Genomic DNA, 144,179 nt, shown 5'->3' with positions numbered 1-144,179 from the left:
AAACAACAGTTAACTTAATTAAAGCATGACATAATGGTTACATAATGACAAAATAACAGTATACAAAATTACTGTCCCATACTTTTTTCCTTGTCTGTCCATTTACAGTTAGTTGCTAATGAGATAAATGTTGTTTTCAGTAAAAGAGTGGTTAAGTACTGTAAAGCAGTGGTTCACAAACTTTTTCAGCGTGTTCACCCCCCCCCCCCTGTATACAGTGCATCCCTTTGTTTCCCCCCAAAGAAAATGTATGCATAAAAACAAGTTTCAATGAAACAAAACATAATGCATTTTTCAATGTAGTGCTGTTAGTTAGTAGCCTTGTTTTTCTAAGATTTAATGACACAGAATTTATGATAAAATAATCTATTTTATAAAATCTCATTAAACCGGGGCCCCCATGGCACCATCTCAGGGCCCCCCAGTTTAAGAACCACTTCTGTAAAGTAACTGTCTTGTATTAAGCTCCATTATAGACATGTTCTTCAGCATTTATTCATTTCATTCTGAACATCTTTGTCATATTTCTAAGGTTTTGTCTTTATGACAGCGCTCATACCAGGGATAGTTTGTTGTGGCTTGGAACATAAAAGTCATTTCATCTTTTCCAATTTTTGTCTCTCTGTCACTAGATGGCAAATCATTCCTTGTATTTAAAGAACGTAACTTTCTTTATGAGCATATGTGATGGAATGCATTGCCTATATATGGCCATGTGGTGCGTCATCTTTCCCAAAGGTGAGTCAATGGTGGAGGCTAATGCTCCTAATTATCCAGATGAGAATCTATTTTTATAGTCTTTCTAGTTGCCGAAGCAACAGTGATAATTAATTGTCATTTTGTTGACTCAGATGTTGGGAGAAGATCTTAGTAACTTTGTATGCCTGCTTTATATTTTGTGTTAAATAAGTGTCATTATATGAAATAAAATTAAAGCGTAATCTTGCCTGTTTTTGTGATTTATTATGGGATGTATCATTTTTGTTATGCATTTTCTGTCAAAAACACCCATCTATTAGAAATGTTAGCATATAAGGTTTAGATTAGTTTGATTCAAAACATGTATTTAAACAGCATTTCATAACACACAATAAGCAACAGCAAATAAGAACACAAAAAATAAGAGGTATTTAATTATATGCAATCATGCCTTTACAAGCCACACTGAACAAACCTTAGGCAATATCTATGAATAAGGGATGTAAGAATGAAAGCAGCACTTGCCAAGTTTTAAAGACTGGGGTGCTGCCAAGACTATTTAAAACTGGCAGTGACTGCTCTCTTAGACTAAACCTATGACTTAACAGTCCAGTGAAAACTAGCAGACAGAGAAAGACAGACAGGAAAAGACAGATGGAAAAAACATGTTCATAAAGAAAAAAAAAGAAGAAAGGGGCATAGAAAAAGGCAGACAAGGATGACTTCATCACTTCCGCCTGTGTGTGTGTGTTTGTGAGTGTGTGCGCGCATCCATAAAGGGGAGGTCTCAAGACCTTTATATAGCAGCAGATCTGACACTGAGCTACTCTGTGTTTGCACAGCATTTGAACAACATACAAGGACAAGCCAAGCATATTCAAGAAACTCTACAAAAGAAAATCATCTTCCAGGTAATTTTGTGTACTTGTTCTGTTTTTACTGCAAATAGATTTAAAAGCATTTTAGAGCAATTTGATAACTTATGTGGAATGGTTTAATTATTTTTAAACTTTGGTTACATTTAGTTCAACTGTTTGAGTCAATTTGTTTGCATGAGTTTGAATTAGAATATACTTTACCTACATCAAACACATTTTGGTCTGGACATTAAAATTAGCTGTGTTAGAAATGTTATTTTTTTGTTAGTATTCAGTAATTTACCCAAAATAAAAGTATTGAAAGAACAGTCTAGTTTGACAGTGTTGCAATAACCTGGAAATAAACACGTCAGGCATAGAAAAGTGAGTCAAAATACACAAACAGAATCGGTATGGTACTGCATTTGAACAGTGAGTGTTGTGTCTAGCACATGGGTGAGAACACACACCCCTTTAACATGCAGAGACATTCAACAAGGGAAAGTAAAAAAATGACTTGTTTGTAACAAAACAAAGGAAACTAAACTGCATATATAAACAAAATGAAAGGCAGGAGCTCTTTATATTTTCATTAAAACTACTCTGTATGACATTTCTTTCTTCTCCTCACCCTAACAGAATGCAGTACCCAGGTATGTTGGTGATCTTCGCCCTTTGCGGCTCCAGCTTGTGCAACCTCGTCCAGGATAAACAGACAGATTTTGGGCTGCGAGTGTTTTCTGAAGCTGCTCAATCGGCCCCAGACAAAAACTTGGCTCTCTCTCCATATGGCATCTCATCGGTGCTTGGAATGGCTCAGCTGGGTGCCCATGGCAGCACCATTCAACTGCTTGCCTCCAAGATGGGCTTCAATTTGCAAGGTAGCCGAATAGCAGACACAAATCACATGAACTGAAAATGTGTATCAGCTCAAACCAGCTTTCTCAGCATTGCCCATTTTGGTCTCCCTAATTTAACACACCTGCATTAACTCATGAATTGATTAGTAAAGTTCTCCATGAGCTAAACTAGCTGTGCCAAAAAAAAGATCTCCAGACCTCCAATATGTGTGCACTTTTGAGGCGGCTCCATGAGCTGATTGTAAGTCACTGGGTTAGAAGAACCATCATTTGAACATAAAATTTAAAGTTTGGGTTTAAATGTAAAAAATGTATTATTTCTGTAAAACACACAAAAAACGTTATATCTAAACTCTCTTGCAGCACGAGGAATGCCAAAGCAGCAGAGGCTTCTTCAGAGAGATCTGGCCAGTGAGGATGGAGTAGAAATTGCTAATGGTGTCATGGTAGACAGGAAAGTAGTCTTGGAAAAGATCTTTAGACACAGCCTGCGCAAAGCCTTCCAAAGCGCCCCACACCAAATAAACTTCAACCAGCCAGAACATGCCCGCCAGGTGATCAACTCCTGGGTATCTGACCACACTGGTGGTAAGTCATGTTGTGTGAGGTTGGGTGTGCATGCACCCACTGTTCAAATTAAGGTTATTGCTAATGTAGTATTTCCTTCATCTCATTACTTAACTTGTCTAATGTTGTTGTTTATTTCAGAAATGATTCCTGAGTTCCTCCAATCTGGTGTGCTGAGTGAGGAGACACGCTTAGTCCTGTTGAATGCTCTTCACTTTCATGGACTTTGGAAGATGCCTTTTGACCCCAAACTGACTGTGGAACAGCTCTTCTACACAGTAAATGGCAGTGCTGTATCTGTTCCAATGATGAAGACACTTCAAAAACTCAACTATGGTGAGTGTCATTGAATATCATTAACTGTTAAAGTTTACTGTTTATAATGCAAAATTATTTGTATTTTAATGGTATTGTTATTTACAACTTCGTCCTCTTTCCAGGTGACTTTGTGACTGCAGACGGTGTGGACTATGATGTCATTGAGGTGCCCTATGAGCAGGAATCACTAAGTATGTTTCTGGTGACACCATTTGAGAGGGATGTGCCTCTGGTGGCTTTAAACCAAGAGCTGACCAGTAGCAAGATTAAACAATGGAGAAACGAGATGAGAAGAGTTAACAAGCAACTAGCCATTCCAAGGTAATTCAGAATGGATCATTTATGAATTCTTAAGCTAAAACAAATTATTTCTATACTACTTGTAGATTTTTGTGTTAAAAATTTAATAGAGAATTCAAATGTATTTGTTTGTTATATTTGTAGGTTTTCAATGGATACAGAAATTGACCTGAAGTCCACACTGACTAAAATGGGACTTGGAGACCTCTTCAGTCAGAGCAAAGCTGATTTCTCTCGCATCACCAGTGAGTACCGGCAACCGTGACATTTTGTTTTGGAAATTTGGTCATTATCTTTGTTTTATCCCTGTCAAATTATTTTCATAATTTTTAAAGAGATGTTTCTGTGCGTTTTGTCCATTTAGCTGAGGAACCATTATGCATATCCAAGGTCCTTCAGAGAGTAAAAATTGAGGTTAATGAAGAAGGAACCAAAGGCTCATCTGCCACAGGTACAAAAGATAGTCCCTAAATGACAAGTAAAAGATATTCTAAGGTATAAATGATTATAATAAAAGCAAAACACACTATAAAAATAATTTTTTTGTTGTTCAACAGCTGCTGTCATTTATGCTCGCATGGCTGTAGAGGAAATCACACTTGATCGGCCGTTCTACTTCCTAATTCAACACAAGCCAACTGGTCAGTTGTGTATTTTATCAAAATAATAGCTTGTCATTAAGTTTCATGTTTTAGTTAGGATTGATTTATAATAATTCTGTTGGTTTACTTCACAGGTGCGATGTTATTCATGGGTCAGGTTAATCAGCCACATGAACACTAATAAAACTACAAGCCGAAGGACCAATGCAGCAGCCAACAAGCCTGCTGGCAACATACTACTGAAGACAAGAGATGCTGAGAGTTCCATTAAATAAAATGGGAAGAGTCAGAAAGGCCCTTTATCTGTAACTCAGTCATCGTCTAAGAATGCCAAGGTTTTAAAGGGAATGTACAAACAAGGCTATTCAGTGTGTGTTCTATCTATGCTACATATCTCTGCTATGATGGAGGACAATTACAGACCATGAAGAAAAACATTATTAATGTTATATCAGTATAAGTCTATCAGCATATGTTTAGAGATTTACAAATGCATTCATTTAAAGGATTTAAACATACCTGAAAGTTTCTACATGCACTTACCATTTAAACGTACTATTCAAATTAAGTTTGTTTGTTTGTTTGTTCTATGTTTGTTTTTGTAAGAAGAACATGTTTGATTCTGATTGTGCTTATATTTTTAAAGGCTGCATTTTGCAATATTTATAATAATTTATTGTCTTTGTATAATGGAGATTGTATTTTATAATAAAAACTAAACATACGTGAACATGAAAGGCTTTGACTTTTAACACTACTTGGCGACATCTGGTGTTCGACGTCGAGTCAAAGAAATTACAGTCAGTCACTTGTTGTGACGTGAATGCTTACGTTTCACTTTTGTAACATTGAACTTATGAAGGTAATACCACGAGTAAAGTGTTAAAATTAACTTAAAATTAACGAGTAAAGTGTCTTAATATGGTGATTATGTAAATGAACGACTATACAAATCTTGGTAATGCTTTATCATCTTATTTGGCTCAACCAATCTCTGTGACCATGGCAACCTGGGCCGTCCCCCGGGTTTGTCATGGCAACAACATCTGAACATCTTGTTTAATAACGACAGAGAGGCAAAGCTATATGGTGTTTCACAAACAGACAAGAAAACAACTTCACGTAAATTGAAACACCACCATAATTTGTTAAAATCATAAATTCATTCTGACTTCCTGCACGAAATACTGAGCTGGCGACAAGAATACACAGTGCGCATGCGCGGTGTCGCTGATGACGCTGGCTGACTGTACTCTTGGCTGTTTCAATGAGGGCTCTTTTACCTGTGAAACTACGAGCACTCAGTTAGACATGTATTGACAATATCTCAGGGTTTTTACCAAAAAGGCGTTTGTCGTTTGCTGCGATAACCCGACTGCTCCCAATAAGCCGTCAAAATGGTAAGTTATATCATTACAGCGACAATAACCTACACTTTTCAGTCAGCGCTATCGAGCTAAAGCTAAGTTGGTACAGTCAGCCACCTGCACAACAGAAAACCTGTTTAAAGATTCACATATACATATATCACCTGTCAAGACCAGGTGTTCAGTTTGGACGCTTCGTGTGGTTTAACTTGTTACATCTCTCAAGCCGGTATTTTGCTGTAACCTATAACGTCAGATATAAAGCCGTTTGTTCCCCATGTCAGTCAATTTGACAGCTGGATTTGATGTGTTAAATCTGTAAAATAATGTATTTAACGCCAATAACAGCAGGATGGTTATTCTGAGTAGTTTTCATTTAAAACGTATCGTTTAGTAGTTTTTATGAGCTCTTATGACTCTTTTGGTGCGACCCGGAAATGGTCGTTTAGGTGTTGTGTGTGTGTCAATAATGGAAGATCCAGATGAGTTGTGAATCAGAAAGTTGGCTTTCTGTAAGTTTTTTTTTTTGTATCCCAACCATGTGGATTTCCAGAAAAGTAATTTAGTAATGGTATTTCACAACATATACATTTACAACGTACTTCCTTTGTCTGATCAGTTAAGTATGGAAGGAAATGCTGCTCTTAAAGATAACATCCAACACAACATGCAACATCATTTACTTATTACCCCTTGAAAAAAACATTTTTTTATGAGGGAATTAAAATATGTTTGTAGGGAATCCACATTGTAATAATCCTGCTCAATAAATTTAGTGAACAAGCAAATCATAATAGCATTTGCTTTTGTGAGATTGCATTTCCTCCACACAAGACCTTTTCTTTTTCCTCTTTTTTTTGACACTAGAAAAAACTGCAGAAAAAAACATCTCTGTAAGTGAAGATGGTTAGTTTAGCATTAGATATAACATGATTGTTTGTTGTGTTTATTCTGTTCTGTGTTTTGAAAATAGACTTTTAAAAATATGTCAAATTGATGTTCAACATCTTCGTGTTTAGACAATGTGTCAACAAACATTTGGGAGTTTTTGTCATTTGAGATCTTTTTGTATGTGAATACTGCCACTGCTAAATATGGACTTTTATTCAGAACACTTTTTTTGGCCTCTCCTTCCCTAAGGAGGTTGCTATTCTTGGCTTTGTCCTCAATTAATTTTTCCTACATCTTTCTTGTCTTTTTATATCTTTCTATTTTTGTATGTTTTTGTTCATCAGAGCCTTTCACTTGCAAGTGCAGGTCACCCTTTTTAGACTAGTTTGAGGTGTGATCTAGGCGGGCAGTATTTCTGGTGCAAAATATAAGTCCTCAATTTAGCAGGCAGGTAAAATGCATCACGGTTAGATTACCATGTGTTTTAGTAGTCTGTTTGTTTGATGTGATGTGTCATAGAGGCTCAAACCTATGAGATATTGATATCCTTTCAAGTCAACACTGCTGAATGCAGTGTTGAATATGTGGGCCATGTCTGCTGGGAGTCGATGAACTGCTTTGAGTTCTTTTAAATATTTAACAGATCTGAAACATATAGGTCAGTTCAGAACTTCAGTTTCTAATTTTATAATAATGGATCACCCTGAAGGAACAAAGAGGTAACAAATGGTTTTTTAAACCCATCATGTTTTCAATTATGCCTTCAACCATTTCATAACTCTGATGCTGGTCTTTAACAGTGGTAATACTGAGCATCTATAGACCAGTTCAAAAGATGTAAACAACACTGGTCCAGAAGCACTTCCTGTTTCCGTTTTTTAACACTAGATAAACGTTGGGATAAAATAAACCAACAGAACATATAAACCTGAATTAGCTGAAGTTAAACAAACATCTTAAAGATAATAAAAATGTAAAATAAAAAAATAACAGCAGTCACAAACTGTAACAGGAAGTGTTTCTGGACCAGTGTTGTTTACGTCATTTGAACTTATACCAAAGTATACCCCTTCATTATTAAGCATCAAGGTTTATGTAAAATATACATTTTAAACAGGTTGTAGTTTAAAAAATCATATAATATATTTTTGTCTCTATTGTTTGCCCTCTCTACCTGTGGCATTATTATCGGGCATATCTTTTTTTATATATAGCAACCAACTTTATATTTTAGTGTCCAATAATCACAGTTTTTCTTTTTTCTTCATCCTATTTCTCTCTTTTTCTCTGTAGATGCGGTTTATGCTTCTGTTCAGCCGGCAGGGGAAGCTTCGGCTCCAGAAATGGTACACAGCTACTGCTGAGCGTGACAAGAAAAAGATGGTCAGGGAACTCATGCAGGTCGTGCTGGCCAGGAAACCAAAAATGTGCAGCTTCCTTGAGTGGAGAGATCTAAAGATAGTGTACAAGAGGTAGAAAATCACATGCGCATATAAGGTTTTCTTATGTGAAAGCTGCAGTAAGCACATTCACAATGTAAAAAAATGGCACAAAACAGTATATGCTTTTTCTTCATGTTTTTTCTGTATAACTGATGAATACATCAAATTGTGAATGATGACTCAATGATTTAATATGTCAGTATTGCAGAGTGGAATTGTTTAGACATCAGAATACAACAAGAGTATTCAACCAGACACATAAACGCGTACCCACCAGCCTTGACCCAATGGTTCATTGATAAATTTTTGTGAATTTTCTTTTTTTTAAGTGTTTAGTACTGCAGGTGCACAATAAAGTGAGTGTTAGAGGTATAGTGGGGTGTGGAAGTTTTCTTTGGCCACAAGGGGGCACTAAGAAAACTGCATAGTGCATTTATTTTTTTCAAACCTATTTGTCTCAAATCCAGTGGTTTTCTGAGGATCAACAACAAAAAATAAAACGCTTTTTGCGAGAACCCTCCACAGTTATTAACTACTGAATCACATCATGTGATGTGATGTCCACTGTTTGTCATTGAGGTTTAATTAAGACTTTGACATTCCTGCAGTCATGTAGCTATATTTGATCCATCCTTCCTACATTTCGGATTGTCTTTCTCACACTTGCACACAGACAATGTGTAGGGCATGTCAGAGGTAGTAAACCAGTAAACATTGATCCACACACTTTTATTTCATTGTGTCAGCATTCGCCATGTCTGCTCCCCAATTATCCACAACATCTAAGTGCGTGTGATTGTTTTCAGCTTTGACTTTTGTGCCTTTCCGTTTGTTTACATATGCATGTTGGCTGCAAATACATTTTGATGGACATATTAAGGTCCATCATTTATATATATTGTATGTGTGTGTGTGTTTAGGTATGCCAGCCTGTATTTCTGCTGCGCAGTGGAGGAGCAGGACAATGAGCTGATTACTCTGGAGGTCATCCATCGCTTTGTGGAGCTGCTGGATAAGTACTTTGGCAGTGTGAGTCATTCCTCGTCACCACCCCTCTTTATTTCTGTTCTCTCTGTTTTTCTCCTCTCCTCTTGCTATTTCATACATCACATCAGAGCAAGGCAAAATCTGTAAAATCTTCTGTACTTTCCTTTTCTTTCTGCCTTTTCATCGGTCCTCCGCCTCTGCTTTTCATCTCCTGCTTTTTATCCTCTGCTTTATTCTGCTTTATCTCTTTTTTTTTGCTTGACTCTAAATAAATGTCACAGCACCTTTTAACTCCCACTCTATCAATATTATTTTCTTCTGCTCATTGCAAATGGGTGTTTTATTAAAAGGATTGTATAAAGAAAATTTTCAAAATCACTTTCATAAGAAAATGTCATTAAAATTACTCGCCCTCATGTTATCCAAGATGTTTATGTTTTTCTTTCTTTATTCGAAAAGAAAGTTTTTTGAGGGAAACACTCCAGTTTTTTTGCCATTTAGAGGACTTCTGTGGACGCCAATGGTTTGAAGGTCCAAATTTCAGTTTAAGTACAGCTTCTAAACGACCTAAGCCAAGACATTAAGGGTCTAATTTGGCAAAATGATCGTCCTTTTCCCCACAAATAAAAAATATATAATTTTTAACCACAATTTCTTGTCTTGCATAAGCTCTGGGATTCGTGTCTGTGACTTTACATATCACGTAATCACGTCGAAAGGTCATGCGAAACTAACGCTTCAGTGTTTACACATTTGGAGAAGGAGCATCGTGCAGAAGTTGTTGTATGTGAAACTAATTAATGTCTTGGTGTCAGTTAATTGTTTAAAATGGTCTGTATATGTTCGTTCCACATACATTAGGGGTGCAATGGTTCAAATTACTCATGGTTTGGTGCGTATCACGGTTCTAGAGTCATGGTTTTTGAACGTTTCGGTGTGGGTATGTTTACGGGGACAAAAAGGCTACTGTCAAATTCAAATAAAATAAAATAATTTATTGGGTTACAAACACCTAACACTTTGGTCACAACAGGCTTCTTTACAAAAATAAAAACCTACAGTAAGCAGTTTTTAACATCTACCAAAATCAAAATTTTCACTTGAGGGCACTTGTATTATTATACTACATGTACCAACACATACAGTGCACTTCAAAAATGAACATAAAAAAGCTTAGAACACTGCGTTACTTTTTATATTCTGTGTCATCTTCAAGTTTTTTCGCAAAAAGATCAGTTTGTTAACATTTAATCACACAGAAGGCAATGTGTGCTTTTTCGGTCTCACCTGCGATCGCGTGCCATCAACAACACCCTGATGAGGCCGGCGCAAGCGACTCATATAAGATATATTGCCTTGAGCATAAGGCACTGCACATTTTACAGTTCTGTCCACGTTTTCTTCGAGAATCGCTGCTGCAGTAGACTTAAATGAAGCTGGTGGTGCCTCTATTAGAGGCTTTTCTCCTTTGCTTGCCGTGCTAAACGGTCCACAACACACACAAACACACACATCAACACATAAGGTGGAACTGTGAGGTTGGCAATAGATTTGCATACTACGAGTTGATTGGACAGGTATTTTCACGTAAACATGCGCCAACCCCTATTCTGAAACATACATTAGCGATTTTATGCGTTGTTTTTTCACCAAACTGTATTAGAAATGCGTGGTTGAATCAAACATGGTGCACTTTGGTGCACGTGCGTGCCAAACCGTGGGAGGATAACTGGACGGTTCGATTGTTTACAGAGGACCGTTACACTCCAGCATACATCATGCGTGACCTTTCGACATGATTACGTAAAACTTAAAGTTGCGGACACGCATCCCAGAGCTAGTGCAAGGCGAGAAATTGTGGTTAAAAAGTAAATCTTTTTTATTTTTTAAGAAAATGATGAGAGTTTCACATTGAAACTGCAATTTGGACCTTCAAACCGTTGGGGTCCATTGAAGTCCAGTGTATGGAGAAAAAAATATCCTGGAATGTTTTCCTCAAAAAACTTAAATTGTTTTCGACTGAAGAAAGAAAGACTAACAAATCTTGGATGGCTTGGGGGTGAGTATATTTTCAGAAAAATTTGTTATGAAAGTAAACTAATCCTTTATGGTAAATTCACCTTTACTTATATACAACATGATGTTATGTTTTGAGCATACATTAATTATTTATACATTAAAACAGAGTCATAGTCTTTTTCAAACTCTATTGCTTTATTCTCTGTGCCCAATGTAGGTTTGTGAGCTTGACATCATTTTTAACTTTGAGAAAGCATACTTTATACTGGATGAGTTTCTTATGGGAGGAGAAATTCAGGACACGTCCAAGAAGAGTGTACTCAAAGCCATCGAGCAGTCCGACCTACTTCAAGAGGTGTGTGTTTGTTTTTAAGGGGTCTGAGCAGCAAAGCAAAGTGTTTATTGTGCTCCTAACTTTGAATCCTATTTTGCCCAAAGGGGGCACCACAGTTCTTGAAGGGACACTCCGCTTTTTCGAAAATATGCTAATTTTTCAGCTCCCCTAGAGTTAAACATTTGATTTTTACCATTTTGCAATCCATTCAGCTGATATTCACGTCTGGTGGTACCACTTTTAGCATAGTTTACAGTGTTTCCCCTTGGGTTACCGCTTTGGGGGGGATTGGTTGGTTGGGCATGTGTGTATGTATGTATATGTGTGTATACACACACACACACACACACAAATATATTGCTCATTTATTGTTCATCAATGTTAGTTAATACATTTATATGATAAACAAAGTTTAAAAATATGCATTTGTTGGAGAGAATAATCCTGTTTTTTTTACATATAATCTGTTCTGTTGTCAGACATAAAATGAGTAGACTATAAAGTAGTGAGTAAACACGACCCAGTCACAGCTTGTGTTTAATCCAACCAGCTGTTCCTTTAACTCTGCTGAAATCTGGATATATAAGCGCGATTTATAATCGTCTGACAAAATCACCATACATTTACATTGAAGCCTTACTGCTGTTGCTTTTCTCATCCTATCTTGTTGTGTTATGAGCTTTTTTATTTCAAATGTGCGTTTTGATGTATATTGCGTAGCCTAATAGCACAGACAATTCGGTGCAAATTCAGAAATATGGCAGCATACACTGTTACTGTTACACAGAGCTACTACAAAACACGTGCGTGGCGCGAGCATATACAGCTGAAGAGTAAAATATAAATGTGCGCACTCAATTGGATAATTCTAACCATGCAAACACAGACAAAAAAGACATGCCATGGTAGAAATAAGATAAATAACACATTACTTGCTGGCTTTTTAGTTTGTTTAATAAAATAACAAATTGTTCTCTGGCGCTATAAAGAAAATTCAATCAAATTTACTTGACCTTCAAGGGGGTGGGTCGAGCCGTTAGGAGGGCGGGGCGCCCCCTTATATAATGGTAGGGGAAACACTGGTTTAGCACAATCCATTGAATCTGATTAGACGGTTAGCATGCTCAGTGGGTTGCACTGTTGCCTCACAGCAAGAAGGTCCCTGGTTCGAGCCCTGGCTAGGGGAGGTGGCCTTTCTGTGTGGAGTTTGCCTGTTCTCCCTGTGTCAGCGTGGGTTTACTCCGTTTACTCCAGTATTTCCTCCCACAGGCCAAAAACATGCAAGTTAAGCATATTGGAGATGCCAAATTGTCCCTCCCCCAACCTGTGTATGGATCAACTTGTCTGAATAAAACTTGTGTATGGATTAACTTGTTCTCGCCATGAATATAGCCGTAGATTCTGGAATGGTGTAAAGAAATAAAGGAAGAAAAAGACAGTTAGAATCGCGCTAAAAAAAACCCAAAGAATTAGGGGTGTTACAATTCTCCAAATCCTCGATTCGATTACATTTATTATAATATTTACATTTATTTATATACTATTCGATTCAATTCTCGAATTTTAAAAATTTTTTAAAGACAAAAAAATATATATTCCTTTATTATTATTATTATTATTATTATTATTATTATTATAGTTTCACATTAACATACACATTGCGTGCTTTTCCTTGCATGGGTCTTTGTGGGCTTTACTTTAACTACTAGTACTTTACTAGTACGCGAGAGAGCTTGTAGAGAGAGGATTCCTTCTTGCACGCACATGGACATAATGCGCACGTCTTGGACTCCTCCTAGCATCTGAAATAAAACTGGTGCTAACTATCCCTTTTGTTTAAAATATAATCCGCTGCATCTTGGCGGCTCTCTCACGCACATGCAGAGAGCTGTGCTCTGTCCAAAGGCAGATCACTAGGTAGTAATCCTGTTTATGATATGCATTACAAGGAGTTGTAGCAATACATCCCTCGTGTTTAAAATAAAAATCGCATTCCGCTGGACCGATGTTTTTAAAGGCACCTCTGAGAGGTTTATTTTCCCTCGCTCGACAAGCCGACCGGACGTGACATGGGGGCGTGGCAGCATTGACGATCCCATTTTTTAGTTCGAAGTTCGAGGTTGTGACTTAATTTCGATCAATTTCGATTTAAAATCGAAATCGTGACACCCTTACAAAGAATCCATTTAGCTGACGCAATGATGTTACGCAGTGCCTGAAAATGGTAACTTTCAACTAACTACAGAAGAGTCTTTATTTAGTTTTAAATAGGAAAAATATAAAAACTCTTTGGTTATTTTTGAGCATGATGCTAATGGTCTGATCAGATTCAATGGATTATGCTAAACTATGCTAAAAGTGGTAGCGGAGATCTGCTGAATGTATTCCAAAACATTAAAAATCTAAAATTAGCTGGAAAATTAGCATATTTTCAAAAAAGTGGAGTGTCTCTTTAAACCCTAACATATCCCAAAATGATCAATTAACGAATACTTTAAAATAGGAACCAAAATTAACAAAATCTACAAGTTAACAAAATATGTATGGTTTGAATTTAAGTATGCATCATATCATCTAGAGATGTGATGAGACTGATATTATTGAGCCAGTATATTTTGGGTGAGCCCTGTTGTAATCTTCACACAATTTGGCATAAGACACATGACAATTTGTGGGCATAAAATTTTTCATCAAACGACTCTAGATGGTGCCTAATTAAAACCTTTGTTAACCGTGTGTTGATATATACAACAATTTTAACCGTGCTAGCCTAACAGGACACATTCTTTTAAATTTAACCATTTTTGTCCTATTCTCCACCTTCCTAGTCAGTGATTTTGTGCCAAGCATAACAAATTTTAAGCTGCGGAGTAAAGTAATCACTGAATTGTATAATGTACACTGCAAGGATCCCTAACTGCTACAAATGACTGGAAACCCTCCTCTTCTTTTTCCTGAACAGGAGGATGAGTCACCCAGGAGTGTCCTAGAGGAGATGGGTCTGGCCTAGTACTAGTTTCCAATTCAGTCAAAACATATGGTAAATGTTGGTACTGCTACAACACGTGGGCTTATAAAGGGAGTATACGTTTAATGGGTCAAAAGGAGATGGTCAGATGATGCAAATTAAAGAGGGGAGGTGGGAATCATTTTAGTACTACTGAGATCAGCATGTGATTGTATTTCTATTCCAACTAGTTTTGTCTTTACATTTTATAATGGCTGCATTCAGCCAGATGTCCTCTCATTTTTAAGAGATGCTACAGAACATGAAATTGTAGATAGACACTTAAAACTAACGGCAAAGGGAGACTGTACAGGTTTTAATCTACATTGAGCCTTGCCATTTTAACCACAGTTCATACAATCTCAGCCTTTAATTTATTTAAAAAGATGATTTATTGTTCAAATGTGTAACTGGTCTGCTTTAGAAAGACTGCCTGTAGTAGAAACTCAATTTAAATCTTCCTAAATGTCATTACTATATTTACTGTAGCTGCTCAGGAAACCATGGGCCATGTGGCTTTCTTTTTGTGTAAGATGCAAATATTTTTCTTGTACTACTTTAAATGTATTGCCATTGCAACTCACAGACCACACATCGATATTTTGTTAAGTTATTTTAATGGGTCAATATTAGGAATGTACAGAAAATTAACCAAATTGAAAGAATATTAAATAGACTATTTAAATGGCTAGAATACTGAATAGACTGTTGTGCATTCGGGTTTATCCGTCTTAGCCACAGTAGTAAAATTTCTCAGTGTGTTACGTATTGCGGGGACAGGGCACATAACCAAATGTCACTGCAACTCCTTCCTGTTTATCCTAATCTATACCTTGCTTTCCAAAGACACGTTTTTGACTGTAAGCTTTGAGATGAAGAGAAATAAATAAGGGAGTCATTGTAGCTTGTTCCGGATAACAAAAGAGGGCTTTGATAATGAGTGTGGTGTATTTACATATCTTTTTAAACGTGGTTTGAAATAAGGGGATATTTTGAGAACTTAATTTTTTTATCAATTTCATAATTAAGCATGAGGGCATGTTTTACCTGTGTAAAATCTGTCAGGTAACTAAAACAGAATTGTTTGTGAAAGTAATTTTATAATTAAAATCGAGTTTTACCCTAAACTTTGGAGTATGTCAAGTTTCCTTCTTCTGTAAAATAAACGCATCATTCAATGACTTCATTTACTATAGTTTTTCCATCCCAAATATTTGTAATACTCTGTCTTTAATGGACGCGCATGCACGCAGCAAGTGTTAAAGAGGGAGAGTGAGAACAAGAGAGCTATATAATAAAGTGTGTGTGAGTGAGAGAGAGAGAGAGAGAGAGAGAGAGAGAGAGAGAGAGAGAGATTAAGTGGATGAGTCACCAGTCAGTCGTTTGTGACAGTGGTGCAGTAAAGCTGACTGCACCACCATTGTAGCAAGAAAGAAACAATAAAGCCACAAAGCAAAGTAGAAAGAGATTACAGGTGAAGAGACAGTCTGACCATAGTAGCGACAACAGACATCTAGATGAAGGAAAATATGGGACTGAATTAAGCACATAACTAATATAGGGCTTATGTTGAAAGTGATCATCACAGAGAGTATTTAAAATAAGATAAAAACATGTCATGTCTTTATATAGGATATTACATACTGCTTTATCATTTAGATTAATAATATTTGTATATATTCATGCATATACATCTTGTGTTTTTCTTCAATCTTCTTAATCTCTCACTTAGAAGCTGTCTTGTATTGTTTTTGCTGTCTGCATTTTCTTCCCTATTCTAAAAAATTAATCTTTTGTCTATTGTTTTTCGACCCCATCAGTGTAAAGGTGTGCAACGGTTTCACCCTTTTGTCTAAATATAAGCTCAGCTATTTGTCAGAATGTCTTCCATTATTTTCTTTCTCAGTGGAGGACAAACATTGTCATGTCATTGTCAATTGTGTTTTTCCTGCACTTAGTGACTAATTTTGCATCCTGCTATTTCTCATGCAAATGCAGAGTTTAGACACAAATGCTTGTTTACTATTAAGTCTGCACTGTAAAAAAAATCCGTAGAAATTGCAGCTGGGTTGCCGGTAATTTACCGTAGAATTAAATTTATGTTATTTACTGGCAACATTTTGTTCAAAGTTAAATGAACATTTAACATTTACAAGTCTTTGTCTTTAAAGAGTAAAACTAAAAAAACAGCATCAAGCAAAACATTCTGGGAAACAAAATCTGAAGCAAAACCCAGAAAAAGGTTGATGATGATTTCTGGTTCCCAGAATTCTTTGCATGAGGCTGTTATTGTTTAGTTTTATTCTGTAAAGATAAAGACTTGTTAATATTTAAAATGTATTTAACTTTGAACAAACTCTTGCCAGTAAATAACATAAATTTAAATCTACGGTAAATTACCGGCAACCCAGCTGCAATTACATTGTAATTTCTACTGATTTTTTTTACAGTGTGCTGATGTGTTTTTAATGTAGATGCAGTTTTCACAAACATACCATTTGTTTGCAAACCTAGAATATTGTCTTCAAGCATAAGGATTTTTTTCTAAATTCAGATTGAACGTGAATCGACAACACTGCATTTTTCTGGAAATTGATTTTATACAGAACATACACGAGTGAAACGCCCCCTGGGGCAAATGCATATTTACAGTTTGCCGTTTCATAAGAATGTGATTTTAATTGCATAATTTATTGAACTTCTTTTAATTATTGTGATTACCTAAAACTATTTTTGGCTTATACGAATCACCTTTTATGACAGTAACTATATTTTCCTGCTTTCATATCGATAGTTTGAGGGAGTTTGATGGATGACTGCCCTCATATCTCCCCTTTATCCATTGATCTGGCACCAGCACATCTCCACCAGAGTCTTTGCCAAGTGCCTCTGCATTTCTCTCTCTCACACACACAAACATTCTCGCTCACTCTCGCCCCTCATAATTGCCTGCTCTGCCTACCTCACGATGAATTTTTAATGTCATCCTGTTACAGCTTTCCCATTACCTTTATGGACAGTAACGCACTGTTCACAATAATGAGTGAGTCTCAACCACAAACAGTCTTTTTTTAGTAACCTTCCTTTATCTTTATAAAGGCTGCTATCGTGAGGATTAGGTTAACATGTAAAGCTTCTTAGGAGATGGTGCCCTATAGAGCCTAAGCAATTTATATAATACTTTGTCATTTAAATTTCAGATCTGCCCTTTAATTGTGATGTAAGGTCAGGACTGTTCTTTTTTTTTTGTTCAGTCAGTTAAATTTTTTCCCAGAATAAGCAAAGATGAGCTGACACTGTTACAGCATTTACAGGCAAGCCCACCCTAGAGCTTCCCACCTCCGTAATGAAATGTGAAAACTGTTCCTGGCCAACACGCTGATGGACTTGGCAGAGATTGTTTTTAGTGGAGGCGGAACATATGGGCTTTCTGTGGGTTTTCCCATTATGCTGATCTTTTTCTTTTTTTCGCTTTTAGGGGTGTTGGGTTTTGAGTCACAGAGAATGTTGGACAGATACAGTATTTGATCAGGAGAACAAAGTGCATTTTTTTTGCTTTTTCCCCTTTGGGGACGTTTGTTATTTGTTGTTGTGGAAGTAAAAGAGAGTGTTTTCTGTTTGATAACAGCCAATGCTTTCTTGCCATTTGTCATTATGGAAAATTGCCTGTTTGCGAACAATTGAATACAACACACATTGTTAGATGTTTTTCTTTTCGTTGAATAGATTTGGGTGCTATTATAGAGTCTGTTAGTGTAAATTTGACAATTCCTTTTTCCAGTGGCTGAATATGACAAAGGATTGCTGGTTTGTTGGAGGCTGAGGGTTCTGCAGTAGTGTATGACTCACCTCTCAACCATGTGACTCATGAATCACTGCTCCTCCGTGGGCTGCGCTCTCCTTCTCATCAACCTCTCCATCCCCTGTTTTCTCTTTGCCACCTCCTCACTTTCTTCATTAACGTTGGTATTGACTACCTTTCTCCATTTGTTTATTATCTTTTTATTCCAACTCTTTGTGTTGTTGATAAAATTGTTACTAGTCCTTTCACTAGTCAGTCATTTTCTATTTCTTCCTTCCCTTCTCCAGCTTCTCCATCTAATTCCGAAATTTTTCTGTCTGTATTTGCGTTTTATTCGTGGCATGTTGTTTGTTTTATAGCTCTTTATCCTTCAGTTGTTATAGGTAACCCATCTTAATTAAAATTCGCTATTATTGGGTGTCAGATAATTTAGTAAGACCTTTGCAGTTTGAATAGGCAGTTTAAACATAAAACAATGGTTGAGTGCTGCCATTGAACTTTTGAAAGAGCAATTTAGCTCTTTTTTTGGTAACTTATGGCCGATTCAGAGTACATAAATTGTAGTTCCTTTTTGCTATAAGGTGACCCCCAAGGTCAGTTTGTCAAATAAATGAATTTTTGGCTCGAAAGGGACTTGTAAAAGCAGGTAATTGAATGTCTTTTATGTTCATATTTGTTCACCTTGCTTCATGTGATGTGGCATAACCGTATGAAGCATCTCCCTAGTACAGTTTTCCTTATTAAAAGACTTTGATTGCTCACAGCAGTCATAGTGAGTCTGTCTCTAATCAGCTGAAACCCCTGCTATTCCTGCTTTCGTGTTATCCTGCTTCCCTTCATAATCAATTATCCATAATCCACAATCCATTCTGTCCTCTTTGAGCGAAGACGTGTGTGCATATGTATTTGTATTTGCTTTTATGGCATATCAAAGATAAGTCTACCTGGTATGTGGCATGTGGGGGAAGTTGTGACATTAATTGGCTCCAGGGCTCACACAATATGTTAACTAATAGTTGATCAAAGAAGCTCATTAGAGGGGGATCATCTTTAAAAGATGTTTTCACACGGTCTTGGTATGTTCATTTGATAAAAAATGTATAAAAGAGTTATGCCAACTCTATATCTTGCATTGCCTATTTAAAGCAAAGCATGGTACACAATAATGTCGTATGGAAAAATGGGTAAGCCTAAATTAAATCTTAGGCTAGTTTTAGTTAAAGGAACAGTATGTAAGAAATGTATATCAATTAATCATAAAATGGCCTTGATATGTCTCTAGACATTTAGAAATCATTTTCATTTCAAATACTTATATCAATCACAACAGTGGTCCGGCTAGGATATTGTCTTTTAAAAAGTGGAGTTGCAGCCCCTCAACTGATGTTTATGTTGTCATTTTGTGTATTGGCCACAAGTTGTGTGATTGCAGTACCAGTTTTGGCCACAATCCTACATACTGTTCCTTTAACAGATATTCGGGCAAGTATGTGACAAATCTCTACCATTCAAATCTCACAAGCATGTTCGTTCCAAGAAAAAATTAAATCAACAATGTTAATAAAAAATAGTCAATTTTATTGATTTCTCTCTGTGTAGCAAAACTAGTCATCAACATGCGATTATTTACATCCAGCAAACGCATGTTTATTATGATACGTACAAGATACATCTAGAAACATTTTTCCTCGTACAAGACTTAATGGCATTTCTTTACGTAGGTACACTAGTCATTCATTTGTTTTTTATTTTCTTTTTTTAAATGCTTACTATGTCTTCAAAGAAGCAACACATTTTAAATGCAAGTTTACAGTAACGTGCAGACACTTACTCCTCCACTGTTTCAGCTATCATGGTCCTTTTTTGCCCCCTTCTGTTAATCTTTAAAATCACTTTTAAAAAATAAGAAACTGTGTATGCCTCCCCCTGCTATTTAGGGTCTTTTTTAAATAATAGGAGATGCCGTCAGCTCATATTGGTCGTTATACTTTCATTTAACACTTTAGATATTTGGAAAAAGTCTCTGATCAAAGCCAGATTGGACTGCATTGGAAGAAACATACAATTCAAAGATTGAAGTTGGTTCAATACCTTTCAATATGAAATGCGATCAGTTTTGATTAGCAGATTGTCTTTGCTGTTTTGATTGAGTGCTCATTGAATTTGCCTAAACGTAACTCTTTACGGGACGAGCAAGCCGACAAATATTTATAAAACTGTTTTGTGTACAGTTTATTCATTTTTTAAACTTAGCTCCACTGTTTGAAGTCTTATGAGCATGAGAAAATAGACCTTCCAGCCAGTCTAGGAAAAATGCTGCTTATCTGAAAACGGGGAAGAGAGTGTCTTAAGGCAATTAAAAGTTGTATTCAAAACCGCTTCTATGAAATAACTTCATTTCTTAAAAAATGTTGGAATGTATGAATGTACTTTGCACCATCTTTCTATCTTTTTCTGCATAAAAAACAGTGGTATAAACACATTGAGGAAAAATTTAAATGCAGACAGCGATAAGAAACTAATTCTATATACAAGACTTTGTGTGAGTTCTCGTTTCACAAGGGAACGCACAAATGGTAAACGCTCAAGCAGAATATTTCGAGGTACAAGTAATACAATACATTTGGTGTATAAAATAAACGAAACATACATTTCCACCAGTATGGCACTGTGATGGTGTATCATTTCTGATGTTTTCGTATGTTTGAAGTGTATATTATATACTCTTTAAAGGTGCAATTAAAGATTTTTTGCTATGCTTTTATAATACGATCAACGACACGGACCACTGTGTTTGAAATGTCTAAAATAACAAACAAACAAAGTTGTTTTGAGATAAGGCGTACGTAATCATTTTCTTTCCATAGTATTGGCAAGTCTCTGTTTGGGATGAAATTTTTTTCGTTTCATGCTATTTTAAAGGCTTTCTTGGAATATGCTGAACTTAAGAGTTTATGTTGGGTATTTAAGATGTTGTAGACAACAGCACCCTTTCCTCACACCATACCAGTGGCTTTGCTGGTCTTTCAGTCTCTCCAGGGGGAGGAGGGTGGAAGATGTGTCTAGATTGAGATCCTGAATGCTCTCTGTTTTAAGGTAAACGCTGTTCAAATGCTAAAGAAACAGCACTTGGTGAAAGAGCTGATGTATGGACGGAATTAAAACCAAGTTGCTGTTAAAGAAACAAATAAAAAATTTGATAGGTTAGCTATGAACAGTCTTTTAGTTTGTTTTCCCTTTCTCTTCCTTCTCGTTTTGCTTCTCCTTTTTTTGAACTTTTCTCACTGAAACATCCGAGGATGTTTCATGAGGACTCTCTCAATTAAGTTTTCCAGCTCCTCTTGGCTATCATGTTGTGGCTGTCTCAGCGGATTGTAGTAATCATCCTCCCTTGTAACTACAGGAGCTCGGGCTTGATAATAAAAGGACGGCCAACGACGTGGAGGCGATCGGGGCTTAGGCATAGGCACAGCTTTGAAAGTCCGGGGTTGAGGGACGATGTAATTAGGGAAGTAGAGCTTCCTCTGAAACGCCGGTGGGGCCCTGGAACGTGATTGCGCCCATGGACGGGGCTTTCTTCTGGAGGAGTAATCGAAGTCATAGTCCATTGAGTTTCCCAGGACGTCATTGATGGAGAAAGCAGGCTTGGAATAGTAGTGGGATTTGAGTTTTGTAGGTGGGACGTAGATGGGGTAATACCCTCGGCCTCGATAGGGTTTTTGATAAAAGTTGTAAGGAGGGTAGGCACGAAAGGGCCACTGCTGCCTCGTCCAAATTTCTGGCTTGCTTGGCTTGACTGAGGCCCTGTCTTTGAACCATGATTTCAGTGGGCTCGTGTTGGGTTGAGGAGGCTTTGAGGGAGGTGGTTTGCGCAACAGAGTAGATGTTGCCACGGGTGCCGAAGGCGGTACGAGAGGACGTTGCCATGGGAGATTTTCTGGAGCATCTTTTTTCTTTTTCTTCTCCACATCACTAATTATGTCAACCACGTCGTCGGCAGGAAGATGCAGCTTACTGGAGATCTCAATTAGCTTATCAATGGTTTGTGGGTCGATATCATCGTCATCACTAGTGTCTTGCTCATCCGAGCGCTTATCTTCTGCACCATCCTGAATCTTTTTCTTGTCCTGTTTGACTATGTATTTCAGCAGCATGTCAGATGCAATGTCTGCAAGTTTTTCCTCCTCTGCCTTGGCTCTTTGGGCCTCTGCTGCCTGCCTGCGTACCTCCTCTTGCTCTGCTTTGGCCCGAGTTTCCTCTTCTTCGGGGCTCAGCAGTTCTTCGTCCTCTTGATCCTCCTCCTCTTCTTTCTCTGGGCCAGCAAAATTGTTGCTGAAGTCGTCCATGAAGTTGCCTCCTCTTTGAGAAGGCTGAATTTTGTTCTTTTCTTGTTCGAGCTGCCACTTAAGCTTCATCTTGGACAGTGCTAGGTCATTGCCTTTGGATTTAGGCTTGATCTCATTGTTCATAAGGCCATTACGGTCTAAGTAATCAAAATACTCCCCACGGCTTTCCCTGGTTCCTGTGGAAGCGTCACGCTCTCTTTTAGTGGCCGTGCTGTAACTCTGAAATTCCTCCAACATTGTCTCTAGATTTTTTACTTCTTCTGGGCTGAGTTGCTCTTCCTCCTCTCCCAGTGCTTCTTTCTCAGGCTCCTGCCTCTCCGTTTCCTTCATCACCTCCTCTTTTGTGACCTCTTCCTGTGGTGCCACTGGCTCTTTCGGTGATATCGTCTGACTGGTGGTGTGGCTTTTCACTTTCTCAGTTAGCCGTTCTTCTTCCTCAGCTCTTTTTTTCTCTTCTTCTTCCTCTTCTTTTTCTTTCTCTTCCTTTCCTTGTGCTGCAGCAGCTGCCATGGCCAGTTCCAGCTCTTGGTGGCCATCTCTGTCTCTGTCTGCACCCTGAAGATCCCTCTCCTTTTCCTCTTCCGCCCCTTTGTCTTCTCTTTCAGTCATCTTTTCCTTCTGGGGATTATTGAGGGCTTCAAGGAGCACTGCTGCTAAGGTTCTGGGATCAACATCTTTAAAAAGCTCATCATCATCTTCGGGTGCATCATCAAGCAAGCTCTGTTTCTCAGCTTGTTGAATATTTTCAGCCTGTTTCTGGGTAGAAGTGGATGCTGCGATGTTGTCACGTACTGTGTTTACGTCTGCTGCCACTGGACTGAGGGTTGCAGGCTTGACTGTAAAACTGAATAAAACGATGAGCAAAATGCCTGAGACATTTGAAGTTTTTCGATACCAGTTCATGACCACGTATAGGGTTTTCAGCCTAAAGACCAAAAAAGACAAAAGTTGTTATTATTGACCCTTACATGTTCAATTTAAAAATAAAAGTGTCAAATTCAGTGAGCAAGTAAATTTAACTGCTCTGTATAGCATTAGTTTTGACTGATATTACAACAGTTGTATGTGCGTCACATTTATTTGTGTTTTATATTACTGCTCAAGATGAAGATTTATCTCAGGTAGGCACATTTTGTGATTCATTTCTAGTTTTCAAGCCTCGCCATCTTAGCTGCTTGAATGCAACACTTACAAAAAAATGTTATGACCATTTTAATAACCCAATTGGTAGTTGTTAAAAAAACGCTTAGTTCAGTTTTGCAACCTTTTTATTTTCATATCGTATCCACTGAGAATATGCAATTTCGCAAAATTAATCAAACCAACACCCATTTTAATAAGTGCCTTAACATGATTTAATCATGGTACAGTATAGGCTATATTTTTTGCTGGAACTGACGGTTTATTGCCTGTTGCATTAGAAGGCTTTATAATTGGCTCTGCGTGAGATTCTGCGGGTCATAAGAGTTCTGAAGCGGGGCGTGCATGTGATTGTTTGCACACGAGGCGCAGTGCTAATAAGCCATAGGAGGAAAGGCGCTTTAGCGCGCAGCCCTCCGATGCGCGCGGGGTTAATAAGCAATACAAAATGATGAGGGGATCAGTTTCTTGAAAACTTTTAATTAGTTCAAAAAACAGTACAGTTCTTTTTCACAATTCTAAAAACTCTCAAAATTATACTTCTAAAAAATGGCTTCATAATGAAAGCTGTCGTGATTCCGATGCTTAAACAAGAGTTATGTGCATACACAAGATAGATGTTTATGCTTAACTCAGATTTTTTGACACAAGAAATAATCAACAAAGAAATATAAAAGCACTGCAGCAGTGTTTGCTATGTCAAACGTTCATTTGGTTACGTGACAGTACACAAAATTGCACCTGCGAAATAGTCTAGTTTTCTTAAAAATAAAACCGCATATTGCTCACATCTAAAATAGAGATCTAGTTTTGGTCCCTGGTCTCATTAGACTCTTGTCTTCACGATGTAACCATCACAACTCTAGCAGTAACACCCTCTATTCCGTGCATCAATTGCTTCTAAAGTCAGAGTACTCTGGGGAGATCTCATCAACAAAGCACATAAGTAATCCGCCTCTAAGAAGCCTTTTCCTCACGTAGGCTTTTAATCTTTCGCTTTTAGCCAGCTCTAGATTTAAGAAAGCAGTACTGCGTTCAAAGATAAGCCCTGTCAACATTTTAAAGGTATGTTTAAATCAGTTGATGGATGCATTGTTATACAAGAAATAAATACTTTGTCAACGTTTCTCTGCAAAAATAAAAAATAAATTAAAAAAAGGTAAAATTATTAATCTAAAACTAAAAAAGCAAAAGTTAACGGTGGTTCACAAAAGTCAATATTTTTTTCCAAGTGTCCCTGGTGTGCTTTTGTGATTGGACTCGACGGTGGTATTTTGGGTATCTGATGCTATGGTGATGAGAAAGATGAAAGAATGAGCAAGGGCGTGGTAATGATGATCATTGTGGGAGCTGTGCTATTGATCATTCCCGTCATCATTAACTGTAAAAGCCATCATCATAAAGACGTGTGTCGTCATGTGCGGCCATAGCCTATATGTTCTGCTGGTTCTTAATTATAGCCTAAGTTTATTTATTTAAGTTAAATCAGTTCCGACGTCACCAAGGGATTCCTTATTGCATATTACGTTTTACGTCACTTCATTATTTTTTTCAGGTTCCTGTTCTATTTTAAGCTTTAAAATGCCCCTTGAAATACACTTATTGTACACCCAACCCTAACAATTTTCTGTTTACCAGTAATGTATGTTCCTGCCTTTAGGATAAACATGTTAACTGGGATGGCCAAATCGTCACGACTCAATCAGGCTTTTTCATTTATGTTATTTTTGTCCAAATAATATTTCATTTCCCAATATTTCTATTACTGCTGTTGACTGTTACTATAAAAAGAAAACTGGGACTTACCGGGAATCCTGTCAGAGGCAGCGCAGTCCGACGCACTTATTGTGTCCTCCTCAAACTTGGTAAATAAGTTCGCCCCGCGATTTAGCCGTTAGAATCCACTTCAAAACTGATCGCTTTGTTGTAATCTTCGTGTTTTGTTTGTACAGTGTTATCGGTTGTGTTTGCCGTATGTTTTCTGCACGGTGCTATGGGGATATTTTCAGCACCACGGTCAGCTCATCGTGTTTTTATTTCAGTCCCACTGCACCCACGTGACTACACGTCACTCTCTCTCATTGACGTCACTCTCTCCATTGATAAGAATTTCTTGCTGATCGAACCCCGAGTGTTGGCTACGCTGCAGTGCCCAGATGAATGGAAGGAAACAGAATGAATGAAACAGTGCTTTTTTCGGCCGAATGGAAAAGGATAGACAACTCGGGGAGGGAAAGAGTGGTCCATTCCAGACGCAGCTGCATACTGACAGCAACAACAGTGAAGCGGCACTCCATATTATCATGTGCATTGCCCCACAAAGCAAACTGTACAAATGCAGTTAACCCATAAAATACAATGGCAAAAGCTGGCACTTAAATGCAGAATCGGCGGCAAATGCAGTGAGTTTTAAGGCTGGGTCGCATTGTTATCCATTGCGGACTTAAACATGTTTTAAACAGTCAGTCTGAGAGGAGAGCACAGTGAGAATCAAAATTAATTATAAATCTCGTATTATCGTAATTTATTTAAGTAGCCTAAAGCTGGGATTTCCAGCGAAATAAAACAGTTACTGAAGTGAGAGGCTTGCGTGGGGAGATTGTATAGCTTATGTAGGTTATATTGGCGGTTAATTGCTTTTGCTAGCAGATTTTTAAAACATTTATTTGGAAGATAAGCAACGTTTTGTGGAAAATTTGCCATAAATAAAGTATTCCTCTCTGATTGTATTGTCATATATATTTTCCTATAATTGCGAGCTACAGTAACATGACAATATCATCTGCTTTTATATATGTTGCAATATCGATTTGGCACTTTTGTTGTAAACTTAAAAACATGCATATTACATGCACTATGTGCCATGTTCCCGAACTAAACACGTAATATTGAAACCCGTGAAATTGCTTTACAAGGACTAACCAACGTTGTGGCAATGCTGCACGAGCTACGTATTTGGATCTGAGGCGAAAATGAAGCCTATATTCAGTCTTGTTGTAGGTTACATCAGGCGTGCACACATAATCATCTTTAAAGCAATCTGAACACGCAAGTATGCTTTATTTCTTTTCTTTTGATCTTCGTTTGATAAAAAATATGCAGGATGATTCTGCACTGGCATGCATGCCGCCTTCATTTTTCTTTATTACTTTGAGCTCTCTACTGCGTGTAAGCTCCATTAGTTAAACGATTTTAAATGTGCTAAACCCCCCTCCAATTTCTTTGTGTAATAAAAGAACAGCGCCTCAATTAAAGTTTTTTTCATGCTCTCATATGTTTGCAGGTCGTTGTCCATGGTACTAAGTGACGGCATGGCTGCATAGCCTACAGACAATTGACTTGTGACACAGAAATACTTCTGTTTTATATGTGAAGCATGAATAGAATTAATTTGAGACAAAACTATGGGACGCTCACCAGAGAAGATATTGTATCTGCTACTATTTACGTTAACTTCACCTAGTGAATTTCAGTTGTCACGCAGTAGATTGATCTGTCTGAGTGAATTAACTGCAGTCTGTTGACAGATGACCTACAGTAGGCCTATGTCACGATGATCCCTTGACGCAGAAAGACTCTGCACCTCGTCTCATTCAGCCCTGATGTGCTGCGTCGCAGTATGGGAAATGCCGCGTTGGCGCACCTCGAATCTAGTCGGACTGATCGCCTTTTCTCCCGCCTTTCACTGGGAGTTAATGAGGCGGTATGCACCTTATTTTGGTCTTCCCCGAGATCAATTTCTCTCGCTGCTGCAACCATCATTTCAGCCCCCGAAGCCTTCCGAGTGCGCTTTTTAAATTAATCTGTTTATAATCGATGCCGACAACTAAGCGTGGGTGGGATTGCCCTTAGTTTGGAGATCTGACAGAAGGCCTCCTGCCCACGCTTAGCACAAACAGAGAGAAGCGAGTCGTGCTTAACACAAAGCACCACACAAACAGGGTTTCCTCAAAGTTTCACAAGACATGCACCACCACCTACGTAAAAGTTCAGACCTGACATTCTGGGATTGTACAGATTCAATTAAAAATTTTCATTAAGTATTGGACAAGTGCCTCGTCGAAAATAACAAATGTGTTGGTTTCCTAAGACGAGGGGAGATGGCGATCATGTATCCCCCTATGTGAAGGAGGGAGGTTTGGCAGCCGACCTGTAGTTAAAGTGCACCTATCTATTTCATTGCTATAAAACAACGTTATTTTATGTATTTGGTATAATTCAATGTGTTCGTGTGGTTTATAAAAACACATTATTTAACACACACAGTACATTTTTGTAGCTCCAGATTTACTGCTTTACTCAAACACATTGGTTTTGTACAAAACTCATCAATCAGCTAATCTGTACCTTGTGATTGTCCTAATACCTCTGACATCAGCCGGAAATATGACACTCCTTACCATGTTTGAAAGATTCTCTCACAATGCAATGCTGACAGGAGTTAATTTAGGCCATGAGTCTAAGCGTGAGGAATTATGATAATGTCGGTCTTGTCTACATCACCAATCCCAGGAAGTAAACTGTTGCCTAGAATCTGTGTTTGTTGTAGTCCAAGAAAAGAGATTTACATTGGAGACGATAGCTCGCGTCACACCAAAGGAAATGTAAAATCGTGAATCGGATCGTGGTTGTTCTTTAACATTGTATACAGTAGCTACACTCTCAGAAATAAAGGTCCAAAAGTTGTTACTGGGACCGTACCCTTTCAAAAAGGTACACCTTTGTACCCAAAGAGTGCATATTAGTACTTTGAACTGCCAATATGTACCTTTAAAGGTACATATTTGTACCTAAATGGTACATATTAGGACCTTTTTTAAAGGGTACTGCCCCAGTGACAGCTTTGTACCTTTATTTTTAGTTGCTTTAGTTATGATTACTAATCTACTTGTTGTTTATTTTGCTTGTTATAAGAAATAAACTACTCTAAAAGGACTGTTGTTGTTATTGATTCTTTGCAGAGATTACCCGAAGTTAGGTTTGTTCCATGAAAGTCATTTGTTTATGTGTTTACTGCTGAAACCATCTATTTCAATAGCATTGATTGTTTGGGGAACGGTGATAATGTACACATGCTGGTCATGCATTTTCAAAGCTAAACTGATTTTTCTTGAATAATTCATCTGTTAGACCCTCTCAGACAAAAACATGTTTTGCCTTCTTCAAGCCGGATAGACCACAACAATGTTGCTAGCCCCTGTTGTTTAGATATGATGTAGACATCATGTTTTCCAGAGGACGATAAAGACAATCATATAATCAAAAAGTTTAAAGTCGGTTACTGCTTAAGCATGCGCGTACAAGCATGCGCTCTAAAGAGTAAATTCATTCGTTTCATTGTGGGTTTTGGTGCCCAATCAATGAATAATATACTGTAAAAACTGTTATCTGAAATGACCTTCTATGCATTCATCCTACTCAAGTTTATTTAGTCAAAAAGTAATATATTTACTTGAGATTATCCAGTTAGTTTAGACCGTGCTTAAAGAAGCATGTTAACTTATTAATTATTTGCTATTATTTTAAATCAAAATATTTCAGAAATATTTCAAAGTTACCTGTAGACATTGTGTTATTGCTCCAATCTCTCCATTACTGATGGAATTCATATACTGTATCTGTAGTTAACCAACTGCTGTGGAAACTAAGGAAACTGTATAAAACCAAGTAGACTAAATGATGTTTCAAATGTGATGGGAATGAGAGAGAAAATGCTAATTAACTTTTTCATCACACATATGGATCATCTACTAAAACTGTCAGCAGCACAATGGTGTCATTATAACAACCAATTATAACAACCATGGAGTCGGTGTGAGTCAGACTAAGACGTTCTTCACATAAATAATATTCTGGCTTGAATATATTAATTTAGTTGATTGTTAATTTCTAGGTTCTGTGACAAAACATATTAATACTTCACTTATTCAAGTCAAAATTGTTATTCATTAATATTAAGGTAGGGTCTCATTTATAGATAATGCATAAACGTTAAAAAACAATAAGCAATATATTTTTACAGTCTTTGTAATCTTAGTTAATAAAAATACAGTCATTCATGTTAGTTTATTAACAAATAAACTTTTTCTTAATGCTGAAATTAACATTTAGGGGCGGTTTCCCGGACAGGGATTAGACTAGTTTTAGACTAAAATAAATGTAAGAGCTGTCCAAACTGAAAACAACTTGCGCTGACACATCTTAAAATACATCAGTGCCCTTTGTTTTGCCTCAAAATGCACGCCAGTAATGTTTTTAGTAAGGCATGTTTGTTAAAACTAGTTATATTTTCTAATTAAACTAAGGCCTAGTCCTGGTTTAAGCTAATCCCTGTCCGGGAAACCACCCCATAGTGTATATGCTGTAAAAGCATTGTTCTTCTGTTTTAACATCAACTAATGTAGTTACGTAATGCTGGCAAATGTTATCAAGTTTTTCTCTATTACACCAAAGAGGTTGTTTTTAGGTTGGATCAACTCCTTAAGGTAACAACTAAAGGTAGACAATCCTTTTGTTGCAACAGTCTGGAGAGTTCTGTACAGTGAAGCAGTGTAGTAACAATGTATTTATTTATTTATTGAATAATTACTTTTTTTTATGTTACGCTCCATGTTCCATGTTGTTTGCATGCCCTCCAAGATTCAAGGTATATGTATATGAAGGGACTGTGTATGTAAAATAGTAATATAAATCAGTGTAGACATGTACAGGTTCAGGTGTGTGACTCTGGATCATGATCTTGTCGTTAAATTGAGGGAAAGTTTATTGTACTTCACAAAAGTCATGCTCCCTTTTTCATTGGACTTTATTCTTTTTAATTCTTTTGGAAACATTTTTAACCCTTAATCACAGATCATATAAAGGAAAGATTTAGTGTTTGGCTGGGTTTATGTAACAGTTTTAGACCCGGGCAGAATGCCACAGCTCTTTGGAGTGACTTTCTTTTTCATTAAATATTGCCTCATGAAAGGAACTAAATTCACTTAATAATCATGCTTTTTCATTTTTTTTATTGCTGATAGATATACGATATAATACAGAAGAAAAATGTGAATGGGAACATATTAAGCCTATAGCTTGAATAAAAGCAAATCGGTAACCGGCAGAAATGATTTGCTATCTGCAGTAGACTTTTTATGTCCTCTATGGCCATTCATCTTTAAAACAACAAGCAATACATCACATTAATGTTTAAAGATCAAACACACAGCTTATAAAACCAAATTTTGTGACATTTCTGTTTTTTTAAAAATATCCTTTTAGACAGAATTTGACAACTACAAATAGATATTGGACCAGAAAAAAACAGTTATCAATATTTGCTGAATAATTAATTTTCTGTTTCCATATTCAGCCCTCTGACCAGGTGCCCATTTGAGTATTACTCATAATAATACAGATCCTATTGCTCTTTAGCAGGGCAGTACATTTTCAGTATGGACAGATGTGTATCCCAATATTGTTAAAATGGCATTTATTATTAAAGGCGCTCTAAGCGAATAATGTGCGACGTCACTTCCTGTTGATGTTTGAACTGTTTTCAAACAGACAGAGCGTAGCTAACTACTCCCCCTCCCCCTCCCTTCCGTGCTTTCATGAACGCGCCCAACCCCCACCCCCAAATCCTTCTTGTCGTTTATTGGCTGGAATACTTTGTTTTGTTTTTTGATGCTAGGTTTGGCCATTTGTTGATATTGCGGTTTGTGAAGCCTGGGCTGTCTACAGAGATCGCGTTTTTTTACAGTTTGATCAGCGGACAGGCAGCAAGCAGATAGTGAGGAGATGTTTCCGGTATGTAACAAAAAATGTTTTATGGTCTAAAACGCTTCAATTCGCTTAGAGCACCTTTAATGTTGAAGGATATGACATTCATGGCAACAGAGGTTACACTTTATATGATCAATTTGGTCCAGATTTTGTCTTGTAAACTTTATTTATCATACTCTTATTAAGTATTAAGTTGACATGATTGGCAGCAATGTGATTTTGATTTAAATTAACACAATTTAAAACTAAAAAGTATTTTACCTTTAAACCTTTATCTTTCAGTTTCACTTCTTTGAACAACTGTGACATTCTCTTAGACTTTGTATTTTTATATGGACTTTTTTGCAACCTCAAAGTCTTCACATATCTTGATAAAGTATTTCTATTTTAACAAAGCTTCGATTTCAAAATCTTTGAATATAATCTCAAAATGTCAAACCGCTTTTACATTAGTTGTACTACACAAAGATAAAAAGAGCGTAAGGGAGAAACTCTACTGAGATTTATTCAGGGTTATATCCCTATAAGATTAACTGCCTTTATCTGAGTCTGAGTTGTGCACTTTCTAACTTTGATTGGAAAACTGATGTATTGTGAATGTAAATAGAAGAAAACGAAGGGAGCTGGAATTGAAAGTGTTCTGGGAGGAAGAAGAGAATGATGAAAGGCAAGAAGAGGCTCTGTGAGGTGTGACGGTAGCATAGAGCGAAAAGAGAGGAGCGGATGGGGAGGAGTAGAGGAGATGAATGAAACGTGAAGTGTAATTCAGTGAAAAAGATAAATAATGCAGGCAGTGGCAAATCTATATAGACACCCACTCCTCATGTTCATGCAAGTACACAGATTCAGAGAGCTTTTCAAACCAAGTCATTGAATCTGATCTATTTTAAACTGGAAAAATACATGTGATATCTACTTAAAAAGGTTCGGTAACAAATTAAGGCTTAAAAAAGTAAGGCATTTCATCATGTAAAATTACTTAAAGGCAGGGTACTGATTTGATCCAGAAACATTTTTAGATATGCTCAGTATTGTTGTACACAAGACTCTGTCTTGGACTCAATAAAACGCCTCCGTCCAGTGAGATCTAAGCATTAGATAAGGCGCTGTTACCCAAAATGATAAGACACATAATTCCAGCAGTAAACAAGTCAGCACCATATTGTAAATTTAGTCTACATATATTTCTGTATTATTTATATTTTATTCTTGATTTATATCGTAGAAGAGAAATTATTATGTGGTTGGTGATAATCATTTACACAATACCATAATAACATTTATTTATTAATTAAAATTTTTAAATATACAGTATTGTGCAAAAGTCTTAAGGCACCATGCCACAATTAGATTTGTTGTTTTTGCAATGTTATAGTGATCATATATAATTATTTCTCAGTCTCTCAGAATACATCCAGAAAATACAGGAAATGTGTATATAGTTTTAAAAACAGTATAAAAATGTAAACTTATGTGTCAAGTTTTTAGGGTAAACTCCCCTTCCACTTAAGCAATAGCAGGAAACTGCAGGATCTCTTAAACCTAAATAAAATTTGTACGTCATTCTGCTCAAAAACGCTAAGAGAGGTCACACTAAACACCGACGATGACTAAAGAAGACATTTAGTCCTGAAAATACATTTTTTTATATATATATTTCCTGTATTTTCTGTTTGTATCTTAATAAAAAAGATTGATAAATAAATATGGATTGACATTAAAGTTTCTAAAACAAGAAGTCTGGTGGTTATGGCCTAAGACTTTTGCACAGTATTGTAGTGTATTAGCAATTATCTTTATTTAACTAAATTATTAATTTGTTTCATAAATAATACATTTTTTATATAAATTGGCATGCTGTGGTTTGTGTTACAGTGGACCTGTGTATATTGTAGGACCTAATATTATAGAGTGGATTTCAAAATCATTAAACTAAGGGTGACTTTGACATTTTTGACAAAACATGAATTGAGTGAGATCAGAAATGCTATAGCACAGACTATGACCTTAAGTCTTTCTCAGACCCAACTTTATGTGGACTCAGTCTTGACTCTGACTCGACTTTCTCTGGTATCAGTCTTGACTCTGACTCAACCCTCTCTGGACTCGGTCTTGACTCGGACTCTAATGAGCTGGTCTCGAATACAACACTGGATATGCTAGTTAAAAGTCTCCTCCCATCCTGATAGCAATCCCTATGTAAAGTTGTTTAAATGCATTTTTATAAATATGTCCTCTGTGAAAGGCGTAGGACCAAAAAATGTTCAACAAATCATTGAACTTGGACCGAACGCAATAATTGGAGGCATGCAATTTTTGCCTCTCATCTGTATTTTGCATATGCCACTGTGCAACCTGTTCACGCAGACACCATACGTCATCAGCGCGTTCACATGCGCTCATCTCCCGTCTGTAAACAGAGGGAGAATGGCAAACTTTCCTGCTGAATTGACAACGAGAGACCTCTTTTCTTTTAAAACAACATCAGCAAAATCTGCCTGGATCAGCAAAGAGCAAAAATTAACATCGGTAACTACAGCTTTACCATGAGATCCAAAGGGTCTGAAAGGAGGATGGGATCAGGATTTCAGTGATAGTCGGGTACCGTTAGCATTTTTCAAAATCAGATAGCCTGCCTTTAAAATATTAAATTAGTTAAACATGCACCATAGAACTATTATGCTAAATCTATTCAATAAAATTATGGGAACACATTACAAGCTGTTAAATTGAAGTATGCTTTTCTTTAGCATTTAAAAAAATATTATTATATACCACAGTATGATGAGCAAGTAAGGAGAGACTGGTCTCAGTATTGGCATTAGGACAGTTATTGCTCATTGAGTGAATTAACACACATCATGATTATCATTGTGTTACCTACTGTCTAGGCCCCCCTATTGCCCAAAACAATATTTGAAGCCCCCCCATTAACTCTATTTCTCCAAATAATGTTCTAGAGATTGGCATGACTTAGATGTATATTCATTATAAAAAATAACCAAAATAATAAGAAAAGTATAGACTTTTGGTTGTTTTATCAAATTTTAATGCTTTTTTCTTAATTTGAATAATTGAATGAGTCATCCCAACGCCCCATTGTAAAACTGTTGAGGCTCTCTGTGGACCCTTGGTTGAGAAACACTGGTCTAAACACAAGCATCACTCTTCTGAACAATGGAAACCACAAAACTCAACGAAAGAAACAGAAACGCATCTTAATCTCAAAGATAAGTCAACACAAAGTTTCTCTTTTTCTAAAAAACACATTACTCTCCAAATGCAGTTTGCTGGGAACTATAAATCCCCTGCCTAGTTAGTTATGTCTACCAAAATCATTAAAATTCATGAACTTTACTGTAAAAATTTTTTGTAGGAATTACAGTATGACTGGGTATTACTGGCAACTAGCTGCCAGTAACTTACTGTAGATTTTACATTTATGATATTTACTGGCAACAGTTTGTTCATAGTTAAATGAACATGAAAAACATTTTCAGTCTTAATATTCTACAGAACGTTATTGGCAACCAGCTGCATAATTACAGCAGGTTTTTACAGTGTTTCTTTATACATATTTAAGTGGTTTAAACATGATACAGTTAACTTAAATTTACTCAAAAATGTGTTCATGTATAATTACTCAAATAAAATTATTATAAAATTCAAAACAGTAGATTTCATTCCAAACATTTTGTTAACAAAAATTAGCTTAAAAATAAAAAAGAAAGTTTTTATTAAAATTAAACACAGCTAAACACAAATGATTTATCTCTAATCTCCAGTTATGTCAATATGCATTAGTCTAATGACCCTACCCCCTTACTGTTTCCCTCACTCCCTCCTTCTCGTTGTTGTAGTGCTATGGAGCTGATGTTATTGGACCTGGCGATTTACCGCCTTGTTTAGTACCGGACTCTCACCCACACACTTTCACCCCCCATTGCACATGTGTGGGCGAAAAAAGAGAAAGATAGAGGCCACTGCGGCTCCAGAGGAGATGTCTGCACAGTTTTTCAATGTCATCTCGACAGCATTACATCCTTTTAATACACTTGAACTCGGTGACACCTTAAGACCCACAAAACAGTCTGTTTGGACAATCCACACACACAATATCTAAAATAACATTATCACCAAATTATCTATCAAACAGCCATCACAGAGATGTGTCCAACCATGTACTTGATCTTGCCATCCAAATACCTTTAGTCCCCAGATGGTGTGTGTTTGTGTCACAACACACCCATACTTCTCACACTGCATATTGCCACATTAACTGTCAAAGAAAACTCTTACTTGAGATTCTTACTAAATGATTAGGTTTAGGTGATGCAGGTAAGCTTTGCCCCCTCTGGATATTTGATATAAAGAGTTATTTTGGCTTGACAGGGGATCATGGTCCATAACGGGGTTTGTCAGTACAATGGGACTCCCGTTGGCTGTTCCATTGACACCGGTGTGGTGTTAGCACAGGCCAATGGTTTGGCTAATCTGAGTGAAGCACTAGGTATCTGTGCATGCAGGTGCTGCATGTAGGACACAAGTAAAGTTACAAAAAGCAAGAGTGAATGAGCGAGCAGTACGAAGATTGCTGTCTGGAATAAAAGCAGATGAATAAGTGAAAGCCTTTAAAGACACACCAATTGCTACAGCGAGTGAAAGGACAACAAAGAAAAAGAAAAAGGTAGAAAAAACGAGAGCTAAAGGAATGAATGAGAGCGAGAAAGAGAGGCAGTAAAAGATTGAGGGGAAGGAGGGGTGCGGCTCCCCGGGGGCTGTATGACTCACTCTTCTGCTGCCGGCTCGTGCGTCACTGGCGCGGTGCTGGAGGAGGAGATAGTGGAGAGGTCTGTGCATTTAATTATGGCCTGCCAATTTATACGCACTGTAGTGATGCGCACACACACACACACACATAATCAATGAACAGATGTGGAGATTGACAGAAAAAGGTCAAACTTTCATGCACACGCAGTCTAACAGCAGCCAGTGGACAAACATCCACACAAATAATGTTCTTTGCTTTGTATTGAATTCATAGAACTTGACTGCTTCCTCACCTAATAAGCATGGCGTGATCGATGTTAATATGGACTGATGAATTGCTAAAGCCTTAAGCAGAAAGCAATGAATAAAACAATGAAGCAAGACAGATGGATCTGCATATAAGAAACAATATGCACCCATTAAAATCTAAGCAGAATGCATTTTTTTTTCAGAGATACAGAACATACTGAATTGTTCAAGAATGAGTTCAACTGCTGTTTATTCAACTGTTGGAGATATCGGCACAACTCCACATCAGCTCACGTGCATGAAGAAATCATAAATGAATTTCGTCTTCTGAGTTTTGCTTTCGTGGTAGTCTATGGCCTTTGGATATGCATTTATTTCCTTCTGCCACATATTTGTTGACATTACTTTTGCTCTTTTTGTATTCGAGTGTGTGCATGCCTAATTTAGTAAACATGCATACAGTAACATTGCATAGTTTGTTTGTGGCATGCTGTCTCTGTATGCCGTTCTGGCTCATGCGTTTTCTGACTGTGTGTGTATGCACGCAAGAGAGACGCACATTTTGTTGGCTGCCTTCTCTGTTATATGAGTAAACTGCTATTGGACCAGATGAAGGAACAGCTTGTTGCAGTGACAGCGAGTCTCCCTGTTTGTTTTTCTCAGAGCAGATCCCACAACTGCCGCCATGCTAACGCAACAAGTACTTGCATGATTAATAATGACAGTATGACGAAGAAGTGCATCATCATAATCTCAATTACTGTCACATAGCACCTTACAAGAGCCTGTTGCCGCCAACACGCAGAGAATTAAATCGGTGCAACAGGAGAGGAAGGCACGATTGATGATGCACATTTGGTTGTCAGACTTCGAAAAGAGATAGGGCTTATCACGAGCCGCACGGTGGAGGCTAAATGACGAGATTCCAAGCCAAGCTGAAGGTTCTCGGCATGAGCAGACTTAAAATGTATCTTATACGCCAAACCTGTTCATAAATAACACACCACCGCTACAGTAGCAGCCGAAATACTAAATGTGATCAAGATTTTCATTTGAAAGTGGAATAAGGGAGATAAAAGGATGCCAGAGGAACTGTAAAGCCGCATTCAGACAGCCAGAGATGTTATCGCCGTGTGTCTCTTTCAATGAGGCGTTTCTAAATCAGCGTGTCATAAACAAATTAGTACCATCCACGCCAGTAACTGACGAGAGAAGGATGACGTGAACTCCACTGCTTCGTTCTCATTGGTAGTCACCCCCCGAAATTCGCTTGACATTTGCATAAAGTTAACTTTTCTTAAAGGAACAGTATGTAGGATTGTGGCCAAAACTGATATTGCAACAACAAAACTTGTGGCTAAAACTGGTACTGCAATCACCCAACTGGTGGCTAATACACAATATGACCTTCATAAACATCAGTTGAGGGCTGCAACTCCACTTTTTAAATGACAATATCCTGGCCGTACTGCTGTTGCCAGTGACCTAAGTATTTGAAATGAAAATGATTTCTTAATGTCTAGTGACATATCAGGGCCATTTTATGATTCATTTATATAAATTTCTTACATACTGTTCCTTTAACTTTCTCACGTCGCTGGACACGCCCATACGGTCGCCAACGGTCACTTTCGCTCGTGTCGTCGGAAGTCGCCCGGTTTCCATTGAAATGAATGAGATTGCGTCGCTCTGCTACTGCTGGTCGCTGGCTGTCTGAATGGGGTGTTACTGTATATGAGTTTGGTATTGAGCCATTTATATATGTGTGTGTTGTGATTGACAGAATTAATAATAATAATAATAATATAAATTTATAGTCTTGCCATAGAAACAGGAAGACCCGGTGACCAAAACTCAATAGAAAACAGAACTGCACTTTTAAACAGCATCATTATAGACAAAATTTCCCCCATTAAACAAAGACTTGAACCGGATACAACAAAATGACAAACTGCCATATATACTTGGGAGAAAAGTGAACAGGTCAGGCCTGGCTGTAAGGTATCATCATGTCGTGCCATGACAAAAGGACAACCATTTGATCAGGACCACAACCCAAAAAATAAGCCACTCAGTGTAAAAAAGTTGATGTCATCACTAAGCCAAGAAATGATGAGCTCAAATGCAAAAGCCACTAAACACCACCTCAATAAAAATATTAATATTAACTGAATGCTCTTGGCATGTATTGTACGTTCATTAAATACTTTCACTTCAAATCCACTTCATCATGGATTTTGTTGGAAAACCATTGAGTCTGATAAAAATTTATAAGAAAACGCCAGTTGCTCTAGATCAGACACTACATCAGTCCTTTTCAGCAAATGACTTTATGTTTGGTGATGCGTTTGTGGCAGTGTCATGACAGATGAGCTAGAGAAACAAAGTTTAGGAGCTACAGTAGCTACTTGTGCAAAAGCCTTAGAAGATGGTTTGATAGCGACTAGTTGTTTGGTTATCCGATAACCCTTTTGGTGCAGCCATAAATCAACAATCTCTGAAAATTATATGTTTCAGCTACAGAGAGAGTCTGGCTGGAATTATACATTTCTCTTTTAGTCTTATTTATTTCCTTTACCGGCTTTGCTCACATCTTCCACTCGCAAGAAGTAACGTTAAATCTTTGACAAAATCTCAACCTCCTTTGGGCCTCTTCCTGTTGCTTTTTCTCCTGTTGTCTTTCGTTCTCTTCCTATATCATTTAGTCTCTTGGTCCTCCCTCTTCTTTCGGTTCTCCCCTCATTTCTCATGCTGTCCCCCTATTGTTCACCATATTTGTCTGGCTCAGTCCTCCTCTCTGTCTTTCCAGTAATGAAGTTTCATGCCTGCAGTCCAGTTCAGTGGGTGCTAGACCATGAACAGATTTGAAAACAGAGTAGAAAAATCCATCTGAAAAGATCAATCGGAGAAAAATCAAGCAATAAGTTTGCAGTATGTGCATATGAAAAAAATCAAGCAATAAGTTTGCAGTATGTGCATATGAAAAAATCCCATTGTATAGACAGCTTAATCGCCTACCTCACTGTGACGTCACCGCTCTAGCTGGAGGCAAAAAATAAGTAGAACTTTTTTGAAAAGTTTGAGGTTTTGACTTTAAAATATCATCTTATTGTGTTTTTGGCTGCCAGAATAGAAGCAACAGCACTTTTGGTTCAAAACTGAAGTTTTACCGGATCCCGAAAGACATTCCTTCACAGAAATCAAGAAGAAAATTGTGGTTGAATGCAATACGGCGTACAGAATGGACAGAGACGATCATAAATAATGTTTGTGTTTGCAGTGCACACTTCATATCAGGTAAAATACTCTATGCCAGTGGTTCTCAAACTGGGGTCCGGGGCCCCCAGGGGGGCCGCGAGATGGTGCCAGGGGGGCCCCAGTTTTATGACATTTTATAAAGTACATTCATTTATCATGAATTCTGTGTAATTAAACCTAAAAAGAAATAAGGCTACTAACCAACAGCATTACTTTGTATAACTTAATATGTTTTGTTTAATTAAAATGTTACATTTTAGAACAGTTTTTTTCTCATAAATTTTCTTTGGGGGGGCCGCGAAGGATTGCACCGTACACAAGGGGGGCCGCACAGGGAAAAAGTTTGAGAACCACTGATCTATGCATATGTACTGGTGTGTTGGTTTTATCTACAAATTAGCAAGTGTCTGTTTTATAGGTGAAAAGTCGCCAACCTTCAGCGCTATTGTTTAGCTTAAATATTTAACAAACATACAGCGATAGATGTGTGTGCCATCCTTTGAATGGTCTCTTAAAATAATCCACATTGCTAATCATCATTAGCCCAGCGATAGGTTACATTAGTCAGTAAACAAGACAAAAAAATAAATCCGCACACTGAACTCACCAAAAAAATTTATTATTTAACCCATTTGCAGGCGAAGTAAACGGTTCGGGCTACCGCCCTTCTTCAGACTTCAACAATAAAACACATAAGCACATACATATACCCACTGTGGGTCACCTGACAAGTCACATGACAAAGGTGATTAAGTAGCTCTGACTCATGAACACAGTAGGTGTAAACTACATAAAAAGTGAATGATACTGTTTTGAATGTCCGTGTATGAGCATAAGTGGAACTGAAGAGGCTTACAGCATCTGTTTTTACAAGAATAAAGTTCAACATAAGCATATATTACTTAAATACCAATGTAGTGGGGTCTATGTTTTTTGATGAACATTACACAATATAACATCGTGACTACATGAAAAGAGCTTTAACTGTTATAAAATAGGGTGACCATACGTGCCATTCTTCCCGGACGCATCCCGCATTCGTCTTCCAGAAGACGTATTTGTCGACCGCATACGTCTTAGAGGATTATTATTATTATTACAGAAAAGCAACCGTTACATTTTAAAGCTCTACTGTGTACTTTATTGAGTTAATTCTTAGCAAAAACCCATGTTTTCTTTCAAAAGTATGTGCTCATTCATGTGTAATTACTTCCACCCCACTAATCAAAGTATTCTCGTAAGTGTAGAATCTGCTATTTAAAATGCATACCGTCGAAGCGCTCTCTGGCTGAATCCATGTTGTGCCTCCATCTTTGAAATACATTCGCCGACGAGGGACATACCCGGAAATTCAAGCTCCGCCTTTCGCGCTTTCAGACTACACTCACGCTGGCCGATAGCTGAAGCCTCCGGAGGTTGCATGTGTAGGCGGTATACGTCATCAAGACAGTCTTATTTCAGAATATTAACAATTATAAAGCTGACATTTATTCTTAGTTAATTGTAAATTGATGTAATATACGTATGACTTGTGAATGTAATTCTCAGTTAATTTAAATAAACCAGGCTTCTTGACGTATGCAGCCTACGACCTGCGTAGCTGAATCCTTCGGCTGCGACAGCTGCAAACCGTGATGAACCTGCGATCTAATGCTTTGATTTGAAAGCCTGTTGAAGACATATTCTCGAGGACATTAAAACAAGTCGCCAAGGAAGCGAAACGGGGATTTTAAACGACAACGCGACAGGAAAAACATCAAGACCAAAGTCAATATTGGAGTTAGTTTTCCAAGATGAGGCTCAAGGTACACTGAAGTTGCTACTTTCTATATTATCCACAGGTAATTCAGCATATTCGTTTACATTGATACAGTCTATGTTGTAAACTTGAAGTTTTATAGTTCCTTGGCTAGCATGATTATGCATAACACTTGTTAGTGTAAACACGCATGTGGTTTAATGTGTTCGAACAGACACACGCCGTCTCTCCGCCCATTTATGTAATCTGAGGTACTGAGAAAAATGTTTTACATCTTTTCTGACCTCTAGCACAAACACACGGTGACAGCCCCGTCTATTTTTAGCCTTTCATTGATAAAACGCAGCTGATCTGCGCGTCTTTCGTTTCATTTAACAAGCGTGTGAAAGTTGCGCAATCTTTTTCACCAATATGAGAGAAAGCTCTTACATATACACGGACATGTAACGTTTACATAAAACATAAGCATTGGACTCTGACATAATATTTGCGTCCATTTAAACCCGTCATTACTCTCGCTCATGATTAAATGACAGGAGAGGGACTTGTCCACAGACCATCTCCTCAGTATTCTGGAGAGAAGCGGTCGAAAATGGACAAAAAGAGACGGATTAAAACACATATTTAATACCAAGTTTAACAGCCCCTGTGATATTTTTCCTCGCGTTGATGAAAAAGGAGTGTCTAAGCTACGTTTATGGTTGCTTTTTGTATGTGATTTTAAGCGGACATATCATGACAATCAGACTTTTTCCATGTTAAACATAAATCTGTGTGCTTTGATGGATCACAGGCAAAGGACATTGCAAATTGTTCATTTTTTTTCATTGCTTTTGCTTTGTAGCTACTGAAAGCCATGTTAACCTTGGCATGACACGGCCGGGCCACCGTACGAGTTAAAACGCATTCCGAATGGGGGGGGCTAGAAAGTAATATTCAGTTGGTTGTCATATAGACTTTCACCGCTAGATGGGAGTAGATCTTACACAGTGGAGCTTTAAGGTAAGAATGAAACTACGATTGTATATCTTATGTTTTTAACTGAATGGCGTATGCCGTCAACAAATACGACTTCCGGAAGACGCGCCGAAATCCAGGACGGGATGCGTCTGGGAAGAATGGCACGTATGGTCACCCTATTATAAAAATACAGATTTGTGAGCATTTGTGGAACCGAGGGCGTGAAAATAAACACGAAATACACGTGATTGTTGTCATGTGGTGAATCCGACCAATCGTGAAACAGCTGTGTCGTCATTACAGCCCGTGCAGCTCCTCTTCGTGAGCTGCACTGGCTGAGTCCGGCGGATGATCTCGAATCGCTCTCGCGGTACTTAAAAACCGTATGACACAGTCACGTGCCTGCAGCGCCAGCTTAAGTCGGACAAAATTGCACCTGCTAGTGTTTGGATGTGCGCGTCTCCCTCTCTAGTATACATTATATAGTAAGCCTTGACAAAATTCCCCAAGCCACCCGAAAGTAATTAATATGTTGTCTAGGAAATATCCAAAACCTGGTTAAAATCGGGAGAGTTAATTTACAAAAATAGCTGTCACGGTCCCGCAGAATCAGTGACTGTACATATTCGGACAGTTCCTAATCTTCTTCTGCATCCATGTTTAATAAATCCCTCCAACATTGCCTCCGGGGCTCTTTTTGCCTCCAGCTAACCCCCGCCCACCCCACCCAGAGACGTTGCAATGTTTACAAATTATTAAGTGGTCTATAAGAAAGTTATGAGCCAACCATGCCAGTTTCCACCAATAACCATCATTATGTAAAAGTGGTAAACTGTCAACACCAACCCTTTAAATTTTAACCAGCACTTATTTAATTCTCATGTTAGAGTTTTGAATGGAGGACAAGTTTGTGGAAAAAAATCATTAGTTGAATATTGTAGTGTGACATTGACTCAGTATACTTCTCATTGAATATTGTAGTGTGAGTTTGACTCAGTATACTTCTCATTGAAGGAACATTCATTTGAAGTGCCCAGTAACATAACAAAAGTCTTTCCAGATATTTCTTCTCAGGCAGTGGGTGGCTCAGTGCCGGCGCCAGCCGAGCGCTGATGAGGGGGCGTCTAAAATACCAGAGGGGGCGATCACATGAATGCATATAATTCCCCCAGCTAGAAAATACATAGGTTTGGTACATTAAGTTTTAAAGTGTTATAAACAAACATCTCTGTAATACAACCACAAAAACTACAGCTATAGTGAGCAACGTACAGAGCTCTGAACAATACAACAACAACAAAAAAACGCATACCTTACATATTAGCACAACACTACTCATTTGAAGTTCAGACCCAGAGGTAGAAATAAATTTTACGTAATGGTGGGGGGCAGTGTTGGCAAATAGAGTTGATGGTTTTCAGCCCAAAAACGGTCCAAACGCAACATTTTATCAACATTTTGGTTCAATTTGATCATATAACGTAGTTATTTTAACTGCCACAAGTAATGCACCAAAAGCTAGCGATTAAGCAGCTAGAGAACCACAATAGCAAAATGACAATAACTCGTTTACATACAGTATACAGCTATGCTGTAGGATAGGCTAATTCAAATTCGTTAATTATAAATTTAACAATGTCTGTTTTTTATCTATTTACTCCTGATAAACAGGTGTGTGAGAGAGAGAGAGATCGTACAGGCTTACCTTTAACGTTAAATGCAGAACAATAATAGGCTGTTGGTTGTACGTTGACTTACAAGGATGCTGAAGAACATAAACATCTGAAGTTTTCAAAACTATGTACAGTCTGGCTGAAGTTCATGGTGCCCGAATTGACTTAATGACAGCCGAACATTTGGATCTTTGCACCTGAAATGCTCCGATAATTCATCCACGCCACGGCATTAATTGATGTGTGACAATCCGGAGTCCGGTTTGTAGAACTTCCAATGCTATTTTCCGTATATCCATTGCTACAGGGCAGGCCCAGGTCACTCTCACACTCCTGTCTGTAAATTTTTATATAATTTCCCACTTCGACATCTTGATTTCCCTCTAAGACTCAGAACGCGGGCTCATTGTCGGCGTGCCTCAAGCCGTCACCACAAACTTGTGCAACTTCAGGCGCGGCTGCAAGAACCAACAACCACATGACGTCAAAGTACCGCGAGAACGATTCGAGAAATCATACTAAGTGTCGTTTCGTCTCGCTCTCGCGGCATTTTGACGTCTTCGCCTGATGAATTCGAACAAGCCTATACATGGGTTTCATCTGGCGTCACTCTCTTGTCTTCCGCCATTTTGAGGACCTGAAGTGGCCGCAAAAGAACTAGAAGCTATGCCTTCAATATGTTGTGAGCATCAAAATCGCTATTTTTACAACACTAAGAAGGCTCGACAAAACATGATATTTTGCTCGAAGTATCGCCTGTGTCTCTACACGTGAACTCGAGCATTGAGAACATTGTTTGTGAACAAAGAGTTTACTAAAAAGAAGGTTTTGAACAACTGACTTTGGTTGATTTGGCTTCCGCTCGCCGCCATCTTCCCAGTCTAGATGTATCGATCTGCGAATGGAACGTAAGGAGGGAGGAGAGTAAAGATGGATAGCTCCTAAAGCATAGTTCCATATAAATGCACAGATAATTCGTTGTTTTGTTGCAAGTGAAAAACAATATTGACCTTCTAGTTGAAAAAGGAGCCTCATATGAGATTCATTCATTCGCATTCAGAAATCGATTATTTCCGTCTGGCAGGGATGACGAGCAGACACCATAACAGCCAAAATCAGTTGTACAAAACTTTCTTTTTATTAAACTCTGTGTACACAAACAATGTTCTCAATGTTCGCGTTCATGAGTAGAGATCCAGGTGATACTTCGAGCAAAGTTTCATGTTGTGACGCGCCGCCTTAGTGTTGTAAAATAGTGGTAGTTCGGTAGCAGCGAACAGCGGCTGGAAGAACGTATCGGGGATTGAGTAGGCATCACACCCAAACCAAGGTATATTTTTTTTAAGTCGCGTTTCTTTTCATGACAGTCGAGGTGCGACATGTTGTCTTTCGTAGCCATTTCCCGTATCCATAAGAATCATAGACAGTAAAAGATAAGAAATCCGTAAATCGTAGCAAGCCAGCCAATGCTTGTCAGTAGCCTACTGGTACTCGGTAGGTCCTCAAGATGGCGGCATAACGTAAAAAGTCACATGACTGAAACCCATGTATAGGCTACACATGAGTGGGCGTGTGTCACGGTAGAATACATGCACACTTGTTTTTTTGTTTTGTTAAATAATTAGACTTTAAAATTCACTTTAGGAAGACAATACACAAGGCAAACGTGATTTTTAAATAGCGCATTTTATCATTAAAATCCCATTCAACATTAATGGTGATCTGAGGGGGCGGGATAGTGCCAGTGAGGGGGCGACGCCCCCTCGTGGCGCCGGCCCTGGGGTGGCTGATACATTCTCTGCACTGAAAAAATAATTTTTGCATCCATTTTTAAAGTTAAACTTGCTATAAAAAAAAGTTGCAAAAATGATGCACTATATTTTTAAGTAAATCCAGCGTATTCTTTTTTACAGTGTAAGTGTGAGTCTGAATAAACATTGTGTGTGGCTTATACTGCATGTGGGACTGGTTTATTACGTAAGTTACATAAACGTACAAAGATATTAAACCTGGGACTGTTTATGTATACTTCTGTGTAGTCAAACCTTAATTTTTGACTGGTTCAGGAAAAGCTTTACATTTACAGTGACATGTAAAGGGATGTTTACAGGTCATTTTGTTTTACGTGCCACATTAATAGTCCATAATTCAAATTCATATACTCGGTGGACAATTGTTCAGAAAACACAATGCAAATCTGTGGAAACTATTTAAAGTTAAAAAAATTGTTTATGTCTTTTTACCTAAAATGCAATTGTGGACTTGTCGGCATTAACCTGATGGGGAAACTTTGTGTTGCTGAAGGCTATGACCATGAAGTTGTTAACCAGTGTAGCAGTGTATTTAAATATATTTGTTTGACACATACATTTTTTGGGGTGATAGTAATTTATGTCACCACTAGATTGCAACAATAAAATTGTAAAATATTGATATGAAATGTGTTGATGTGAAACAGATATTACATCTATTATATCTATTTCAATCTATTTTAAAAGGAATGTACCGATATGTTTGCAGTGATGATGGGAAATAAATGTCAGGCAGATATGACAGATTTTCTGAAAAGGTCAGGTTGAAGAAACAGTAACTGTTTTAGTTCTTATTTTCGTTGCTGACATTTGAGTGGCACTGTGGCCAAGCCCTGTGGCAATTCTGCAAGATGAATAATTGAGGCTTACTGTATGTCCTTTAACATATAATAAACACTGTAAAAGTGAAAAGTTGGGTTCAACTTAAAAAAGTTATGTTAATTAGTTTGTTTCAACTTAATTTGTGAAACTAAAGTGACATTTTAAGTTGAACAAAGTTAAACCCCATTCACACAGACCTTAAAGGGACACAAGGCAGCATTTTTATGTTAATAAATCATCTTCGTAAGTTGGTATATGGTTAAATGACTCATTCAGGACGAATGAAGACTCTCGCAAGTTCGGTGTATCGACCCGCAGTCCTTCAGTCTCCCAAAGTCTCAGATATCGCGAGAAGCAGGATCACTTTATGGCAAACAACACAGAGGCAGGCAAAAGAAACACGGCTAACAATTGTTGCAAATGGCAGAGCCGGGGAAGAAGCAGCGAAAACCCTTGACGGATGATTCCAAGAAAAGAAAAAGAGCTTCAGACCTAATATATATATTAAGGTGACCATACGTGCCATTCTTCCCGGAAGATGTCCCGTAAATCGTCCTGGCCAGGATTTCGGGTGCGTCTTCCGGAAGTCATATTTGTGATTGCATACGTCATAGAGGATTATTATTATTACAGAAAAGCAACAGTTACATTTTAAGGTAAGAATGAAACTACGATTGTCTTATGTTTTTAACTGAATTGGCGTATGCGGTTAACAAATACGACTTACGGAAAACGCACCGAAATCCTGGCCAGGACGCGTCAGGGAAGCACATATGGTCACCCTATATACATACTTGTCCCGTAAATCTTCTGGGATTGTTGCTGGAAAGAGGACCTAGTAAAATACACGGAAAACCCTCTGTGTGAACAAGAAGCCGAAACAATGCCGTAATGGGAATGGCGTAGTGAGGACTCGCACGTCATCACAACAAAAGTTATGGTTCAACTCTTTAAAATGAGAGATTTACATCAACATTAAGAAATGTCAGCAAACTGTACTGAAGCAGATATCAGGTAAGTTGGCTGGTCACTTACTGCGCTGAAGCGAAGATCATTCAGCAGCATAAAAGAATAACGCATCACATGCTCATTTGAGCTTATAATAAATAAAATGCCCGCGCGTCATCCCAACAAGATATATCATTCAGCTCCTCAAAACGGGGGTTTTAAATGCATATTAACAATCACGATGAGAAATGTCTGAAAACTGGACAAAAAACAGAGATCAGGGAGCTCGTCAAATATTCACTCAGAAGCTGAGATCATTCACCAGCATACAACGGCGTGCCACACGCTCCGTTATAGTGTTATCATAGACATAAATGCAAGCGAGTGGTTTCTGGAGAGTGAAATAATAAATAATATGCAAACTTCAGACACTGCGTAGAAGAAAGTGCAGGACTCTAAACAGGTTACGTGTCTTTCCGGGACCTTGCAGATGCCAACAAATCGGTCTTCATGGAACCATACAGCCAAAAATGGTTCTTCTATGGCATTATGTAGCACCTTTATTTTTAGGGTATTAAACCTGATGTGACACTTGGTCTGTCCTATTACAATTAAGTAAAAACCTTATTGGATTCCAATTAATTACACATTGAAACTGATTTTAGACTTTTCAGAGCTACCTGTCAGTATATTTCGGTTCACTTTTACTCCTTAAATCTGAATTTTACATTTTAACATTCACAGCCTGCACTGACAGATATGCATTTTTAACAGTTGACAGCTAATTAACGGTTTCTGTCTTGTTCAAAATCCACACGATGTGATAATGAAGATGTACCCTTCTGTTCATGACTTTGCATCATGCTTATGTTCTTTAAAACAAAGCCAGCTTCCATTTTAAGCACTTACATTTGACTCATTCCCTCCTGCACGTATCTTCCGCCCCTTTTTCTCCTTGCTCCCACCCCTACAACACACACACACGCGCGCACACACACACACTACAGTTCCTCCGTGAGTGAGAATTACGCTAATTTAATGTTTCTCTAATAGCTGCTTCTTTACCCAGCATGCTCTGGGCCTAATGGCACTCATCATTCCTCATTCCTAGGCTTATTTCCTGTGATTAAGAACTGCCATGGCACCATGGTTGCTTCTGTATAATTTTGTCCCAATGTTTATCAATTAAAGCCTTTCCCTTTGTCTTTAAGAAGCAGACTAATTAGTCAAGCCCTAAACTGAAATGGAAATGAAGCTGGAATGATGGCGGTATTGTTTGGAAAATTATACAGAATTTGTGTGTTGGATTAAGTGCCGCATCATGAATTACTAGATCTTTTATCTGTTGGGACAATCCGGATCTGAGTCAACAGTTGAGGAAGATGCGAGTTTGATTCATGATGAGAAATGGAGTGAGCAATTAATAGCTTCTCTCTTAAATGCAAATGTCTACTGGATGTGAAAACTAGCTCAAAGGATAATAAAGGTTACAATTTGCAAATAAAATAATATCACGCTTGCAATCTGCAAAGTTGAAATTGCTTAACTGGCAACGTGTGCAGTGTGCATTGATATGTGACCCAGCTGGCTAATAATAAAATTAGGAACATCACAGTTTGATTTCCCTCAACATTGTTTTTACAATCATTTCAATCTTTGACAGGATCTCAGTCAGTATTACATATATCAAAATAAATATATCATGGTTTTAGGTAGAAAAAAATTAAAAATAATTTTTCATCCACTTGGTCACATATTGTTCTGTTGTCGTGCTTTATGTCATATTCTTGTATTATTGTTTTAATTGCATTGCAATTGCATTTTTTTTTTTTTGCTGTTGTACAGAGAAATGTGACACACATTAAAGTCTACATTTCCAAAACATAAGAGTATTACTGTACTTCATTTTAAGGTAACAGCTCTTAATTTGAGCAACAAGTTTTAACCCAGGAGAGTGGTGTTTTGTTAGGCTGACAGTGGCCCACATCTACAGCGGAAGCTTGGTGAAGACCAAATTTAACCCAGTGAGTAGATTATTATCATCATCATCATAAATATAATTATCTGCACCAGCAGCTAACAGTTCCTGTCTTTCACGTCCATTTCTGAGATGCGTCATCGAGTTAGGACAAAACACACAAATGCCAGAAAGAATGCAAATGAGAAAAATGAGAATGACAGAGAAGCAACAAAAAGAACTGAATCGTCTCATATGTCTATTCATACAAAGTATTTTTCACTTTGTCCCTTTAAACTTTTAGAGTTTAAAAAAGTGGGACAAAATATTTAATTGCTAATTTAGTTCTGTTTATTAATTTGATATATGATATTTATTTGAATGTCTAATGCCATTGCTTGTTTTAGATTATAAACCTGGAACGTGGCTCAGTGCTACCAACTTTTGGTGTAAAATGGAACTGCAGTCTTTTCCACTTTAAAAATATTAAATAAGTTTACTGAAAAATGATAATTCTCTGGAAGCCTGTTTGTGTGTGCGAGCGTAAAGTAAAGATTTCTTAATAAAGTAAAATAGACTGCTAGAATAATCAATTTATAGTGTAATAATTTGTATTACATCTCTTTCGGTTCATATTTAATTTCTTGGCTTCCTGGCACTTGTGGGATTTATCCTAACCAGATGACGCATCTCAGAAATGGACGTGAAAGGCAGGCGCTGCTAGCTGCTGGTGCAGATAATTACATTTATGATGGTGATGGCAACGATAATAACCTGGTTTCATTTCTTTCTTTAGGGATACTGTATGTAAATACCAACATTTGGGATGAGCTATTCTTTTAATTTAATCACTTATATACCTTATTTATTTACAGAATATAAAGTAAGGAAAACTAAAATCCTCATCAATAAAGTGAATTAAATTTTCTGTGCTCAGTTACACTACTCACACATTTTAGTTTAGAAATTAAAAGAATAAAGTTATTGAAAGTTATTTTATTATTAGACTGCTTCTATCATTATTGTTGCTAAGGCTTGGAGGTGAGAGAGAGAGAGAGAGAGAGAGAGAGAGAGAGAGAGAGAGAGAGAGAGAGAGAGAGAGAGAGAGAGATATTTCTTATGTAATCAATGATCTGCATGACTCAGAATCCGTAATTGGTGTAAACTCAAAACAAATTAAAGTGTATGATTTAAAAAAAAAAATGAGTAATAATGTTTTTGTTTTTCGGAATATGTTGAATCTGCTGCATTTTCGTTTATTAAAGCTTTTCTAAGAGACCTAATTCTTGCCAACATGAATCTCATATAATAAACACATTTTGCATACACAGTTTGTTTTAAGTCCAAAATTTCAGAGACATATAGCATTCCCTGTTTGTCCATACTAAAATCATTTCTCTTTTAAGCATTAGACATATCTTACACACTTCTTGATTCTGCTAACCTTGTACTTAATTAAAATAATTAGAAAATACACTTTATTTTTTTGTGTTTTATACTAAACAATAACACACTAAAACAATCTATCTGTTAACAACTGGTTTACACTAAATACTATCCAGTTTGTGCTTTGACATTACTGTTTGATTGATATGTTTATTATAGGAGAGAACAATTTAGAAAATTAAAAAGATTTATTGGTGACACTTTACAATAAGGTTGTAACATTAGTAAATGGATTAATTAACATGAACAAAAAATGATCAATAGTTGCTCAGCATTTCTTGTTAATGTCAATACAGTTATTCATGCTAGTTTTATGGTGCATTAATTAATATTATCAAAAGTTACAAAGCTTGATTTTATAAAGTAGTATATAATTATTAGTAAATGTCGAAAGTAACAGGAACAAAATGTTGAAATATTGTTCATTGTTAGTTCATGTGAGCTAATGCATAATTGTTAACAAATATAACCTTACTGTAAAGTGTTAACGATTTGTTATACACATCTAGTTGACACCTAGAAAGGAGACATGACATTTAGGAGGCAAAAAATATAGTATGCTTGCACCTATAACGCAACATCCACTAAGTGCTGGAGATTTCACCATTTATTACAGTATATTAATACATTTAATGCTGATGACTGTGTTCTTTTCTCTGTGTGGGAGAGTTCATTTTTGCTATTGAAAAAGATGTGTGTGTTTTGCTCTGCCGTGACTCATGCAACGCTCTGTAAGGTTTGGTACGAGGAACAGATGAACAACATTTTAGAGACAGATTCAGCTCTAAATGCGTGTAATGACAGGCCAAGTGTTTCAGCAGAACAAGAGTGACGTGAAACCAATGAAGGAAAGGAAATGAAAGAATGAGTGAGAAAAGTGAAAGGGATGAATGTGATGGAAAGACATAAATCATGGTGGCAAAGTACAGATGAAGGACTAAGAATAAAAACAGCAACAGGGGAGAATGTGATGGAGAAAGACAGAAAGAAAGGAGAATAATTTGTTGATGGATAGTTTTTCAGCACATCTATTACGCTGCTGCCTGTTTTTCACACGTCAAATATTTTCTCCAAGGACTCCACATACACACTTTTCCATCATGAAAGGCAATTACAAAACACCTTAGCTGGAAAAGAAGCTGATTTTCCACAGTGTTAACCCCACTTATTGTCACCGCAGTAGCCTCAAATGAATGTAATAACCACAAAGACACTGTGACTGAATTATTATTATTTTTATGATATTCATAAACAGGCGATGCAAACTGATTATAGACACTATAAGTGCATACACCCACACTCAAAAAATTGAAATGTTGGGTTTAATTAAAAACATTATGTCAACAGGGTCCACGCAATTTGTTTAAGTAATCTTAACACACAATAATTTAGTTCATTTTACAAAAGAAGTTTAAGTAAACTTAACAAACCTTAGTAGAGTCAACAAACAACAATTGAGTTAATTGTACATGAAAATTTGTATTAATGATGACAAATAAATTTAAATAATGCCATTTTATAAACTACACCCTCTTGAAATTAGGATTTAAAAAGTCAATAACACCAAATCAATCAAGCAGAGTGCAGCTGCTCATACAACCCATCATATCGTCACCTTCCTAAACTAATTGCCTAAGTCATTTTTTTCAGGTTTCTCAGAAAACACAAATAAATGAACTTCAAAGGTTGAGTAGATTTGTATTCTTCTTGATGGAGCTGCCATTTAGAAAAGCTTGTAAAATGGCCAATTCCTAAGTCTCAATGTCTTTTGACTGAGGCAAAATAAAACATTTTTGACGAGATAAAACTTTATTACAGTTTATCAAACATATCACAAACCTATTTGAAATGCAATGTTATATTTCAAACCGTTTGTTTGTTTGGTTCTAAAATATAACAGAATAAGTTTATTGACTCATACTTGCCCACTTATTACTCACATACCTATCTAAAGGTGCTACACTTCTGCAAGAGCGTGCCAGAACAACAATCTCCCATAATACACTGCAAAATCCTCAGCCAATGACGTGCAAGGCTGTATTGGTTTTATTAATCTGTTACTTTTATCCAACAATACTATGTTGGCTGAACAAATACGTTTTAAGTAAAGGTGACAAGACACACTTTTTTGTTGAATTAACTAGATTAAATTAAGTTCACATTGTTAAATAGATTTTTTTTAAGTAATCACTGTGAGGAATTTGGCAGATCCTATGCACACAACACCAAAAGCACACCTTTCATTGACGCAATGACGTGCACTTGCTATCCTGTTCCATTTAACGTGTTCTCCGAATGCTTAAGAGGAGCCTCGCCTAGCCTCTGAAGGTAGTGACTTGTAAGGACTAGTCCTGCCAAGGAAGTATCCTTGACATTGAGAAACGGCCAGCAACTTTAAATAAGGAGAACTAACGAGGGGAACAGGTGAAAATCATGACAGGTAAGGGATCGGGTAAAAAGTGACGAGACATGGGAAATACGTAGGGATGGGTATCATTAAGGTTTTAACGATATTACTACTCTTACCGGTACTGCTTAACGGTCCGGTGCTTTAACGGTATTCTTATCGGTACTTTGGCCAATGTTAACATTTGATCACGAACCTATGTTCACATGATTAAGTTAATTATGTGTCTGCATTTCATTATTACAAATTAATTTCTGGATATCATTTCTAAATATTATACATATATTTATTAATGCACCAGCGTGAAAGCTGCAGAAAAAATACTCTAAATAGGATATTTAGGCTAAATAAATGTTTACATGCTGATTTTTCTTTATTTGGGATTTTAAAAAGAAGTAGAAAATATGTTGAATGCATAACGTTCAGCATTTCTCCCAAAAGAAATCAACAGAATTTCAACGTAAGGTAAGCAAACCAATTAGGGAGATTGTACATTTATTTTAAATGACGTGAACAATGTTGATTCAACATGATTTTAGCATACATGCCTGACGTTGATGCGGCAACCACCAGAGATGATGGTTGAATTTTGCAGGCTGCGACCTTCTAAGGACGTATTTTAAGACCGATTGCGTCACAGCAGCGCGACTTGAGGCTGTGACTTGTGTTAATATTATTTTGTTTATGTTGCGTATTTCTAAGGTTGATTAATTTTATATACTGTTGAATAGTTTAATCTACATCAACGTGTCATATTTTCTAAAATAAATGAATATTTTTCTGATTCCATATTTATTTAAATAAGTCAGAAACGTCTCCGCTGTGTCCTGCTGACAGGCGCGGTGGGCGCGTGCAACAGGTGACGCAAATTATAGGTCCTCCGAGGATTAAGCCGAAAGTATACTAGGGACGTCCGCGTATGCGCGCCGTCCGCATGACGTCATTTTCGTCATCAAGAGGGTCCGCGGCCGGCCGCGCGGACCGTCCGCGTGCAGCCCAAAATTTGAGACCGCGCGGACAGTGCGCGTACAGTCCGCGTACAACAGCGCATGCGCGTGAAAATATTTAGACAGTGCACTCCACTATAAACAATTATACAAAGGAAATAGACAGCATTTGCACACACACTATCGTTTTTCTTCTTTAACTTTTACTTCTTCCAAGAACAGAAAGCTCTGGAGCATGTTTGTTTGATTCCTGTTCTTTGTTGTCTTCTTGTTTGTTCTAAACTGTGTTTGCAATGGTGGATGAGTTACTTTTCTTCTCCTATCCTAATGTTTTAATGTACTGTAAATGTCGCCAAATCAGTGCTGCCCTGACAGCCTGTTAGACTAATAATTTGAATAAGAAATCATTTGTATTGCGTATAGTGTCGAACGCGGCCATCCGCGTGTAGCCGCGGGGAGTATACTCGAAAAGCTGCGCGGACGCGTGCGCGCGCGAGCCGGACGCGGACGCGGAAAAAAAGTATACCGCGGCCTTTAGACTGTCTCATTTCAGTTCTCTTCGCGGACTTCTGAGGCTGCCACCTTGAAAGACAGAGTGCTCCCCTTTTAAGGTTGTATGCTTAGAAGGTCGCAGCCCTTGAATTGGGACACAGCTTCTTTCTGCACGTAATACACTTTTGAAAGATGCTTTGACAGATTGCTTGTGTTTCCGCCCTTACATGCAAACATCTTGTTGCACTTACCTGTATGACAACGAGCGTTGTCTGCATCAACTCTAGTGAAGTATAACCACACTTTTGAATGTTTTGCTCTATCCGCCATCGTCACTCTTTGTATTAAGCGGTAGTTTTCGTGCTGTTATGCGTGTGCGTGCGCCGCGCTCGTTGTTGTGGTTGTGTTTGACAGACAGCCAGCCTCCGCGGCGCGCATGAGAGATCTCGCAGATCTCACAGACAAACGTCTTAATCGCAAATTAGAAATGTTTGGTGAGATAAAATGTGCACGAAAACATTATTAAGCAAGAATACATAGCAGGGACGGACTGGTGCTAAAAAACAGCCCTGGACTTTTTCCCAAATAGGCCCATCATCCGGCCTTTCGCAACTGACACAAGGATGTCCTGATACTGCCAAAATACTGTCAGACTATCAGACAAGGTTATTTAATATTTTGTCAATGTCATATTACACTTTGATGTATAATAAGGCTGTGGAATAATGAAAATTGCTAGGCCCTATTAATTTTGTATGTAAAGCTTTCACAAACAACCACCAGGTCTTTGTCAATTCCACAATACTAAAGACAAAAAAAAGAAAAGGAAAAACTGCACTCAGACAGAAAGTGCAAGCTAGGATTTTTTGATTAAACTAATATTTGGTCAATTATTTAGCCCCCTGTTTTGTATATTAGCATGTTTAGAGTGGTAGCATCCGTTTAGTCTTCATTGTTGCAGAAAATGTGAGCTCACTACAACCTATCATATACAATAAAGTCAATGAAAGAAATGAAAACCAATGCAATACGATGATGTCCACCCACAGACTGTTTTTAAATGGGGTTGGATGAATATTTTTTGCTTTGGTGTGTGTGATTTTGTTTGGATGACAGTTGTAAGTTACAGTTTTATGGAGCTAGAAGAGTCTCAATAAAGATAAATGCACACACTACATTCACATATGCACACACAGCAGGATTCATAAATACACACGCAGGATACACAAATGCACACACAAAATTTAAGAAGCACAGAAGATTCAGAAATGCACACAAAATTCAGAAATGCACACAAAATTTATAAATACACAACCAATTCAGAAATGCAAACAACATTTACAAATGCACTCAAGATTCACAAATGCACAGGACAAGATTCAGAAATGTATTTCTGATGCACACACAAATATATCTTGATTTACAAACTGTTTTTGGTCTGTGAACTTTACTGCATTTGTGTGTGAATTTTGAGACTCCCCTGACTATGAATCCTGTGTGTGCATATGTGAATGTAGTGTGTGCATTTATCTTTATTGAGACTCTTCTAGCTCCATACAGTTTGACAAGAGTTTACAGTTTGACAAAAGCACAAGGTTTTGTTTTATTGCGACTGCACAGAAATATAAGCAAACACTTTGCAGTTTGAATGATGTCCCATATGAACAAAATGACGGATTATGTATTGTTTTTACGTTTCCTCTGTTCAATCGTGCCCGCGCCTCTCCCTCTCTCTCTCTCTCTCTCTCTCTCTCTCTCTCTCTCTCCCTCTCCCTCTCTCTCTCTCTCTCTCTCTCTCTCTCACACTCACACACACACACACACACACGCGCGCGAGACACACACACATCACGTCTCTCTCTAGTTGCGCATTACATTAATTTTCACGCGAGTTTTATTTATATTGTGTATATTATAAAAATGTCACATGTCCTGCTACTACTGGCACTTAGCTCTTGCTGATGTGAAGTTAACTCGGTCTGATCATGACCAGGCTGTGGATACTCAGGGCAGGCTCGTGAACATATAGACCATATAGACGCTCGCGAATTCTGGGAATCCATGGACCAATCACGGCTAGTAGGCCGACTCTCCTTCCTTGTTTTTTTTACACGTAGCAGCATATAAGTGATTGTATTAGTGCCTCTGCTGTTGGCTGTTCATATTGCGTTGTTAGACTTTTTTGCCGTCGGCCGGGTAACGGCCCTCCGTTGAACGGCCGTTCTGGACTTTTCCAGAACGCACAGATTGCCAATCCGTCCCTGATACATAGTACATTTATTTTTATTTTTTTTCTCCAGGACCGAAAGCAGAACCGATAGCGTCAGATCTTACTGATACTACGGTCTTTCATAATTTAGCCCCGGGGCCAGTTTAATACCAAGTTTCGGTACCCATCCCTAGAAATACATGGTAAGCATCCACAATACAGACCACGCATTCCCCACACAAAACATTGTACTGTCAGAACCCTGCCATACTGGACTAAATATTGAAACAAGACAAGGTTCCGGCAGGATCCTGACAAATCACAACATGAAAGGATTTATGCTGCATTCCAGGCAGGTTTTTGAGCCCGTGAATCACGACTTCAAAACCACGACTTACGACTCAGAACTGGGAGTACGCGTTCCAGGCAGCCTGTAACCCATGTTTTTCCAACCTTCTACCTGTGAAAGTGCACTGGAACGGTAGTCAAACTCGTACTAGATCGATGTACTCCCAGTTTAGAGTCGTGAGTCGTGGTTTTGAAGTTGTGATTTACGGGTTACAGGTTGCTTGGAATGCGGCATAGGTAAAGTTGGCAAAAGTGAAAGTTATCATTTTCACATCCAGTGCCACACCCCATTTGTGCCCCATGGCCGTGCTGGTTTGAAAATGATGTGTTAAGGCGCATTGTTGGCACATTGCTATTTTGAGGCAACTAAAATAGACTATGCTATTGACCAAGTAAAACCTGGTCTATGCGCCTATAAACTGGATGGCAATTAATGTGTATACACTTTGCTTAATACACATACATGGACAAGCAGCAGCAGCAGCACACAAACATGTTTTAAAATTTAAAAGATTATTATTACATTTATTTTGAAATGTTTTTAATGCTACCCACGAAGTTATTGTATACCGTATGATGAGTTTGTTCCTGTGGATATGTGAGATTAGAACCTTTTTTAAGCAATGCTTTTCAAAACACTCACAGTGCTGTCCCAGTGCTGAAACGGCTCTCCACACGTTTGTAAATTCTTTATCTCCTGTTTATTACAAATATGAAGTATTTTTAATTATGCAAACCTTTTTTTGCATATTTGTAATTTGTTTACAAATGTGAGATTACAGTGATCATGTATAATACTTTATCAGCTTATTTTACTTAATACTATTTTTTCTTAATGTTTTTCACACTGGAAAATTGTCCCCCGGGTTATTCTAAACCCTGGGTTAACGTTATCGTGGGTTATCTGTTTCATGTTTCACACTGTTTGTACTTAACCAGGGGTTTAGAGATAACCCTGGGTATTCATAATCTGAGGTTACGCACAGTGCATTCCTAAACCATAGGTCAGGTGTCTGAAACCCTGCTCCTACACCTGTCTGTGTTTAATTGGGCTCATAACATTCTAACGTTTGGCACCGCAATGCAGGATTAACCCCACAAAAGCAGGGCTAGAATGGTTTTATAACCCTGGGTTAATTTCAGCGATAACCTGAAACACATACTTGAACGTACCAGAGTTTTTTTTTAATAAAGCAATTTACCAAAGCCGCTCCCTCAATCTCTTGCTAAAAGGTGGTTTCCATGTAGCCCCATGCAAGTGTCTGTATACAACTTCGAACTATAACCAGAGGTTCAGGCATAGCACCATCTAGCCAAATATAGTTAAATCATATTACTATATAACAACTTAACTATAGCATAAATAATGACCAGCGGTTATGACTTATCACTCTAATACCCACATACTGTACAGTATGATTACACAACAACTTAGTTAAAGGTGCTCTAAGCGAATTGAAGCATTTTAGACCATAAAACATTTTTTGTTACATACCGGAAACATCTCCTCACTATCTGCTTGCTGCCTGTCCGCTGATCAAACTGTAAAAAAACGCGATCTCTGTAGACAGCCCAGGCTTCACAAACGGCAATATTAACAAATGGCCAAACCTAGCTTCACAAAACAAAACAAAGTATTCCAGCCAATAAACGACAAGAAGGATTTTGGGGTGGGGGTTGGGCACGTTCATGAAAGCACGGAAGGGAGGGGGAGGGGGAGGAGTTAGCTACGCCCTGTCTGTTGGAAAACAGTTCAAACATCAACAGGAAGTGACGTCGCACATTATTCGCTTAGAGCGCCTTTAAGGTTAAATAATTAATCTGCCATGCAATAACCAGAGGTTCATGACTAAAGTTATTTAACAATATCTCCATGCTTACATGCTCTTGTTAAAAAATACCCATGTAGTCTCACACTATCTGTTATATACAACTTAATACAAAGCTCCAAAATGATCAGAGGTTCCGGCATAACACCGTCTAGCCAAATAGTTAAATCATATTACTATATAACAATTTAATCAAAGGAAAGACAATGATTAGACGTTATAACCCATCACCCTGATGGCCCACATAAAAACATGACTACATAACAACTTAATTAGACGTAGAACTTAATTAGCTTGAATTAACCCGATCAAAGATTTGTGGTAACAAAGATATATCGTTATACTTTACAGTAACTTAGAAGAGTCAATAATACAGAGCAAATTAGAATGAGTACAAACGTAACAATTTATTACCCAGGTAGGAAGATCATAATTCAAAACCCAATTTACAATCCAATTAAAACACGAAGAAACAAATGTAATCAAAGGAGAATATTGCATACCTGGCAAAGGATGAAGATCTGGCTACAGATTTCTCAAAGCAAAATAAGAATATATGGTGCTGTGTTAAAGACACAGCACCATGGGGTGCATTTCTAAATTTAGAAAACCTTCCTTAAATATCCAGAGAGAACAAAGCAGTGATAATGATAGAACTTTGGTAGTGATTGGTTGTTGTAAACTCAGGGGTGTTGTCTAAGAGGCTGTTTACACTTGGCATTAACATGCATTTTCGTTGATCGGTGGATGACATTAATGCCAGGTGTAACTGTTGTTCAAAAAGTTTTGAGCTTGTCCACTTTCGAGCACTTTCAACCACACTCAGAGGTAGTCGAAAACCCTTTCGATCGGATTGCTTTTGTGGTTGAATGTGTTCGGACAGCCACACGGACCGCCTTTTCTCCACCCATTTATCTAATCTGAGGTACACGACACAATGTTTTACGTCTTTTCTGACTTCTGAACACATGGATGAACACACACGGTGATATTTTTAGCCTTTCATTGATAAAACTAAAGCGGTTGATCTCCGCGTAGTTTCATTTTGCAAGCATGAAAAGGTTGCGCAATCTTATTTCATCAATTGCGCTGAAATATCAGAGAAAGCTTTAACATATTCATGTACAAAACACATGAAACACATATTTCCTTACAACATATCCTTATATAATATGCACGCGAAACACATATTTCCTTACAACACAAGCAACGGACTCCGACATAATATTAGTTTGTGTCCATATAAACTCATCATTACTCCCGCTCGCATTTAAATGACAACAGAGAGACTCGCTCACGGTCTCCAAAGACCACCCCCTCACAGAAGCGGTCAAAAGTGGACAAAACAGACGTATTTAAATACCAGGTGTAAACATGATGTGTCTTTCTCGTCCACTTGTGATCCGATCGACGAAAACACATCTTAATACCAAGTGTAAACAGTCCCTTATATGCATACAGTGGGTGATTGGTGGACAGATTTAAGGTGGGAGGTGTTTCCCAACATTGAGTTGTTATTGTTTAACTTTAACATTGAATTCTGTTGTCATCTGTGTGAGCACATTGTACCACTTGCATTGAAACATAAATTTATTCAAGTTATACCTGTTTACTACCTGTAGTTAAATGTAGTTATATAACAAACCTTTCGTTCTGTTCTAATTTCATGCAGGCCTCAATAACATGAGATTAGACCCTTGAAGCAAAACTTACTGTACCAGCACATTCCTATTCTTTTATTTATTTTGTTATCTTAATATCTTATGTTAAAATGAGGTCATTTAAAAAAGGTGTTCAAATCTGGTACGACCTTTTAATGAGAAGCAAAAACGCAGATGAAATCTCTACAGCAACAGGTTAAAAATATCATCACGTTTCACAAATATAGATTAATGTTGTCTTTGTTCAGGAAAACTGTCACTATCATAATGCTTTGTTGTCTTTATGTGTCTTTTAATTACTAATTTAACGAGTGTCCTCAGTGTCACTTATTTATAAAAATATATTTAAAAAATATATTTAGCATGATACAGATCATTTAGATTGGAGTGTTTCCATTTATTTTTCTTTCCAATTAATGCCATATGCAAAGTCTAAAAGCCCTCAGGTCTGGGGCCTCAGGACAGAGTTTAACTAGTGTTGCGTAAACCCATACCAGGTTAATGTATCCCCAGGCCTAACTCTCCTACTGGCTTTTAAAAATTATTGGATTTACACAGTAAAACATGATTTTCTGATTTTTGACCCTTCTTTTCTGAGATTTTTGAAACTGCGCTATTTTAAGTATCATAGGAAGACAACATGACGACATTAAAATATAATTTATTTATGTCTAACTGAATAAAAAAAGTCATTTACATTCTTGCTATAAAAAACAGTCTGGTTCAGTCATCCAGCGATGTGGAAGGTAATCATTGCCTTCGTATATATCTTGTGATATGGCTATCACATCGTCATAATTCTTTGGCCTGGCAATGTAGAAAGTCAGCCCTTCACTCTCACTAACACAATGTGAATCCATTATCACCACTGCATGCACCTGTTTCCTTGCTAAAAACAACATTATTTTGTGTATTTAGTATAATACAATGTGTTTGTGTGGTTAATGGTTCAAAAAACACATTATTTTCCACATTTTTGTAGCTCCAGATATCCCTCTCTTCCTGAAAGGGACTGATTTTGTACAAAACTCATCGATTTGAAAAGCACTGTGGGTCTGTGAGTCCAAGCGAGAGGAATTAAGATAATGTCGTTCTTGTCTACATCACCACACCCAGGAAGTAAACTGTTGCCTACAATCTATGTGTTTGTTGTAGTCCAAGAAAAGAGTTTTACGTTAGAGACGATAACTTGGGTCATCGTTTACTTTGGGGTTTGTACCTTTTGCATATCGTTAACATGAAATAGTATTACAATCTGCCAACAACATGGTTACCACAGTACACTTTTACTAGAATAAAACAATAGTTTACAACAATAAACAGCATAACACCAATAAAACAGTTCTGGTTTGCAGAAAAAGGAAGACACCTTTATTTTCAAATATGTTGTTGTCACTTACCGCGTGACACACGCCAAGTATCTTACCCCACCGTTCACAAATCTCAGCCTCCAGCATCTGTTATGGACTTAAAATTTGCCAGCTTGCAGTATGAAACGTTTCATGTTAAAGGGTTACAAATATTTGTTAGTTTTTAATCCTGCATGTTGTTAATCATCTTGAAACTTCATGTCCATAATTTGTAAACCTGCGCGTAAAGGAGTGAAGTTCAAAAGTTGGCAAATTAAACAACCCGGAGATATTTAAAACGCTTCTTTTTTTTAAAAACAGTATTGTGTCTCCACCAAGTGGATTAATAGCGATATTGCAGGTGTGTCTACTGTTATTCATACATGGCCTGTATGTGAGGACATAAAGGTCTAAAAAATAGTTGATGGTAAAAGTCAGAATTCAGCAACTACAAGCAGAAAGAATAGAAATGAGAGTCCTTAAAGCTCACGTAACACACGCTGTTTCTGCATTTCTGATGTTAATCTGGAGTACCTATAGAGTAGTATGACATCCTTTATATCTCCGAAGAGTCTTTAGTTTAATCAGATTTATAAAAGAAAGATTAGCTTTACCGGATCTTTCCGATAACGTACGAAAAAATGAAGAAGGAGGAGTTATACCGCGGGAGGAGCGAGTACGAGTCATGCAATACTATACAACACTGTTTTAAAGCAACACTATGTAGTTTCCATGTAAAAATGACTTACAGCTCCCCCATGTGGTTGAAAAGCGCAACAGTGCCTGGTATCAGACACTCTTCTGCAGGCAGGGGGAGGGGCGGGGCTGTGTTTCCTACCCTCCACCGCCACTTTCAGGGTGTGCTTGTAGCAGCTAGGAGGCTGCTCAGGTTGCAGGACAATTTGTCCATTTAAAAGTTGTTCTATCACTAAAATAATTGTAGAGACATTATTTAAAGGTAAAAAAAACTACATATTGTTGCTTTAACTTATGATTCACTACATGTTCATGTCATTTATATAATATGCACGCGACTATTTCCAACATAAGACAGAAGTCTTACTTACCACGTGCAAATCATGACCCGGTTGGGAAAATCCACCGCAACCATCACACGCAAAACTCCGCTGCTACCCCGGATGATAAACTATAGCCATTGTTTTCATAAGGCTGGATTTCTTCTCCTTACATCCAAAAACACACTTCATCTTTCGTGCCATTGTTGAGTTTTGAAATTAAACAAAGCTGAGTGGCGTGATAAGATGTTTGCAAGCTCTAGCGTCTCCCGCTGATTGACGGGTGGGCGGGGTTTTCCGGGGGAAGTGCCCATATAAAGAAGTGAAACGTATAGAAAACCCCTGAAACATCAGTTGAACTTGTAATCGAAAAAAACTTTCCGAAACTTGTACGAACCCTGGCGAAGTGCATTCGGCACAGAAATACTCTGTAACACGTCCAACTGCTTTCTTGACACTTTGCCTACGTTTAGCATGAGGAAACAACTCTATAACTGTGTTAATAAGTCAGAATGCTTGAAATACCATTGAACCCCGCCTATAAAAATTGCCATTATCTGCATCTTGACTGCTGGCTAACTCGCATCATTCTCTTGAATCTAGAGACGGCCATTCCTTTTAAATTGCCAAAAACAACATTATTTTGTGTATTTGGTATAATTTCTTCTCATGGTTTTGGCTTAAAAACCTCATTATTTTCCACATAGGCCTACCATACATTTTGTAGCTCCAGATAGCTATGTTCCTCAATGCATTGATTTTGTACAAAACATGATCTGGAACTTGATCTGTGTTCCTAATTGGACAGCTTATCTGTAGCCTACGTTGTGATTGGCCTGAATACCTCTGACCTCAGTCTAGAAATGTGATGCTCCTTACCATGTTTAAAACATTCGCTCACATTGCAATGCTAACAGGAGTTACAGGCTGACCCCCCAGTCACATTAGCTACAAGAGACAAAGACAGAGCGACAGGCTACCATTCATTTTCAATGGGAGTGCCCATTTATCTCATATATTTTGTTACTTTTATCGAGAAATAAATACTTTTAAATCCAAAAACACCGTTCTTTTAACTTAACAATACCTCTTAAGTGACTTTTGATACCGCTTTTAGATACTACCCAAGAAACGCCCATCAAGCGAGTGCGTGTCGCTCGGTGTCGCTCACTTTTGTATAATGTGACTGTAGGGTGAGTTGTGATAATGACGGTCTTGTCCACGTCATCCGGCCCAAGAAGTAAACTACAATCCGTGTGTTTGTTGTAGTCCAAGAAAAGAGATTTATGTTGGAGACGATAACTCACGTATTCGTTTACTTTGAGGTTTGTACCTTGTGCATATCGTTAATGTAAACACTTACACACCAAAGGTAATGTTATCAGAGAATAGGTGCTCTTTAATTCTTTCATTTCCATTAGTTGAGTGTCAAACTCCCAATACATTTGCAATAAATATAATTATTACATTAGTCATAATATAGTGCATTTAGCCATATTGGATGTTGTTTTAGACACACTGGAAGAGTTTTTGTCTCCAAGTCGAATAATTATAAAAAATATTAACGATATATTACAAATTATTTTGTTTAATTTTCATGTAATAATACATTTCTGTATGCTGTATTTGACTTAATATGGCAAAGTTCCTCCTATTAAGACAAAACTTTTGCTGCTTATATCTCAGAGAATGTTAAGTCAAGCACATATTTCAGAATAATACTTTTAAACTTTTTTGTTTTCTGGTCAAAATGGCTTTATTTGCTCGTTTATCTGTATGTCAGGTGCTGCATGTAACTACATATCATTAAAATAGTTTTAATCTCGTTAACTAAAACCTCAAACTAATTTTATAAAGTGGCTAATCTGTAATGTAAAATAAATTGAAATCACGCACCAGCAGAGGTCACTGTTTCTACAGAAATAATCGGTTCTGGCTATATGCAATACAGCTACGGGCAAATATCGCGAGATGTTGAGTTTATGGTTAGATTTGGGGGTAGGATTACGACGAAAACAACGGTTCTGACTAGATAGGATACAGCTACAGGCTAAATCCTTTCAAATGTTGGGTTTAGGGTTAGGTTTGCGGGTCGCAATATGATGAAAACAGCGCTCATCGGCACGATTTTACGAGATTATGACCGTAGCTGTATCCCTTCTAGCCACAACCGAAATAATCCTATCCCCAGGGTTATTGTCGCAACAAAATCTGGCATACGTCAATGTATTGTGTATTCAGTATGCTTGAAGTTCACATGTAATTAGAGGATAATAACAGATATATACTAACTAAATTGAGTAATATTTGTGGTTTCTTTGTGGGTTAGTTTCCCCACGTTTGAACAAGGAGTAGCGTGATCGATATATATATAGGCTTTTCCATCATGAACGGCAATTACAAAAAAGAAGCTGATTTTCTACAGTTTTAACCTCCTTTATTCTCAACGCAGCAATGAGTGTAATAACCACACAGACACTGTGACTGAATTATTTTTCATTTTTATTATGATTTACCTAAATAGGCGATGCAAACTGATTATAGACTTGTACAGTAGCCTACTTGATTCTTAAAAATCATTTTAAAAGGATAATCGTAAAGGTGCATTGTGTAACTTCTAGAAGGATCTCTTGACAGAAATGCAATCTAATATACATAACTATATTATCAGTGGTGTATAAAGATCTTACATACTGAACTGTAGTGTTTTTATTTCCTTAGAATGAGCCGTTTTTTATTCACATACATCGTGGGTCCCCTTACATGGAAATCGCTGTCCTACAGTAGCCCTAAACGTACAAACTGTTCTACAGAGAGCATTTCTTCTTTATGTTGTCTCAGACGATGACATGTTTGTGCTGTGTTTATATGCGTTTTGAAATTGAGGAGTAGCTGTTGGTTGCATTTCGCAATCTCACAACTAGATGTCACTAAAATTCGCACACTCCACCTTTAAATCACTACATCACCATTCTGATTTAAATGACTAAATACTCCTTTTTGATTGAAGCTAAATTTATATTTGTATTGAGATTACAACTAACAACATCATTGTGAGCAATAAAAAAAACAATCAGTAGAGAATTAAACGAGTCTTTCTTTATGTTCGTCCCATTACAGCATCTACCTTTTGTTCTCTCTACCCTGGAAATAATTATATATCCCTTTCCAGAAAAAGCTGCTCCCAGTATTCCCTCCACTGCTTCACCCCATCATGGCCTTCACAAAACTGCCTCAAATCTTCCCATAGACTTTGATGCATAAAAATATGAATCACAACTCCGCACTTAATCTCACCTTTCACAGTATTCAGATGGGCTGTTAGTGCTCTCTTTGCTAGTGACACATCTGTCCCAAACATGTCGATGTTTAGGCGTACAGACCCTCCATTTAATGGAATAGGATATGGAGGTGTGTGAAAGCTCATGAACAAAGGTTTCTCAGTAAAACCATCCACAAACCATGACAAGTTTTGCCTGGCCAAGATCTCAAAGTTACTCTCGATAATTTTCAAAGGCTGCCAATCCTGGATGATAGCACCCCCTGGAAGCTGAAGTCTGGATGGCAGGTCTGGATCCAGAAGAACGGGCATTAATGCATTTTGTTTTATCTGTCCTGTTTCTAGAGGATGCCTAGTGTTGGATCCATCTGACGAATCAAGTTTTGCCATCAGATATGTTACAAAGTCATCTATGCTTTCAGAATTCCCATGCAGAGACAAGATAGCCTGATATATAAGACAGAAAAATAATAAGTTCATCATTGTGGAAAAATATGGTGGAAAGGTAAAGGAATTAAAGAGACATTTAATCTTGTGAATGGTGGCAGATGATTAATATTGCTATGTATGCTAGAAGAATTTAGATTACAAGCAAATTCCAGATTACATAACAAAACTTTGTGAAGCACATGTGAGATGAGATAATATGCTAGAATCAAAACAACAGATCCCTATGAATCCTTTTACATAAGGCTCAATCATGGGTGTCACAAGTTCACAAATGCTATCCCAGATGGAAAAGGTGCCCTAAAAAGCACTTTTTCAAGTACACTTAGTAATTATACAATTTTCGTGAACTAATTTGGTAACTAATATACCAATATACCAAATTTGTCTTTAGTATTTCTTAAAGCAACACTAAAGAGTTCCTGCTCTTTGCTCCCCCTACAGGTTAGAAGCGTAATTGTTCATTAGCCCTGTCGTAATACTGCAGCATAGCTGGCTCTGATTGGATTGTAGGTCTGCCGTAAAGCAAGTTTGTGTAGTTTTCACTCGAACTACAGGACCACTACCCGACGGTTGGAAACTTCTTTAGTGCGGTTTTTGCCGATAGAGGGCTGCAAAGCGAATGTTAAAGTGCCATTCACCCTGTTTTGAGTGGATGAACCACTGAAACATTTTTGGAAACGTTATTTTAATGTAAAAAAAACTCTTTGGTGTTGCTTTAAAGGGCATCTATTTTATTGCTAAAACAACGTTATTTTGTGTATTTGGTATAATACAATGTGATTGCGTGGTTTATGGTTAAAAAACACATTTTCCAATTACCGTAATTTTTTGTAGCTCCTGATATCCTGTCTTTCTCAAATGCTCTGATTTTGTACAAAACTCATCGATTTGAAAAGCCGGAAATATCACACTCCTTGCCATGTTTAAAAAATTCGGTCACAATGATGCGCCTTATTTGGTAACTATAAATTTAGGTGTTGGTCACCCAGCCGTGCCTGATATTTAAATAGTGAAATAATGAAATAGGTACAAACATATGCCAGACCCGGCATCATCTTTGTTACATTATGTATAATAGTATTATAAAAATGGTATATAAGAGTAATGGTATAAGGGAAGAAGACAGTCCTCTTTCTCATGAACAGTCTAAAAACACTATACATTTTTGGTGGAACACTGCCTCATTCATTTCTGTAATAGCTTGGATGTTCTGCACCAAATATGACAATAAAATTCATGTGAATAAATGCCATTTTAAATTTTACTTACCCTTCTGGCCAGAAATGTAAAGTTGGCCATGTTTTCAGCTCCCGGGACATTTTGCCTTGTAATGCGCTTTTTCTTCAACTTGGGATAGGTCTTCTTTAGGTACCCGTCAACAAATCTTTGGATGACTCCAGCTAGACCACAGCCTCTTTCACTTGGACACACCCTTAATCCCTCAACCACCACTGTTTCACCTCCATCCACTATAAGACTTGACTCCAGCGCCACCTGAAATCAAGCAAGGACTTCTTTGTATTGCACAGGTTAAAATAGTCATGCATCAACATATGGTAAAAAATCTAAATTTGTTGTAACATCTGTAAGAAAGCTGAGTGGAAATCCATTATTTTATGTACATTTTACGCATGTGTCAGACACTTTTATCCAAAGTGGTTCAAGTGCATTCAAGCTATACCTGTACACCTGTAGTTAAATCTAGTTGTATATAAAAATATTTTTCTAGTTATATAACAATTCATGCATGCCCCAATAACATAAGATTACATTAGACCCTTAAAGCAAATAAGTACTGTACTAGGGGTGGCAAAATGGGTAGCACTGTTGCCTCAATGCAAAAAGGTCTCAGATGGCATTTGCCTGTTCTCCCTGTGTCAGCGTGGATTTATCCGGGTACTCCGGTTTCCTCCCATAGGCCAAAAATATGCAAGTTAGGTGAATTGGACATACCAAATTGCCCATCCCCCTAGCCGAGTCTGACAGTGTGACAGAGCCAGTGGGATGGGCTGGGAAAGTTTAACCACGCCCCCAGGCACAGAGCCAGTGGGACCAACGGCACCACAGATGTCCCCGCAGTGGGGCAACTGGGCGTGGTGCTGGTGCCCGACTCGAGGCTTTCCGTAGATGCCCGAGGTACAATGTAAGTGTAAGTTATGGCGCCCCGCGCCCTACGCGGCTTGCCGGGCCATCGGGATGGGAACTCCACCCCTTTTGAGCTAGTGGATTCTTGACCTTAAAGGAACACTTCACTTTTTTGGAATATATGCTCATTTTCCAGCTCCCCTAGAGTTAAACACATGATTTTTAACGTTTTGGAATCCATTCAGCTGATCTCCGGGTCTGGCGCTAGCACTTTTAGCATAACTTAGCACTATCCATTGAATCTGATTAGACCATTAGCATCGCGCTCAAAAATAACCACGGAGTTTTGATGTTTTTCCTATTTAAAACTTGACACTTCTGCAGTTACATCGTGTACTAAGGCCGACGGAACATTAAAAGCATGCCAGGCAATGATCGTGACCGTCCGCAGGTGCCAAATAACAACCGCATCCAGAAACACACGGATGGAAAGACATCTTTAATAAGACATGAACACATCTGTGCAGCTCTTTTAGAGGAAACGGAGTATACCAACTTCTTTATTTGATGGTATGGGGTATATCCACTTCTACTTAAAATAAATAAATAATAATGGGGGCATAAATTAGGGGATACCCACTTCTCCAGGCACCACTACACCACTGAGGGCACCTGCCATCTATTTATTCTCCCACGGCAGAGAAAATACGAATACTTCATGCCAGTATTCATTGGCTCTTTCTAGTTACACTCGAAGCAGATAGGTCTATATAGCCAGTTCACAATACGTCGGTCATCAATGAGACGTTGAATTTGAATTTACCGACTGAAAGGAAATTATAGCAACAGGTTAAAAATTTAATCACATGTTTTATATATTGATGTTTCACAAATACAGATTGATGTTGTCTTTGTTCAGGAAAGCACTGTCACTATTATAATGCTTTGTTTTCTTTATCTGTCTTTAATTACTAATTTAACAGGTGTCCTCGTTGTCACTTATTTATAAAAATAAAATTCTAAAAAATCAAATTTCCTATTCAGCATTATACAGATAATTTAGAGTGGAGTGTTTGCATTTATTTTTCTTTGCTATTAATACCATATGCAAAAGTCTAAAGGCCCCTAGTATAAAAAGCAGTCTTGGGCCTCAGGACAGAGTTTAACTTACACAATGTTGCGTAACACAATGCCAGGTTAATGTTTGCCCAGGCCTAACTCTACCACTGGCTTCTTAAAATGATTGGATTTACACAGTAAATCATGATTTTACCGATTTGTTAGCCTTCTTAATTGAGATTTTTGGAGATGCACTATTTTAAGTACCATATAGGACAACATGACGACATTTAAATATAATTAGTTTATGTCTACGTAAATAAAAGAAGTCATTTACATCTGGGGTGATAAGGGTGGGAGTATTTTCATTTTTGTAAGAAACATTGCTTTAAGTAACAATAGTAAAAGTTTTCATGATATCCTATTGCTTGATTTATGTTTAAACTCTGTTTAACTTTCGGTTAAAATCTTCGATTTATATAATTGTTCAGTATTGAGAAATGCATCAACAGTGAATACGTATCACCTCATACTTATTCACTTTTTTGTTGGGACTGATTATTTTCCATATTTTTTGTAAATATTCTTCTCTTATGTCTTCTGACACTGAGATAAGGCAAAAATCTAGCACACTTTAACTCTCATCACTTACCAACTTGCTGCCCCTCCTTGCTATAAAAACCAGTCTGTCTGGTTCAGTCATCCAAAAGTGATAGCGATGTGGAAGGTAATCATTGCCCTCGTATATATCTTGTGATATGGCTATCACATCGTCATAATCCTTTGGCCTGGCGATGTAGAAAGTCAGCCCTTCACTCTCACCAACACGATGTGAATCCATTATTACCACTGCACAGTAACATACATTACAACAAATTAAACAAAGATAGATTAAAGGTTTCCTCCAAATGATAAAAATCTTCAATTACTTAATGTACTGTGATTGTTAACTGTAAAATTGTTCAACCTGAATCGAAAGTAAAAGTTACTTGAATGTAAGTTCCCTTATTTGTTAACTGTAGTATTGTGCAATCTAAATCGAAAGTAAAAGTTAATCGAAAGCAAGTTCCCGGGCTATACCCAAATCTGTTTAACATCTGGTGCCCATTTGATGTTGCTTCTACGAAGATGAACCACATTTCAAATCACATGTGACCGTGCACAGTATAGATATATGGCGAAATGCTTTGTACAACACTTTTCCCACAGTATGCAATAAAATTATATGCAGAATAAAAATAAAAAACTAGTGAAATCACGATTAAGAACAAGTTAAGATATCAGGAATGTAAGACAATAAAGAAAGGGGAGCAAATATGTAGGCTACATGTCATACACACTGTAAACATGAATATGCAAAGAATTTTAAATGGAGCATAATGCCAGATGTACTATAGCAGAAACTAGTCTGAACTGGCAATTCATGACAATATGTGCATTTTACTACAGTAATTTTTAATACATTTTTTTTTTTAGAAATAAATATGGTAATTTGTAATAATAATTAACCACACAAATAGTATTACAATTTGCCAACAACCTGGTTACCACAGTACACGTTTACTAGAATAAAACAAATAGTTCAGTATGTTAAATAAGATTTAAAAAACATGACCCTCATTCACTTAAAACTAAAACGCAAAGACAAAAATGTTGTTGTCACTTACCGCGTGACACACGCCGAGTCTCGTGAACCTCACCGGTCTGTGACGAAACTCATCTCAGCATCGAGCATGGACTTTGCCAGCTTGCAGTATATGAATTATGAAACGTTTCGTGTTAAAAGGCTACAAACTTTTATGATTTTTCATGTTGATAATTATCTTGGAACTTAATGTCAATCATTTATAAACCTGCGTGTAAAGGAGTGTAAAGTTTAATTGTCAGCAAAAGGTAGCAAAATAAACTTCCCGGAAAAAATTGAACGCCCGTCTTCTTTTCAAAAACAGTATTGTGTCTCCACCAAGCGGATTAATAGCGATATTGCAAGTTTGTCTACTGTTATTCTGTTGGTCTACGTGTGAGGACATGTTTAAAAAAAAAAAAAAAGTGAGATTTCAGCAACTCCAAGCGGAAAAATAGAACCAAAAGAGAGTCCCCAAAAATGGCATTATCTGCATCTTGACTGCTGGCTAACTCTAATTATAATTTTGCTTCGGTCCTCTTGAATCTAGAGACGGCAGTGTCTATAATTCTTTTAAATCCATTAGTGGAGTGTCAAACTCCCAATACATTTGCAATAAGTATAATTTAGTATATTCTCCTAATATAATGCATTTATCCATATTGAATGTTGTGTTGTTTTAGACACACTGGAAGAGTCTAAAGTCAAATAAATAGTAAAATGTAAACAAATATACTTTTATTAAATTTTCATCTAATAATACATTCCGGTATGCTGTATTTTACTTAATATGGCAAAGTTCCTCTGATTAAGACAAAGACTGAAATATATACTTTTGCTGCTTATAGAAAATCATTTAGCTTCATCCGGCCCCAAGGAGCCGGCCTCCGCATTTCTCTTTGGTGAAGGGCTCTGTCCTAGCAGGTGATAAACATGTCCTTGATCAGTCATGCAGTCTTGTGTCCATGCCTTGGGCTGGCCTTGGTAAGACTTCCACAAGCGGCCATAGAAAAGGTCTTTTTTGATCTTGGCATAAAGTTTGGAGGGGTCAAAGCCATGTGAAGAACTTGGAGGAATTGGAGGTGATTCTTCTTCTTGTGTCTAAAGTAACACATTAACACTATTTTACTTAGCATTCTTATTTAAATATTGCAAAAATATATAACCACAATGATGTAACTCATAATTGTCTTCTCATAATTTAAGTGTTTTGTGGCAAACGAGGCCCGTGAGAATTGTCAGTGCTGAGCAACAGTCACTCTGTAACCACTCTGTGTATGTTCTTAAGAAAACAACAGGAAACCGTGTTACCTTTAATCACTTCATACAATAATCTAAGTTTGAGATTGAAAGGAAACAGAAAAAAACAGCACTGCACTTTCTAAGTTTCCATGACGCACTGTGAATAATTTTTGAACTGTTTAATGTTGTGCTGAATGACATTTTCTGGTTTTAGCACAGTACTGAAGAGCCCTTTAATATATATATATATATATCATCACTTATGTCATAACTTTATTTTTAATATGCAAATTTCTTACCTCAGCTGGCGGTTCTGTCAGTTGCACAGATATATCAAAGGACTGCCTCCTGCAAGATTAAATATCCCTCAGATTGCTTTTTTTAACAAGTAATTTAAAAGTGTGTGTGGCAATGATTGAGAATATATATCTTTTTTTGTTATATTAATTATTTATGTATTTATTTGCTGTCTAATGTGAGAATGATGTAAATGTTATTTATTGTTGTTATTGTGTAATGGATGCACAGTACCTCCTACAGTTGCTCTTTCTGCATATGAAGAATAGGATGGTCAGAGTAGAAAGAGATAGAATAGATCCGATGACCATTGCACCAAAATGTCCAAATATTCCCATCCCTGGTTCTCGTTTCATGTGAGTAAAAGCTATATGACAAGTAAATTGCATAAGATAATGATGCCCTCACACTAACACACAAAAATGTGAATGAATAGATTGAATATGTGAGTAATTATGAATAGAATTGATTGTGAATGTCACAATACCTTTTATAGATGTGTTGATGCTGTCGTCTTTCTTACTGATGTCAGTGCATTGCTCCAGTTTACCCGAAGGAAATGTTACAAACGCACAACAGATTAGCACACTTTCATTTACTGCTACTTTAAAGACAAGGGAAGATATTGAATGTTGAGATGATTTGCCCTGGATTTCAACTTCAGCTTTATATTCAGGTGGAATGTGAGTACCAAAGGTTGGATGAAATGTGCCGAGTTTTGTGTGATTTAGGCCTCTTCGCATTTCCCAGTTGACCTGAGTCATATTTTCTTTTCCTGAAAGAACACAGGTCACATTGCGACCCTCTTTGTATGGACTGTGACTGATTGATACTTCAGTGTTTGATTTGCCTGTTTAAAGACAGTAAAGAAGATGGGGACAGTAAGATGAGAATGATGACGAAGGTTAAATGAAAGTAAAAAATAATACTGGATAATGAATGGTTAGCAGAATGATTAAGGCAATAAAAAAAATTAAATCAAAATAATACTACAATAGTATTGTTAGTATTGTATTATAGCAAAAACAACAAGCAGTGGGTAAGTTAGTCTTTAATGATATGTATGTTTTATGATACGCTTTTATTTACTGATTGATAAAAAATTTTATATCTGAAGCTGTAATGAGATTATTTGTTTGGTTTTTATTTTCTGAATAGTTGTGGTTGCCACTTGCCATACTTAAACCACAGCATTGTAACAAGTAATAAATATCAAATGCGTAACACAGTCATTTACATCACATGGTCCATATTACATATAATGACAAAAGGTGTACTTTAAATATGATCCTTATTCCCCTGAATATACAGTTTAATTATTATGTTAAACAAAAGGCTCAATTTTTACATCAGTTGTCAAATCGGTTATGAATGATTGTGAAAATGGCTAATAAGCAATACAATAAATTTTTTTTTAAAGATTTTTGATAAGTGAATCTCAGAATAAAAAAGATTAATAAAAGCAAAACAAGACATGAAAAGGCTAATAACACAACACACACATATATTTGTGTCCTATATTCTCATAACAAAGTTATATAAAAATAGTAATGACAATCAGCACTATTTCAAACACAATTTTTGTCAGAGCATGTAAGTCGAACGCTTGTTTGAGTATTTGTGTAGCTGAAAATCTGTCATTATGGTGTTGACTTACAAAGAGTTCCATTTATCAATGAATTGTAACGTTTAATCTGTTGCTCTAACATTTATTGTGTTGCCATATTTATTCCAACTCAATACCATTCTCCGCTCAAACTGATACCGAATGGCTTTGGAGTTTTCAAGTATACGTACAAACGTTAACATTATGTAGGTATTTCACATAATGAGCACTTACCTGATTGCAAAAAGGCGAGAATATAAAGAGCACAAAGAAAGTTGTTGTTTTGGTTCATGGCTGCTGCGCTAAAACAACTCAGCTTCCTCTACCTTGTTCCTGGTTCTGTTTTGAGGTAGGATGTTATTGCCTACACCCTAGTCTACTAGTCATCTTACATTCTGCCATTTGGGTTTTTTTTCTTTTCTTGAACAGTCATTTCTTTGATCTCGGTTAAAAGGAAATTATGCCCTTTGTGGGAGTTTCCACCAAGCATGTCTCTATACCCCCCAAAAAACACATCAGATTTATAAAGTTGTTAGCAGACTTGGATTTTTTTTGTGCAAATTTACAGTTAAATTGTGCTAACTATATACACTGAAATGAACGAGAACATTAAAAAGAAGGAAAGAAGAGGTGGTTAATGCAAATGACATGAAAGTAGTGAAATTGAGCTGTTTAATGGAAAATTTAGGGGGTGGCCAAAATAAAGGAAATGCTTAACCTAAAAATGTTATAGTAGCCTATTTTACTCTCACACTAAACTGTCGAGGTGACAAACACATTTTTCACACAAATTTTGTGTTGACATTCCGAAGTGACTTTATACAACAACTCACCCACTGTGGGAGGACAAAGAGTAAACTGCATTTAGAAACACACCTGCTCTGTGAGGCTCGGACCGTTGGCCTAGATCATACAAATATGTAAAAAAATATTGTAATACACTAAACAATAAACCAGTGCAAAGCACTAAACACAACAACAACATTTTAAAATAAATTGGTGCCGAATAGCATTAAAAGTCTTTCATTGGCCCATAACCATAGAGAAACCAACCATAAGTGGTGTAATAGCACAACTATAGCACCACTTATGGTTCTACATAGCACAATATGGTACACAGGTGCTGGGTGCTAGTGGTCCCCCTATGAATACGAGCCAGTGAACCACTTTCGTGCTATTTATTTTTTTAAATATAATGTGTGCACGAACATTTACATTAAACATTTTCTAGATAAGGAAGTGGTTCTCAAGCTTTATCGGTGTGCGGCCCACCTTGTGTACATAAAACATGCTAAAACATAACATTTTAATTAAACAAAACTTAAAAAATATACACTGTAATGCTGTTGGTTAGTAGCCTTAATTTGCTGAGGTTAAATTACACAGAATCCATAATAAATTAATGGATTTTATACAATTTTATCAAACTGGAGCCCCCCGCACAATCTCAGGGCCCCCCAGGGGGCCAAGGCCCCCAGTTTAAGAACCACTGGTATAAGGTGTGATGTATTTTAGGTTTTAGTTTTTTTATTTTAGTTTTTTTTTTCAATTTCCTGCAGCTCCAGAGTAATACGTAACATGCATGTATGATTTAGGTTAGGGAAGACAACCTGTATGCAGAATTAAAATGATTATGGTAGTATAATAGTTTGTCAAGCGACTTCTTGAAAGCATGAAATTAATTATGTGAAATCACAGCCCCTGAATAATTGCTGGAACTGTATGTTTTTCTGAATTATTTTATTGTTATTTCACAAAGGTGTTTAAAGGTAGAATTTTTAACTCTGCTAAAGGAAAAAAGTGTGTAAATGCTGAATACCACAACTATAGAACAGCAGTGACATCAAAGCGGCTCAGTGGCTAAACATAAAGTGTGTCAAAGTTTGTGGTGCAATTTTGAGACTGATGAGATAGGAAGTGATAGCTGACTGATGTAAAGCAAAATGTAGAAATGTCTAAATGAAATGTATAGTTTTGTTCTAGTTGTTATAGACACTACTCCTGTTTCTGCAGTGTACTGTGCATTATATGCAAAAATGAAACTGCATATGATAAAATGTACCTATAGCACACAACAAAGCAGTGCACAGAGTCTCCCTATGAAACAAACTTGTTTTACCATACAATTCCAATGTGACAACAAACTAGAAGTAACGTCAGTTATGGTGTATAACGCCTCATCTTTGCTGATTTGTGTTATAATTGTTTTTACACAGAAAAAAATGTTACTGGATGTCACTAAAATGCTATGCAGAAAAAGTGGTCTTGCGGCTAATCTTGACCATTTCTGGCCAGTAGGTGACAGGCAATTCCTTGCTATTCCAAACAGCACAAGTGGATATGACAATAAAATCTATAACCACGTCTGTGTCTGCCTGCTGATCTTAATTAGATGTGGACCTCTGGGACATCATCCGTCAATTGGTTTTGAACATGTTTTAGCTGAAGAATATACACATTGTTGTGAGTTTTAATTTCTGCAGGCATTACATCGTTTTAATAGATCTTCACTATGTTATTTTTACTAGCTTAAAAAGTCAACTTATTTCATCAGGTGGTGGGGTTCTTTTTTTAAGCAGGGACCCACTTCAATTTCTCTGTATGTGAATTAAGTCAGTCAGTTAAGTGGGCTTTGTAGCACATGAACACAGGAGCAAAGGGCTGTTCATTTTGTGAGGATGCAGGGAACATAATACATGTGAGAATCAACACAATCACTTTAGTCATGCTCCTGAAATGTAACCACTGCATTTGTGCTACCTGCTGAGTGAATTTTTTTAGGGAACAGAACAGATATTGTTAGCTCCATCTGTTGGGGTCGCATGACTGTCGCTAGATCATTACCCAGGCTCAACATCACAGTTTCAAACAAATGAAACTGTAAGTAGCACACAAGCATTGCTTTCCAGAGACGCATGCTTAAAATATGCATGCATAAACATAATCTTTATATTAAAGTTATAATAGTAAGTGTTGTGCAGGAACAGCAACTATAAAAAGCAATCGGTTGAGGTTACTGCAAGTAATTGAGCATCTTATACTAAATATACTGTAATGTCTACTTACTTTACAGTAAAGCAGAGAACCGTTTTATCTGTTTGTCAGGTGGGCGATGGGACATATGTGAATAGTTTATATAAAATTTCCATTTTTAATAAAAATTTTAACGTTTATATATCTATTATTTCATACATTTAGTGTTGTTGGTAAGGTTGGAAATGTAGCTCGTAATGCAAAGTTTGGACCCTTAAACAGCAATTAATGCAGTCATTGTAGATGTACGTTTTGTAAATGTTTAGGTCACCCTTTACGAATCTATTTTGCCTGCAAGGTTTAGTTTTAACGAGAGCATGGACACAGAGGCAGGTGTTTGTGTGTATATGTGCATGTTAGACAAGGATTAAAACTAAATTCTGAAAGAAAGTGCATGCAGGATCTCCAGAAGCACGCTTGGTAACCAGTTTCAAAGATTTTTTTTAAATTCTGAATGGTCATCGAGGGGAGCAGATGCCAGAAGCTCATAAATAACTCAGCAGGATTAGATGGGGGTCCTACCAGGGCAGAGTTTTCTGTGTATATGTGCCTGTGTGTGTGTGTGTGTGTGTGTGTGTGTGTGAGAGAGAGAGAGAGACACAGAGAGAGCGAGTGAGACATATTGCATGCAACAGAGCACATGGTGTGGATTGGTTATAAATTAGGACCAAGGCCATTTAGGGGAGGACAAGGAAGACGCTTTTAAAGAAAGAGGGCTCTGCGTCCCCCGGGTACATTCATTCACACTGATGAATTTGATTTATATTGGTTTCTTGAATGTCGATTGGTGACCCTTTGTGAATACAAAGATTTGCTTAAAAATATGTCTAGAAGTAATACTGACTGTCCCCCTGTGATTTTGTACTTTGCTCTAGATTCTGTCTGCTTCCTGTTTCCTTCTATTTATATTAGACATGTACGTCCTTTTTCTGTATCCTCTGCTTCTTCCTCTGACCTATTTTCTCTTCCACTTTCTCTCTCATTCTCCATCCCTCCCCCTTGCCCATCTGTCAGAAGCACAGGTGTACATACACGTCTTAAGCATACATGTCATTGTAAATAAATCCAAATGTAGATACATTTCTTTTGCTTTATAGTTTTGAAAGCTTCTGACCTTTCTTTATATTATTGTGGAAGATAAAAATCATTTGAAGATGTAATTATTGCAGCTGCATGAATTAAAGTGGTCCACATAATTGCATTTTTAGGTGTCTCATTATAGTCATGGTAGTCTATGTTTATTAATACATTTTTACAATCTCTATATATAGACACCACAGCAGAAATAAGATACAGAAGACAGAACCAAGTTTTTACTGTGTGTGTGTGTGTGTGTGTGTGTGTGTGTGTGTGTGTGTGTGTGTGTGTGTGTGTGTGTGTGTGTGTGTGTGTGTGTGTGTGTGTGTGTGTGTGTGTGGTTGTGATGATTATGATGTGTTTGTTTATATTCAGTGGCTTACAGTATGTTACAGTGAGATACAGAGGACACATTGCATAATGAATTCATGTAACCTCATATCCTGTCTCTTTGGAATACAATGTCATGTGATTGGTATGTCTACTGAGGGGTGGTGAAACCAACCAGTGTGAATGATCCAGTTTCCCCCCACCTCTCCGCCCTTAACGCCAGCCTCATTTTCAATATCGAAATGGGCTCGTTCCCTACACCCCCACCTCAGGACACACAGGCTGACCCCAACCTCCAATTCACTGCATTTTATTACACTGCAGTACACTGCGCTGTCCCATCCCCTCACCCCCCCTCCCCACCGTTCTGCACAGCAAGAAATAGAAATAGAGTTTGGGTAAATTCCACTCTGACGTCGTCTAGGCTGCTGTCATTATTATATATGTCAGGGCTTTTATGTAATGTTTCCTAGAAATCTGCTGATGCATTAGGCCTATTTCACTTTTTATATCACAACTGCATAATCTCAACTCTTTTAGTAGCCTATCATCACAAACAACTATTATGTGTTCCTGTAGTTCTAATGGAAGTGCATTGGATTGTGGGTTTGATTCCTATAGTCAACATATACATATATGCCTTGAGGTGCATTAAGTGTATTCACTTTGCAAAAAACTGGATACGTTGGACATGTTATGCATCCAGGCTTGAACCAAATGATGTTCCAACAAACACAACTGATTTTTGATCAGCAAATGTAAGTTAAATATAATTTAAGAACAAAAATATGGGTTGAATTCTTTTAACGCTATTTTTAGCAGCTGTAGCTTGTACTGCAGTAGTAGAGCAAAGGTCAGCAGTGTGAGGGTGAGCTCAGGACAGCTGCTCCTCAAATCAGCATAGTTAAGCTTCTCACATATCTCCATTTGCTGTGTGTACATACACTCTTAACAATGTTGGGTTATTAACCCAGCGTTGGGTCAAAAAGGGACGAGCCCAGCCATTGGGTTACATTAAATAAATGGGTATATTTGACCCAGCATTTTGGGTTAAAAGACCCAGCATAGCTTAAATTACAACCCAACCGTCTGCACTCGTCCCTTTTTGACCCAATGGTTAAAGGGACAGTAAGTAGGATTTACCCCCATCTAGTGGTGAAATTGTATTTTGCATTCAAATGAATAGTGCTCTCTAGCGCCTCGCTTTTCCAAATGCGTGTTGCAACTACGGTAGCCGGTATGAACTCACTGATCTCCTTGTCCGTTTCAACTGGTTCACGTGTTTTGAATGAAAACAAGTTGTGGAAATGTGTTGGTAGGCTAGTTTTTGTTGTCCCTGTCTGCTATTATAGTTTTTCAATATGGCGGAACGACATGGAAGCCTCCTTGGGCTTACCCGTTCAATGTAAGTAAAGAGAAGAAATTCTAAGCTTACAAAGAAAAGTCAGAACATCGGCACCAATGAGGACATATTTATGAATAAAGAAATTGATTTTGATTAATAAAACAGTTAAAATCCTACTTAGAGTCCCTTAAAGGGTATATGTATTAGGTATACAGGGGATAAAATAAGTATTGAACAGGTAACCATTTTCTCAGTTAACATATTTCTATAGGTGCTATTGATATGAAATTTCATCAGATGTTGGTAACAACCCATGTCAACACATTCAAAGAAATCAAACCATAGATGTCCATAAATTGAGTTATGGGGTATAATGTAAAATGAAACGGGGGAAAAGTATTGGACACGCTTACTGAAATGTATTTAATGCTTTGTACAAAAGCCTTTGGGCTCTATTTTAACGATCTGAAACGCAAGTGCGAAGCGCAACGCGCAAGTGAGTTTGTGGGCGGATCTTGGGCGCTGTTGCTATTTTCCCGGCGTAAGAAATAACTCTTTCGCCAGGCGCAAATCAATAAGGGGTTGGTCTGAAGCAGGGTTATTATCGTAAACGAAAACTATCACGAAAACTGAAACTATTAGTGAAAAAACATTTTCGTTAACTGAAATAAAATAAAAACGAAGGTTTCTAAAAAAAACTAAAACTAAACTATAACTATAATGTGGACCTGTAAAACTAACTAAAACTAACTAAAATTTAGGAAAACAAAACTTGCGTTTTCGTTTTTTAAATGTTATTGGATCAGCAGTTGAACACGGAGTCACCCATATTACCGGATCATAAGCAAATGAGCAGACGTTGCTGAATCATTAATGACCAATAGGTGGCAGTCTATTAGAACTCCTGACCTGCACAGCAGCGTCACGTGATGTGTATGACGCTGTCAGGGCACTGGATCCCTGCCCCCGAGCCAACAGTTTGGTTCAGAAAACATCATCTTGTTGCTAATGGCTAGTTTAGTAAGACAATTTGTTTCTGCTGGCAAACCATTACAATAACTGAAAAAGGCTTAATTATCTCTACACGGAAGCATTAAAACGTTAAATATGGCTGAAAACGCTAGCACCAACCACTTGCTTGGCAGTGTTAGCTGACGCTTTTTGGTTGCTATGATACAGAATGTCCGCTTAACTAATCTGAAACTATTATATGCCTTTGCGGATAATCAACAAATAATATTATATATTAATATTTAGTCAACAAATAAGCATTTTATGTTAGTACAGCGATCTCTTCTGGTACAGAAATGGACACTCATAGGCAGAACATTAAACTTTGCATTGATTTTCAGTTGTTGTGCACAGACATAAGTTTGTACAAGTAAGATGTGCTGAAATAAATTTACTGTGCTGAAATAAACATATGCTGGGTTGTTTCAATGCAATGCTGGGTTGTTTTAACTCATGTTTGTGTTAACAACCCAGCATATGATTATTTATAACCAAACATGTGTATTTATACATGTATATTATATTTACCCAAATAACACAACAGAATTTAGAGTGTTGGTTGGTGTGGTATTTGTCCCGGCCTTTGATTGATAGTACTAAATAAACAAAACTTTTTTTAAATCCTCTTATTCTCATCATATTTTCAACATTTCCAGATTTGGCAAGGTGTATGTACACAACCATGATATTATGCTAAAGACTAAAACTATACTAAAACTAAATAAAAACTAAAAGTAATGATTTTTGAAAAATAGAAACGAAATCAAAACTATTTATGCACCACTAAAAATAACTAAAACTAAACTGAAATAAAATAACACATTACAAAACGAAATAAAAATAAAAACTATTATTTTTTTAAAAACTATAATAACCCTGGTCTGAAGTAGGTTCATTATTCATAGGTGTGGTTTGGGCGTAACGTCAAATAAACCAATCAGAACGCTAGCCAACATTCCCTTTAAACACAAGGGCGCAAGTTCCATGGCGGGTTGCTATTATTATGACGGATTTACCAGGCGCACGCCAGGAGCGGTTCACAGCCGAGGAGACCGACGTCCTTGTACGGGGGAATCCCACGCTTGCCAGCATAAATCGGGCACGCCGTGTAACGGGAGGTGGATCTGCCTCAGGACTTGACGCCAGCAGAGGACATCGCTGCGTCCACCCTCACCGCTGAAAGGGTTTGGGGGCTTTGAAATCGGACCCAAGAAACGCAAGCAAGGTCCAACCCCAAAGTACACTTACAAATCAAGTTCATATACATTAAGGTTTCTTATGAAAACATTTTAACTATTATTTACATAAAATAAACGTAATACAGCCACACAACAAAGTTATGAAAATATTTTAATCGTTATTTGCATGAGAATAAATAAAAACTATCACCACAATGCTCACCACTATGATTCCCCTTATCTCGTGTATTAATATTTTTAAGTGTAACAATTTATGATTTGCAAAAATAACTGTTGCATCTGTGTAGATTAGATAAGCAAAGTGTATGCGCGTTGTGCACGCTATACATTATGGTCAAGCATGCGCCCTTAAAATAGCATAATGAACCACGCGCAACGCGCCACTGACTTTAGACTAGTTTTTTTTGGTTAGTAGCGCAATTGTTTTTTGAAACTGCAAAATAGCATAAGAGATGGTTTGCGCCGCAACACGCCTCCTTTTTGCGCTGAACCGCCCAGGGAGCGCAAGTTCATTCTCTAGTTTGCTGACGTGCATCTGTGGAGGGAAAAACCCCGCTGTGCGCCGGCGCAAAATACGAATGATACATGCGTCACTGACAAAGTCAATTGCGCTGGGTGCAAGATAGGGCCCTTTGTTGGTAATGAAAGCTTTCAAAGTCTTCAAATCTTGGAGGTTCTGTGAGGCTCTTCTATGAAGATTTTTTATTGGATTCAAGTCAGATGATTGGCTGGGCCATTATTGCAGCTTTAATTTCTTTCTCTAAAACTGACTGAGAGTTTCCCTGGCTGTGTCTGTGAGTAAGGGTTTACATTTCATGAGATGTTTCTTGCATGACACCTTGGTAATGAGACATAATTTTATAGGCCATCTGTTGGGACTGAACCAGCTGTTACTTTTTGCACTGACAAAGAGTATGATTGCTTTTTTATTACTGACTGTCTTGGCTTTCCAGAGCTTTTTGCACCTCCTTTTCTTTAGGGGTCCAATACTTTTGCCTATGTCATTTTACATGATTACACATAACCTAATTTATGGACATATATATTGATTTGCATGTGTGGATTGTCAGCATCTGGTGAAAATTTCTTGTCAGGAGCACCTTAAGAAATATTTACTTCATGTACCTTTTTTACTGAGAGGGTGGTACACTCCAAAAAATATGGTGCTAAATAGCACTAAAAGCTTGTAATCATAGGGGGACCATTTTTGGGGCTATATAGCACCTTTATAGCACCTCTTTAGGACCATAAGTGGTGCTAAAGCATGGCTTAGCATAGCATAGCACCACTTACGGTTCAACATAGCTACATACAGGTTCCCACTATAATTACGAGCCAGTGAACCACTTTTAGTGCTATTAAGCACCATTGTGTAAATGCTGTGTATTTTCTGCTGTCTGTACTGGAAATGTCAGTAGCGTGCTTTGTGTCAGTTTTGTATGGTAGAGTAATGTAGAAACATTTGCTCCGCATCTCCTATCACATAAAAGCCTACCCATGCATTATTACATTTCTATCTAATTTGATGCTAAACACCACTAAAACCTTGTTATCATAGGGGAACCATTTTTAGTGTGATATAGCACCTATAAAGAACCATACGGGGTATTATAGCACCACTAATGGTTCTACAGAGCACAATATGGTTTAACACAGGTGCTATAAGTACATGCATGGTTCCCCTATGATTACGGGTCAGTGAACCACTTTTAGTGCTATTTAGCCATTGTTTAAATGCTGTGTATTTTCTGCTGTCTGTACTGGAAATAGTCAGTAGCGTGCTTTGTGTCAGTTTTGTATTGTATTGAGTAATGTAGAAACATTTGCTCCGCATCTGCTATCACATGTAAGCCTACCCATGCATTATTACATTTCTATCTAATTTGATGCTAAACACCACTAAAACCTTGTTATCATAGGGGAACCATTTTTAGTGTGATATAGCACCTATAAAGAACCATACGGGGTATTATAGCACCACTAATGGTTCTACAGAGCACAATATGGTTTAACACGGGTGCTATAAGTACATGCATGGTTCCCCTATGATTACGGGTCAGTGAACCACTTTTAGTGCTATTTAGCACCGTTTGGTGTACACTCTTAAAAATAAAGGTGCTACAGAAGGTTCTTCACAGCAATGCCATGGAACCACTTTTGGTTCTCCAGAGAAGCTTTCAGTCAAAGGTTCTTAAAGAACCATTTCTTTTATTCCCTTTCATTATCTTTTTTTACTAAAACAGAAAGCTACCGCCAACAATGGTTCTAATATGGCATTGCATCACTTTTTTAAGAGTGTATAAATAGAAAGTTAAAATAAACTTAAATTTGAACAATCACTTCTTGTCTTTGTTTCTGTATTCTTTTGAAGCTCAATGCCCACTGGTGATTATCACTTGTTTGTTATGGGCTGTTTTTTTTTCTTTCTTTTTTTCTTTGTTTGTTTATTGCTAAAAGCAGTACAATATACAGTTAGACACACACAAATATTTCTAACACTAAGTTTTTTAACCATTTTAAAAGATTAACCATTAAAAAATAAAGCATACTTATATGAATACATCAATTCAAAACATCACTTATCTTAGAATGACACATCTAAACAGCTATTTGGATACATTTTGTTCACTGCATTGCAACTATAGTAGGCTAAAAACTCACCAGTCATTTAACAAATCAAATGAAACAACAAATTATTAGTCACAGGTCTTCATATAAAGTTTGTTTTCTGCCATATTGTCTTTCTTGAAAAGGAATCACTGTATTACATCTGTTGCCATTAAATAAGTGCTCGCTATAGTTACTGGTTTACAATGGTCAAGACATATATGCTGACAAAATAATTACTCTTTAAAATGTAAACAAGTTAATATGCACAAGGCGAAGTGATACCTGCAAAAATACAACAAAATGCCTCTTTAACCGAGAATCTCTACAACTTCAGTGAGTTTATTTGTCTTCAATAAAACTGCAGTAATAAAAGCTCCAATTGAACTAGAACAGAAAAACAGATTTCTAAACTACAGGAGTTCCTTTAGCTAAACTGTTGAAGCATGGTGCTACTGTAGGAAAGTCATAGTTTTATTTTCAGTGAACACACAAATTGATAAAAAATGTAATTGTATATCATTAATGCATTGCAAGTCACTTTAGATATAAGCTTATCACAAATGCATTAAATCAAAAATGTTCATCATTAGAATTTCGACTATGTATTGAGTTTATGGGTTGGAAGAGTTTTAAAATAGGGGCTTATCTTCTGGGTATTGACACTTGATTCTGGACAATACATGTGCAGTTTCCTATTAACAATTGTTGTTGAAATTTGTAAAGGCAGATTTAAACGAACTTAAATTAAAGGGAATTAATCCTGAAAATAACTTTTGAAAACTAGTTTATCATCCAGTATTATATTAATTCAGTTGAACATTTAGTTTTGTCCTGTACATCTCTTATCAAAATATTCAAAAATAAAAACAAACACAAAACTACAAATAAAACAACAGCAGCAACAAAAAAGTAATACTACCACAAACAATAACAACTCACAGGTACTCTACATTCTAACAGTGTTAAATGTGTACTGTAATATTGACTTTAAGATGTGACTTGTAACTTTCTAAATATTACAACAAACTGCATGTTAAGATGCTGAAGATAAGTTGTTTGTTAAATACACAAAGGAAGATATATAGAGATGCATACTATCACAATACTAACATATCGCAAGCAAAAATAGAAAAAAGTTCATTGCAGTCTCTAAAAATGTGTCATGTATGTATTTGACTAGTGTTAAAAAACATTTTGACTTACATACCCTGTCTAAACTTACACCGTTTATTTGTCCGTTACCATCAATCACAAATTTGGTTCTAAGTATCGATTAGTACAGGGAAATTGTGCTCAATGTAAACTAGTCACATGCTCAATATAAAGCCCCACCACTCACACAACATGCACATTTCAAAAACCTCTCGTGGATTATAAGGCTTTTAAAAAATTACTGTATTTAAAATAGTTCTGCATCTCTCACAATTTTTGAACATGAAACAGACAATTTAACAAAATACTGAAATACTTTTCCATTACTTGTCACATCACTGCTTGAGAATAAGCAGTCATATTGGGTAATAAAAAAAAAAAAGAAAATTCCTATAATCCAAATGCCTTTATAGCATTTAAACCGTATTCACCCTCTTGATTGACAGTTGGCCAAGAGTCTTCTGGTCTATTGACCCATAACAGATCATTGTCGAAAATTCTACTTGTACAAGACACGAAAGCCAGTTTGTTTTTTGGGCTAATGGGAAGACACAAACTCAATAGCCACTGGTGCATCAAGAGAATGGATGACAAGGACATTCAAACCACCAACTTCTTGAGGTCTACAGAAATCATGGTCCCTGGTTTGCTGATAGTTAATACGTCATTACCTTAAAGCCAGTATCAGACAGGTACAGTGTGGGTTATTCAGACTATGGTCATTAAGTAGGAGTTTTATCACCACTATAGATATCAAGCGAGGAGCGCACACCAATAAAAATATCTATAAATTTGACATTATGCAGATAGGCCTATTTGCTCCAATATAGGAACAATTACAAAAAATATAGTAATCCTCTGAATGACCATGATTGACAAAGCTTTGCACACTGATGTTTTACGAAAATCCCCCAGTGTGCTTTGATATATCTACATATCTACAGTATAAAGTGCAACACATCAGAATAGTTCGATGAATGGTAAATTCAGTATGCTAGACAATTCAAATCTCATCTGACATGTTATGGCATAAAATGCACTTTGCATTGGGATTTCCTTGCAGCAGATTTGTAGATTGAATGTACTAAACAGCATAGTGCATACAGGTGAAAATACCTGTGTTTTAGCCATTGCTGAAAATATTGTTTCTATGAAAAACAACCAGAGGAGAAGCTCTGACAGTGCAAATCAGCAATTCAAATGATATTACCTACAACAGGCTTTAAGTTTAGTTTTCAGTTTTGTAACGTTTGAATAGTGACAAATCTCCCTGGTGGTTTCCCCTTCATTTTCCTTCACAAAACGTTCAATACATAGCCAATTTACTAACACTTTACCATGGGGGGATCATGATGACTTCCTAAGGATTTGTGTGTGAAGAACGGTCACATGTAGCATAGTTTTAGAATCAAACTATAATTTTGTAACGTTGTAGTTAAGGTTAATACTTTATTAAATCCGGATTAGTCCGTTAATTTATTAATCATTCATTTATTCAATACAGGATTATTTGTGCCCCCATAGTGAAGTGTTACCACTGCTTCTAACACATACAAAGCCCTTCATAAACATTACAAAGCAGTCAGTAAAATGACAAAAAAAAAGAATAAATAAATACATACATAAAATACAGTTAAAATATAAAAATTAGAAATACACACTGAGCAGCAATGTGGCAAAAGACATTAGCATGACAGGGTTTGAACTGGCTATTCTTATTTTAACCCCACCTGCTCACTCTTTCCATGTGACCCTCTCTGTAGTGTCAAGCTGAAGCAGATCAGATGGAAAGTAAAGGGTGTCTGGGGCTGAACCCTTGTTCTGCGCAAGATGACACCCTTTGTATTCAGTGTCCCTTACTTGGAAACAAGCCCTGAAACCCTAACTGGCCCACGGTCATACAAGATAACAAGTCTCTATTAGCTTTCTTAGGTCTTAACACTTGTGCTTCAGTGCTGAATCTGAAAAAACCAAGCAATGTGCAACTAAGATATCATAAAGAGTATACAGTAGGACACATCCTGTTCAGTAGGGGTGTGACGAGGTCTCGTGCCACATTTACATGATTTAATGTCTGCATGTTCTTGTTCAAGAATTACAGTGGCTGTATCATTTCTATTGTAAGGAAGTGGACAAACATTCATTGTTTGGACAAAAGTACGCATTTTCTGAATCTAAAATAAAAGCAAAAATAACAATCGTGAGTCCAGTGGCGCCCTCTGCAGGCATTTGTTATAATACATAAAGCAGTTTTTTTTGTTTAATAAAACAACGTGTTTACACATTTGAAAGTTATTGCTTACTTGAATCAATTTTAATTACCAAAAAATATCAAATTAATTTATTATCAAAGACAGCTAGTGACAGTCCTAGATTAGTTAAAGGTGCAGTGTGTAAATTTTAGCGGCATCTAGTGGTGAGGCTTCAAATTGCGCCCAACTTCTCAGTCCACCCTCGCTTTTGAAACGCATAGAGGCGCTACGCTAGCCAAACACACCATCATCAGAGACAACTTGGTAAACAAAGTTTGTCCTTTAAGGGCTTCTGTAGAAAAATGGTGGCACAAAATGGCGACTTCCATGTAAGAGGACCCTCGGTGCATATAGATAAAAACGGCTCATTTTAGTCTATTATGAAAGGTCTTTATACACCACTGATAATATTTTTATGTATATTATATTGCATTTCTGTCAAGGGAATCTTCTAAAAGTTACACACTGCACCTTTAAAACATTTCAAAACGATTAGCACAAGTGTCTCGTCACATCCCTAATGTTCAGTCTTATTTGGTCTATCTATGTTATATCCTCCTACATTACATTTCTGCAAGGTCTCTTGCTAAAAATGATCTTCCTTTTGTCACAAATAAGGCGCTGTAGATAATTCCAAGAACAAATATATATTTTTTCATTGTAATTTTTATAATACAAAATGAATGTTTACTAATTTTTGGAGTGGTAACGTGATCTGGGTCACATGTCCTCGCCTCATCACCTATTCCTAGAATAGCCCTGGCTCAATCTCTCATCTCCCTGTGCAACCTGTCTCATTTTTCCATTCCAGAAAAAGATAGTGAAAAGCCACTTCATAATTGAAAGTAATGTCAGTGTAACAATCAGGTGGTCACATTCTTCTAACCTTTTATAGACTTCTGGCCCTGGCACTGGAACGTCTGTCATTTATAGGGTTATGACCTCCTGCACAGTTTAAAAAGGCAATTAGATGTTAAAAGTGCTTAAAAGGAAAGTGGAGTTTAACAAAAAATTATTCTTCTATGATAACTGAATTACCATGTCATTCACATTATTGTTGAAAAAAACAGTGATGAAAGGAGAGTAACATCTAAACATAGAGCATAAAACCTTCTACCACTAATGTAAATTGAAATAGCACATTTAAATCTAAATACACGGCACCGTGTAAAAAAAATGCATACCACATACATTCGGGGTCTCTAGTCTGTCATATCTAATTATCATGTGTGCTTTAAGAGGGAAAAGGTTCATCCAAAACCAAGGACAGAAACTTGACTCTAACATAATTTGTAGTTCACACCTTGTAGGCCAATATACACAGATTGGAGTTACTAATGGTGAAAAAAAATAAAAAATTGAGCTTGTGCTTTAGCCATATCTTTTAAAACTCATTTTGATCATTTCCTCTAAAAGCACATGGCAGACATGAAAGATTGTGAGATTTCAGCCATCAAAGTCTTTTAACACAGGTCCCCTCTTGCTTACAACAACAACAACAAAAAAAACAAAAAAACTCAAACAAATAAATAAAAATAATATCTATATATACACCTATACATAGTATATGCATATATCCACATATATTCAGTAGTTATGCCATAGCAATAATTGGGCCATAAGTATTCCTGACTTTCATTTCCCAGGCTGACAAAAGGCTGCCTGCTACTCATTGCAATTCAGTCACACAAACGTCCAACATGCAGATGTCCAAATGAAGGAGACAGCCTCCTTTACATCAGCAGATGATGACAGTTCATAAATCAAAGCAATGTTAAGCAAAAAAACAGATAAATTATTAGTTATACAGAAAATCAGGATTTTTGTAAATTGCTTGGTTAGTTGACACAGATTCTCATTTTTCAAACCTGGCTTATCGTTGTAGGTGGACTTTGTGAGAACTGCAAAAGTTATTTGCATGATAGATTTTATACATAAAAATTGCATTTGCTCGTAGGTGCTGTGTGTTTGTTATAAATCAGGGATAAAACAAACAGCACACTGGGTTGGGAAAAGAAAGTAAATATGTGTCTGTTGATTTTTGATTTCTTCTCTTCTTCATCTGGGTTGGTAATATTTTGCCTTTTTTCTGTCTTCCCTCCCTTCCGCTTTAACTAGACAAGGCCAAAAGGAGGTAATATGTGTCCTGTATCTTCTTTTTCATGAAAATGAGCATTTCATATGTTCTTTTCCATTGGGTTTCACACACTTCACTTTCCCTGTCTTACTAGGTGTTTTTTTTTCTCAGAAGCATGTCCAGAAAATGAAGTTTTTGCTTTTGTGATTCCATGACTAAATCTCAGAAAAATTTAGAAAGCAATATTTTGGTATATATATTCATAAACTGAAAGCTTGCCTTCCAATGTTTCTAGATGATGTCGTTTGTTGGGGAAAAGTACGTTTTAATTTCACTGTAGGTTGAAGCATTGCATATAAATTATCTCTATTTTTTTAATCTAGAAAAACATTTACACAAACATGTATTTATATATATATTGTATATGTACCTTATTATATTTCCTGTCATTTCGATTAAATATTATTTTCAAATGTTATCCTGTCACTTAAACCGTACCAGTAAGTTAAAAATTAATTTACAAATAAAATATAAATTAAAGAAAAAATATTTCGTGTTTTACTATTAGTTTCTTATCATATCTAACTGAATGTACAACTAGCAATATTCAAGTGTGTTATTAAAACTGACACTTTGCACAACAGTTAGATACAAACACTGACACAACAAAATAAGTTCAAGTACTTAAAGAAGCAAAAATCTGAGACTGTAATCTAAACATATAAGCTGAATGGTCTTTTCAGACACATATATTTAGGTACTTAGTTTAAACACCGCAAAATACGTTTAGAGGAAATGTTATAAACGACTGCAATTTTTCTGAGGAGCATATCAGAAAAATGATCAGCAAAGATGTTTATTCTAAAATTACTTCCCCTGAGGAAACCTAGTCATTTCAAAGAGGTTTAAAGATCTGAATATGTGATGGTCTGTCGGTTTACAATTCAATTTGATTTCCTCTAAATATTAGCAGCTACAGTGCTATTTTTAAAAGCAACATACACTAAATTCAGATCGTATTTTTTTGATCATAAAGTGCCCTAAAGATTGTGCAGTCTTCTTTGCATCTTAGCATAAGTAAATATGCGTTCACTGTCAGTGATGCTAACAGAAATGGTAGGGCCTGGGAGAAGTTTGGGTCCTTATTTAATGTTATTGCTCCCCTCATTTACAGGGGCAATTCTCCCCCCGTCGGTCTTCACAGTACTGCAAATGCTACCCTTAACAAACGTCTACAGTGTTTGACTGCACTCTAATTATTGATAAACAAAATCCTATAATTAATTTAAACTAATTAAAATTACCGAATCGCCAAATCTAAAGTTTTAATTGGTTTATCTTGGAAGGTTGATTTTTTTTAGATTCCTATTTGAAGGAGATTTTTTAAGTTTGGTGTCTAATTTTAATGGGAGAAGGTTTGTGATGCTCCTAACCCTTCGCTGTTATCCTTCAACTAAATAACATCCGACTCCACAACGCACTGCTCTGTGTATTCTTTCACCAGCTCCACTTTAAGGGTCTCCCTAAGGAAATCGGCCATAGGCTTCCACAGTGCAGGTTCCAGGAACACCTGACACATAACATAACCGTTCAATACGCTAGTGTGGCACCTTAGGTGGCACAGGAGCTGTTGTGTGGCCAGCCCTAAGTCTTTGCCGAACATATCGATGTTGAGGTAGTACCAGTCATCGCCGATTGGCACAGGGAATGGGAAGGTGCACAGGCTGGCCATGGTTGGGTGCCTGGCATCATCAACCATCCAATCAATGTTCTTCTTCATCAGGATGGCCATGTTGCTTGGAAGAGGCTTGAAGGGCTGCCAGTCTTGAACGATGGTGGCATTGGGGAGGACGTCCTGCATTAAAACATCGCTTAGGAAGAGCTGATGCACCTCCGCAGGCTCCAAACGGACTGGGATGTTTGTGGGGAACAGACCGTTCCCTGCAATACTTATATTAGACCCAAGATCAGCAAGGCGTAATTTTAGGTCTTCAGCTCGGAAACGCACCAGGAGGATTCCCTTTGCATTGAATTAGGTAACAGAATGAAAACAATGTGGCTTTAGCGATCAAACCTTTTTTTTTTTCAAAACCAAGTGTATTGTGTACTGGGCTTTTTATATGGTTCTTACCTGTTTGGTGATGAGTCGGTACTTCTGGAAGTCTTTCGGCCCCAGTTGGTCATCTCTGGTCAATCGGCAGAATTTAACGTCAGGGAACTTTGACTTAACCAGCTGAGAACAAAACCGGAGAAGCACCCCTGCGACGCCTTTCCCCCTTTCCTGTGGGGCAACGCGAAGTCCTTCCACCAGCATGGTCTCGCCATCATCAATAACACATGCTGACTCCAGCGCAATCTGAAAAATGTGGTCACATATATTCATAAATACACGTTTTTGCAGTGTTGAGCATCACAGTGTCTATTGAGCGTCCATCAGATGCGTTTTAATGAATCACCAGGACAGTCCGCTAAACACTCCTGTGTTTAGATAAAAGTGCACGCTGACACTTTCATCATCAACCACAAAGTTATAAGTTATCGCTATTTGATCGCTTCCTGTGTACAATTTATTCACAGTTTGAATTATCATTTTGTTTATCACGCCACAACTAATTATCCTTAAACACTTATCATCTTATTTTGTCTGTGTTAAAAAATGGGGAATACTATTCTGTTATTTGACATTAATAATCATGACTACAGTATGAAGGGCAATAATCCAACTATGATTTTTCTTTTACCCTTGCTCTGTTGAATGAGCACTATATTTTCGTTATATAGTCACATATTTTTTTATTATTTCTTCGTGATATTATCACGAATTCCCGAGTTTTATGGTGATCGTATAACAAATTCCTGTTTTCGTGTGATTATCACGTATTGGTTTCTCAACTGTTTTGTCCTATTTTCTTACCATTGCCACTTCAGTTTAGGGTTAGATTTACATTAAATGACATCCCTACCCAAACCCAACTCTAACCCCAACGCCAGGCGACATATACAAAAATAAATCAGAAAAAATAGTATTAACCAATGTATAAAGTGACATTCTAATGCAAGCACCAAATCGAACCCTAAACCGAAGTGACAATGGTTTAAAAATATGTAACCAATACGTGATAATCGCACGAAAACAGGAATTCGTTATACGATCACGAAAAAAACGCAGAAATTCGTGATAATATCACGAAAAAGAATTTTAAAAAAATTACGTGACTATATCACGAAACTTTGTGAGACTGAGTAGATATTTATTATATTTTATATGCTATTCTGAGGGATCTTCTGATGTTGCTTTGCTTCATCATGTATAGACCGTTTCAGCAGTAACCACATAAACAAGCGGGTGTCGCGGTCCGCACGTAACTTCCGGTAAACTCCGCTAAGAATAAACAAAGTTCTTTAAACGTAGTTTATTTATATAACAAGCAAAAAAAACAAAAAAACACATAGATTACCTAGGAAACCAAAACATTTGTTATTTTCGACGAGGCATTCGTTCAAGAGATCAGTTTAGTAAATAGTCAGACCATTAAAAAAACGAAACCGGAAGTAAAGTTCGGATCCAGACGTGTATCACGTGCGTACGATGAAACCGTCTATATGCTTATATGTATGTAATAATTTTATTATTGATTCATTTTTATTTAATTATAAGATGTTCCCAATAACTTAAAATGGTTTAAGTTGTTTGTATAAAAGAGGGGGTGGAATATGTTGCCCAATTTGTCAAATCATGATACTTTCATTTTTCAATCTATAATATTTAATATATAAAATACTTTGTTTTAAAAATAGATAAAAACTTATGCCACATAAATAATATGGCTTTAAATAGACAGTGTGCTCCGTAAATGGTGACCGGTATCAGCCAATACTTTCAGTAATCGGTCCCAATAATCATGATTGGAGCACACTTAGCAAATTACCTCAAAAAATTACAAAAGTGATTCGAAAGCAGTATTCTTGCAATAGTTTTATGTCATACATCGATCAATCTGCGCATTGTCGCATGTGGAAGTATGCGGAAGTAGTAAAGTCTAGCATGCCACTTTAATGGTGGCTTCCAGGACCGGGTCTACAGGGGGGCCAGGGAGCATTGCCCCCCAGATTTTCCCTCTGCCACCTAAAAAAATCTTCCAACCATTACAAAAATGGAGTGTCTATTTACACAAGTAGCACCCCTTGTTGGCAAATGCTATTTATAGTAGCTCCCACCCACTGATGTCTGGGTATCTTGCACAAAGCATGGAGGTCTCTTCAGCAGTATTTAACTTACAGGAAAAATACTACTATTCTCTACGGCGGTAACTTAAAGAAAACACATCTTTAAAATATATATCAGAAAATTATGCAATTCACTATTACATAAACGTAATAACACAACACATATTAATATAAAACCATTATATTTATAGTAAAACATTCCTAAAATAACCTCTAATCCTTTCTTAGACTCACCTCTTTAATTATTCAAATACCACAGCCAATGGCAAGTCTCCAGGAGCTTTTAATATGTTTGCTTTGGACGTAGTTCTGTTTATTAAAATGCAGCTTGGTTGTAGCATGATAAATAGTAGCTATAAATTATAAAGATGGTTATACAGTAAATATAGTATTGTAACAGCTGCACATCGTTTGCATTTTTAAAATCCAATTTTGGTGGTTTTGACATAATCGTCAACTCATTCAGCTCGCATCTGAGAAAAAAAAATGTAAGTTAAGGAGGAGCTTTCACTCAGTAAGGTCTTCGTAAGGTAAAAAGTGGTGTTTTATAATGTTACATTGTATTATAATATCTCATTTGCTGTGTTGTGAACAAAGTAGTGTGATTTATCTTTGGACCCGTTGCAACACACACTTAAACAGGCAAACAGGATAACCTTTTGACAAATTTGTCATGCATGTCAAATTGCTTCCATGATGATCTCATCAATAGATTATTTAAAGCATTGTGCTTTGTGGTGATATTTGAGCATGGTTGCTGCAGCAGCATGTATGATAGGGTCAGGAATTGATGAAAATATGGCCTATGGCACTGTCACATTGAGGTAGTAAGATTGAGTCTGCCATACCTTAGCTTTAGGTGAATTGACGCATATTGAACATTGTTAACGCATTATCATATCTATACAATGTTGTATAAAAACTTTTATAATTCGGTCTGGGGCAACTGGTACTCTGAAAAAGTCTCCTATAGCCTTTTATTTCCTCTGCGTTTGCCGACATTGATAACACACAGAATGTATTTTTGTTTGAGGAAGAGACAAATAAAGTTAAACCTTCAGATCTGTTTTATTAACATTTTACATTGAGTGTCATGGCTGCCCACCCAAAATTTCTGGATGCCCCCAGTCCAACAAGCCTAGTAGCAGGCCTGGTGGCTTCAATCAAGTCAAACTATTCACTTACATTACAATGTTACGGTTATTAAACTTTATTTCATTACATCATCCATGAACAGGATTTGTGAGTCCTGTCAGATCGATTCCCACACTCTAAATATAAAGGGTGCTAAATAGCACCACTATAGCACCCAAGCGTGCCGCACAAGCCCTGAAAAGTGAAGCCAAAACGTCTCAATCTCCCCCCAGTGACTGGTCCCAGTATAGGTCATAAACCCCGCCTCCCCATGTTATTCAATGGGACTTGAGACCAACTAAAAAATTTAATTACACTTCAAATTATCTTTTTTATCACGCTGATGTAAATTCAAATGTTTGTTTTTAAAATAAGTTTGTATTTAGTTAGTTATTTAATTATATAAAAACTGTGGTGTCACGTCATGATTGACAGCTGTGATATCGTGTGATATGCGCATTCTGCGAGAGCGAGGGCGGGGTCTTGATTTCGCGGCTTTACTTCCTGCTCACTACTGTGCAGGACTGGTCCCGAAATAGCTACTGCGCAGACTCAAGACCCAAGATGTCAGCGCCATATCGGGACCCTGGCAGCTTCACTTTTCACCAATGGAAGAGAGCGAACAGGCGTCGTCCATCTTTTTTTACAGTCTATGATAACACCAGATATGGTTCTACACCGGTGCTACACAGGTACTTCATCGGTGCTATATGGCACTTAAAATGGTTCCTCTATGATTACGAGCCAAGAACCACTTTTAGTGCTATTTGTTTTTAGAGTGTTTCAACATTGAAGGTGAAGATTACAACTCTCGTCGTTCCACGCTCAAGCTGCAGCCGGTGACGTTGTTGTTTAGCGACCTCTAGCGGTGAAAATTACATATTGTGCTATAGAAATTAAACACAAACTGCAAAACCTTTATAACATCAGTCCGTTGTCTTACCACTTTGCCTTGTTTGTGAGCCAAAATGACAACGCGATTGCTCTCTGAAAGCCAATCTTGATAGCGGGAGGGCAGATAGTCCAAGCCACCATAGATGTCCTTACTCATGGCCATGATGTCATCAAAGTCTTCCTCTGTTGCCACAGTGAACTGTAGGCCAGTCTGAGGAGGAACCTCAGGGAGCTGAGAGCAAGGCAGGATATTTTCAATCTTCATCCTTGAAGCTGTAGACAAAGTCAATCATGAAATCAGATTTACTATGAAATTCTAGTGCGAACAAGTGCATCATGTTTCAAGATACATTTCAAAATAAGGGTTACTAATAATTGTTTTTTTCCTCTGTAGTGGAACAATGGTTTTGATATGGTATTATGTGACAAGGATGTCCAACATAGACACTAATTGACAAAAATAAAAATAATTTAAGGGTCCTTATCAGCTTAATACAGAACAGTTACTTCCAGGCCAAAGCAAGATTTTGTGCTTAATGTCGCAGTGTTTATCTTCCTGTGCCAACACGCTGGCAGGTTGGCATCAATAGTGGCAACTTGTAACCATGCCCAAATGTTAGACACCCACCCCTCTGTCAACACACATACACACATCTCCACCTCCTATTGGCAGAACCCTTAATCCCTTATTTAATTCTCACTGAACAGCACTGCCCTGGTTCCCAGAGGAAAATGCGAACATTTTTTTAAAGAGACTCTGTGAAATAGCAGGGAAGGTGAAGCGGATGGGTAGGCAGATGTGTGCAGGCACGCATACAAGGGTATGCGTAGTGAGTGTCCGGGTATTGAAAGGCTGAAATCTGTGCAGTGGGGGCAACACTGTGAACAAGTCACAGAGTAAACATTGTTTGCACCCCCTTGGGCCCATACTGGTATTGAAAGCCCTGGTACTTTTCCACTGGTGCAGGACTGTAATGGGAAAAACCTCTGAAAGCTTACTTGGGTTTGGCAAACATTTGGGCAGTGCTTTGTGAGCCTGTGACAAGAATTATTCATTCATGGTTCATTTGCCTATTGCTATACGACATTTGATTTTCAAATTTCCACTTGACCATCTCAGTCTTTCATTTGTCCTTCCATTTGTAATGAGTTCACTTAAACTGAACTGCTTTTCCATTGGGCTGAATCAATGTTTTCCCTAGTTCTGACTAAACAAATAGAGAGAAGTGTATGTTAAGGTAATGCTTTCTCTTAATTAACTACAAGTTTGTTATAGAAATGGTATGTTTTGTTATAGAAATTGTAATAAATAAGTGCCCTTAGGCAGAATTGTTACATCAAAAATGAAATCAAACCAATGAAATCATCGTTGTATATATTCATCGAAAAGACTGTGATTGTGAAAACATATAACATCAGAAAGAAAAAGTTATCTTGATTAATAATCAAGTAAAAAATAATCAGATTGTAAATCATAATGACCCAAGTGAGGAAGTTGATATAAAACTGATAAGATCTGTCTCGACTCTCCGCCAAGTTATACTGTATCTGATAACACAGCCATCTCACAGACCAGGGTTGACTTGTGGCTAAAGATCTTGGATGATAATACTGAAAGGTTGTAAGTTCAAATACTGCAAGAGGTGACTGTATGAGCTCAAGGCCACTGTAGCAGGAAACCTGACCTTAGTTACTAACAAAACCTGATATCCAACAAACATGCACTATTCAAGCTGTTGGACAACCCATATATTTTTGAATATTAAAGAAATATTTTCCATGTTTCACCAAGATGAATACATTGTTTTCCTGTGATTTCGCCATTATGACTGGTATGCTTTACTGCATTAGTGTGTGACCTTACCAAGGGTTAAATGCCACAGCTACAAACTTTCACATTAACACCCAATTATAGATGAGTGAAAAACTGAAGCAGTGTTACTTCCTTACATTTCAGACTCTGTCTTTAAATAAATACTGATAAGTTATTTTTGGTTTGTGTGTGTGAACACAAAATGTTCTTCAGTAACTGTAAAAATCAGTTTAAAGGAATCATGCAATGGTTAAAAATAGACACTCTTAACACATGTTAATCAACTGAAGGTTTGGTTTTGGGGGAATAAGGGTTTGTTATAAAAACAAACAGGGCTCTCTAGAGTGCTTACGTAAATGGAAGGGAACATACAGTACGTGTTTTGTCACCTGTCCCTTTATGGTAAATCCCTGGTAGCCGTCATCTTTACCCCAGAGTGTTTGGTATAAAAATGACCAAAACAAAATTCAGTTCTGTCTGCAATTAAACAATCAGTGTAATACATTCAATGTTTTATGAAATTAGTCCTGTTAAATGATAACTGTATTTTTATACGCATCCTTTTCTCAGCACTTTGCTTGGAATAGAAATGACACACGTTCATTTAAATTTTTAACAGAAATGTAAAAAAAATTATATGATCATAAAAGCAAAACTGGATCTTGATAAACAAGCTTAAAATACAAAGTGGATCGGATATTTTAGGTTAACTATCCTCATGCATTATATAAGACAAATAAGCCATCCCAGTAAATGAATTTGCTGCAACCCAATTTTCTCATCTGTCCTTTTATTCCTCCATGTTCTTTTCTCCTTCTCAACCTATCTTTATCTATAGGACAAATGATAGCATTTCATCAAATCCTATCTATTTGTTCATATAATTTCATTAGAGCAGATGATGTCAGTTTCCCCTTTTTCACCTATGCAAGCAAACATTATGCATCAAATACAATCACATATTATATGTAATGTAAATTATACTGTAGATTTATAAATTAACCAATAGCTGTGCATAATGAGTATGGCAATGCATACTGTACACAAGAAATTTTGGTGTCATTTTGGTGTCTCATGACAGTATAAAATCAATATGATACAGCAGCTATTTATGTCATTTTATTACCTGTAAAGTTAAATAAGCATGACAAGAGAATATCTGAATAAGAACACATAAATAATGCATTCTTCATAATAATGAAATAACCTTATTATGTAACCTTTTCTCATTAAATCCATATATTTCTGGGGTCTTTAAAGCATATTAAGTATACAGCAGCATCATCAAAAACCCAAACCAGGATAAAACGAGCCAAACATGACACTGGCACCACTGCAGCAGCTTGCCTGCTACACAACATGTCCATTATTAATAGGGCATGCCATATGTTTTCCCTACTTCTCGTGGTTGATTTAGTCAAGTACACTAGAGCTATGGTATGTCAGCATGGTCATTTACATGCCAAGGGAAAATTCCAACGATATGTGCCTACTTCACTCCCACTTCCGACACGAACGCATAAACTCGTTTGGAAAGAACACTGCGTCCCTTAATCACAAATTCAAGCACAAACTGCGAACTTTAAAACTGACAGAAATTACCTCAAATATTTCATGATGTCATAAATGAACATGTATTTTTTTAAGAATGATTAGATATAATATACGCGATATAAAATCGTTTTGTATTTAAGCATCTTCAAAGTCATAGCTGTAAGGAGCTCAGCATCACTGCAACACGACCCATCCATTCGCCCCGCCCCCACTCCAATTGTACTGTTACGCTCCATCATCCCCTTAAGCCTTTTGAAACGATCTAACCTAGTCAAATACATTTTCCTCTTTTGGTGTCATTTATTCAGCCGGTCGATTCTTAAAATGTTCAAGTTTAATAATACATAGCAAAAGCCTTTTTTTGTGTGTGAAATAATGAAAAGCATTTTGTACATTGTGCAATGCGTTGACACGCGTTGACAAGCCAGTAGGCAATGGATTAGACTCAATGGCTCTATATATAAACCAGTAGGCCACCCATTTCATTCATTCCCTTGATTTTCTTTTTCGTACCGGCATTCTGGATTCGGTGGGAATCGTCGCATGCACAGAAAATCGTAATGTAGAAATGTTATGAAACAAGAATGGCAACATGTAAGCAAAAATAACGGGGACTCTCAAGCGAATGTCTTAAATTTGATTAACGCTTTTTCCTCTAAGATGTATTTTAATGTGGATCGAACAAAATGTCCGTGCTACTCGAAATATTGTTAGAAGGACAATATTAATGATGTTAATGACACACTGAAAATGTGATGATCTAAGTACAATGAAGCGCGTCGAGCACCTTACCATAGTCTGCACGAGTAAAAACCCAATCTTAACCATCGGTGTGACAGTGTGAATTTTTACTCACCTCTACGTCTTTGCCGGACCCGTGAAGGATACAGAGGTCAAACTGACAGATGCTGTATAGATGTAAGGTTTCGGTGCACTGCGGTTTGATTAAAGACTGAATATTTAGAAAATGCCGGTTCAGACTTAGAATATATGAGGTGTGAGGTCACTATAAAGCCCCTCCCAGAAATCTCATTCCCATCCCCCAGTAGTGAGCAGTGAAGTATGCCAGTGCCTAAACCGTCTCTCTCTCTCTCTCTCTCTCTCTCTCTCTCTCTCTCTCTCTCTCTCTCTCTCTCTCTCTCTCTCTCTCTCTCTCTCTCTCTCTCTCTCTCTCTCTCTCTCTCTCTCTCTCTCTCTCTCTCTCTCTCTCTCTCTCTCTCTCTCTCTCTCTCTCTCTCTCTCTCAACACAAGTGCGGTTCTGTTGACTCAGTGCTTGTTCTGCTACCCATGGCTTTTGCAGCATAGTTACTGTATATCTGCACAGGTGTTCGCACAGGTGCAGAAATTGATGACCCCTATGTAGATATATATAGGGTTAAATATATATATATAGGGGTCATCAATTTCTGACACCAACATTTGAATTGGGATTCAAAAAAGTTCATAAAATTTGTCCTAAGGCAAGAACACTGTATATTACTTTGTACCCTCATTTTAGGTAAATCGTGAGCAAGTTTTACTGATTCCTCTAGCAATAAAATTTATTTTCAGTTAACTACTGTTATAGAGAGAGAAATGTCTCTTGTTTCTGTACATGTGTAGTTTATGTACATGAAGATATAGGATAAGGTACAAGTCTCTTTATGTAAGTATTGTATGAGAATGTTTTGGTTATGTATGTTACCTGGCTTGCTTGGAGGGGAAAGAAACTGTTTTATGTTTAATGACACTATGGGGAGTACTTCTGCCGCATGCCACTGTCTGAGCACCCAGGATCCACCCAGGAGGACCTGTGCAAATGGGGTTGAAGCCAATTCCAAACGATAAAGTCTTATAAATGTGTGCAGAGAGCTCTAACCTATCACAACACAAGTGTCCGGCACACCCTATAGCACCTTAAAGCACGTGTGCACCTGGTATTAAAGGGATGGTTCACCAAATATGAAAATTTTGTCATCGTTTTCCCACTCTCATGTTGTTATAAATCTGTATTACTTTCTTTGTTCTGATAAACACGAAGGAAGATTTTGAGGAATGTTTGTAACCAAACCGTTCGTGAGTCCCATTCACTTCAGTTGAAACCTTCGGATTCATCAGAACAAATAAATGTATACAGGTTTGTAAGAACTTTCCCTTTAAGTTGCATTTCGTTCGATCTGATCACAAGTGGATGAGAGAGGTGTATGTTCACACACACTTTTTTGTCCACTTTCGACGGCTTCTGTTCTGATTACTTTAAAGGAATGTCTATTGGCGAGTCGATCTGCTTTTGTTAAAGGAACACACCCACATTTTGAGAATTTAGCTTATTCACTGTATCCCCCAGAGTTAGATAAGTCCATACATACCTTTTTCATCCCCACGCGTAGTGTAACTCTGTCTGACGCACCCCCCGCTAGCTTAGCTTAGCACAACCCTTACGAAAATTAACCATGGTTTTACTACAGTTAAAACCAAAAAACCATGGTAACTGTAGTAAAACCATAGTAACTACAAAATAACCATGGTTTTGACAATCATGGTTTTCAAAAACCATAGTTAAACCATAGTTAGTGTAGTAAAACCATGGTTTTGCTGATAGTAATCAATACACCAAAAAACCATGGTTACTACACTTTTACCACAATAAAACCATGGTTAATTTTCGTAAGGGAAAGACTGGAAGTAAATGACTCCAGCTAGCATACTGCTCCCAATAAGTGACAAAATAACACAAACATTTTCCTATTTTTATGTTGTGATTTGTATAGTCACACCTTGTTCAAAAAACAAGGTCATATGAGACACAGCCATCTTTTAACTGTATACATACAGGGAACTATATTGTCAGTAGACGAAGCACTGCTACATGGGCAGAGTGATTTGCTCGCAGCACCCAAGAAACCCAGTGGTAAGGAGCAGAGAGTTCGCTGAAGGGGGTCGCACACCGAACGCACAGCTCAGAGCAGCACTGCGTCAAGTCGCGTCTAGGACAACTCTGAGGTATCGTACACCGGAAGTGCACATTAAATAGCGCAAGCTTAGTCAGATAGCGTCTACTTCAACATGCAAAATATACGTTAGCAGCCAATGTTAATCGCTAACGATTTGGGACAAAGATGATGTCATTTAATGTTAAACTATGTGAGTGGCGCTCTGTGGCGCGACAGGGATTAGAGCAACTTCCTGAGTCGTAGCTTTGCGCCACGGACAAGCACCACCTGTCGGCGCCGGTGTGCGTATACTCATGGAAAACAATGTGTTTGTTTTTTTAGAACGACGTGGAGCAGTGCGGCGCTGAGCTGCACATCCAGTGCGACCCCCTTTAGAGTCACTCCGCCCATGTAGCAGTGCTTCGCCTTCTGAGAATATAGTTCCTTGTATGTATAAGGTTAAAAGATTGCTGTGTCTCATATGACCTTGTTATTTTTACCCGATGTGACTATACAAATCAAAACATATAAATAGGAAAATGTTGGCGTCGCTTTCTCTTTCCTCACTCTTAAAACCGCAATCATGGTTCATATGCACGCTCCTGGCAAGGGCTTGTCCCAGTCGGCACTGCCCTATAGACGAAGTGTTCCTGCATGGCTCAAACTGACATCAGATGATGTTAAAGAGCATATCTTTAAACTGGCAAAGAAGGGTCTGACCCCTTCACAGATTGGTGTGATCCTCAGGGATTCCCATGGTGTTGCCCAGGTGTGTTTTGTCACTGGCAACAAAATCCTTAGGATCCTGAAGTCCAAGGGCTTGGCTCCTGATCTGCCTGAGGATCTCTACCCCCTCATTAAGAAGGCTGTTGCTGTGAGGAAGCACTTGGAAAGGAACAGAAAGGATAAGGATGCCAAGTTCCGCCTGATTCTGGATAAGAGCAGAATTCACAGGCTTGCCCACTACTACAAGACCAAGAGAGTACTTGCACCCAATTGGAAGTACGAATCCTCCACAGCTTCTGCACTGTTGGCATAAAAATGCAGTTTTCGGACAAAAAAAACTATTTGGATAAAAAAAAAATTTGGGCTTAATTTTGTCACTTATAGGGAGCATTATGCTAGCTGGAGCCATTTACTTCCTGTCTTTGTGCTAAGTTAAGCTAGCAGAGGTGCGTCAGCCAGAGTTACGGCAAGCGCAGGGATGAAAAAGGTATGTATGGACTTATCTGACTCTGGGGGATATGGTGAATTAACTAAATTCCCAAAATGTGGGCGTGTTCCTTTAAACGCGAGCCGGAGAAATTAGTTGATATGCACTAATATGTACCAGAGTAGCTGCTTATGTTGTTAGTAAACATGCTGCATAATGTTTTTTACGCGTTAATGAAAGGGCTTTCTCAGATATTTAAAGGTCCTGTTTTTCCTGATCATATTTTTCAAACTTTAGTTAGTGTGTAAGGTTTCTGTTAGAGCATGAATAATACCTGAAAAATTATAAAGCTCAAAGGTTTGGACTACAGCTCGCTACTTCCCGGTTAAATGATGTCAAAACAAAACTTTCTGTCTGCGTCCGAAACCGACTACTTCCATACTATATATTAGACGAAAAGCAGTAGGCAAGTAGTATGTCCGAATTCATAGTATTCCAAAAGTAGCAAGCGAAAAGTACCCAGATGACCTACTTCTTCCATCAAGATCCCGAAGTGTTCATGGACACTCTTGCTATATTGTGAGCCCCGGGAGAGGAGTTATCCAACAAAGAAGAAGATGGGGGCATTGTTTTATTCAAAGATGCCCGAAAGCGGTAACACGGCTCTATTCAAATGCAAATACATATATTAAACAGTTGTCCCTTGTAGTTAAATTGCGCTAGTTTAACGTCATTCCAATTAACGACAAACCTGTTGTTAAGACGACCTAGGTCACGTGCTGTTTTAACATGGCTATATTCATGAACGTACTGTTTAAACGGTCGATTAGTATCATCTAATTCAGTACCCCTGCTGAAAAAAAACAGCATCAAACCAGCATGGACCAGCATGGGAATTATGCTGGTCTATGCTGGTTTAGCTGGTGGTCACAGCATACCAGCACCAAAACACAACATATGCTGGTATGACCAGCGTGGGATGCTGGTGCTAATGCTGGTTTAGCTGGTGCTAATGCTGGTTTGATGCTGGTTTAGCTGGTGCTAATGCTGGTTTGGTGCTGGTTTAGCTGGTGGTTTAGCTGGTGTTCACTAGCAAACCAGCACCAAAACACAACATATGCTGGTCTTGCTGGTATGCTGGTTTTTTCAGCAGGGAAGCTGCTGTCGAATCACAACACACCAAACCAGCTACACAATCAGAACTCGTTACGTATTTCTGAAGGAGGGACTTCATACAAGAAAGACATCAGGCCCTTTTCTAGGACAGTGGACACAGCGGTAGAGAGATGGTAAAGTAAATTGTGTGGTAAAAGGAATAGGATTTGGGGTGCACGAGCAAGGTTTGTGGACCAACTCCGCTTCACTTCTGTTACCGCGCCCGTTTTGCCGCTTTCCACACATCTCCTATTAAAAAAACAAAACACTTGCGGTTGCCCGTAATGTGTAACGTTTCTACCTGATTATGCAATATGTAATGTCATGCTGGCGCATCATATGGCCAGTGTGAGATAAGAAGTTGTGGTTAAAAAGTGCATATTTAATTTTTCTTGCAGAAAATGACAATCGTTTCTCTAGATAAGACCCTTATGTCTGGTTGCTGCAATTTTAAACTGCATTGGACTGTTGAGGTCCAATAAAGTCTATTAAATAGAGAAAAATCCTGGATGTTTTCTTCAAAAAACACATAACCATCTTGGATGACATAGGGGTAAGTAAATTATCGGTATTTTTTTATAAAAGTGGAATATTCCTTGAATACCATGTGTAAGCAGGGCCCTAGAGACAAAGCCAGTCAGCACACCCCAGAGACTGTTTAACGTAAATCCTAAGGGACATAATAAACAGCTTCTCTTGCTCCGACGATTAAAACAGCAGAGGAGAACGCCTGAGGATTGACTGACTGAGAGGTCACAGAGGGCACCCTGGGACTGTAACCCAGTCTAGGGTGCAGAATTGCTATGCCCAGTCCAGGAGCAAATTCCAAGCAGGGTGGGGTGACTAAGAGGCTGCAGATCCCTTCTCCTTTAAATGACATTTAAGGAGACATTTCAAGCCCCATTTACAAGATGTAGAATAAGTCTCTGGTGTCCACAGAGGTACGTATGTGAAGTTTTAACTCAAAATACCCCATAGATCATTTATTATAGCATGTCAAAATATGCACGTTATAGGTGTGAGCAAAAATACAGTGGTTTTGTGCAGATGAAGAAGCAGAATTATTATAATAAGATCCCCATTTTATGTCACATGAAATCTGAATGACATATTTTTTCATGTGCTTGCAGAGAAAGGCTTAGGCTACCAAAACAAAGTTACAGGGTTCCTCTTTTTCACGTTTTTTGGGTTGGTAAGCATTGGGGACCCAATAACAGTACTTAAACAAGGAAAAAGTCAGATTTTCATGAAATGTCCCTTTAAAGTCGCCATGAAACGGAAGTAGCGATTGCCTTATTTTCCCCGTGGTGACGTATATCCGAATGAAACGGCTTTTGAGATGAAATAAGGCAGGGCTGGATTTGAATTTGTCCATCGAGATCTGATTGGATCGTTTGAAGTTGGGTCGTGTTGCTAATTGCTAATAGCTGCGATCTTCTCCCTGACCCCGCCCACCTGCCATACTTTTGACCGGAAGTGAGAAGAGATCGTTTTGAGGAGGGGAGGAGATTTGCATTTTTGATTAAAGATTATGAGGACACACAAATTTTTTAAAAATAATGAAGCTTACAAATAAGTCATTTGTTAATAATACCACAATATTTAAAATATATATATAGTTTTTCATTTCAATTTCATTGCGACTTTAACAATAGTGGCAAAGCCACTTTAAGGGTCAGAAATGTCTCTGAGGCTGACTATAAGGGCTGATTTCCATGGTCAATATTTATAATTACTATATTAATTTTTTTATCTGTTATGTCAAATACTTACATTTAATAAATAAGTTTAACCAATCAGAAAAATGTTAGACTGTAGATTGTTACCAATAAAATTGGGGATGTGCTGGTATATTTGGCCTATAATTGGTCTCGACAGATTGTATCCTGGCAATTAAAAGGAGTGGAAAAACGTATCATGCTGTGTAATTATTTTGAATTGGGTAAAAATTACAACAAAATTAATTTTAATCACATTATAAGTATGTAATTAAAATATAAATAATTAAAAACTTTAAAACATATTTATTTAAAATTATTAGAAAAGCACATGTTTGCATCATATTTAACCTCAAAGCACCTGCGATGCCACGCCACCCCGTTGAACTCTGGCGCCCTCTAAGGGTGACACTTCATATTTTCATATCTATATAATAAACTAGATCATAATTTAAAAGCGTGGTAATAAAAAATTATTAAAAAGTGTCATGTGTATTCATCTGCTATGTTTAGCATATCTCAGAGAATGTCATGCACATATTTCAGAATAATACTTAATGCTGTTTTCTGGTCACAGTTGCTTTATCTGCTCATTTTTCTCAGATGCTCCATATAACTGTATATCATTAAAATCGTTTTAGTCCTGTTAACTAAAACCACAAACTAATTTGATAACGTGGCTAATTTGTCAACCTGATCTTACAAATTTCCGTGAAATAGTCACGCAATTTTGCTCAGTTTTGCAAATCATGGCACCCATGCACCAGCAGAGGGCAATATTACCACAGAAATAATCGGTTCTAGCTAGAGGGGATACAGCTACGACCAAATCTCGCGAGATGTTGGGTTTTTGGTTAGGTTTGGGCCCAGGATTAGGATAAAAACAGCTGTTCTGTCTAGATAGGATACAGCTACAGCCTAAATCCTATCAAATGTTGGGTTAATGTTTAGGTTTGGGGGTTGCGATAGGTTAAAAGCAGCGCTCATCCGGCAAGATTTCACGAGATTATGACCGTAGCTGTATACCTTCTGGCCACAACCAAACTAATAACCAGGGTTAATGTCGCAAAATGGTGGCATACGTCAATGTATTGTGTATTCAGTATGCTTGAAGTTCAAACATAATTAGAACATAATAGAAATAGAATTATATACAAATGTAGATAATTGTGTGCCTACTTCGGGGGTTAGTTTCCCCGCAGTTAAATAAGGGGTAGCGTGGCCGAGCGGTCTAAGGCGCTGGATTAAGGCTCCAGTCTCTTCGGGGGCGTGGGTTCGAATCCCACCGCTGCCAACAGCTTTTTCTTCTAGGAAGATTAATACTGCTTGTGCTTACAAGTAGTAATGAGGCCAAAACACTGTATAGGCAAAATTAGTCATATTGAGATACAAAAGTATTTAAATGTCCACATGAGGGTGTTGTTCTCAAACTTTTCGGTTTGTGCCCCCCCCAGGTAAAAATGTATGAAATAAAACATTCTAAAACTTAAAAGTTGAATTAAACAAAACATATTAAATGATACAATGCAGTCCGGTGAAAACACTAGAGTTGATAAATTTTCCTGTGAATGTGTTTGAGCGACCTCTAAGTTAACAGGTAATGTTGTGCCAGCGCAAGCCATCTGCTTTATGTATAACGTTAAATGATAAATGACAGTCAACAAACGCTTCAAAATGTATCTTATTTAATTCATACATTTTTGAATGTTAAATACAAAGTATTATTCCTGAAAAGCGTTGAACGTCTGTCGATTGGAAATGTGCAAACGAATTACAGCGTCGTACTTTTTGAACCTTTGTGTGACTCGTAGAGTGTTATGGGAACCGCGAAGGGCCAAACAAAAACGCCTAAACGCGAAACTCGGAAATCGTTGCACTTGCGTTCAACAATGTAACGTTACTTAGTTTTATGCACCTGTTTCATTGATTATCATTAAGTTTAATTGCTTGTAGTCGTTCACGCCATTGACAAGTATTAACTAAGTTATTAAAACTGAATGTAGTCTGTTGGACAACGAGTTACAAGAGCTAACTTACATCGCTGTTCTCTTTCTATAGTAAGTATTGGCCAAATGTTGTAAAAGCAGTGACATTAAGTGCTTTAAGATGTTTTAGTTATTGCTCTGTATATACGCGGCACGTATCAGATATAGCCATTTCTCACTATTTAAGTCGGCACACTTTTCCCTGATTACACTACTGCGCATGCCATGTTGCAGCCTCCTTGCGACCTGTTTGTATGTTCATAGACATCCCTGAGACAGTCCTTGTGCACATTTTATACTGTTTTCTTATGACGTACACGTGTTAATAGTGTCACTGTTTAACACTGATTTCTTAATCTTTCCTAGCTGCTTGAAATCAGTATGAGACTGGGGTTTAATATTTTGTGATTCCCCTAGTATAACGGACATGTACAGCATAGTTTTAGAGTATTTTTTTTAATTGTAAGTGCGCACGTTTTTCAGTTGACCTTTTTTACTTCTTAAAGGAATGTGGGACATCTAACCAGCAACTATGAAGCCTCCATCTCGTCGCCGAACTGAACCATCACGCTTCAGGCCAAAGAGCACTGAGGAAGACCAAGCGGTCATTGTTAGGTCAATTTGTCTAGGATGGACTCGCAAAGAACAGCAGGACTTTCTACAAGGTTTAAAACAGCAGCAGAATTTTGAATCAGAATTAGATCTGACTGTGCTTCAAAAGAAAGTGCCAAAACGTCCTCTCAAAGAGGTAGGCGTATTTCTCCCACCCAGAATTTCACTGAGATTATTAGTGTAGATGTCTTTGTAATGTATAATTGTTGGGATTACTTTTCAGATTGAGGACCTGGTAAATTTATTGAAGTCTCGAGTGCTGCAGACGGTGTTTCTACAGGTCCAGAAACAGAGAAAAGAGGAGCACAAGAATAAAGTTCCAATTGAGATCTGGGGAGAGCTGGTGCAGAAACTCACTGGATCCCATGAAAGCACTGTTTCTGCTGCCTTTTCCCAGGTCTGTGTAAAACCTGTTTATATGTAATGTGTAAGGAGTTACACTAGACATCACAAAGAAACAAGATGCTAGTCTATTAAAAGACTGCCAGATATCAAAATTGAGAATGATTACAAAAATGACTGCATGGCTGAGGTTCACCACAGCCTTCAGTCTTTATATTTGGTATTTCATAAAAAAGTACATTATTCTAAACATTATATGGTCAGATTTGAACAAAAGTGAAATTTTTAAAAGTGCAGATGGCAGTGGTAATATATGCAGGGTATTTTCTAAAAAGGTGCAAAATAAATATCACAGGCGCAACAGCTGATGACCAACGCAATCTACTTTATTTCCTCCAGCAAAAGATAAAATAAATAAAAAAAATCCTCTGTGTTGTGCCACATGCTCTCTGATCTCTGTGATATGCCTCTTCTATTAGCAACAATTGCAGCTTTTTTAAGCACAAAATGATTTAAGATATGCTTTTTTCAGCGTTAAATAATGGTGCAAATACCAGTAATATCACACATGCAAACATTAGTAAATCACATTGTGTGAATCATATAATAATCATAAAATAATCTCCTCCCATACATTTTTCGCCTGAAAGGGAAACTCCTAGAAATGCATGCAATAAGGTCAGTCGCAAAAATAACAGGCCACAACTTTTCAGTGCTAGTAATTATCCACTGCACATCTTTAGTAAATCCTACAAGCTTTAGTCTCAGCTCAGATACTCATCATCATACTTATCTTTATTGTCAGATTTTTTTGCGTGAGTAATTGAATGTGTGGCGTGAGTGCGTGTGAAAACAGGCAAAACACAGCGAAAGTGTGAGAGTTGGCAACTCTGCCCCTAGTCTTCGCATTTAGCATATGCACTAGCAAACCGTTTTTACCGCATTTACATTAAAACATCTTTTGCTTCTAAAAAAACAAGCAGTTTTTGGGACATGATGATCCTCAAGGATAACGTTGTGCTACTTCTAATACCACAATGTTGCTTGAAGTCAAATACTGTCCTTTAGTGCAGGAGTGGGGAACCCTGGGTCCTGGAGGGCCACTGTCCTGCAGAGTTTAGTTCCAACCCTAATCAAACACACCTGAATTTAATTTCCAAGTAATCCTGAAGACTTGAATTAGATTTTTCAGGTGTGTTTAATTAGGGTTGGAACTAAACTCTGCAGGACAGTGGCCCTCCAGGACCAGGGTTCCCCACCCCTGCTTTAGTGTGTCACTTGTGCTCTTCATTAAATTATAGACAACCACATCATACACTATGGAAGTGTCAGGTAATCTTATTTCCTTATGACGTAGCACAACTAGCTCTTTATTTTCTTGACCTATATAGCAGAATAAATATCATTTTATCTCTGTTTGTTTTTCCTCTTTTAATCACAGATGCTTGTGATTGCTGGCACAGAGCCCCGCAGCCTGATAAACTCCATCCCTCCACAGGCCATCGCAATCCAATCACCTACTCGTTCCAGTCATCCTGTTCCATTAAGTGCAAAGCCTAATGCACAGCTTTGCCCTTCCCTTCTGCCCACCACTCCTCTACTAACAGTATTGCCTGGACAGGTTGATAATACCCTTCAAACATCCACTTTAGACATAACCTCAACTACCAGTGCTTCCACCAACTTGGTGGGCTCTACGTTTATTCAACCCGAATCTGTGGAGCATCCTAACAAATTCCAGCTTGAAAATGCATCAACCAGTTCAGCTCTACAGCTTAGCACACCTAAGACACCCACTCAGGAGTCCTCACAGGTGACCAGAAGCCCAAGTCAGCAGAAATATGAACCACAGCCAACAGCATCCGGTCCAAGCACCATATCCACTGCATCAGTATCACCGTCGGTTTCCCTGCCATCAAATGGGCCCAATCCAGCTCACTCAGAATTGTCGGATCAAGATTCCTCACACAGACCAAGAGTGCTGAAGTGCATTGTGAATTTTGACAAGATTTATGAATTTATAAGTGACCCAGACTCTAAACCGTGCAATTCAGCTCTTAGTTCAATGGGTATGTATTGGAAAAAGCATGATTCATATAGCATATTATATTATTACTTATTAATGGTAATTTTTTTGTTTCATTTAAAAAAAAAGTTTTGGTAATTTTTTGGTGTTTTTACGCAATACTGTCAAAGCATTAACGGATACACTCAAGCAGTGATATAAATATAAAAGTAAAAAGAATAATAACAAAAAATGTCATTAAAGTCAGGTGATGGTAGTGATACTATATAATAAGTGTGCAATAAGCAGCCTGTAGTTATTAATATTTTTTTAAACATTTTATCCTCACAACTTTTTGTATTCCATCTGATATTTTCCTCAGAATGCGCAGTGCTGTATGACATGCTGATGAGCCTCCCTGAGGAGCTTTCCTTACTGAACTGCAAGCAACTTCAACATCATCTGCTGCAGGCGCACGAACAGCTCTCTAAACCCGCGCAAATGCCGGTCTCCTTTCCAAAAACTGGCGAAAACATTTCACATGCCAGTGTAGTTGATTCTGCTGAGTTAACAAAGCAACATACAATGACTGCTGGATCCTCTCATTCTCCTGGAGATCCCTCCGGTGACTCATCCGTCACAGAACCACCAAAGAACAAAGACTGGGCCTCAGCCGGCATCTGTCCTCTGAATCCTTTAATGGTTCCAGCAGCTTTGTTAAAAAGACACTCTGTAGATTGTAAGAAATGACATCAGTTTACCTTAATGAATGCTTTAGCCTGATTAATGTGAGTGAGGTTTTACATTGATTTCTATTACATGGTCAGCTATTTTTTTTTATGTATGTTTGTATAAAGTTTGATTTATTCTAGCTCTTTGACTGGTCATTTCAGAATGGCGCCTTTACCAGTTAATAAATTAGCACAAATGAACATGTACTTTCCAAATGAAAACATAATATAAAATTGTACATTGTCTATTTGCAGGTCCGAGTACTGGTTGTTGAAATATTTGTTCACTTTTATTTTTCTTCTGTTTTGCATGTTATGTCATCTGTTTGTGTTTGGATGTGCTGGCAACCGCGATCTCCAAACAGGTCACATTTTGGTTATCATTCCTTGAATGAGTGTAATAAAATGCTAAACAGCACGTGGAAGGTATTGCATAATGGAATTGCATCTTTTCGCAGTCGTCAAATACTTCTGTGTATTATCAGATTTTACCACTACCTGCATTTTCCATTTGGGGTCATTACTTTTCCACATTCTTGTAAGCTGATACCTTAACCTTGTTTTGTAATAAACCTTTACACGTTCACTGGAGCTTCAGCATTTAAAATGTTGCTCACACAGAATAACCTACATTTTATGACCAGTGTTGAGGTTAACGCTTTACGAGTAACATGTATTACGTAATAATATTACTTTTACAAGTAACAAGTAAAGTAATGCATTACTTTTTAAATGTACACATTAATATTTGAATTACTGAAAAGTAACTCGTAACGCAATTAGTTACTTTTTTAAAAGTTATTTTCCCAACACTGTTCGTGACGTGATTAGGTGGGTGCGGGTTTCCTCTGAATTCCTCCAAAGGCATCCATACAATCTAACTAGAAATTCTTAATTGCCTGTAGGCTGAGGGTGAATGTGTTTGTATTTGTTTGATGGACTGGCCACCTGATTGCTTGAGTTAGCTGGAATTGGATTTAGCGTTCCCTCGTGACCCTATGAGAAAAAGAGCATGGATGTATGATTACATTTTTCTTTGAACAGCTAGTTTACTTGGGTTTTTTAATGAAGTTTATTTAACTAAGTTCGGGAGGAGCATGGTCATGTGATCCAACCAATCAGTGCAAAGAGGTGCCTATAAATAGCAGTCCCTCACCTCTGTCCCGTGACAGATTTTTTGCAGCATCCCTCCTCCACCCCATCACCTCACTCTCATCTAGATTAATTAATCACAGTTAAAGAGAGGGGAGAACTCTGGGTTCGGGCTAAAATTCTGAGCTCGGAGCCCTCTCTTAGGACAGCACGCCAAATATGCTTTATCTCATTCTCTATCGATTACATGTTAATGTGAACTCGTGAAATTCCCCTTTGACACAGAGCTGTCAATTTTAAGACTTTAGCAGTAACAACATAAACAAATGGCTTTCATGGAACAAAGGTAACTTCCGGTAAACTCCGCAAATTATAACAATATTTATTATTATTAGTCCTTTAAGAGTAGTTCATTTATTTCTGATAACAAGCAAAATAAACAACAAGTAGATAACCGTAGTTCATATTTCATAGCTAAAGCGAATAAAAACGACACTGAGCTAACGTTACTCCCTTCACATAATGGTTATAGATGATTGCCGTCTTTCCTCGTCTTTAGGAAACCAAAACATTTGTTATTTTCGATGAGGTATTTGTATTTTCGAGGTATTTGGTATTTGTTTATGAGTTCAGTTTAGCCAGTTTAGTCAGACCATTAAACAACGAAGAACGAAAGTTCCGACCAGACGCGTAACCGCGACAACGGACATGCGTCTGATTAAACGGTCTATACTCAAGTTTGATATATAATTTATTTTAATAATATTCTATTTGAAAATTAATCACCCACATAGGTTTCGGTTAAAAATAATTTTTTTACCAACAGTTTTGTTGTTGAAGGTAAATCCAGAAATAGAGCCGTTTCATTGGACGCACATTTGTTGCCTGCCGCGGTTGCGCGCCTGGCCTGAAGTTAACTTAAGTGGCCGGTTGCATAAACATAGCCATGATGTTAAGATTGTGTCTTAAGAATGAGTCTGACTAACTACCAATTAATTAGGGCTAATCAGTCTTATTATTTGGATTTAAATTAGACCAATCTACCTTTCAATGTAACATACTTAAAACAGTTATGATCAGTTTTGAAGAAAAAAAATTCATGACTTTAAAGACTAGTCTTAAAGGTTTATGCAACTGGCAGGTCTGTGTCTGTCTAGCGACTAAACTTACGTGTGAAACAAATACCTCGTGTATGTTTTGGTTTTCAAAAAACGAGGGAAAACAGTGAGCATGGCTCATCAGGCAAGCAGTTTAAGGAAGTTATTTTCTGTAGCTCACAGTAACGTTAGCTCAGTGTAATGGTTAATACAATTTAGGTATGATTTGAACTAAATTTACTGGTTATTCATTTTGCTTGTTGTCAGACATAATCTACGAATCTAATCTTTCTCAATCCGAAGGCTGCGCAGTCGTAAATTGTTATATGCTTATGACTTGCGAATAATGCTTTTTATTAAAAAAGAGTAATGAGTACAAGGTACAAGGTCACATATAATCATTATGTACATTACATAAATGTAACGTCTGTACAAACTGTGATATAAACATGTACAAAAAGCATGTAACAATTTTTGTTAATAGCTTCAAGAAAGATGCGAATAATGCTCAGTCTACTTAAATAATCCAGGCTTGATGACGTATCCAGCCTGCATATGCGACCTCCGAAGGCCTAAGTTGGGCCACAAAATATATGTTGTTGCCATTTAAACCGTCTATAAATAAACCTCTTTCAGTATATTTTACTATTTCATTTCCCATATAAAATAAATGACCTCCCACATCTTTCAGTTTTAAAAAGTTCTTGATATTGTGCGGTACTTGGAAATAAAAACTCTAAATTCTATAAAAGTAAATGTTAACACTACACCAATTCAAGCACCAATATGAGTTTTATGTTGATATACTCAGCGACCTATGAGACCCACTGAACCAGAGAACTACTGACGCTACCATTTGCAATAGTCCTTAACACACTGACTGAGGATCAGATTTTAATGTGTAATCCTGCACGTTGTTTAACAAGGCTGCTGAAGATAAGGTTACCAATACAAAGCAATACAAAGATTTTATAGGCCACAGTAATTGGTTCATATGTTTCACCAGTCATCTTTTAAACTGAAGGTTGGTAAGACACTTTTAAGTTAAGGCCCATGAACTGTGCTTTCTGAAAGAAGACTGCCCATTTTTGTATTTATAGGGACAAAATAAAACACCTGGAAATGCACGTAATTTATTAAAAATATCCAGCTTATAGTTGCAATGCCATTTAACAATTTGAGGAGTATAACATGAATAAATAATTTGTTTATAATGATAACAAAACATAAGGATAACTTGAGAACCATTTAAGAACAACAATTTTAAATAAACTGTTAAAAACAATAACCTACTACATTATGTTTTCTTTTGACCAAATAAATAATTTTAATGACATGTCTAAAAATCTTTTTATCTCCCAATATTTTAAAATTCATCATACATTTTATTTATAGGCACCTTTCATGATACTTGAGGACACTTCACAAGCACAATTTTTTTTCAAACATTACATGTATGTTTATCATCCTAGCTATTATGTTGATGGTTGTTAAATATTTTATTTATAGGCACCTTTCATGACACTCAAGGAAATCGTACAAGCACAATAAAACATTAAATAACAGAAGTCCTTAGTACAGCCTTGACAGACTAGATAAATAATACATTACATAAAACATGCATTTACATAAAGGCCACCTAAAAACAAGTTTTAAGGCTAGATTTAAAAAACAAAAAGACCTTCACAATTTTTTTTAACATCCTATGGAAGCAAATTACAAAATAAATAGGGAGGTGCCCTTCATTTTGAAGGGCCAGACAAAGTTTGTTAATAAATTAAGTGACACTGTATATATATATATATATATATATATATATATATAGCTTCAAATTCTAAGATACTGTTCACATGCATTTGATAGGTATACTTGAACTGAGAGTGCAAAAAAATGTACAGAAAACAAAAAATAACTGATGAAGTTTTGAATTAAATTTCAGACGATGACCGGATCTGAGGCCTGTCAATTCTCACCTGTCAAGGAAAAAACACATTATTAAAAAAAAAGTATTTTATAAAAAAAAACAATACATCTTTTGCATTACGTTTAGATGTCAAAAAGTACTAAATGCAGATGTGTGTGATCCTTTTTTGGGAAAATCCAGCTAAAGTCATTTTTTGTGGTTTAATGTTTTCAACAAACTCATCCTACATAATGTGAAGAACCATTTGTGAAAATATAACCTTGATATCTTTAATATTGTAAGGCCATGTCAAAGATTGAAAGTAAAGTGAAATCAAACTTTGCTCCTAATCTTTTATTAGTTTATGTATGAGACCTTAGTCTGGATTAAAGAAATTTTTTAAATGATTCACTTTATAACATGATGTTATGTTTGGTTACACACAATAACACTCTGGTCTTATTCAAACAGTACCGTGAGATGTTAATTATGTCTTGTAAATATGCTTAAAGGAGCATTTCACCCGTAGAAACATTAATCTTTATTGAAATTGCGTCATATTTGTAGTCGAAATGTAACATACATTTAGAATTTGGTGCCTGTTTGACCGAGAAAAGGGGTGTTTGTTGTCTCACCCCCTCAACAAAGATATAGCACTTCCTTCTTTCAATGATGCAAAATGATGATTTTTACATCATTGAAAGAAGGAAGTGCAACACTGAAATCTCTATTTCTCCTGTCTCAGTGGCAACTGAGGAAATGATGCACGACCATTCAAAAACATGACTGGGGTTCTAACTATACAAAGATTAATGCAAATGGATGAAGTGTCCCTTTAAGTAATTTAAAAGGGTATATTTATACATTTTATGCATAAATGTTTATTTAGTTTCACCAATTTTCTGTTTATTCTCTCATTTAGTGTTATTACATTTATGTTAAATTGGTCAAATGGCAATACTTTTTTTTTAAATATTGTCATCGGCAATTTAAAAAACCATATCGGTCGACCACTAATAAAATGAATAAATAATGTTATATGTTGCTGTGCTGTGTGTACAGCTTTATATCCTTGGTACTCACATCCCTCTGAAAATTGTAAGGCTGAATGTCTGTTTCAGGTATAGAATATTGACTGTCGGTTTGATCTTCTGAGAGATTTGGTCTATATATTTCCGAACTGTCCCTTCTATAAGAGTTCTCCTGTGAAAATGTTGGGTTATCATGTGGTCCTCTGGAAACTGAAAACAATAAAATGTTTGAGACTTTATAAACATACACAAGTTTATCACCTCATGGAAAAAATGCCAATTTAAACTTGAATTTAATGAAATATTCCATTATTAAACTGGACAAAGATATATTCCTTCTTCTGTTGTTAATAAATGTTGGTGTTTAAGAATAATTGAAGGGGCCAAAAATGCTTCCTGCTTTCTATATGTTGCACTATATGTGGTGTTAGTCATTTTGTACTTTTGTCTGATGCATGTTGTTTTTAGTACCTGAGTGTAATGTATTTCTTTGTGTTGGCCACTCAACGTCATCTTCTAACCACTTATTCACTAGCTTTCGCTTGATGTCCTTACTCCTAAAAAATTAAGAAAAGAAAGAGGTGGCAAGACACTCCATGTCACATAAAAAGGAAAACAGTATTAATTTAAGGAAAGGAGGGTCCTTTGTACGATCTTGACATTTTTAAGGCAGTCATTGGGCAAATCTAACGTTTTAGGTTAAATTGGCACAATAACCTTGCAATGAATTAGTTTGAATAAATATATGTCAAAAAAGTAAAACATCATGTATGTATTTAATATACGCATAGTAAATATCCATTTACTTAAAATTTGGCTCACCTTGAAACCTTCCTTTTGTTTATTACAACATAAGCTGTCAGTACTGCTATAGTTATCACTAATATAAGTGCCACCACTCCTGTTCCAGCATAGAATCCGATTTTGTTAACTTTGTAGCTGCAGTCCTCTCCCAAGTACCACGAAACATCAGTGTTAAGGCAACTAGAGTAAAGATGTATTACAAGTCAATTTAAATTTGGAGAGAAATATAAAAAATCATGCATGTATTAAAAACATGAAGTACTTGAGATATATAACTGGAACATGGAAAATTAAACAGCTTACTTTGCGAGTTCAAACAGCATTAACAATCAAATGTGGATTCAATTCCAAGTACATTTTCTTTGAAAACATTTGATACCGAACCCATAATTGTATTTGAATACAATTTCTCTTTGCTCATAAGAGGGACAGTCAACCTAGAGCAACCAGGTTAAGGGTGCAAAAATAATAGCTCATGAATTGCACCTGTAACCCAGTGGCGGCCGGTGACTTCTTTTTTTTCGAGGGCGCTCCATGCGAAGTTCGTCACAACATGTATGTAGCCCGTCATGTGTGTGGTTCCTTTTTTCAAAATATTTGTTCTGCGCGTCGAGAGATCCTGTGTGCATCACGTGTCTTGTCAAAACAAGTGTCTGCTGCAGATGCGTCTAAAGGGTTTATGATAAAAGAGACGCTTGCCATTGCCATATACTCACATTATCTCATTCGTAATCATCAGAGTTTACTGTTAAGTGAGTGTCTTGCGTGTATTTTGTGAACGTGAGCGTCTATTTAATGATAAACGGTTTTGACGCATGTGCAGCAGGCACTTATTTTGACAAAACACGTGATGCACATGGTTCACATGACGCAACACATATTTTGAAAACGCAAGCAACACACAAACACTTGTTTTGAATAAGCGCCCCTCGGATGAGCAGTCACGAGCCGCCAATGCTATAACCTTTATGTTGTTGGCCCAGATCTTTAACCACTGCAACAACTTATGGAAGAGATGCATGTACCTCTCACTGTCAGTAAAATCATAAAGCATAAAAGTATAATATAATTATGACGGCATTTCAAACAAAAGTACGTACTAGCAGGATGGACCGTCAAAAGAAACTTCACATGTGGCGTTGTTGAAACACATTTTTGGATGTGGATGTCCTTGATGGCATTGACTCACACACATCACTTTGCCTGGGAGTATAGATGGTGCATAATACTTCCTGTATTCTTCAGGAAGAATTGCTGTAACTGCGTCACACACTTCTGTGACTGTGAAAAATATAAAAAGCGTTGCAAACAATTGCCTTAGATAATAAATAAATACATTTAATTAAATCAAAATAAGAGAAGTGCTTTTATGGATGTTGATCCCAATTTTGTTTTTTATCTCTATTTAAAAATGTTAAATCAAGTCATAAGACTTACCATTAAGTTCAGTCTCAAATGCGTCAACATCAATAATGTCATCTGAATAAGAAAACAGAATTTCAAAATATACAGATGAATAATTCATTCATTAATCCTAAAACAGATTATGGAAGTAAAGCAATAACACACATTGACTTACCTGTGCCTTTTAAGGCGTCAAGAGCGGATTTCACCTCTTTGAAACTAGTATAATAACTGCTGTTGAAATTGTTGTCGTTTGAAATATCAACCATAACATCGTGGTGAACTATCACAGTAGAACTTCATTAGAACGAGAATAGACAATGACAGAAAATTAGGATTTAAATAATAATAATAACAATATACATTTTTATTTAAACTTAAATTTTACTTTAGATTAACATTTTAGCTTACCTTCGTGACACTTTCGTCAAAGCCAAACTTCTTCTTCTTTTCGTTTTGCCCTCGCTTTGATTGGAAAAAATATGTTTTTATTTAGACACCTTAATACTGAAAACAAGATAAAAGTACATATGTAATTACAAAATACCATATGCTGTCCAAGCAACCTATAAGAATTACCTTAGCTTTCTGATTTCCATACTGTTGAAGTTGGGAACTTTTTCTTTATAGTAGGGTTCCATCTACAAATAAATGAAAATATATCTGTAAGATTGTCATGTAAAAAATTTTACCACTACACAGGAAAATGACCTTTATTTAACTCAAAGTTAAAATCAATTCCAAATGATTCCATATTACCAATCTTTACAGTGTGCAAGTAATGCTCTTAACATGTTCTATTTAACAGTGTAACAATTTTAAGTTACAATTTTAAGTTACATCTAAAGTTCTCACAGGTTTACATTGCAGAATTTAAGGCCAACTTATAAATTAGCTTGCAATATACCTGCAGACTACAATGTCATAAACAACCAAATTATGTCAAATCTTTGTCAATAATTCATAAATATACAAATAGATAGATCAGTAGATGTGCCCTTCAGTAATCAAGCTTTAGGATGGTGTTCCTCTTCAGTGCAAAAGTCGACATTTGGAAAAAGAAACATTAAAAACAAAAAATTCAAATCGTAAACAAAAAAATCTAACCAAATTAAACAGGTCAAAAACAGAATTAAATAAAAATGAAAAAGAGTAGAAGTAGTTCAGCTTTCCTTGTATCAACTCTGCATATATAATTATATAACCTTATTTTAGTAATAAGATTCTTACCTTACTTTTGAAGTTGGACACAAACTTTTTATATTTGTCAGATGATGTGTTGTTATATTCTGGGACAAAAGGTTGACCCACATTTACCATAGCATTGACAACCCTTTTGAACACTGGAATAAAAAAAATAGAGAAAATCTGCTATTAATTATTATTATTAATTCATTTTAAGTCTTGTATGTATTGTATTCCTTGTATGTGTTTTTATGGTTTTGGGAAAGTATCTTTGGTTATTCCATTTCGGAAAAAAATAAAAGAAAGGAATTTTAAAGTGATAAAAGTATTTTTTTACTATTATCAAAAAATGTTGTGATAGACTTTATTCACTTACCTGAAGGACTAATTTCCTTGTCAACATTAGAACAAAATCTGCCTGTGAAGCCAGTAGGGCAAAAACAAGCAGCATTGTTTGGATATGGAGTTCCACCATTGAAACATGGATTATTAGGTTTCGCAGTTGTGGACTTGGTTGTTGATAGAGTAGAGCTTGTTCCTGCCGTTACTGAAAATAAGAGAGTCAGTTTCTGTGCATATAACTGATAAAAGATTTTGTGTTGCAAGTTGATGACAATGTTGATTACAAGTTTCAGCGTTTATGACATTAAACAAGCTCAACTGGAAATGTAATGTAATGCGCAGCTACACACATGTGCTGTTGTTTTATTGAATTATCTTCAATCAAAGTGATTTAGCTGACTTTTACTTTGATACCTGCTGTAGTTGCCGGATGAGCAGAAGTTGAGCCTCTTGTTGTAGCTGAAGTATGTATGGCTGTTGAAATGTCATTTGTAGTTAATACATTTGTTGTGGAAATGTTTGAATTTGTTGTATGCTCCGTTTTGTAAAAAACAAAAAAGTATTATAGGCCGATTGTTGTTGTAAATTCAGTTGTAGTAAACGTATAGACTGAAATCAGATAAAAAACTAAGCGTCTGGAGCATTTTTTCTATTAAATAAATTTGGCCAATTGTTTTTAAATAACTTAATTACCTGCTGTAGTTGCCGGATGAGCAGAAGTTGAGCCTCTTGTTGTAGCTGAAGTATGTGCGGCTGTTGAAATGTAATTTGTAGTTAATACATTTGTTGTGGAAATGTTTGAATTTGTTGTATGCTCCGTTTTGTAAAACAAAAAAGTATTATATAGAACGATTGTTGATATAATTTCAGTTGTAGTAAACCCTCTAGACTGGAATATGTTAAAAAAGCTCAGTGTTTGGAGCAAATTCTAAAACGGAATTGATTTGGATGATTGTTTTTAAACAACTCAATTACCTGTTGTAGCTGAAGTTTTTGACGCTGTTGTAATGTCAATCGTAGGTAAAGTGGGATGTTCTGAAGTTGTAATGTCTGTTGTAGTTAATACATCTGTTGTTGTGGGACTTTCTGAATTTCTTGTAGGCTCTGCTTTGCGAAACAAAAAGTATTATAGACCAATAGTGGTTGTAAATTCAGTTGTAGTAAACCGTATAGACTGAAATCAGATAAAAAACTATGCGTCTGGAGCATTTTTTCTATTAAATAAATTTGCCCAATTGTTTTTAAATAACTTAATTGCCTGCTGTAGTTGACGGATGAGCTGAAGTCGAGACTTGATCTGTTGTAGCTGAAGTTTTTGACGCTGTTGTAATGTCAATCGTAGGTAAAGTGGGATGTTCTGAAGTTGTAATGTCTGTTGTAGTTAATACATCTGTTGTTGTGGGACTTTCTGAATTTCTTGTAGGCTCTGCTTTGTGAAACAAAAAGAATTATAGACTGATTGTTGTTGTAAATTCAGTTGTAGTAAACCGTATAGACTGGAATCAGATAAAAAGCTATGTGTCTGGAGCATTTTTTTCTATTAAATAAATTTGACCAATTGTTTTTAAATAACTTAATTACCTGCTGTAGTTGCCGGATGAGCAGAAGTTGAGCCTCTTGTTGTAGCTGAAGTATGTGCGGCTGTTGAAATGTAATTTGTAGTTAATACATTTGTTGTGGAAATGTTTGAATTTGTTGTATGCTCCGTTTTGTAAAACAAAAAAGTATTATATAGAACGATTGTTGATATAATTTCAGTTGTAGTAAACCCTCTAGACTGGAATATGTTAAAAAAGCTCAGTGTTTGGAGCAAATTCTAAAACGGAATTGATTTGGATTATTGTTTTTTTAAAACTCAATTACCTGCTGTAGTTGAAGGATCAGCTGAAGTCGAGACTTGATCTGTTGTAGCTGATGATTCTGACGCTGTTGTAATGTCAATCGTAGGTAAAGTGGGATGTTCTGAAGTTGTAATATCTGTTGTAGTTAATGCATCTGTTGTTGTGGGACTTTCTGAATTTCTTGTAGGCTCTGCTTTGGGAAACAAAAAGAATTATAGACTGATTGTTGTTGTAAATTCAGTTGTAGTAAACCGTATAGACTGGAATCAGATAAAAAGCTATGCGTCTGGAGCATTTTTTTCTATTAAATAAATTTGACCAATTGTTTTTAAATAACTTAATTACCTGCTGTAGTTGAAGTATTTGATGAAGTCCAGACTTGATCTGTTGTAGCTGAAGTTTCTGATGCTGTTGTAATGTCAGTCATAGGTGAAGTGGGTTGTTCTGAAGTTGTAATGTCTATTGTAGTTAATACATCTGCAGTTCTGGGACTTTCTGAATTTGTTGTAGGCTCTGTTGTGTGAAACAAATAAGTATTGTAGACCGATTGTTGTTGTTACTTTAGTTGTTGGTAAACCATATAGACTGGATTATGTTAAAAAAGCGCAATATTTGGAGCGATTTTTTTTCAATTAAATTGATTTAGCCAATTGTTTTAAAAAAACTCAATTACCTGCTGTAGTTGAAGGATCAGCCGAAGTTGAGACTTGATCTGTTGTAGCTGAAGTTTCTGATGCTGTTGTAATGTCAGTCGTAGGTGAAGTGGGTAGTTCTGAAGTTGTAATGTCTGTTGTAGTTAATGCATCTGTTGTTGTTGGACTTTCTGAATTTGTTGTAGGCTCTGTTTTGTGAAACAAAAAAGTATTATAGACCGATACGCACAACCGGCGCAACGTCATAGAATGTCTCTGAACAGGTTCACGCCCACTTTTGGGGGAAAACAAACTAGACTTCCCATCGACTTCCATACAAAATAGCGGAAAAAAGCAACGTTTGTACACACCCGGCAGGCGTAAATAACTTAAAAAATCACTCGGATTAAACATGTTGAGCAATTATCTGTCCACCCTGCCTGCCATAGAGCATGAAAGATACATTAAAGCAACACTATGTAGTTTTTTTACCTTTAAATAATGTCTCTAAAATTATTTCAGTGACAGAACAACTTTTAACTGGACAAATTGTAGTGTTGCTGCAACCTGAGCAGCCTCCTATCTGCAACAAGCACACTCTGAAAGTGGCGGTGGAGGGTAGGAAACACAGCCCCGCCCCTCCCCCTGACTGCAGAAGAGTGTCTGATACCAGGCACTGTTGCGCTTTTCAACCACATGGGGGAGCTGTAAGTCATTTTTACATGGAAACTACATAGTGTTGCTTTAACACGTTAAATTTAGTCAATATAAAAACATGTCCCTTTCATTCTAAAAGCGTCAAATTTGTGTAACAACGACCCCCATTAGCCAGAGGTGTCTTACCCGGAAATTTACTCGTACCTCATCGAGTCAACAGGAATGCCAGCAAATGATTTTACTTTGTATTTGAAAGTTACTTAGTATTTAAATATTATGTCTTTATATTTAGAGTACTGAGCCCACTTTTTTCCGCCCAGCAATACAACTAGACTTAGTGATATTTCCAGCAATCAATGGATAGCGTTGTTACACAAATTTGACGCTGGGAGAATGAAAGGGACATGTGTTTATATTGACCAAATTAAATGTGTTAATGTATCTTTTGCGCTCTATGGCAGGCAGGGTGGACAGATCTTTAATCTGAATGATTTCTTAAGTTATATACGAACGTTGCTTTGTTCTGCTATTTTGTATGGAAGTCTATGGGACATCTAGTTTGTTTTCCCCCAAAAAGGGCCGGTGACGAATTTTAGAGACAAGGTCCCGGATGTGCCAGTACTGCGTATTGTTCTTGTAACTTCAGTCGTAGTAAACCATATAGACTGGAGTATGTTAAAAAAGCGCAATGTTTGAAGCATTTTTTCCTAATTAAAATGATTTAGCCAATTGTTTTAAAATAACTCTATTACCTGCTGTAGTTAAAGCATGAGCTAAAGTTGAGACTTGATTTGTTGTAGCTGAAATTTCTGATGCTGTTGTAATGTCAGTTGTAGGTGAAGTGGTTAGTTCTGAAGTTGTAATGGCCGTTGTAATTAATACATCTGCAGTTCTGGGATTTTCTGAACTTGTTGTAGGCTCTGTTTTGTGAAACAAAAAGTATTTTAGACCGATTGTTGTTGTAACTTCAGTTATAGTAAACGTCTAGATTGGAATATTGATTTGGATTATTGTTTTTTAAAAACTCAATTACCTGCTGTAGTTGAAGGATCAGCTGAAGTTGAGACTTGATCTGTTGTAGCTGATGATTCTGACGCTGTTGTAATGTCAGTCGTAGGTGAAGTGGGTGGTTCTGAAGTTGTAATTTCTGTTGTAGTTAATGCATCTGTTGTTGTGGGACTTTCTGAATTTGTTGTAGGCTCTGTTTTGTAAAAAAAGTATTTTAGACCGATTGTTGTTGTAATTTCAGTTAAATTAAACGTCTAGATTGGAATATTGATTTGGATTATTGTTTTTTAAAAACTCAATTACCTGCTGTAGTTGAAGGATCAGCTGAAGTTGAGACTTGATCTGTTGTAGCTGATGATTCTGACGCTGTTGTTATGTCAGTCGTAGGTGAAGTGGGTGGTTCTGAAGTTGTAATTTCTGTTGTAGTTAATGCATCTGTTGTTGTGGGACTTTCTGAATTTGTTGTAGGCTCTGTTTTGTAAAAAAAGTATTTTAGACCGATTGTTGTTGTAATTTCAGTTAAATTAAACGTCTAGATTGGAATATTGATTTGGATTATTGTTTTTTTAAAACTCAATTACCTGCTGTAGTTGAAGGATCAGCTGAAGTTGAGACTTGATCTGTTGTAGCTGAAGTTTCTGACGCTGTTGTGATGTCAGTCGTAGGTGAAGTGGGTGGTTCTGAAGTTGTAATGTCCGTTGTAGTTAATGCATCTGTTGTTGTGGGACTCTCTGAAATTGTTGTAGGCTCTGTTTTGTAAAAAAAAGTATTTTAGACCGATTGTTGTTGTAATTTCAGTTATAGTAAACGTCTAGATTGGAATATGTAAAAAAAAGCTCAGTGTTTGGAAAAATTTCTAAAAATAAAATGATTGGATGATTGTTTTTAAAAAACTCAATTACCTGCTGTAGTTGAAGGATCAGCTGAAGTCGAGACTTGATCTGTTGTAGCTGATGATTCTGACGGTGTTGTAATGTCAGTCGTAGGTGAAGTGGGTTGTTCTGAAGTTGTAATGTCTGTTGTAGTTAATACCTCTGTTGTTGTGGGACTCACTGAAATTGTTGTAGGCTCTGTTTTGTAAAAAAAAGTATTTTAGACCGATTGCTGTTGTAACTTCATTGTAGTAAATGGTCTTGACTGAAATATGTAAAAAAAGCTCACTGTTTGGAGCAAATTCTCAAACAAAACTGATTTGGATTATTGTTTTTTAAAAACTCAATTACCTGCTGTAGTTGAAGGATCAGCTGAAGTCGAGACTTGATCTGTTGTAGCTGAAGTTTCTGATGCTGTTGTAATGTCAGTCGTAGGTGAAGTGGGTGGTTCTGAAGTTGTAATGTCCGTTGTAGTTAATACATCTGTTGTTGTGGGACTCCCTGAAATTGTTGTAGGCTCTGTTTTGTAAAAAAAAGTATTTTAGACCGATTGTTGTTGTAATTTCAGTTATAGTAAACGTCTAGATTGGAATATGTAAAAAAAGCTCAGTGTTTGGAGCAAATTCTAAAACAAAATTGATTTGGATGATTGTTTTTTAAAAACTCAATTACCTGCTGTAGTTGAAGGATCAGCTGAAGTTGAGACTTGATCTGTTGTAGCTGATGATTCTGACGCTGTTGTGATGTCAGTTGTAGGTGAAGTGGGTAGTTCTGAAGTTGTAATTTCTGTTGTAGTTAATGCATCTGTTGTTGTGAGACTTTCAGAATTTGTTGTTGGCTCTGTTTGTGAAAAAAAAAAGTATTTTAGACTGATTGTTGTTGTAACTTCAATTGTAGTAAATGGTCTTGACTGAAATATGTTAAAAAAGCTCAGTGTTTGGAGCAAATTCTAAAACAAAATTGATTTGGATGATTGTTTTTTAAAAACTTAATTACCAGTTGTAGTTGAAGGATCAGCTGAAGTCGAGACTTGATCTGTTGTAGCTGAAGTTTCTGACGCTGTTGTGATGTCAGTTGTAGGTGAAGTGGGTTGTTCTGAAGTTGTAATGTCCATTGTAGTTAATGCATCTGTTGTTGTGGGACTTTCTGAATTTGTTGTAGGCTCTGTTTTGTGAAACAAAAAAGGATATTAGACCGATTGTTGTTGTAACTTCAGTTAAATTAAACGTCTAGATTGGAATATGTAAAAAAAAGCTCAGTGTTTGGAGCAAATTCTAAAACAAAATTGATTTGGATGATTGTTTTTTAAAAACTCAATTACCTGCTGTAGTTGAAGGATCAGCTGAAGTTGAGACTTGATCTGTTGTAGCTGATGATTCTGACGCTGTTGTGATGTCAGTTGTAGGTGAAGTGGGTAGTTCTGAAGTTGTAATTTCTGTTGTAGTTAATGCATCTGTTGTTGTGAGACTTTCAGAATTTGTTGTTGGCTCTGTTTGTGAAAAAAAAAAGTATTTTAGACTGATTGTTGTTGTAACTTCAATTGTAGTAAATGGTCTTGACTGAAATATGTTAAAAAAGCTCACTGTTTTGAGCAAATTCTAAAACAAAATTGATTTGGATGATTGTTTTTTAAAAACTTAATTACCAGTTGTAGTTGAAGGATCAGCTGAAGTCGAGACTTGATCTGTTGTAGCTGAAGTTTCTGATGCTGTTGTAATGTCAGTCGTAGCAGAAGTGGGTAGTTCTGAAGTTGTAATGTCTGTTGTAGTTAATGCATCTGTTGTTGTGGGACTTTCTGAATTTGTTGTAGGCTCTGTTTTGTGAAACAAAAAAGTATTTTAGACCGATTGTTGTTGTAACTTCAATTGTAGTTAATGGTCTTGACTGAAATATGTTCAAAAAGCTCACTGTTTGGAGCAAATTGTAAAACAAAATTGATTTGGATGATTGTTTTTTAAAAACTCAATTACCTGCTGTAGTTGAAGGATCAGCTGAAGTCGAGACTTGATCTGTGGTAGCTGATGATTCTGATGCTGTTGTAATGTCAGTCGTAGGTGAAGTGGGTTGTTCTGAAGTTGTAATGTCTGTTGTAGTTAATACCTCTGTTGTTGTGGGACTCTCTGAAAATGTTGTAGGCTCTGTTTTGTAAAAAAAAGTATTTTAGACCGATTGTTGTTGTAATTTCAGTTATAGTAAACGTCTAGATTGGAATATGTTAAAAAAGCTCAGTGTTTGGAAAAATTGTTAAAAATAAAATGATTTGGATGATTGTTTTTTAAAAACTCAATTACCTGCTGTAGTTGAAGGATCAGCTGAAGTCGAGACTTGATCTGTTGTAGCTGAAGTTTCTGATGCTGTTGTAATGTCAGTCGTAGGTGAAGTGGGTAGTTCTGAAGTTGTAATGTCTGTTGTAGTTAATGCATCTGTTGTTGTGGGACTCTCTGAATTTGTTGTAGGCTCTGTTTTGTAAAAAATAGTATTTTAGAACGATTGTTGTTGTAACTTCAGTTGTAGGAAAGCCACTAGACTGGAATATGTTAAAAAAGCTCAGTGTTTGGAAAAATTTCTAAAAATAAAATGATTTGGATGATTGTTTTTTAAAAACTCAATTACCTGCTGTAGTTGAAGGATCAGCTGAAGTCGAGACTTGATCTGTTGTAGCTGATGATTCTGACGGTGTTGTAATGTCAGTCGTAGGTGAAGTGGGTTGTTCTGAAGTTGTAATGTCTGTTGTAGTTAAAACCTCTGTTGTTGTGGGACTCTCTGAAATTGTTGTAGGCTCTGTTTTGTAAAAAAAAGTATTTTAGACCGATTGCTGTTGTAACTTCAATTGTAGTAAATGGTCTTGACTGAAATATGTAAAAAAAGCTCACTGTTTGGAGCAAATTCTCAAACAAAACTGATTTGGATTATTGTTTTTTAAAAACTCAATTACCTGCTGTAGTTGAAGGATCAGCTGAAGTCGAGACTTGATCTGTTGTAGCTGAAGTTTCTGATGCTGTTGTAATGTCAGTCGTAGGTGAAGTGGGTGGTTCTGAAGTTGTAATGTCCGTTGTAGTTAATACATCTGTTGTTGTGGGACTCTCTGAAATTGTTGTAGGCTCTGTTTTGTAAAAAAAGTACTTTAGACCGATTGTTGTTTTAACTTCAGTTAAAGTAAACGTCTAGATTGGAATATTGATTTGGATTATTGTTTTTTAAAAACTCAATTACCTGCTGTAGTTGAAGGATTAGCTGAAGTCGAGACTTGATCTGTTGTAGCTGATGGTTCTGATGCTGTTGTAATGTCAGTCGTAGGTGAAGTGGGTTGTTCTGAAGTTGTAATGTCTGTTGTAGTTAATGCATCTGTTGTTGTGGGACTTTCTGAATTTGGTGTAGGATCTGTTTTGTTAAAAAAAGTACTTTAGACCGATTGTTTTTTTAACTTCAGTTGTAGTAAACCCACTAGACTGGAATATGTTAAAAAAAAGCTCAGTGTTTGGAGCAAATTCTAAAACAAAATTAATTTGGATTATTGTTTTTTAAAAACTCAATTACCTGCTGTAGTTGAAGGATCAGCTGAAGTCGAGACTTGATCTGTTGTAGCTGATGATTCTGATGCTGTTGTAATGTCAGTCGTAGGTGAAGTGGGTAGTTCTGAAGTTGTAATGTCTGTTGTAGTTAATACATCTGTTGTTGTGGGACTCTCGGAAATTGTTGTAGGCTCTGTTTTGTAAAAAAAAGTATTTTAGACCGATTGTTGTTTTAACTTCAGTTGTAGTAAAGCCACTAGACTGGAATATGTTAAAAAAGCTCAGTGTTTGGAGCAAATTCTCAAACAAAATTGATTTGGATGATTGTTTTTTAAAAACTCAATTACCTGCTGTAGTTGAAGGATCAGCTGAAGTCGAGACTTGATCTGTTGTAGCTGAAGTTTCTGATGCTGTTGTAATGTCAGTCGTAGGTGAAGTGGGTTGTTCATAAGTTGTAATGTCTGTTGTAGTTAATACATCTGTTGTTGTGGGACTTTCAGAATTTGTTGTTGGGTCTGTTTTGTGAAAAAAAAAAGTATTTTAGACCAATTGTTGTTGTAATTTCAGTTATAGTAAACGTCTAGATTAGAATATGAAAAAAAGCTCAGTGTTTGGAAAAATTTCTAAAAATAAAATGATTTGGATGATTGTTTTTTAAAAACTCAATTACCTGCTGTAGTTGAAGGATCAGCTGAAGTCGAGACTTGATCTGTTGTAGCTGATGATTCTGATGCTGTTGTAATGTCAGTCGTAGGTGAAGTGGGTTGTTCTGAAGTTGTAATGTCTGTTGTAGTTAATACCTCTGTTGTTGTGGGACTCTCTGAAAATGTTGTAGGCTCTGATTTGTAAAAAAAAGTATTTTAGACCGATTGCTGTTGTAACTTCAATTGTAGTAAACGGTCTTGACTGAAATATGTAAAAAAGCTCACTGTTTGGAGCAAATTCTCAAACAAAATTGATTTGGATTATTGTTTTTTAAAAACTCAATTACCTGCTGTAGTTGAAGGATCAGCTGAAGTCGAGAATTGATCTGTTGTAGCTGAAGTTTCTGATGCTGTTGTAATGTCAGTCGTAGGTGAAGTGGGTGGTTCTGAAGTTGTAATGTCCGTTGTAGTTAATACATCTGTTGTTGTGGAACTCTCTGAAATTGTTGTAGGCTCTGTTTTGTAAAAAAAAGTATTTTAGACCGATTGTTGTTTTAACTTCAGTTGTAGTAAAGCCACTAGACTGGAATATGTTAAAAAAGCTCAGTGTTTGGAGCAAATTCTCAAACAAAATTGATTTGGATGATTGTTTTTTAAAAACTCAATTACCTGCTGTAGTTAAAGGATCAGTTGAAGTCGAGACTTGATCTGTTGTAGCTGAAGTTTCTGATGCTGTTGTAATGTCAGTCGTAGGTGAAGTGGGTAGTTCTGAAGTTGTAATTTCTGTGGTAGTTAATGCATCTGTTGTTGTGGGACTTTCTGAATTTGTTGTAGGCTCTGTTTTGTAAAAAAAGTATTTTAGACCGATTGTTGTTGTAATTTCAGTTAAATTAAACGTCTAGATTGGAATATTGATTTGGATTATTGTTTTTTAAAAACTCAATTACCTGCTGTAGTTGAAGGATCAGCTGAAGTTGAGACTTGATCTGTTGTAGCTGATGATTCTGACGCTGTTGTTATGTCAGTCGTAGGTGAAGTGGGTGGTTCTGAAGTTGTAATTTCTGTTGTAGTTAATGCATCTGTTGTTGTGGGACTTTCTGAATTTGTTGTAGGCTCTGTTTTGTAAAAAAAGTATTTTAGACCGATTGTTGTTGTAATTTCAGTTAAATTAAACGTCTAGATTGGAATATTGATTTGGATTATTGTTTTTTTAAAACTCAATTACCTGCTGTAGTTGAAGGATCAGCTGAAGTTGAGACTTGATCTGTTGTAGCTGATGATTCTGACGCTGTTGTTATGTCAGTCGTAGGTGAAGTGGGTGGTTCTGAAGTTGTAATTTCTGTTGTAGTTAATGCATCTGTTGTTGTGGGACTTTCTGAATTTGTTGTAGGCTCTGTTTTGTAAAAAAAGTATTTTAGACCGATTGTTGTTGTAATTTCAGTTAAATTAAACGTCTAGATTGGAATATTGATTTGGATTATTGTTTTTTTAAAACTTAATTACCAGTTGTAGTTGAAGGATCAGCTGAAGTCGAGACTTGATCTGTTGTAGCTGATGATTCTGACGGTGTTGTAATGTCAGTCGTAGGTGAAGTGGGTTGTTCTGAAGTTGTAATGTCTGTTGTAGTTAATACCTCTGTTGTTGTGGGACTCACTGAAATTGTTGTAGGCTCTGTTTTGTAAAAAAAAGTATTTTAGACCGATTGCTGTTGTAACTTCATTGTAGTAAATGGTCTTGACTGAAATATGTAAAAAAAGCTCACTGTTTGGAGCAAATTCTCAAACAAAACTGATTTGGATTATTGTTTTTTAAAAACTCAATTACCTGCTGTAGTTGAAGGATCAGCTGAAGTCGAGACTTGATCTGTTGTAGCTGAAGTTTCTGATGCTGTTGTAATGTCAGTCGTAGGTGAAGTGGGTGGTTCTGAAGTTGTAATGTCCGTTGTAGTTAATACATCTGTTGTTGTGGGACTCCCTGAAATTGTTGTAGGCTCTGTTTTGTAAAAAAAAGTATTTTAGACCGATTGTTGTTGTAATTTCAGTTATAGTAAACGTCTAGATTGGAATATGTAAAAAAAGCTCAGTGTTTGGAGCAAATTCTAAAACAAAATTGATTTGGATGATTGTTTTTTAAAAACTCAATTACCTGCTGTAGTTGAAGGATCAGCTGAAGTTGAGACTTGATCTGTTGTAGCTGATGATTCTGACGCTGTTGTGATGTCAGTTGTAGGTGAAGTGGGTAGTTCTGAAGTTGTAATTTCTGTTGTAGTTAATGCATCTGTTGTTGTGAGACTTTCAGAATTTGTTGTTGGCTCTGTTTGTGAAAAAAAAAAGTATTTTAGACTGATTGTTGTTGTAACTTCAATTGTAGTAAATGGTCTTGACTGAAATATGTTAAAAAAGCTCAGTGTTTGGAGCAAATTCTAAAACAAAATTGATTTGGATGATTGTTTTTTAAAAACTTAATTACCAGTTGTAGTTGAAGGATCAGCTGAAGTCGAGACTTGATCTGTTGTAGCTGAAGTTTCTGACGCTGTTGTGATGTCAGTTGTAGGTGAAGTGGGTTGTTCTGAAGTTGTAATGTCCATTGTAGTTAATGCATCTGTTGTTGTGGGACTTTCTGAATTTGTTGTAGGCTCTGTTTTGTGAAACAAAAAAAGGATTTTAGACCGATTTTTGTTGTAACTTCAGTTGTAGTAAACCCTCTAGACTGGAATATGTTAAAAAAGCTCACTGTTTGGAGCAAATTGTAAAACAAAATTGATTTGGATTATTGTTTTTTAAAAACTCAATTACCTGCTGTAGTTGAAGGATCAGCTGAAGTCGAGACTTGATCTGTTGTAGCTGAAGTTTCTGATGCTGTTGTAATGTCAGTCGTAGGTGAAGTGGGTAGTTCTGAAGTTGTAATGTCTGTTGTAGTTAATGCATCTGTTGTTGTGGGACTTTCTGAATTTGTTGTAGGCTCTGTTTTGTGAAACAAAAAAGGATATTAGACCGATTGTTGTTGTAACTTCAGTTAAATTAAACGTCTAGATTGGAATATGTAAAAAAAAGCTCAGTGTTTGGAGCAAATTCTAAAACAAAATTGATTTGGATGATTGTTTTTTAAAAACTCAATTACCTGCTGTAGTTGAAGGATCAGCTGAAGTTGAGACTTGATCTGTTGTAGCTGATGATTCTGACGCTGTTGTGATGTCAGTTGTAGGTGAAGTGGGTAGTTCTGAAGTTGTAATTTCTGTTGTAGTTAATGCATCTGTTGTTGTGAGACTTTCAGAATTTGTTGTTGGCTCTGTTTGTGAAAAAAAAAGTATTTTAGACTGATTGTTGTTGTAACTTCAATTGTAGTAAATGGTCTTGACTGAAATATGTTAAAAAAGCTCACTGTTTTGAGCAAATTCTAAAACAAAATTGATTTGGATGATTGTTTTTTAAAAACTTAATTACCAGTTGTAGTTGAAGGATCAGCTGAAGTCGAGACTTGATCTGTTGTAGCTGAAGTTTCTGATGCTGTTGTAATGTCAGTCGTAGCAGAAGTGGGTAGTTCTGAAGTTGTAATGTCTGTTGTAGTTAATGCATCTGTTGTTGTGGGACTTTCTGAATTTGTTGTAGGCTCTGTTTTGTGAAACAAAAAAGTATTTTAGACCGATTGTTGTTGTAACTTCAATTGTAGTTAATGGTCTTGACTGAAATATGTTCAAAAAGCTCACTGTTTGGAGCAAATTGTAAAACAAAATTGATTTGGATGATTGTTTTTTAAAAACTCAATTACCTGCTGTAGTTGAAGGATCAGCTGAAGTCGAGACTTGATCTGTGGTAGCTGATGATTCTGATGCTGTTGTAATGTCAGTCGTAGGTGAAGTGGGTTGTTCTGAAGTTGTAATGTCTGTTGTAGTTAATACCTCTGTTGTTGTGGGACTCTCTGAAAATGTTGTAGGCTCTGTTTTGTAAAAAAAAGTATTTTAGACCGATTGTTGTTGTAATTTCAGTTATAGTAAACGTCTAGATTGGAATATGTTAAAAAAGCTCAGTGTTTGGAAAAATTGTTAAAAATAAAATGATTTGGATGATTGTTTTTTAAAAACTCAATTACCTGCTGTAGTTGAAGGATCAGCTGAAGTCGAGACTTGATCTGTTGTAGCTGAAGTTTCTGATGCTGTTGTAATGTCAGTCGTAGGTGAAGTGGGTAGTTCTGAAGTTGTAATGTCTGTTGTAGTTAATGCATCTGTTGTTGTGGGACTCTCTGAATTTGTTGTAGGCTCTGTTTTGTAAAAAATAGTATTTTAGAACGATTGTTGTTGTAACTTCAGTTGTAGGAAAGCCACTAGACTGGAATATGTTAAAAAAGCTCAGTGTTTGGAAAAATTTCTAAAAATAAAATGATTTGGATGATTGTTTTTTAAAAACTCAATTACCTGCTGTAGTTGAAGGATCAGCTGAAGTCGAGACTTGATCTGTTGTAGCTGATGATTCTGACGGTGTTGTAATGTCAGTCGTAGGTGAAGTGGGTTGTTCTGAAGTTGTAATGTCTGTTGTAGTTAAAACCTCTGTTGTTGTGGGACTCTCTGAAATTGTTGTAGGCTCTGTTTTGTAAAAAAAAGTATTTTAGACCGATTGCTGTTGTAACTTCAATTGTAGTAAATGGTCTTGACTGAAATATGTAAAAAAAGCTCACTGTTTGGAGCAAATTCTCAAACAAAACTGATTTGGATTATTGTTTTTTAAAAACTCAATTACCTGCTGTAGTTGAAGGATCAGCTGAAGTCGAGACTTGATCTGTTGTAGCTGAAGTTTCTGATGCTGTTGTAATGTCAGTCGTAGGTGAAGTGGGTGGTTCTGAAGTTGTAATGTCCGTTGTAGTTAATACATCTGTTGTTGTGGGACTCTCTGAAATTGTTGTAGGCTCTGTTTTGTAAAAAAAGTACTTTAGACCGATTGTTGTTTTAACTTCAGTTAAAGTAAACGTCTAGATTGGAATATTGATTTGGATTATTGTTTTTTAAAAACTCAATTACCTGCTGTAGTTGAAGGATTAGCTGAATTCGAGACTTGATCTGTTGTAGCTGATGGTTCTGATGCTGTTGTAATGTCAGTCGTAGGTGAAGTGGGTTGTTCTGAAGTTGTAATGTCTGTTGTAGTTAATGCATCTGTTGTTGTGGGACTTTCTGAATTTGGTGTAGGATCTGTTTTGTTAAAAAAAGTACTTTAGACCGATTGTTTTTTTAACTTCAGTTGTAGTAAACCCACTAGACTGGAATATGTTAAAAAAAAGCTCAGTGTTTGGAGCAAATTCTAAAACAAAATTAATTTGGATTATTGTTTTTTAAAAACTCAATTACCTGCTGTAGTTGAAGGATCAGCTGAAGTCGAGACTTGATCTGTTGTAGCTGATGATTCTGATGCTGTTGTAATGTCAGTCGTAGGTGAAGTGGGTAGTTCTGAAGTTGTAATGTCTGTTGTAGTTAATACATCTGTTGTTGTGGGACTCTCGGAAATTGTTGTAGGCTCTGTTTTGTAAAAAAAAGTATTTTAGACCGATTGTTGTTTTAACTTCAGTTGTAGTAAAGCCACTAGACTGGAATATGTTAAAAAAGCTCAGTGTTTGGAGCAAATTCTCAAACAAAATTGATTTGGATGATTGTTTTTTAAAAACTCAATTACCTGCTGTAGTTGAAGGATCAGCTGAAGTCGAGACTTGATCTGTTGTAGCTGAAGTTTCTGATGCTGTTGTAATGTCAGTCGTAGGTGAAGTGGGTAGTTCTGAAGTTGTAATTTCTGTGGTAGTTAATGCATCTGTTGTTGTGGGACTTTCAGAATTTGTTGTTGGCTCTGTTTGTGAAAAAAAGTATTTTAGACCGATTGTTGTTGTAACTTCAATTGTAGTAAATGGTCTTGACTAAAATATGTAAAAAAAAGCTCACTGTTTGGAGCAAATTCTCAAACAAAATTGATTTGGATTATTGTTTTTTAAAAACTCAATTACCTGCTGTATTTGAAGGATCAGTTGAAGTCGAGACTTGATCTGTTGTAGCTAAAGTTTCTGATGCTGTTGTAATGTCAGTCGTAGGTGAAGTGGGTTGTTCTGAAGTTGTAATGTCCGTTGTAGTTAATACATCTGTTGTTGTGGGACTCTCTGAAATTGTTGTAGGCTCTGTTTTGTAAAAAAAAGTATTTTAGACCGATTGTTGTTTTAACTTCAGTTGTAGTAAAGCCACTAGACTGGAATATGTTAAAAAAGCTCAGTGTTTGGAGCAAATTCTCAAACAAAATTGATTTGGATGATTGTTTTTTAAAAACTCAATTACCTGCTGTAGTTGAAGGATCAGCTGAAGTCGAGACTTGATCTGTTGTAGCTGAAGTTTCTGATGCTGTTGTAATGTCAGTCGTAGGTGAAGTGGGTGGTTCTGAAGTTGTAATGTCAGTTGTAGTTAATACATCTGTTGTTGTGGGACTCTCTGAAATTGTTGTAGGCTCTGTTTTGTAAAAAAAAGTATTTTAGACCGATTGTTGTTGTAATTTCAGTTAAAGTAAACGTCTAGATTGGAATATTGATTTGGATTATTGTTTTTTAAAAACTCAATTACCTGCTGTAGTTGAAGGATCAGCTGAAGTCGAGACTTGATCTGTTGTAGTTGAAGTTTCTGATGTTGTTATGTCAGTCGTAGGTGAAGTGGGTAGTTCTGAAGTTGTAATTTCTGTTGTAGTTAATGCATCTGTTGTTGTGAGACTTTCAGAATTTGTTGTTGGCTCTGTTTGTGAAAAAAAAAAGTATTTTAGACTGATTGTTGTTGTAACTTCAATTGTAGTAAATGGTCTTGACTGAAATATGTTAAAAAAGCTCACTGTTTGGAGCAAATTCTAAAACAACATTGATTTGGATGATTGTTTTTTAAAAACTTAATTACCAGTTGTAGTTGAAGGATCAGCTGAAGTCGAGACTTGATCTGTTGTAGCTGAAGTTTCTGATGCTGTTGTAATGTCAGTCGTAGGTGAAGTGGGTTGTTCTGAAGTTGTAATGTCCGTTGTAGTTAATACATCTGTTGTTGTGGGACTCTCTGAAAATGTTGTAGGCTCTGTTTTGTAAAAAAAAAGTATTTTAGACCGATTGCTGTTGTAACTTCAATTGTAGTAAATGGTCTTGACTGAAATATGTAAAAAAAGCTCACTGTTTGGAGCAAATTCTCAAACAAAATTGATTTGGATTATTGTTTTTTAAAAACTCAATTACCTGCTGTAGTTGAAGGATCAGCTGAAGTCGAGACTTGATCTGTTGTAGCTGAAGTTTCTGATGCTGTTGTAATGTCAGTCGTAGGTGAAGTGGGTGGTTCTGAAGTTGTAATGTCCGTTGTAGTTAATACATCTGTTGTTGTGGGACTCTCTGAAATTGTTGTAGGCTCTGTTTTGTAAAAAAAAGTATTTTAGACCGATTGTTGTTGTAATTTCAGTTATAGTAAACGTCTAGATTGGAATATGTTAAAAAAGCTCAGTGTTTGGAAAAATTGTTAAAAATAAAATGATTTGGATGATTGTTTTTTAAAAACTCAATTACCTGCTGTAGTTGAAGGATCAGCTGAAGTCGAGACTTGATCTGTTGTAGCTGAGGTTTCTGACGCTGTTGTGATGTCAGTTGTAGGTGAAGTGGGTTGTTCTGAAGTTGTAATGTCCATTGTAGTTAATGCATCTGTTGTTGTGAGACTTTCAGAATTTGTTGTTGGCTCTGTTTGTGAAAAAAAAAGTATTTTAGACTGATTGTTGTTGTAACTTCAATTGTAGTAAATGGTCTTGACTAAAACATGTTAAAAAAGCTCACTGTTTGGAGCAAATTCTAAAACAAAATTGATTTGGATGATTGTTTTTTAAAAACTTAATTACCAGTTGTAGTTGAAGGATCAGCTGAAGTCGAGACTTGATCTGTTGTAGCTGATGATTCTGACGGTGTTGTAATGTCAGTCGTAGGTGAAGTGGGTTGTTCTGAAGTTGTAATGTCTGTTGTAGTTAAAACCTCTGTTGTTGTGGGACTCTCTGAAATTGTTGTAGGCTCTGTTTTGTAAAAAAAAGTATTTTAGACCGATTGCTGTTGTAACTTCAATTGTAGTAAATGGTCTTGACTGAAATATGTAAAAAAGCTCACTGTTTGGAGCAAATTCTCAAACAAAATTGATTTGGATTATTGTTTTTTAAAAACTCAATTACCTGCTGTAGTTGAAGGATCAGCTGAAGTCGAGACTTGATCTGTTGTAGCTGAAGTTTCTGATGCTGTTGTAATGTCAGTCGTAGGTGAAGTGGGTGGTTCTGAAGTTGTAATGTCCGTTGTAGTTAATACATCTGTTGTTGTGGGACTCTCTGAAATTGTTGTAGGCTCTGTTTTGTAAAAAAAGTACTTTAGACCGATTGTTGTTGTAATTTCAGTTAAAGTAAACGTCTAGATTGGAATATTGATTTGGATTATTGTTTTTTAAAAACTCAATTACCTGCTGTAGTTGAAGGATTAGCTGAAGTCGAGACTTGATCTGTTGTAGCTGATGATTCTGATGCTGTTGTAATGTCAGTCGTAGGTGAAGTGGGTTGTTCTGAAGTTGTAATGTCTGTTGTAGTTAATGCATCTGTTGTTGTGGGACTTTCTGAATTTGGTGTAGGATCTGTTTTGTTAAAAAAAGTACTTTAGACCGATTGTTTTTTTAACTTCAGTTGTAGTAAACCCACTAGACTGGAATATGTAAAAAAAAAGCTCAGTGTTTGGAGCAAATTCTAAAACAAAATTAATTTGGATTATTGTTTTTTAAAAACTCAATTACCTGCTGTAGTTGAAGGATCAGCTGAAGTCGAGACTTGATCTGTTGTAGCTGATGATTCTGATGCTGTTGTAATGTCAGTCGTAGGTGAAGTGGGTAGTTCTGAAGTTGTAATGTCTGTTGTAGTTAATACATCTGTTGTTGTGGGACTCTCGGAAATTGTTGTAGGCTCTGTTTTGTAAAAAAAGTATTTTAGACCGATTGTTGTTTTAACTTCAGTTGTAGTAAAGCCACTAGACTGGAATATGTTAAAAAAGCTCAGTGTTTGGAGCAAATTCTCAAACAAAATTGATTTGGATGATTGTTTTTTAAAAACTCAATTACCTGCTGTAGTTGAAGGATCAGCTGAAGTCGAGACTTGATCTGTTGTAGCTGAAGTTTCTGATGCTGTTGTAATGTCAGTCGTAGGTGAAGTGGGTGGTTCTGAAGTTGTAATGTCAGTTGTAGTTAATACATCTGTTGTTGTGGGACTCTCTGAAATTGTTGTAGGCTCTGTTTTGTAAAAAAAAGTATTTTAGACCGATTGTTGTTGTAATTTCAGTTAAAGTAAACGTCTAGATTGGAATATTGATTTGGATTATTGTTTTTTAAAAACTCAATTACCTGCTGTAGTTGAAGGATCAGCTGAAGTCGAGACTTGATCTGTTGTAGTTGAAGTTTCTGATGTTGTTATGTCAGTCGTAGGTGAAGTGGGTAGTTCTGAAGTTGTAATGTCTGTTGTAGTTAATGCATCTGTTGTTGTGGGACTTTCAGAATTTGTTCTTGGCTCTGTTTTGTGAAAAAAAAAGTATTTTAGACTGATTGTTGTTGTAACTTCAATTGTAGTAAATGGTCTTGACTGAAATATGTTAAAAAAGCTCACTGTTTGGAGCAAATTCTAAAACAAAATTGATTTGGATGATTGTTTTTTAAAAACTTAATTACCTGCTGTAGTTGAAGGATCAGCTGAAGTCGAGACTTGATCTGTTGTAGCTGAAGTTTCTGATGCTGTTGTAATGTCAGTCGTAGGTGAAGTGGGTTGTTCTGAAGTTGTAATGTCTGTTGTAGTTAATACCTCTGTTGTTGTGGGACTCTCTGAAATTGTTGTAGGCTCTGTTTTGTAAAAAAAAGTATTTTAGACCGATTGTTGTTGTAACTTCAATTGTAGTAAATGGTCTTGACTGAAATATGTAAAAAAGCTCACTGTTTGGAGCAAATTCTCAAACAAAATTGATTTGGATTATTGTTTTTTAAAAACTCAATTACCTGCTGTAGTTGAAGGATCAGCTGAAGTCGAGACTTGATCTGTTGTAGCTGAAGTTTCTGATGCTGTTGTAATGTCAGTCGTAGGTGAAGTGGGGAGTTCTGAAGTTGTAATGTCTGTTGTAGTTAATACCTCTGTTGTTGTGGGACTTTCAGAATTTGTTGTTGGCTCTGTTTTGTGAAAAAAAGTATTTTAGACCGATTGTTGTTGTAACTTCAATTGTAGTAAATGGTCTTGACTGAAATATGTAAAAAAGCTCACTGTTTGGAGCAAATTCTCAAACAAAATTGATTTGGATTATTGTTTTTTAAAAACTCAATTACCTGCTGTAGTTGAAGGATCAGCTGAAGTCGAGACTTGATCTGTTGTAGCTGAAGTTTCTGATGCTGTTGTAATGTCAGTCGTAGGTGAAGTGGGGAGTTCTGAAGTTGTAATGTCTGTTGTAGTTAATACCTCTGTTGTTGTGGGACTTTCAGAATTTGTTGTTGGCTCTGTTTTGTGAAAAAAAGTATTTTAGACCGATTGTTGTTGTAACTTCAATTGTAGTAAATGGTCTTGACTGAAATATGTAAAAAAGCTCACTGTTTGGAGCAAATTCTCAAACAAAATTGATTTGGATTATTGTTTTTTAAAAACTCAATTACCTGCTGTAGTTGAAGGATCAGCTGAAGTCGAGACTTGATCTGTTGTAGCTGAAGTTTCTGATGCTGTTGTAATGTCAGTCGTAGGTGAAGTGGGTGGTTCTGAAGTTGTAATGTCAGTTGTAGTTAATACATCTGTTGTTGTGGGACTCTCTGAAATTGTTGTAGGCTCTGTTTTGTAAAAAAAAGTCTTTTAGACCGATTGTTGTTGTAATTTCATTTATAGTAAACGTCTAGATTGGAATATGTAAAAAAAGCTCAGTGTTTGGAGCAAATTCTAAAACAAAATTGTTTTGGATTATTGTTTTTTAAAAACTCAATTACCTGCTGTAGTTGAAGGATCAGCTGAAGTCGAGACTTGATCTGTTGTAGCTGAAGTTTCTGATGCTGTTGTAATGTCAGTCGTAGGTGAAGTGGGTTGTTCTGAAGTTGTAATGTCTGTTGTAGTCAATACATCTGTTGTTGTGGGACTTTCTGAATTTGTTGTTGGCTCTGTTTTGTGAAAAAAAGTATTTTAGACCGATTGTTGTTGTAATTTCAGTTATAGTAAACGTCTAGATTGGAATATGTTAAAAAAGCTCAGTGTTTGGAAAAATTTCTAAAAATAAAATGATTTGGATGATTGTTTTTTAAAAACTCAATTACCTGCTGTAGTTGAAGGATCAGCTGAAGTCGAGACTTGATCTGTGGTAGCTGATGATTCTGACGCTGTTGTAATGTCAGTCGTAGGTGAAGTGGGTTGTTCTGAAGTTGTAATGTCTGTTGTAGTTAATACCTCTGTTGTTGTGGGACTCTCTGAAATTGTTGTAGGCTCTGTTTTGTAAAAAAAAGTATTTTAGACCGATTGTTGTTGTAACTTCAATTGTAGTAAATGGTCTTGACTGAAATATGTAAAAAAAAGCTCACTGTTTGGAGCAAATTCTCAAACAAAATTGATTTGGATTATTGTTTTTTAAAAACTCAATTACCTGCTGTAGTTGAAGGATCAGTTGAAGTCGAGACTTGATCTGTTGTAGCTGAAGTTTCTGATGCTGTTGTAATGTCAGTCGTAGGTGAAGTGGGTTGTTCTGAAGTTGTAATGTCCGTTGTAGTTAATACATCTGTTTTTGTGGGACTCTCTGAAATTGTTGTAGGCTCTGTTTTGTAAAAAAAAGTATTTTAGACCGATTGTTGTTGTAATTTCAGTTATAGTAAACGTCTAGATTGAAATATGTTAAAAAAGCTCAGTGTTTTGAAAAATTTCTAAAAATAAAATGATTTGGATGATTGTTTTTTAAAAACTCAATTACCTGCTGTAGTTGAAGGATCAGTTGAAGTCGAGACTTGATCTGTTGTAGCTGAAGTTTCTGATGCTGTTGTAATGTCAGTCGTAGGTGAAGTGGGTTGTTCTGAAGTTGTAATGTCCGTTGTAGTTAATACATCTGTTGTTGTGGGACTCTCTGAAATTGTTGTAGGCTCTGTTTTGTAAAAAAAAAAAGTATTTTAGACCGATTGTGGTTTTAACTTCAGTTGTAGTAAAGCCACTAGACTGGAATATGTTAAAAAAGCTCAGTGTTTGGAGCAAATTCTCAAACAAAATTGATTTGGATGATTGTTTTTTAAAAACTCAATTACCTGCTGTAGTTGAAGGATCAGCTGAAGTCGAGACTTGATCTGTTGTAGCTGAAGTTTCTGATGTTGTTATGTCAGTCGTAGGTGAAGTGGGTAGTTCTGAAGTTGTAATGTCTGTTGTAGTTAATGCATCTGTTGTTGTGGGACTTTCAGAATTTGTTGTTGGCTCTGTTTTGTGAAAAAAAAAGTATTTTAGACCGATTGTTGTTGTAATTTCATTTATAGTAAACGTCTAGATTGGAATATGTAAAAAAAGCTCACTGTTTGGAGCAAATTCTCAAACAAAATTGATTTGGATTATTTTTTTTTAAAAACTCAATTACCTGCTGTAGTTGAAGGATCAGCTGAAGTCGAGACTTGATCTGTTGTAGCTGAAGTTTCTGATGCTGTTGTAATGTCAGTCGTAGGTGAAGTGGGTTGTTCTGAAGTTGTAATGTCCGTTGTAGTTAATACATCTGTTGTTGTGGGACTCTCTGAAATTGTTGTAGGCTCTGTTTTGTAAAAAAAAGTATTTTAGACCGATTGTTGTTGTAATTTCAGTTAAAGTAAACGTCTAGATTGGAATATTGATTTGGATTATTGTTTTTTAAAAACTCAATTACCTGCTGTAGTTGAAGGATCAGCTGAAGTCGAGACTTGATCTGTTGTAGCTGATGATTCTGATGCTGTTGTAATGTCAGTCGTAGGTGAA

The 144,179-nt window shown here is 36.8% G+C and overlaps 9 protein-coding genes and 1 non-coding gene across 12 annotated transcripts; 5 read left to right on the top strand and 5 right to left on the bottom strand.

Annotated features, from left to right (window-relative positions):
- Positions 1-1,453: 1,453 nt before the first annotated feature.
- On the top strand, positions 1,454-4,940 carry serpine1 (serpin peptidase inhibitor, clade E (nexin, plasminogen activator inhibitor type 1), member 1). The gene is made up of 9 exons (XM_065248828.1): positions 1,454-1,610; positions 2,196-2,437; positions 2,780-3,004; positions 3,125-3,319; positions 3,424-3,622; positions 3,746-3,846; positions 3,966-4,052; positions 4,159-4,242; positions 4,338-4,940. The coding sequence occupies exons 2-9, from the start codon at positions 2,197-2,199 to the stop codon at positions 4,382-4,384; spliced, it is 1,179 nt and encodes a 392-aa protein (XP_065104900.1). The 5' UTR covers positions 1,454-1,610; position 2,196; the 3' UTR covers positions 4,385-4,940.
- A 486-nt stretch (positions 4,941-5,426) lies between these two features.
- Positions 5,427-15,436, top strand: ap1s1 (adaptor related protein complex 1 subunit sigma 1). The gene is made up of 5 exons (XM_065248827.1): positions 5,427-5,603; positions 7,755-7,933; positions 8,824-8,932; positions 11,127-11,264; positions 14,206-15,436. The coding sequence occupies exons 1-5, from the start codon at positions 5,601-5,603 to the stop codon at positions 14,251-14,253; spliced, it is 477 nt and encodes a 158-aa protein (XP_065104899.1). The 5' UTR covers positions 5,427-5,600; the 3' UTR covers positions 14,254-15,436.
- Positions 15,437-19,609: 4,173 nt separating this feature from the next.
- Positions 19,610-26,117, bottom strand: vgf (VGF nerve growth factor inducible). The gene is made up of 2 exons (XM_065248826.2): positions 25,345-26,117; positions 19,610-23,323 (listed from the first exon to the last, which is right to left on the bottom strand). The coding sequence occupies exon 2, from the start codon at positions 23,299-23,301 to the stop codon at positions 21,334-21,336; it is 1,968 nt and encodes a 655-aa protein (XP_065104898.1). The 5' UTR covers positions 23,302-23,323; positions 25,345-26,117; the 3' UTR covers positions 19,610-21,333.
- A 39,583-nt stretch (positions 26,118-65,700) lies between these two features.
- Positions 65,701-72,118, bottom strand: nat16l (N-acetyltransferase 16, like). Of its 3 annotated transcripts, none has more exons than XM_065248824.2 (4): positions 71,758-72,118; positions 70,743-70,939; positions 68,216-68,440; positions 65,701-66,943 (listed from the first exon to the last, which is right to left on the bottom strand). In XM_065248824.2, exons 2-4 carry the CDS (start codon positions 70,929-70,931, stop codon positions 66,371-66,373), a joined length of 987 nt encoding a protein of 328 aa, XP_065104896.1. In that variant the 5' UTR covers positions 70,932-70,939; positions 71,758-72,118; the 3' UTR covers positions 65,701-66,370. The 3 variants fall into 3 exon arrangements, with proteins under 3 accessions (XP_065104896.1, XP_065104893.1, XP_065104895.1); XM_065248821.1 differs by lacking the exon at positions 71,758-72,118 and adding an exon at positions 71,058-71,138; XM_065248823.2 differs by lacking the exon at positions 71,758-72,118 and adding an exon at positions 71,029-71,075.
- A 319-nt stretch (positions 72,119-72,437) lies between these two features.
- On the bottom strand, positions 72,438-79,563 carry LOC135730848 (uncharacterized). The gene is made up of 5 exons (XM_065248825.2): positions 75,094-79,563; positions 73,741-74,103; positions 73,488-73,620; positions 73,256-73,304; positions 72,438-72,815 (listed from the first exon to the last, which is right to left on the bottom strand). Exons 1-5 carry the CDS (start codon positions 75,149-75,151, stop codon positions 72,567-72,569), a joined length of 852 nt encoding a protein of 283 aa, XP_065104897.1. The 5' UTR covers positions 75,152-79,563; the 3' UTR covers positions 72,438-72,566.
- A 6,359-nt stretch (positions 79,564-85,922) lies between these two features.
- On the bottom strand, positions 85,923-101,601 carry nat16 (N-acetyltransferase 16). Its single transcript, XM_065248820.1, has 4 exons — positions 101,424-101,601; positions 97,250-97,473; positions 93,077-93,301; positions 85,923-92,965 (listed from the first exon to the last, which is right to left on the bottom strand). The coding sequence occupies exons 2-4, from the start codon at positions 97,463-97,465 to the stop codon at positions 92,399-92,401; spliced, it is 1,008 nt and encodes a 335-aa protein (XP_065104892.1). The 5' UTR covers positions 97,466-97,473; positions 101,424-101,601; the 3' UTR covers positions 85,923-92,398.
- A 2,462-nt stretch (positions 101,602-104,063) lies between these two features.
- LOC135730883 (small ribosomal subunit protein uS15-like) lies at positions 104,064-104,575 on the top strand. Its single transcript, XM_065248883.2, has one exon. The coding sequence runs from the start codon at positions 104,064-104,066 to the stop codon at positions 104,517-104,519; it is 456 nt and encodes a 151-aa protein (XP_065104955.1). The 3' UTR covers positions 104,520-104,575.
- Positions 104,576-108,718: 4,143 nt separating this feature from the next.
- Positions 108,719-108,800, top strand: trnal-aag (transfer RNA leucine (anticodon AAG)). Its single transcript has one exon. It is a non-coding gene; the product is annotated as a tRNA-Leu (tRNA).
- A 531-nt stretch (positions 108,801-109,331) lies between these two features.
- snapc2 (small nuclear RNA activating complex, polypeptide 2) lies at positions 109,332-113,767 on the top strand. Its single transcript, XM_065248819.1, has 5 exons — positions 109,332-109,563; positions 109,998-110,239; positions 110,327-110,500; positions 111,887-112,514; positions 112,833-113,767. Exons 2-5 carry the CDS (start codon positions 110,024-110,026, stop codon positions 113,198-113,200), a joined length of 1,386 nt encoding a protein of 461 aa, XP_065104891.1. The 5' UTR covers positions 109,332-109,563; positions 109,998-110,023; the 3' UTR covers positions 113,201-113,767.
- A 2,641-nt stretch (positions 113,768-116,408) lies between these two features.
- Positions 116,409-123,131, bottom strand: LOC135730669 (mucin-17). Its single transcript, XM_065248557.2, has 14 exons — positions 123,015-123,131; positions 122,733-122,792; positions 122,454-122,513; positions 122,074-122,244; positions 121,743-121,855; positions 121,092-121,153; positions 120,924-120,977; positions 120,688-120,809; positions 120,546-120,587; positions 120,209-120,389; positions 119,127-119,288; positions 118,776-118,861; positions 118,357-118,514; positions 116,409-117,343 (listed from the first exon to the last, which is right to left on the bottom strand). Exons 5-14 carry the CDS (start codon positions 121,830-121,832, stop codon positions 117,299-117,301), a joined length of 1,002 nt encoding a protein of 333 aa, XP_065104629.1. The 5' UTR covers positions 121,833-121,855; positions 122,074-122,244; positions 122,454-122,513; positions 122,733-122,792; positions 123,015-123,131; the 3' UTR covers positions 116,409-117,298.
- Positions 123,132-144,179: the final 21,048 nt, after the last annotated feature.

Source organism: Paramisgurnus dabryanus, chromosome 2 (genome assembly GCF_030506205.2).
Source record: "Paramisgurnus dabryanus chromosome 2, PD_genome_1.1, whole genome shotgun sequence".
Classification (NCBI taxonomy): domain Eukaryota; kingdom Metazoa; phylum Chordata; class Actinopteri; order Cypriniformes; family Cobitidae; genus Paramisgurnus; species Paramisgurnus dabryanus.
Note: the sequence above shows the minus strand (reverse complement) of the source record. Positions and strands in the feature narration are given on the sequence as shown.

Coding starts and splice junctions, on each gene's coding strand:
- nat16 (XM_065248820.1), bottom strand. CDS start 97,465: ATGAAGATTGAAAATATCCTGCCTTGCTCTCAGCTCCCTGAGGTTCCT. Junction 93,302..97,249: donor CTCACAAACAAGGCAAAGTG/GTAAGACAACGG, acceptor CACATTTTTCAG/ATTGCGCTGGAGTCAGCATG. Junction 92,966..93,076: donor ACCGACTCATCACCAAACAG/GTAAGAACCATA, acceptor TTCAATGCAAAG/GGAATCCTCCTGGTGCGTTT.
- LOC135730883 (XM_065248883.2), top strand. CDS start 104,064: ATGGTTCATATGCACGCTCCTGGCAAGGGCTTGTCCCAGTCGGCACTG.
- snapc2 (XM_065248819.1), top strand. CDS start 110,024: ATGAAGCCTCCATCTCGTCGCCGAACTGAACCATCACGCTTCAGGCCA. Junction 110,501..111,886: donor TTTCTGCTGCCTTTTCCCAG/GTCTGTGTAAAA, acceptor TTTTAATCACAG/ATGCTTGTGATTGCTGGCAC. Junction 112,515..112,832: donor TTCAGCTCTTAGTTCAATGG/GTATGTATTGGA, acceptor TATTTTCCTCAG/AATGCGCAGTGCTGTATGAC.
- vgf (XM_065248826.2), bottom strand. CDS start 23,301: ATGAACTGGTATCGAAAAACTTCAAATGTCTCAGGCATTTTGCTCATC.
- nat16l (XM_065248823.2), bottom strand. Junction 68,441..70,742: donor CAAGGAGGGGCAGCAAGTTG/GTAAGTGATGAG, acceptor GCTTGATTTCAG/GTGGCGCTGGAGTCAAGTCT. Junction 66,944..68,215: donor TTACATTTCTGGCCAGAAGG/GTAAGTAAAATT, acceptor CTTATATATCAG/GCTATCTTGTCTCTGCATGG.
- LOC135730669 (XM_065248557.2), bottom strand. CDS start 121,832: ATGGTAAATGTGGGTCAACCTTTTGTCCCAGAATATAACAACACATCA. Junction 118,862..119,126: donor AACAAAAGGAAGGTTTCAAG/GTGAGCCAAATT, acceptor TTAATTTTTTAG/GAGTAAGGACATCAAGCGAA. Junction 118,515..118,775: donor AAGAAATACATTACACTCAG/GTACTAAAAACA, acceptor TATTGTTTTCAG/TTTCCAGAGGACCACATGAT.
- serpine1 (XM_065248828.1), top strand. CDS start 2,197: ATGCAGTACCCAGGTATGTTGGTGATCTTCGCCCTTTGCGGCTCCAGC. Junction 3,320..3,423: donor ACTTCAAAAACTCAACTATG/GTGAGTGTCATT, acceptor TCCTCTTTCCAG/GTGACTTTGTGACTGCAGAC. Junction 3,847..3,965: donor TGATTTCTCTCGCATCACCA/GTGAGTACCGGC, acceptor TTGTCCATTTAG/CTGAGGAACCATTATGCATA.
- ap1s1 (XM_065248827.1), top strand. Junction 8,933..11,126: donor TGGATAAGTACTTTGGCAGT/GTGAGTCATTCC, acceptor TGCCCAATGTAG/GTTTGTGAGCTTGACATCAT. Junction 11,265..14,205: donor AGTCCGACCTACTTCAAGAG/GTGTGTGTTTGT, acceptor TTTCCTGAACAG/GAGGATGAGTCACCCAGGAG.
- LOC135730848 (XM_065248825.2), bottom strand. CDS start 75,151: ATGAACCAAAACAACAACTTTCTTTGTGCTCTTTATATTCTCGCCTTT. Junction 74,104..75,093: donor TCTCGCCTTTTTGCAATCAG/GTAAGTGCTCAT, acceptor GTCTTTAAACAG/GCAAATCAAACACTGAAGTA. Junction 73,305..73,487: donor AGAAAGAGCAACTGTAGGAG/GTACTGTGCATC, acceptor TTAATCTTGCAG/GAGGCAGTCCTTTGATATAT.